The following is a 140,429-nucleotide window of genomic DNA, read 5'->3' as shown; positions in this document are numbered from 1 at the left end:
TTCACAATATTGCATAAATCGTCACTGAGATCGTTAAATACCGCTGGGACATAATAGTTCTTGTTTTTTTCCCATAGTTTGTGAAAACGCTTGCCTTAACGTATCTGTCTGTTTTCCTTAGTGTCACTTCTTTGTGGACAGCTACCCTGAAATCTCTTGAAAAATAGTGTCGCAGAACCACTGAAAACCGAAACATTTCGCTTACCTTGGGTATGCCTAGTTTAGAGTATTTTTCTTTTGCAGAAGCCGTGTGTAAGACTGTTCCATAAGATATACTATTTACTATTCGTTTGATAAGCTTACTAATCATTTGCCTTTTGTATTCTGAGCATGTACCATATAAAGTTATTCCATAGCACAAAACAGACTCCACTAATGCTTTGTATATTGTAATTCTTAAATTGAGAGGACATTTCCCACGCAAATTATAAATTAAAGCTGCAATAGTTCGTAACCTTTTGGGCAAGTGTTCCACATGATTATTCCAAGTTAGGTGTTCGTCCACAAAAAGGCCTAAGTATTTTACCACTGAACCAGTCTACAGAGGCACACATTCACATGTGCCGCAGGTAGATTTGTGCAAGTATAAGGGTCGGTCGAGGCTTACATGTTTATGTGGATTTCTGAAACATAAAAATTTGGTTTTAGGAGGATTGACGAAAATGCAATTTTCCCCAAACCACTCCATGATATTATGTACATCTTCTTGGAGGCGCGTGCATCCTCTCTCGTATTCGGCGGTACCTAGTATAAGCGCGGTGTCATCTGCATATTGGAATATTTTGGAGTTCAGTTGTAAATTGCCCAAGTCAGTGACATAAATATTAAAAAGTATTGGTCCCAAAGTGCTACCTTGTGGTACACCATATTTTATTTCTTTATAGCTGCTGTATTCATTCTCAATGCTAACGCACTGTAATCGATTGGAAAAGTAGTTAGCAAAGAACCTGTTCAATGGACCTCTAAAGCCTAAACTATTAAGCTTGCTTATCATTAGAGCGTGGTCTACTGTATCGAATGCCTTGGTCAGGTCCATGAAAATTGCTAAAGCGACACGGTTTTTTTCAATAGGATTATGAACGTCATCAGAAAATTCTTCCAGGAGTGCGATTGTTTCTATTTCTTGTGAAACCAAATTGAGCTGGATTATGCGGAGAAAATTTATCACAAAACAACTGCATCACATACGCAATATGTTTTTCCATTATTTGCGCTATAGCGCACAATATTACTGTAGTTGGTATAGTCGTCTTTTTTACCGCTCTTTAGACTGGTCTTATGATCGATATTTTTTTAGCTCTTGCGGTATAATGCCAGTTTCAAGTATGTCGTTTAGTATCTTAAGCATTACATCTTTCAGCTCATCGAAATGGATGTATAGATCTCGAAAACGTACTTTATCTATTCCCTGTGGTTTAATCAGTTTCATCTGTCGCATGATGCGCCAAAGATCCATTTCACTTATAGATGGCAGAAAGGCCGTGTGTGCGCATGTGCGAACTGGTTTGTACACGTCAGAGTTACTGTCATTACTTTCTCTCAGTATTTCCGCAGCTGTTATAAATGTATTGTTGAACTTATCGCATATTGTCTGCACGCTTTGGTTGGGAAAGTTCTTTTTAACCGTATCCTCGATACTGACGTGTTTTGATCTGCCCATTAATTCATTTTGATATTTATGCCTTTTCAAATGTTAGAACTCTAGAAAAATAAAACGTGAAGTTCCCATGTACTGTGGGAATCGAAGTTAGGCAAAGCACTTTGCAGTTAGCTGTCGATGGCATCGACTCTGCGGCGGTGCGCGTCAACCGGCTCTTTGGCACTCTCAATGACTTTGAGCAGGTACTTGTTGTGGAGCTCAGACATGCTGAGAATCAGAAATAATTTGGGCTTGCCTAGCTGCTCGATCACTGCATACATGTTCCCCTTCCTCTGCACTCAGTAGCACCCCAGTTGTACACCATCCTTGAGCTGCTCATGGAAAGCAATGTGGAAAGCAATGTTCAAGTTGATGCATTTCTCGACGAAGCTGCCGTCTTCCAAGAGCTTTCTTGTGAACTTCAGAAGCCGATTGGCATGCAGGGGGTGGGAAACTTGCCTTTGTATCACTCTTCGTACAGAGGCAGCCGCCACCCAGTGTTCCGCAGTCGACATGCCCAGATCTTTTTACGCCCACCACCTGGCTCGGTGCAGGTAGTCTGTGAGAATCAGAGGTGCACCCCAGTAGTACGGCATCCTCGAGCTGCTCAAATAAACCCTTGAGGAACGCAGTGTTCGAGTATGCAATAATCAGAGGCGAGAGTCCGATAAGTTCATTACACTGAGCTCGAATGATGACGATGCGCCAACCACGCTGGCAGCTTGGACATGAGTGGCTCAAGTTGGTAGGCACCAACAGCCCCGCAGGATAGGAGGCTAGATAGGCAGGTGCACTCAAAGTGCCTGAAGTTGGCAAAGAGTGCTTCGCATTGAAAGCTTCAGGAACCATTAAGCTGTTCACATACATAGAGTTTTTTGGTTATTGTGTGTTTAGTGACTGCTCATGCCAAGTTATCACATTGCATTTTGAAATAATTCTGCATTACAGAGGACATGCTTTGTCTTCAACCTTTTGCATTTCATTAGTGGCATGTCTAACTGCTTTCAATTATTTCCCAGACTTGTGGATGCTAAACATGCGAAGAGCGCTGCTTTTATTCACATGCTTTGTTGGGTTTATTTGTTCATGTGAGATGTGGATGCTATATGCTGTGGTGAAGTTTACAACCTGCCCATGATGGCGTTTCTAATATTAAAGCTACCAAATAATTCAGACCTTGAAACAGAGCAGTAGCCTTGCTACATAATCACCTTGAAATTGAAACATTTTCTTGATACCTTTTCATTTGTTTTCTGAACGTTGATTTAGTCACTTTTGCTCAGATTTACAGCTGCTTCACTAATGTGCGTGCTTGTGTTTTTGTGAGAGAGAGAGAATACATCTCAGAAGTATTCAACCACCTTCTGAATCATATTTATGTTGAGGCATGCGCCTGAAATGAACACTTGCGTACTTAATGGCTAAAGTAAGGACATTGCCAGAAAGGCTGGCATCACTTTATTGTATTTCCTCACATCAAAGTGAACTTTGTGCTCATCAGAAATGGACACTTAAGAAGAAAATAAGCTAGGCTGTATAAATAAATTACCGTTTACAATATAAAAAAAAGCCACTTTTATGGTCTCATGGATTTTGGCGGGGTCTGCTTAGCCCTAGTTTGTTTTTATTGACAAGAATAGATGACATTGCATTCTAGGAGGGACAGAAACTGAACTTAGCAAATTTACATAACCTTTGCTGCAATACAGTCGCCCAAAGTGGAGAAAAACATGCTAAAATCCTTAACATCACGCTGGTGAAACAGTGCTGTGGTTTCGGCACCAAACTTTTAAAAATTTAACTTTGACCTTCATTCTCTGTTCTAGTAATCAACTTCTTAATGCAAAATTTACAGAAATAAGGTTTTAAAGGAATACTTGAGCAGTCTACACAAATTTAATCTGTTCTGTGTCCTTATTACGTCATGTGCTATTATGACTCCTCAGTCAAAGCTTAAGTACACATTTTGTGAGCTTAAGTTTGCTTGGGGCATCTTTTTGTAGCACTTAGTAGAAATATATGTTTTGTCTTTTCTGCTCCTTACACATGCTCACATGCCTGCTGAAAAGATTGCTACCCTCGAAAACTAAATCTTTGTGATTACTTATGTACGACTTTCCACAGCTGTTCAAGAGTTGCAGTATGATAGTTGCAAAGGAAAGTGGGACAGATTAAACAAACAGTGGTTAACACTTATTTTACTTACCTAAATTATAAAACATCAATGCTAAGAAATGTCCTCCTTGAGCCTACCATGTTCAGAGACATGCAGAAGAATCTATAGACTGAATTGGTGTATCGGGATGTGGTCATGTGTTCTCATTCAACATGTATCGAATGTTAATGAGTTGCTAGTGCATATCTCTGTTAGCATGTCTCTGTGAGCTACTAGCAGGCCTCTCTCTACATGATTTGAGAATCCTGAAATACGAAAACTGAGTAAACATGCAGTGACCAACTTTTATCAGTATTCCAATAAGCATTGCCTAAGCATGTTTTTGTATGCGAATAAACAATTGTTGACTTTGTTCATTGTGCTCAATTTACCATTAATTGAACATCTCCATGGGCCAAAGCAGACTACATGGAGCAAACCCGTCCAACGTCTTGAGCCATCATGAAATGGGCAAGTTGGCATCCTGCAGTAGAGCTATTATTTTGCGAAAAAGAGGACACTGCGGTGTTACTAGCCTCTCTGCATTTGCCGTGACAATCAAGCACGCTACTGCAAGTTTGCCTTCTGTGCCGCCAGATTAAACCTCTCAATTTTATCTGATGTGCAACTTTCTTCATGTTGTTTGTATGACTGAACTCTTTCAATCGAACTAATAACTATGCAGGGTTTCTCTGTAATGTTTCTTTTTATTTTTCATTGCTACTTGTTAAGTGAAGCGGGATAACTGATATCTTGGGTTACAAAATGCCTCGTGCTTCACAGGTATCAAGGCAATGCTTCCAGATTCTAGCAGCATTGAGTCCCGAATGAGTCCTTGAATTGGCCAAGAAGGAAACTCTGACCAAGAAAACAGTAAATGGTGTTTAATGGTGAACGTTAAACTACGTCTGCATGCTCATCACCCAAACTAACACTACAACCTTCTTACGTTTTGTGGTGACAGTGCAAAAAGTGCCACAAGCTCTTGCTTTCTGCTCGGCTCCAAGCAGCTTCCACTGAGTGTAGGCCTTGATGGCATGCACCACTGCAACAGGGAGAGAGAAGTTCGTGAACTACGCATTCTCCACATGAGTGCGTTGGCCTGAGAAAAGCAAAGTAGTATATGGTCTGCTTTGAGCACTGTGCCTATGTGACTCTAGGTGACAGCAGGAGTTGTCTCCTCTTTTGATCCTTTCTGCATGTTTTTCTATATTCTTGGACAGTGTTGAGTAGAGCTTTCTGTTGCAAACCGCTTGACGTGTTTGTTCACAGGTTACTGAAACTGACTCATGTATGCACTGTCTTCTGTCCACACATCTGCCAGCGCCATAGCATGTCGTGGAGATTTTCAATGCGTGCTTCCTATGCAGCACATGTGCCGAGTTTAGGCACTGCAAGTGCAACGCATCCTCGCTGCACTGGCACCATTGATACATTGCTAGCTGTGCTGAAAAAAAAACAACTTATTTTGCGTTCAGCAGCAAGCAAATATTATATACTTCCACGTAGTGACTGCTACCACATGTAGTGTAGACGTCAGTGCTGTTAAATCAAGTGCTGTAAAAAAACACCATATCCCAATAAGTTAGAACCATGGAAACAAGGAATAGCTTGTTTAAGGTTTTCCTTGCTGACACTACATTACTGTAAAATCATCGGTTCTTATTATTTTTCTTGGTGGCCCAGGTTTCAGGCATTAGTGCTTAAAGGATTTTTGACCAATAACTTGACCGTTGATTTTGTTCAAAAGAAACAGTTAAGTGACAATTTCGTAGTATTTGCTGCAGGTATTTCATAATAGCAATAGGTAAACAACCTGAAATAATTCAAAGTTCCAGGAACACAGATTTTATTACGGTTAAACGTTCCAATGCAGTATGGGATCTATGATAGATGCCATAGCAGATGGTTCTGCTGGATTAATTTTGACGAGCTGGATTTATTTAATGCACACCCACTACTCGCTAAATTCTTGCATTTGACTTCCATTGGAGTGCAGCTGCTGTAATGGAGAATTAAGGTATAACCCTTGCGTGGAGAGCAATGGACAAAAAGTTGCTTTCCTGCTGATGAGGAACGTGGCACAAAGTGCTTTTTAAAACAATGCAAACCAAAAAATGTGCCATTGCTATAAAATTTTTATGAAAAGAAGCAGCAAGCGAAAAATTTTCTTTTGAATTTGCTAGGAAAAGAGCAGAGGTCACTGTGCACAATATATTGAGTAGGTACTTGGTAGTATCAGATATCAATTGCTCTTCAGTTGAAGAACTGCTGGCTTGTTCTCAAATTTGTTGCGTGAAAGTAGCTTAGCACCATGCATTTTACAGCCAAGCCTTGTTCCGGCTGCAATGAAAACCAAAATACTGGAAGTGTAGCATATTTGAGACTTTTTGTATACCTACGGGAAAAAGTATTTTCAAGGTTCTTGGAATTTGGAAGAGGTGCTGAGGGTGATGTTTGGACAAAGTTATTTTTGGGGCTACTTTGGTTCAGTGTGGAAAGTTATTATAGCTTTATAGATATATTATGATTTGCTTGCCAAAGCTATTTCAAGATTTTAAAGAAGCACCACAAAAGAAAAGCATGGTGTGTCAGGTTTAGGCATTTGTGCTAGAGTATGTACCTTGATGAGTTAACATATGTCAATGAGATTGAATTAATTGTACAGTTATAAACTACACACAGAGCTTTCCTAGAGAAATACTTGCTGCCAAGAGAAGTATACTGTGTTCTTCCTAATGAAATGCTGAAAAATTACAGTGGAACAACACATGAGTAAGTTTTCAGTCTTTTGCAGCAGAGCGTGGAGACAAATTAACAAAGTAGTGAAGGAGTCGTGAATTGCATTTTCAACTAGTGGAAACAGGCAAGTGCACCCACGCATGATAATTGAAAAAGAAGGGGGGAAAAAGTATCAATTTCTCCAGAAAGCTGAAGCATCGACTGCAATAGCAAATTAGTGGGCAGCTATATGAAGTAAGGATATTAGTTTGATCAGCCGTATAAACTTGTAAACATAGGCATGCTAAAAAAATTAATGAGCATGGTGTCATAAGTACACAAGTATGAACACATCTCACTCGATGACCGCGGAAACTCGCTGTCGAGACAGTGGAGCGAGGAAGTGCAGCAGCAGCACCAAAGGAATTGACCTTCATGTTGTGTCACACATCAATGCGAGCTAAGCCGTGAAAATGCAGCGCATGGGCAACTCGGAGATCATGAGAGGCAGGGCATGGGTGCTGCATGGGTGTGATTCACAGCAGCCGCCGCAGACAGACCTCCGCTCATGCAGCGCTTTGTTTCTATATCGACGGCGTCATCGGTGAACCATGGAAGAAAGAAAGTGTAGGATAGGCCTCGGCTAGCCCGGATCAGTTGAGAGTGTGGCGGAAGTCACACTCTCTTTGCAAAGCAGCACTGGGACTGGTGTGCCAAACATCAATGTTGCCTTAGCAACAAAAAAATAAGATTTTTTGCAAAAGAGAGGGGAGGCATGCAGACAGGACACAAGAGTAGAGAAGCGGACAACAGGAACGCCAGTGTTCGTGTTGTCCACTTCTCTACTCTCGTGTCCTGTCTGCATGCCTCCCCTCTATTTTGCATAATGAATCCTTACCAACTAGCTCAGCTTTTTGTTGTTCTAAGATTTTTTGGCTTGTGTCTTTCTCACAACACATTCTGCTTGCGAGACTAGTTGGCTTTGGAGTGTAGTGTGTAATCTTGAAAGTTGTATTTTGGTTCTGCTAGTGTGAGTGTCAGCCAGCAACAGACACACTCAAGTAATCACATTGCTAGTCTCCGCTGCCTTCTTCAACGTGCCACGGAAAAACACTGGAGTGCGTCAGCTTCACTACAACTATTACAGAAGTTTCGTAGGCTTTGTCCTGACGGGCATCAGCAGCACACACACTTCCCGAAGGTCGTAGCAATAAAAGTTCAAAGCTGGCGCTTATCTGCTCTGGTGAGCTGATTGCAGGTGCACAGGGAGATGGCACACCAACATGGCTGCACTTAATTCCAGCTTCAAAAATGTGATGGCAAGGCCTGTCCTATTTCTTTCCTCCACGTCGATGAACAGACGTTGTGCACTACTCTGGCACCATCGTCGCCGCAAAGCTCGTCTTGCGCGGCACTACGCTATTTTCTTCTCCCGCTTCCTCAGCTTCCTTCCTCGCGCTCTCTTCGCTATCGCCGTCTTTCATCTGCACACTGCGTTTGCTCGGTTACGAGGACGCCAAGGGATAACGCCGATGTTCTCCGCAGGAACGGGCGCCTGAGCTACGCTCTAAAACTACACAAAGTGTTGTACAAACACTGTGCAAACCATATCTATTTAAGTATTTTAAGTGTGATGGCAGCTCCCGCTCAACATAAAGGCTCGCCCGGTCACAAGATAATTCCTCGCAAGTCACGATAGACGTAAGCTGGGCTCGTGTTGAATTCGCCATTTTCACAAGACGAGCAGACGACAGAGAGCGAGCGCAATTTCGCCGCAGCATAGCTGCGCCGCTTGTCTTCCACCTCTCTCTCCTTCCACTCGCCGAAACTTTCGGCATGTTTTGGTTTAGCTCAAGTGGCAGTGTTCATTATAAAGCAATTCTTTAATAATTAGTGGACGTCCCAGATCACGCTAGGAACACCACACCGCTTCGCGAACAACTGCGGAACGAAACAGCCTATTCTTTCATGCTTTCGCAGGCGTTTATATGACGTTGCTTTTCTTTCCGCCGGGAAGAAACGCGACCCCCGCCAAGTTCCCCCTTGCCATCGCCTTCCTTCTCGCCAGCTCTCGGAGAATGCTTGGAGAGAGGGGAGGGCTATAGTATCTCCCGGCCAACGCAGATTGAATAGCGGCGAATGGGCAGGATACGGATGGATTAGTGGCGGACAATAGGCACGCTCTCCTCCTTTTTCAGAGCATTGTTCGGAGACGCGCGGCCGATTCTCGTTCCTCATTGGCTGACGCGATCCGTAGCTTTCGATGCACTCGTGACGGCACGACGGCAACTGCACACTGGTTTTTTATTTGTGACTGCACGGCTTCCGGCTCAAGGTAGCATACAGTCGGTTAGCTCGGTTTTCTGCGCTTCATTCGCAAGTTTACGTGCTTACAACTGAGCGACATGTTACCCCGTGCAGCACGTTTCCCTGGATGTCAAGTGTTCCGCTTCACAGCGTACGTGCCGCTGCACTCAGCCCCTCATCGAGACGGCCTGGATTTCTCGCTGCTACTTGGTCGCCGTACTCGTCGTAAACCTTCGTGCGAGTCACAGTGGTTCGAATCGTGAGGTGGCAGCAAGTAGTTCACTACGGCGGATGTCGTGTTAACTGCGAGTTTAAAACGTTGCTAAGTTCAGCGCACCACGTAACGTGAGAAAAACAAAAGTACGGCGCGCTGCGTGAGGCGCTGCCATCTCCGTTACTTCGATCACGCCTCTGCGGCTGCAGTTGGTTCATGTGCCGCTCCACCATTTCTCACGGAATGGTGGAGCGGCACTTGAGCACGAGCAAGACGGCACGAGCAAGAGCGCTTGCTCTTGCTCGTCAAGGTAGTCTGCGCCGCTGGTGAGGAGCAGCGGTGTATCAAAATAACCTCGTTTTATTGGAATCTAGTCAAACGAATACGACGGTGACGGGAACACAGACAGAACTGTTCGTGGTCTCGGTCTACTATATCGCTCGTTTTCTATAGCTTCGACGTAAACGATCAACCAGCTCAAACCAAGATCGCTTAACCGTGCTATGGTGCCCATTTACACGCTGCCGCGCTCCCTCCTTCCCTGAGAGTGAGAGAGAAAAGTTCATCACGCGCATATGCAAGCTTGAGACACTTAAATTTGCAAAGTTTACACAAAGTGGCTGTGATTTCGTGGAGTGCTTTATTTGGCACATCCTTATGCTGTAAGTGTTCCATAAATGTCTGTCCTAAGTATCGTGCTGTGTCGGGGCCTTTATTTCTCCACCTTATGTGAATTTTCCAAACTCACACTTGGTACTCCCACGGTTTTACCATTTTTCTCCACTAAGGGATGTGACTAGCTTTCCTACATCTCTTCTTTTTTTTTTTAACATTGTCATTTGCAAGAGCCCCTTGACTGAGCTTGCATATGCTTGGAACAAGTTCTTATTTACAGATGATTTTAGTAAGTTGCTACCATTCCTAATATAGTTCGTTTGTAACTGTAGTGTGTACCATCTGTAAAGCAGGAGTGCCTTCAGCTATGGTGCTGTGGTGCTTCAGCTGAGCCTATTACTCAAACTGACATTTTTGTATACTGCTATATATGTTAGATGATAGATGCAGCACTATACACACCACCTAGGTACAAAACACAGACAGCCTTTTACTGAGACAATTATATTAACAGTAATATGTGATACTATATTCACTAAATAAAATGCTAGGTCCTGTGAGTCAATCAGTACCCCTATATTTTTCGCAACACTCAACCATAACTTCTGACGACACTGGTGCTCGTGTGCCTCTCATCCATTGGGGAATGGAAAAAAAGAACTAGCAGAGGACATGATATCGGGCCATTAGCTTCAAAATGCCAACCTCCTCTAACACTGCCCCTGCTTTCCTTTGAGGCTCATCTGCGCATTGACTCTTTGGAAATAGGCCCTCCATGGTGGCAGGACCTATATAGAGAACTAGATTCCTTACCTTTCAAGGCAGTGTTTGGTTTGAAGTAGTTTTTGGTGATGCCTTCATCACTAGCGGTTGTCGCCACCCGATCTGCACCCTTTTCTTCGCCCTACTCTCCACTCGCTCGACTGCTAGAAATTACGGCCAACCTTTCACGTGGTAAGACCATTTTTCTCATGAGCCTTTCCTTTATATTCTGTATGACTGACTTTCAACATTGTCACTTGTTGCTCCTTTGGTCTTTTTCCTTCTTTCATGCCCCGATCTTTGCTGACCACTGCACTAGATGAAGTCATTACCACAAGCAGGGACCCATAAGAATACAGTTAATGACGCTGACACAGTTGACGGCAGTTGTTACAATCTGATCGTAGCATTGCTGCCAGTGCTTTAAATTTATGCTGTTTTCTTGCTTGCTGTACCTCAAGTTCCTCTAGGGAGATGTATTTGTTGTTTCACTAGAGTAACATAGCAACTTCACCTGACAGGTTTTATGGTTTAGTGCATCTCTAACTTTGCAGTGACCTTCTCTCTACCTTATTTTATTAATTGTGCGGTGTAAGCTGAAGGTTACGTCAGCCAAGCACAGGAAGAGCTTCTTTGCATCTCTGATGGCCTCCACACATTGCTGTAATGGACAAAAGCTTTGTGAAAGAATTAGTAGTGCAAGATGGGCGAGCTCGTCACCTTTCTCTGGAATACAGTCGGCACTCGTTACTGATTGGATGACACAAGCCATAGCCTTCGCTTCACTGTGTAGGTTATCTGTTAGCTTAATACATTGTCATTTCTCTTTCTGCTTCTTTGACTACATCAATTTTTTTTGCTCTACACTGTACAGACTGCTTTGACAAAATAAAGTCATACCAGCCGGTCTCTCTTTGCTGCAGCCAGTGACAAGTCAAGAATGCAAGAGATGATCCTCCCTAAAGATGGTGATATGTGCCTACCATTTATCTGCTTCCGTATTTTAAAGAAATAGTGCCCTTACATATGCCATTGGCACGAAGGCATTCTAGCTGTTTAGCAACTTTGAGCAAGTCCACGAATAGCCAAAATCTCCAAGTGATGGGAATGAAGACCTGAACAAACAAGTCGTTTGTAAGAGGAATTAAGATTTCATTGACCTTGTGTGCACAATTTACCTCCTTGCCATTCCCCCACTTATGATGTATGAATGCGTGCCACTGTTCAGATGTACCAGGAATGGCTGAATAGGCCAAATGACCCCTTCACAGACCTATGACTCACACTTGACATGCAAAAAGATCTCCCAGCAGGGCGCATGGTTTCTTGGCAATGAGGCATCCACTGAAAGCGAAGGCAGGGACATGAATACAAATAAAGCAGATATCCACCGAAGACAAGGTGATTTGCTGGTGCATATATGTATACATGTTTCCTTCGAGTAACACTCACCACAGCATTCTTGACCTGTCAATGGCTTTAGTCCTTATGGTTTATGCACCGTATTTCTCATCTTGTGTCTCAGTGTGCAGATCTGATGCAGTTGCAGCATTTTGGACACATAGGAAATCATGACAGGAAAGTCCTTTGCACACAGGAAAAGGGGCAGCCTTTGTCAGCATGCAGTCACTGGTGACCCTGCAGCAGGGCACTGTAAAACACATCAGTGCCCAAATGCCTTCTTTTGGTGAGACCAATGCCTCCTTTATTAGATGCCTGCCGCGTCGCTAGTCTTCCCATTGGAGCGGAGGTTCCCGTAGTTCAGGGTAGCCTCAAAGAGACGGCGCTCGCAGCCGACCCACTTCCTGTTGCAAAGGAAGTGACGATTGCTGGGCTGGCGCGCGCTCGACCAATGGCTTGACGAGAGACCGTGGGTCCTGCCTCCGGGATCGCAACAGACGCCGCTTAACTCTCGCAGGCAGGGCTACGTGATTTAGGTTTGCAGCGGCCACCGCAGCTAGCGCTTGCAGCCGATCTGAGTTAACCCAGGTCAGGAAGAGTAAAGAGAGTGGCAGGAACCAGCTTCTCGGCTCACACGGCAGGCATCTAGTAAAGGGGGCATTGGTGAGACCTTCTGGTGGGGTATTGAAAGGTTCTGAAAGAGAACAGTAATTCAGTCGCAACATCTGTAAGAAGCTTGTGCAGCAATCCTGCTCAGATTTAACGACCTTATCGATAGCTCATAGCGTGCAAGTGAACTTGTGCCCATGCTGCATGTTGTCTCAACTTTGACGCTTTATCTCAAGTAGCATGCGAGACCTTTGGCCTAGTGGACATCTCCAGTTTTGATTCGTTATAGCACCTAACTTCTTCGCTCTAGAGTAGTTTTATAATGGTTGTATAGTTAATCTGTGCAATAAGCACATGGAAGATGGTGATGTGGTGATGTGCAAATGGAAAGTCGCAGTTGGGGGTAAATGGTTTCCTTGCCAATCTTCGTCCTCTTGAACCCTTGACACATTGGCTTGCAGAAAATCATGACTGCTCCAATTATAAACTGTTCAAGGCATGTTTTGCAGAGGTCAGCATCTATACATCATGTAAGCACGAACGGACAACTTGCATGTGTGACCCAGCTTACCTTTGCAGTTTTTAGTCTCTTGCTGGTGGTGTACTAAAGTCCTGTAATTGTGACATCATGTCACTAATTTTTTGTGGCACTTCGAGTGTTAATTTACGCTTGGCAATAATGTCATTATACCTGAATATCTCGTACTCAATTATTGTCATATACTATCGGCACTAACTGAAATGCGAACTATAAACAACTGATCAGAATGCTTATTGCACATAATTACATGTAAGTGTGACATGTAATCACCCTGTAGCTGTTTTATAAATGTGGCGTAGTACCAACTGTGTGCTTAAAGTGTGGATTAAGCCACTGTATCAAATGCAGGTGAACCTGGAAGCTAACCAATTCGTTTGAGTAGTTTTGGAATTGTTTCTGTTATATATATGAACGAGAAGAAAGGGGCTTAACCGAGGGGCCCGATATTTATTAATCATATCATAAGAAGCCAACAGACACCAAGGACAACAGAGAGGAAATTGTACTTCCTAATTGAAATAAAGAAATGATAAATTAATAGAAATGAAAGTGTATGAAAAACCAACTTGCCACAGGTGGCGAATGATCCCCCATCTTCGCATTAGGCGTGCGATGCTCTACCAATTGAGCTACCGCGGCGCGTTTTCCCATCGTTTTTCCATATAGTAGTTATTTGCTTCTATACTAAAACTATATATATATATATATATATATATATATATATCTTGATAGTACCTAATATAATCAATAGCTGGCCGAACAAAGAAGCCTTAGCTTAGAGTCAGTGTTCCAACACGGGGCTTGTCTTCAGAGCAATAAAGACAAATTCTTTTGACGAAATGTTGGCTCTAAGCTAAGACTTCCCTTGTTTGGCCACAATTTGTCACTTCAGCTCCTCATCTGCCTGTGAAGCTTTTGCCTTGTTTAGCTTTCATAAGATATCTAGCATGACTTGCATTTGTACACCTTGAAAAGACTTCCACTCACGGGAGTTGTTTGCTTCATTTACAGAGGCATACCGAAATTTGTGGAATCTAGCAGCTGCAGACTTGCAAGTGGCAACCTACTTGCGGCCCCTCTCATATTTCTCCAGTGCCGAGGAACCTGGGCAGGACATCACTTGTGCAAGAAGGCTGCATGAGCTACAGGATGATCAGTTACATAGATATGCTTGCAAAACAAAAGGGCTTGAGAAACCTCATTGCTTATGCATTGGTTATTGCAGAACACAAGAGGCAGAGTCTCCCTGCAGCTTTGCACTGCACTTCGGAATCTGTGTTTTGCAATATTCTGTAAACAATTTTTCCCTACAAAGCTTTGTTCCAACCAAAAACTGCCATCCTCAAACCATATTTTTGCCTCAAGGGAAAGCACGAGTTGAAAGCCATAGATCAGTAAAGCATAGTTGGAAGCATGCTACCTCAAACATCTTTCTTTTTCAGAGTTGTAATCTGAAATTTGATTCCTGCTTATGACATAATTCTGTCACTCCTGTCCTTTAAAACATCGTCATCTCTGTTTTTTTAGTAAAGACCCATCTCCAACCTCTTGCAAAGAAGGCAGCAATCGTCAGGGCTCAGACCATTGAGAAGTATAATCCATTTATTGAGACCAAATGGCTTTCCCCTTTTGTTTTTGTAAAATAATGCAGAATTGGATCTCTAGACAATAGTTCTTGGTTGGAAGGAAGCTTTCTGCTGGGATGCCAACTTTAAGATTTCAGCAAGTCGCCTATTGACAGATGTACTCTCTAGGTCACAAGTACATAGTGCACTGCTCAATTCATGTCTGCAAGGTTTGGACCTCTTTCATGGTGTTTATGTTCCAAAGCCATCTGTAGGTGCCAGTTGTCTTTGTTGTTCATGCAACATAAAACCATATTGGGGTTTCTCTTTCTAGCTCTCCTTCATAGTTGATTGCCTGGTCATGTGATTTCTCTTTCTGTCATATTTGTTTTTCTCACTGCTACATGAGGCAGAGCAGACGCCGCAATCTTACAGTAACTAAATTTTCGTCCTTTCACTGACGCTTGAACAAGAAAAGAAAGAAGTGTCATTCAGAACCTTAACTGATTATTTCCTCACATGCCCTTTTTCTTAGTTGTGTGTATGTTATACTGTACTTTTGGTAGCTCTCAAGAACAATCGATAGCTAGCAGCACAATGTTTTCCTAAGGTCATCATGTAGCATCAGCAAGCATGCCTCTTTGTATGAAAGATAGTGAAAGGCTCATCTGACATATCAGTAGCATTGTTTATTTGTGCTCTAGGCTGCACAGTTTCATTTGAAGAAAGTACGTCTAACTATCATATAGCAAACTTATATGTATCGGATTCACAAGGCATGGCGCATTATTTGTATCGAGCCTTTGTGCCAGACGATTGCTAACAACACATTTGATTGGTAATTTGAGGTTGCTGTAACAGTGCTCTGATGATTGTGTAATACGACAATGATGCTGTATTAAAAAGACAAAATGTCTTAGCTTTAATTATTCCATCTTTTTTAATGCTATATGAGTGTGATTATTGTCACGGTGAAGCTTAAGCACTTCACTCTTTGAAGTTTTCCAGGAGTGCTCAGAAATGGCCAATCGAATATGCCATGAAGTTCTCCAGCTTCTTTATTATTGTAATCAAGTTCTATCTGCTTAATTAAAGAGTTGCACAAGAACTGTCTTTTGTTGGAAAAAAAAGCAAACGGTTATTCATATATTAGTTGTCTAAATTTTGCATTAGGCTTTGAAACAAGCTTTGGAGCTTCTCTTGGTGTTGGAATAAGAAACAAATTATCTTTGCAGGCCTCTATAGCCCTATAGAACCAGAAATTGTATTATTGCCAATGATCATATATGATGCTGTCATATGGCTTCATGACCACTTCCTGGAGTTTCTTTTTTTTTGACAGTCAATACATGTGTTTAGAGTAAGTCACAAATTGGTGCATGTTCATGGATTATTTTGGCATGTAGGTTTATTGTTTATTGCCTAGAATATGTACGTGGCTTTTGTTTTGTGGCTTTTGCTATGTTGGCTTTGTTTTTTTACCTGTATGAGAGTTATATTAGCTGCTTGGTGGGACATGTAGAATGTAGCGAAGATGCTGCGATAAAGGTGTTGCAAGTGCTTGCAACTAATGTCGAGCTCAAGATGACACTGTAGATTGTGTACCATCGAATCATCTGGTTTGTGCACTTTCTTTTTTTCGTTTTAGTTGTCTTTTAATCTTATGTAAGTGTTGGCTGAGATTGGTCTCTTTTTCTCATTGTGGTAAACAATTCAGGTAATTAGACAATTATTGTTTAATTAAATATGCATGCCATATTGTATGTTCTACCTGACGGCTAAACTTGGAGAATTTTGAAAAGGGTTGCTTTTTTTCTTTATATTTAATAATTACTGCTCCTACCTTACAAGAGCTAATTGCTTTAGGTGGCAAGTTCTTTTTTTCCTTTTTTTTTTCTGATTTTACTTTTACACAAGAAGGCTCAAGGCTAGCTGTCCCTGGAAAGTGAATCTGCATCATGTGGACATGTATACTCCCGAACAACTTTCTGTGGCTATGAAAGGAAAGCTGCGGAGCCAAAGCGCACAAAAGTGAAGGCGCTTCTGAAAAGAGTCCAACGTTTTACTCCACGTTTGTGTAAGCTGGGTATGAGAAAACAAACACTTTATTAGCAACAGTTAAATAAGTCAGAACACACCATTGAATGTACAAGTTTACTTATTTTGCGGCTTTTCCCTTCTGCACCTGGACAAATGCTAGACCGTCGCACGGGAAAGCTGCGTAAATTCAGCGTCTGTTCTGAGCAACCTAAAGTACTGTCAAATGCTGGCGGACTACTTGGTGCCGTAACACATGTGCAGAAGCTCCGCCCCCACAGCTATCGCTTATTAGCAACAGAAAGTTGTCTGCGAGTGTAATGCAATGAGGTTAACAACAATAACAATAATAAGAATAATGATAATGACAACCGATATTTACCACACAAAAAGAAGATACAAAATAAGTTCAATAACTTGAGTAGGGAAATTGTGAAGGAGAATTAAAGAGGCAAGATCAAAATGAAATTGTACGTTTTCTCACTCGCACTTCCATATTTAATATCGGAAGATGCTCCCACTAAACCTCTATGTCAGCTTCTGAAGCTTGCATAATAATGTACACAGCTGTCCCAATATTGCAGGCTGCAGTTAATTGGCATATGTTTGCTGAACAGCATACCTATGCACACAGTTTCACTCTCCTGGAATTCTGTAGTCTATGAAAGTACAGCAGCCTACGGTTGTCAAAATCACGGGTGTTATCGAAACATGATCTTGTCCCTGAGCACATCAATTTTTTTTGTCTTAGGTTCGGTGTACATATGTGGCACGGTTTGCACGCTTCCTTGGGACCTAATGTGGCTGCACCACACAACAAGTTTCACATTGAGCGTTCAGGTTGAAGTGCTTGCCATGTGTACACATGGCTGTGGTTCATTGTTTTCTCGAGATTGAACTGGCCTGTGGTTGTTAAGCAGGCTGGCAGCAACCGTGATGTGCGGAGTGCCGAAGTCTAATACTATTATTCCCAACCCCCATGCACTACAGGGTGGAAGCCTTTTGTAGCACCACGGATATTATACCTGCCCAAGCCATGGTTGTTAGTGCTGAAAAAAAAGAAAGATCTTATTACACATATGTGTCTTTAAAGGGCAGTATAGCAAAAATTGATTCATACCACTGCTATTTTAAGCTCCACTAATGGGCAGCCTAAGACATTCATACATCTTTACCATGGAGCGAAACTACAAGAAGTATGCTGTTTGTTGTTTTCAGAGACCATCAAAAACAATTCGTGGTATGAAAAGGCAGCTGTACAGAACACTGGCATAAGTGGAACGAAAATGACGCCAAAAACATGCTATTTGTTCCTCATGTGTGTATGTTTTGCATGCCTGCCTTTGTATACCACAAATCTGAGTTTCTCAGGCTTTCGTCGGTCCAACAAAGGCTAAACATTTCGGACCTCTTCAAACGCTGGCATTATCCAGCTGCTTAAGAAAAAAAAAGAATGATGCTGCTGCTAAGTTTTCTGTTGTTAAATTACCATGACAACTAAGCAACTTTCATTCAATGCTACCAAAGTTAATCTTTGCAACCTTTCCCCTATTTTTTATACTTCACGTGTTGTTTCATCATACACACACTATAATTGCCAGCAGTGCAAAGTATCATTGAAATGTTTCTTGCTCCATGCTGATTCCTAAGAAGAAACTGATGTAGCATTAAATGATAAGGTAACATGTGTGATTAAACTTTCTACAATCCACCATTCACTGTTACATGTCTTTTTTTTTTTTTCTTCCAGTTTTTCATGTCTAGAGCGCAGTTCCCTGTGCGTGGCTGTTTTCGTGCATGCATCTGCTTCCCGTGTTCTTTATGAAATAAACCAGTTGTTAGAAATGCTTTTTTGGTTCATGTCCCTGTTGTGGGTCTCATAAACCTTTGCAGCGTGTTATCAAATTAATGACTTTCTAACTACCACCAACACAAGCCTTATTCAAGAACATCAGGATCTGTTTTTCAAACTTGCAGAGTATTTAGGCCCAGGGTTCATACAAATCGTTAAGGAGGAGCCGCCAGCTGTTCAAACTGCTCCAGCTGCTGTTGAAGATGAATTTGAAGCGGCTACCGGGAGCGACAGTTCGCAAACGGCAAGCAGCCGCCGAGACCTTGAATGTGTTGGGGAAAGTGCCCGTCGTTACGAATGCGAGATGTGCCACGAGGTCTTCAACACCGATCAACGCCTGCTCCAACACTCCGTAGCGCATGGACGCGAGTGGAAGTTCTGGTGCAGTCACTGTGGGGCCAGCTTTCCACGAAGCGAAGATCTGTTGGAGCACGGGAGCACCCACGTCGACAAACAGCAGCACCGCTGCTTGATCTGCTACAAGTCCTTCAACCATGCGGCCCTGCTTCGAAAGCACGTCTGGTTTCACACTGAGCAGCCGACATTCTACTGCCACCTGTGTCCCATGGTGTATGTTGTTCAAGTGATCTCTTTCTTTGCTTGTTTTAATCAAATGCCTTTGACCTTGCACATTGCACCTGCCCTAAGCAATTATAGTCAGACTTTGGTTTAATGAACCTTGATTTTATAGAATGTTTTCTTTAAGAAAGTGCTTTTGATTCCAGGACCCATGTTCATTAAGCCTAATATGCTGCCATGATCATCATGCCTATCCTTATTACTATGCGGCATCTCCTAATTTGGCAGCATGTCATGACTTCATGGTAATGTTGATGATACGACATGTCAGACGTACTTTAGTATCAAATTAATGTCTTTGAAGTGTTTTCCGACCTCCACACTTGCTACCTGCCAAGTGCAAGAAGCGTGTGGCACTGTTTTTACGCCTTTAAAAATATGTGCTGGTACATTTTTCAAATGTTTGCCTCTCCCATGAAGGAACACCAAATGCACACAGCAGATTATAACAGCATATGCAGAGATAATTAGATCCCTTTTGTTTATGAGCAAATGTAATGTATTGTGTAAGCATTTCGAGTGTTTCCAGCTTAACAATGTTCTCGGATTATCAGAAATAATGGTCATGTCCCACCAACTTTGTCAAGTTGGGGCTAAACTTTGTGGTAGGAAGGTTCTAATCATGAACAGTAGACAGGCAACCTCATCAACATATCTAAGCAGCCACCCTGTCTTCCATCAATTGCCCAAACATTTTAGCTATAAAACAATAGTTATACCCGTTAAACAACAGCCAACTGCACATGCACATATTTACATGTACATAGATTACATGTATGCACCGGTGTCAAATAATGTCGATGATACCAGATCCGCACTACCAAACCTACTTTAGCATCAAATTAAAGCATCTTAAAGGTGTGCCTTTGAATAGATAATGTCTAACCAACTAGCCAACTAATGCCTCCTGATCTTAAATATGTTTCCCAAATCTTGCCTGCTAAGTGTTATTCTTTTATGTGCGAGAAGCAGGTTGTAGAGTTTCAACAACTTGAATGTATGTGCCAGCACTCCTTCATGACGGTTTGCCACCCCAACAGAGGAACACAAGATGCACTCAACAGACAATGTCTACGATATTTTCATACACAGGGATGAATACTTCATTGTTTTGCTCTTGAATAAATACAATATAATTCACATTAGTGTTTTTGGTTTAACAAAGTGCTTTTTGGAATTAAGGGAAATAATTCTCAGGTCCTACCGGCTTCTTTAAAAGAGAGCTTAGCTAAGTTCGTGCGAAGGCGTTAATCATTAGCGGTAGCCGCGTTACTGCAAGACAAACAACCTTGACATATCTCATTAGCTGCCCTGTCTTGCCCAGATTGCTCGGACATATTACACCAATGAGCACAGAAATATTCATCACTTTACCCAATTCTCTGCCTCTTCTGGCTACTTTATCATTTTACGTATGGACTTTGGCTCCACATGATGATGAGATAAAAAAAAACGGCTGAAACTGTTCAGAAAAATTTTGTAGATGCGTAGGATACAGCTAAAGTTAATCATTCGCACCACAATTTGTGTGAAGCATCTCACATTAAGAGAGTTACGAATGATTACAAGTTACCCTCCTCTATAGCCATGCATTTTCTCCTCAACTCATTCACCGAGTGATTAGGGCTAAGCTCCGCCTTCACTGGCTCTGCATCATGATGGCATGTCATGTCGTCTACTTCCGGTTCTCTAGGAACGAGTGCGCGAAGTTTCCAACCTCTCCACCAGCTGCTTGGCAGTCGACGCCAAGCAAGAGCTATCGAAGCAGCGTGCGTTGCGAGCATTCTGTCGCTGCGCCGAACGTGTCTGGTATTGCGGTAATCACAGGCAAGCTGGGTGTTTCGACAGATGGTTGGAGGCATAAATTCAAGCTGATGAAGGAACTTTAGTGTAGATGTACATGAGTGGCCTGATCGTTCTGCACAGTCCAGCCACCCGCTGGCGCAGAGCTTAACCAGCCAAACAGAGAGCTAATATTGCTCTAACCAAATGTAAAACATTTTAAACATTTACAAAAACGAAGTGCCAACGATTATGGTCCTGCGAAAAATTTACACCAGCAGCAAAGAATAATACATTTTGTTACTGCTACTGTGTCTGGTTAAGCTCTGTGCCACCAGGTGGCTGCACCATGCAGACCATTCACGTTTGCACTTCTGCTCATCCTGTGAAACAGCACTGTCAGTTAAACTGCCAGGCCCTCCCCTTGCGCTTTCGTTTAACCGACTACCGAACTCGCGAAATGCTATTGTGGTAGTAATCCTCCGGTGCAACGTGATGGCCGCAAACACTCAAATCCTGGCGCCGAACGGGTAGTAACAGTCTGATGCGCTGCAGCCACTTCGCTCGTCTGCTGCCTTGCACAGGGACACACTGTTGCAGCTTGACATATTGCCAGTCACTACGTTTGCAGCCCACAACGCAACAAAGTCAAATCATGGTGCCCGCGAAAATACTGAGACCGACTCTGACTGCGGAACTCTTGTCACAATGGAACACGTTGTAACACAAGTAGACGACGCTTGCTGTGTGCCGGAAATGCTTAAGAGGAAGCTTTAGCTCCAGCCCAACTCCAACTCGGCCTATTCAAATACATGTAAAGGGCAAACACATTTTTCTAAGATAACCGCTGACCTATATTAGTGAAATTTGTTGCATTTGAGAGAGAAAGTTAAATTCTAGTGACAGTTGGTAGCAGAATTTCGATTTAGGGCTTTAATTTTGTTACAAGAATTTTAAAAAATCTGAAAGTTTGAAAAACATAGAAGCATGAAGTTCACAAATTAATAGCTCTGCATCAAGCACTGATATCACAGTTCTGTATATGGCATCCATTAGATCATTGAAAGCGGACAAATTCAATATGTCAATTTATATCTTACGTGAGTTCATTACGTTGTGTACAAGGGTTCTGCAAAAGCTGTATTCCCATGTTACTAAATTTTTTTAGATTCACGTGTAAAATATAAATTTTGCCCGCTTCAGATGTACTATTAGATGCAATTCACAGAATTGTGGTATAATTTTTCATTGCTGAGTTACAGAGTTGTAAACATGATATTTTCGTTCTCAGGAAATTTTCGATTTTTGTCAATTTCTAATAAAAGATTGACGACGTATATAAAGAATTCGAGACCAACAGTCACAAGATATTATGTTTTTCTTTTAAATGTAACAAGCCTTGCTAAATTTGGTGCAGTGGTTGCCGAGAAAAACAAATTCTCCTTTTGCATGTATTTAGACAGGAGCACCCAAGATATAGCGTCTTCTTAAGTGTAGTGAGAAATTGATCTTGTGCATTCTCTTTCTGTTACTTTTTTTTATAGAGACAAATTAACTAGCATTTCAACTATTACGAACAACATTTGTTCACCATAAAGTTGGACTAATTATTGATAATGTGCGCTGGGCAGCCAATCAGATGGCTCGCCCTGCTAGTGTCATTAGGGCAATTTATGTCAAATTGTTAGGGGCAGCTTAAAATTCAGCCAGGTGGTGTGCTGCGATTGGCGGCAATGTGCATGTTTAAAACCTTATAATAAATTACACACTTTATGCAGAGCACTTAGTTGTGTCAATTAATGATCAGAAGGACCTACTCTAATAATGACTCAGTGCGTTTGTACAAAATCGTCAAAATCGTTTCAGGGTATCTTTAACTATTGTGCACATCATGTGCGCTTGGCCCGCTCCTTGCTTCTAAGTTTACATGAAACATCATTTTACGCTTGTGTTCCAAATCCCCTTACCCTGTTTCTTATGTTAAGCGTCTAATGTTGCCTACCATTGCTCACTGCATTGTAGTGACTTCTTTTGATTTGCCAAGCTTGAAGGGAAAATGCCTCTTTTTGGCTGCATAGAAAGTTCTTTTTTTTTTTCGATATTGCCTGAAGGATTCATGCTTTCCTACAGGTGGTTGATTGGTGACATATATTTAGAATCTTAGTCTACATTTCACACAAGAGGCAACAGCTGCGACATACTTGTGGTCTCACTTTAACCCAATCTTGACTCAACAAGGCTTGGCCTCATTGGTCATACCATTTATGCCCAAGATAGCTGATGGCTCACATTTTGTTTAGAATAGTGCATTGTCATTAAATATAAAAACTGCAGTGTTAGATTCCTCTTACTCTATAATGTCTTTCATACGCTAGTATTACAGCAGTGTTGATAACATATCTTTTAATGCGAGATGTTCTTGGCGTGTTTGACCCAGTTTTCTGTAAAAACTCTCTGATGACAGATCTGACCGTCTTCGTCTGCCAATCCCGAAGATAGTGCAGTTTAAGAATGTGGGCCTACACTCTAAACACAGTTGCACCCTTTGGGGTGTATATTTGCCACACAACAATCGTCATCTGTCTTGTTCGCATTTCCTTTCTTTGATGCGGTGAGCCCGGTACTTTCCAGTAACGAACGGACATGCGTGTTATCAGCATGAAATAGCATTCCCGACAGGAAAGTAACGAGTGCAGCGTTTTCAAGAAAGGAAATGCGGGTAAGGCAGATGACGATTATTGTTGTGTGGCAACACTCCAAAGGGTGTAAACTTTTCTTGTGTATCCCAGCGGCCACTGAGTATGTATGTACCACTCTTCAATAAACCTCTGTGGCCAACTTGGGTCATTGCTGCCATGCACTTATCTGTCAATCCAGTAAACAGCAAAGAGAGAAGTTTTCAGACAAGCTCTACTAATTAATGGAGGCGCATAAACCCCTTTTGGTACAAAAGAGGGTGAGATATTGAACATGGCCAAAGTTCCTTGAGTAATTTTATTTATATTTTATATTTTACCCCTTGTCTTTTTGCTATCTCTGCATATGGACATGCACCACTTCACCCAACAGCTCACTTTTGCATTGAATACACAGCGCCCACCAAACTTTTGATATTTGTTTGACTTGAGTGGCATTTCGAATTATCACAAGTCTTACATGTTGTGTCTACTTAGCTCCAAATTTACACTCTCATCTTCATCTCAGGTTTCCCACGCGGCAGCAGCTGTCAAGGCACCTGCGCAACCACGATCGGCGTGCCCCCTTTGCATGCGACCAGTGCGATGCCGCTTTCGTCTTCGAGGTGGAGCTGACGAGGCACAAGAAAGGGCACGAGGAAGTTCGGCGTCACAAGTGCCCTGAGTGCAACAAGGCCTTCCTCCAGAAGTGCCACCTGGCTCAGCACCGAAAGATACATACAGGGGAACGGCCGTTCAGCTGTAACATCTGCACGAAGAAGTTTGTGCGCCGGACCCACTTGGCTGTACACATGCGGAAGCACGGTGATAAAACTTAACTTCCAGCCATCAGACTCCTAGGCTTCTGCAGCACACATCTTTGGTCAAGATTTAAATGTCCACTTCAGCAGTTAGTGCCTACCGGATGTGGTCTGTGTAAACATCTCACGGAAGTAAAGGCATTGGTTACATATTTTTCTTTCTCTTTGCAGAATTTGCACGGACTGCGTGCGAGCTAATGACGTCCAAGTTGTAATATGTCATCCGCACACCTGAAGCACAGCAAATGCTACCTCTTTTGAAGGCTTGTTCATGCATAAACAAGCGTTGGGGGGCTGGCTTGTTGTTATTCCAAAATGAGGAGTATTGAAGCACGATAGGCTGATTGGTTTCACCGGGAAAGTCATCCCCATCTTTATTTCTTGCAGAGTTCGTATGTACAGTTCTTGTGCAGCGATAGCTGAGCCAACAACAGAAGCCAGTGGAGGTTTGCGAATCATACATACGATTAGTATATTGGCATCAGCATTGCAACAGAATGTATATATAAACTGTAAGAATATTTAACTACCACATTTGCAGAGAAGGATAAAAGTATGCAGAAGCCATGTTAGAGTGCCATAAAAAGTTGTCAAAAATTTCTCATGCATCAACGTTGCTTTCTTTGGGCTTGTTTGTTTCGTTTGTTTACAATTTTCTTCAAATCCTCACCGTTCCTCATCACTTTTCACACTGAACTTTGGGAATGAGTAGTTCCTACAGATAAGCTGACTTTTCTGCAAAGCCTTACCTTGACATATTTTTCAATGTCTATGCACTGTTGTGTATACCCTTATTAAGCTGAATGATAAAGCAAGCACAGAGATCACTCAGTTGCCAATCTGAAGCTAACAAATAGAAAAAAGGCAGGAGCTCCAACGCAGCGACAAGCAACCGAGTAGAGCCTTGTGAGCGTACTGCTCTGGCAATACCCTTGAAGGTGATTCTGGGTAACTTCGGATTATTTATAATGCTGCATATAACAAAATACAAATAAACCTCGATATAACAGAGTCTGTAAAATCTGTAATTAGCTTCGTTATATCGAAATTAAGTTGTATTGAAAGTCGACCTTTTATGCAAATAAGTACAGTCGCCAATCCATTTGTCTTGCACTGGAAGGGGTTGCAGAAATTTCTGAATTATCGGGCAAGAGAAAAAGCAAATCTGAAGGAGAAAACCATCTTGATAAATTTGGAAGTCGGTGACGAATGATGCTGTTTCATGTCACATAACTCGACAATATTCACAACGGCAGTACAAATTAAGCGAAGCCAGCCACGCTTTCGCGTGTGCTCCGCCCCGCAGCTGAGCGTCGCCCGCACTGGGACGACTCTACATACGGAAAAGCGCCGGCAACGTGGAGTGAACGCTTCCTCTGCCTCTTGCTCTAACAGGTCACCGAAACTCGAGGTTACGCAACCTGCAATACTAAATGCGTGGGAAGACAGCGTACATGGTGCCACGCCCACTCTGCGCACACGTACACGGCAGAATTACCTCTAAAGCAGGGTACGCGGCTGCGTATACACTCAACCGCGCTTACACTGTGCGCAGCCACGGCCGAGACACCCGACAGAAATTGAGCAACGGGCGAACTTAACCCCCACTCCGCCGCCCCCTTCCCCGTATCCCCCCCTCGCGCGCGCTTGATCGCAAGCTTGCTCCCTTCCCAGTATTTCGCTTTGCTTCCGTGTGAAGGTTGCACTCATGAAGCCACCATCTTGTCTCATCCTCACGCACTTTCTCTCTCAAGCAAACAGTGCGCAGTGCACGATAGGATCTTATCGCAGTTGGATTTTATACGGAACGTGATGCAAATCCACTTTGACAGTCGCTCTTGTCGCGCAACACACTATTTGAGAGGTGCGTTTACAAGCAGCCACTTTAATTCAATCATTTGACCATCTGCATCCACGGAAGTTTCCATTTATTATCTCGACATTCCTTTGCAGTGGCAGTGAAATTTCGTTATACTGAAATTGCATAGAAACACACTTCATTATATTGAAGTTCTAAATACATGGTGTTTTATGGCCAAGAGGCTATGAAAAGGTAAATACTTCATTATATCGAGAATTTTCTTATATTGAAGTTCGTCATATCGCGGTTTAACTGTATATAAGCCTTGAAGGACACTGAAACACATTTAGAACTTGATAAAACATTGCTGATCTGTAGATAAGGCTCTTGTGAGCATGCGAGTCAAATGTATTGCAGTGCGTGCAGCAGGGAATTTACAATCAGGTTTCACAAACAATAATGTAAAACAGCTTGCTCTCTCCTTTGCCATGTCCTCATGTGCCTACATCACAAGCAGCCAAGTGTGCCAACAATTATTGGCCAATTTAATTATCATGAGGACATTCTCTGTAATATAATTGCTCATATAAAGTTGAATGAATAATACTCGTCGGCATTCTCAAAAAGACTAAAAAAAGAATTTGATCTTTGCACTCCCGGTCTACACACACTATTTGTGCATAGCTGCATCTGCTGATCATGACGTCTAAGATCGCATCGCCATGGGGTGCCGTGAATCAAAGCAGTTAGACACGCCACTAATAAAACACGCCACAAGGAAGCTCTTGGAAGCATCATAGCATTAGCTGCAGGCGTTTCATAAAAGTGATAGGAAAACAACATGCAATGATTCAAAGTTCCAGGAACACAGATTTTATTATGTTTAAACATGTCAATGCAGGATGGGATCTATGAGAGATGCCATAGCAGATGCTTTCAAGTTTCAATAACAGCGCAAGGACAGCAGAGGGGACAGAAGAGATAGCACTCTGTCCTCCCTGCTGTCCTTGCGCTGTTATTCAAACTTTAAAGCATGGTTTACCAACAAGCCCCATCCTACACCCTTCTTCATAGCAAATGGCTCTGCTGGATTAGTTCTGACGAGCTGCGTTTCTTTAATGCGCACCCACTACTAGGTAAGTGAGCATTCTTGCGTTCGACTTCCATAGGAGAGCAGCTGTTGTAATAGAGAATTAAGCTATAACCCTTGCGTAGAGAGCAATGGACAATAAGTTGCTTTCCTACTGATGAGGCACATGGCACAGTGTTTATGAAACAATGCAAACCAAAATAATGTGGCATTGCTACAATATTTTTGTGAAGAGAAGTAACAAGTGCAAAATTTTCTTTTGAAGTTACTAGAACAAAAGCAGAGGTTACTGTGTACAATATATTGCGTAGGTAATTGGTAGTATCACATGTCAATTGCTCTTTTGTTAAAGAACTGCGGGCTTGTTCTCAAATTTGTTGCATGAAGGTAGCTTAGCACCATGCATTTTACAGCCAAGCATTGTTCCGGCTGCAATGAAAACCAAAATACTGGAACTGCAGCATATTTGTGACTTTTTATATACCTGCATGAGAAAGCATTTTCAAGGTTCTTCGAATTTGGAAGAGGTGTTGAGAAAATTTATTTTTGGGGTTACATTGGTTCAATGTGGAAAAGGATTACAGCTTTATAGATATTTTATTAATTGCTTGCCAAAGCCATTTCAAGGTTTCAAAGAAGCACCAAAAGGAAATGCCCGGTGTGTCGGGTTTAGACTTTTGTGCTAGAGTGTGTACCTTGGTGAGTTAACATATGCCAATGAGATAGAATTAACTGTACAATAATGAACTAGTGGGCTGCAAGGAATTATCAGTTTTTAAAAAGTACGCACTGAGCTTTCCTAGAGAAATACTTGCTGCCAAAATAAGTGTACTGTGTTCTTCATAATGAAATGCTCAAAAATTACGGTGGAACACCTGAGTAAGTTTTCAGTCTTTTGCAGTAGAGTGCGATTACAAATGAACAAAATATCACGGGAGTCAGGAATTGCATTTTCAAGGGGAAACGGGCAAGTGCACTCGAGCATAACCGAAAAAGAGTAAGGGAATAAAGTTGTCCAGAAAGCCAAAGCATCAATTGCGATAGCAAATTAGTGGACAGCTATACGAAGTAAGCATAGCAGTTTTATCAGCCATATGAACTTGTAAACATAAGCAGCATAAACTTGTAAACATAGGCATGCTAACCAAATTAACAAGCATGGTGTCATGAGTGCCCAAGCAAACATGAACACATCTCACTGGTGACTGGGGAAACTCGCTGTCGAGATGCTGGAGTGAAGCACGGCAGCAGCAGCTAGCGAATTGACCTTCAAGCTTGATCAGCGTGACGTAAGCCACAAAAACACAGCGCACGGGCGACTCTGTGATCGCAAGAGGCAGGGCATGGGCGCTGCATGGGCGTGATTCACAGCAGCCGCCGCAGACAGACCTCCACTCATGCAGCGCTTGGTTTCCACATCGGTGGAATCATCGGTGAACCATGGAGGAAAGAAAGCATAGGAGAAGACTTGGCTAGCCCGGATCAGTTGAACAGAGTGTGGCGGAGGTCACGTGGTGTTATTCACAAAGCAGCACTCTGACTGGTGCGCCAAACATCAATGTTTCCATAGCAACCGCACTCCTGAAGCTCTCACTGCTGCTCTTGGCCTCTGAAACGTGAAGTAAGATTTTTCAGCCTGTGTCTTTATATATATCACAGCACATTCTGTTCGTGAGACTAGTTGACTTTGGAGTGTAGTGTGTAATCTTGAAAGTTGTGTTTTGGCTCTGCAACTGTGAGTGTCAGCCAGCAAAAGATATGTTCAAGTAGTCGCAGTGCTGGTCTTCGTCGTCTTTTTCAACATGCCATGGAAAAACACAGGAGCGTGTCAACTTCACTAAAGCTGTTACAGAAGTTTCGTAGGCTTTGTTCTGACGTGCATCAGCAGCACACACTTCCGGCAGCTCCTAGCAATGCAAGTTCGAACCTTGCGCCTCTCTGTTCTGCCGAGCTGATTGCAGGTACACAGGGAGATGGCACACCAACATGGCCACACTTCCAGCTTCAAAAATGTGATGTCAGGGCATAGTAGAGTTTCTAAATAAATACTCTATCTGTCAGGGCCTCTTTTATTTCCTCCACGTCGGTGAACAGACGCGCGCTACTCTGGCGCCATCTCGCAGCCATCGTCGCCGCAAAGCTCGGCTTGTGCGGCACTACGCTTCTGCCACTTTCACTATACCCTCCTCCTCCGCTTCCTTCCTCGCGCTATTTGCCATCGCCGTCTTTCATCCGCACTCTGCGTTCGCTCGCAGGAACGGGCGCCTGCTACGCTCTAAAGCAACACGAAATGGTGTACGAACGCTGTGCGAACCATATCCATTTGCAGTTGAAGTATTTTAAGTATGGTGGCAGCTCCCGCTCGGCATAAAGGAGCGCCCGGTGACGAGATAGTTCCTTGCAAGTCAGATAGACGTAAGCTGGACTCTGCATGTTGAATTCACCGTTTTCACAAGACGAGGAGACGACAGAGAGCGAGTGCAAGTTCGGCGCAGCACAGCTGTGCCGCTTGTCTTTCACCTGTCACTCCTTCCACTCGCTGAAACTTTCGGCATGTTTTTGGTTTAACTCTAGTGCCAGTGTTCATTATAAAGCAATTATTTAATAATTAGTGGACATTCAGGTCACTCTAGGAACACCACACGACTTCACGAAGAACTGTGGAACGGAACAGCCTATTCTTTTGTGCTTTTGCAGGCGTGGCGCGTTGCTTTTCTTTCCGTCGGGAAGAAACGTGACCCTCGCCAACTTAAATTGCTGTCGCCTCCCTTCCTTCTCACCAGCTCCGTGCCGTGCGCCGGAATAGCTAGCGCTTGCCAACAGGAGTGAGAATCAGCTGCACGTCTCGGAGAATGCTCGGAGAAATGGGGAGGCCTAATATCTCTGGCCCAGCGCCGATTGAATAGCAGTAGAGTGTACTAGAATTGAGGAGTGGGCATGCAGTGGGTCCAGCCATGGTCCAGCCATAGAGTTTCATATACTATATGAAACCATGGAGAAAGGAATGAAGAAACTCTATGGGTCCGACGGAAGCCACCGCAAGCGGCGAGAGCGAAGCAAATATCGGTGAAATTTGCGGCGGCGCTGCCGTCACCTTCTGAACTTCCGGTCAATCCGGTGTCTCATAGCGTCCTCGATCACCCGCACCGGTGCGCACCGGGGCGCCTTGGTGCGCACTTTTATCCTCGATCAACCGCACCAGTGCGCACCGACCATCCTCGATCACCGGAAGCGCACCGTGCTGGAGCGGTTTTCTGTTGCCCCGTCTCGCACCGAGAAAATCGGCGGTGCGCCGGGGTGCAATCCCAGCAAGCAATGCGGGACGCGCGCGCGCACTGCCGACTGCAGAGCGCGGACGCTCTGGCCCGATAGCTGCGGTTGCAACGGAGTTCACGGAGCTAGCTAATGGAGATGTCGGCAATGAGAAAGGAAGCGCTGCTAGTTGCCGCAATCGATGAGCTTTTTGCAAGTTCGTTTGACAGCGAAGACGACATGCTGATCGACCTCGTCCAAAAACAATGTGGTGAACAGCGGCCGAAAGTGGACAGGTTCGTTGAACGGGTCGTCAGGAACGGGTCGTCAGGATTAATGATAAAATGTATTGGTGTTTGCTTGCAACCAGGTATGTCGGAGCACGCAGTTTGTCGAGGTTCGAGCGCTTGCCGCAGATGCTCAGCACCTGCAAACAACAAAATGTGCGCGCGCGCGTTTTCGCGCACGTCTTGCGCGCCAGGGGCAAAGTAGCGCTGCATGCAAGCACCTTGCAATGGGTGCAGTTTTGTCCTCGATGTTGACCCTCCGCAGTGCGCCACCACGGCGGTGCAAGGCGCACCATTCTGGTTTCGGGGCAACCCCGGGGCAAGGTGATCGAGGACGCTATCAGCGGACTGGCGGCTCCGAGCAATCGTCTGCTCGACACACCGTCTTGCTTGCGTTTTAAAGCGAAAGCTTTACTACGCCAGCCAGCGAGCCATTTCGGCCCGTCGCGCCGTATGCCATATGCCGTGGCCGACGAATTAACGACCTTGAGCCGCCGTCCCCTAGCAACGCCGCAGCCGCGCTCCAACAGATGGCGCCGCCGTCGACGCCGCTGCCGTCACCGCTCGCTCCACTGCTCCGCTGGGGTAGAGGGAGAGGAGGTGTCACCTCGCAAGGGGGTTATATATATATATATATGCTCTTCGCCTCAGTGAATTTAGTCGTTATGGAGAGCGCGAAAGAGACGCAACAACGAAGGATTTTCGAAGGATGAGAGGTCGAGCGCACCTCGGTGAAAGAACTATTGTTGTGTAGTGGGTTGCAAAACCGTATACGGTAGATTGAAAGGTCAGGCCAAGCTCTCGCTCATCGGCGTCCCTAAAGATGAAGGAAGGCGCGCCGGGTGCGGGAGCGCAATCTTCACCGCACCGATTGGCCCTTCGGAAGCCACCGACTCCATTTGTGAGCTTTGATGCAAAGTACATACTGAGGAATCACGTGCATACCACTGAAGGCCACGAAGTATCTACAGAGTGTGGAAAGCCTGCGCTTCGGTCTGATGGGGAACTCACAATCTTCCGGAGTATCTCTACGAGCAGCCCACAGGCGATCAGTCCACGCGAGAGAGGACGGCCTCACATGCAACAGATGAAGGCCGGCCATCAAAGAGAACGAACGCGCTATCAGTTGAACCGTCACTGACATTGGAAGCATGTGACAATGGAAACCTGCGCGAGCTCGAAGACATAACCTATGACATGCTTAATTTCTAATTCAAGCAAATGTAAACAATGTGTTTTGCTTTATTCACCCAGGGCACCTGGAGGATCAACTATATGACACATAAAAATAGGGAAAAAAACTGCTATTCCGTAAATATATTCAAAGTGCACAATTAAAAACTTGTAGGACGCTTAAGATTCGCCTTCAAGAGTGGACCGCATTAGCGTTATCGCACCCCGTCAGCACCGCCCACTCATTCGCTCAGCATGCTCTTGAGTCACACAAAGACGAAACGTGCGCCTGAGCAAGAGGAACGAACCAAAGAACTCGGTGTCTCGGAGGGAGAGACGATCTACGCGAGCCAAACGTCGTGATCGGCACGGACAGCAGGGCCGCGGCGCGCCATGAAGGCAGACGCGCTCATGGGGCTGACGCCTCGATGGGATTGTCCTCTATCTCGCTTGGGAGCACCACGCAGATGCATGACTCCTCGCCAGCAGCACTGCACACATCGCAGCGGTCGCTTTCCCACCAGATGCGTTACGGTGCAGCGATCACGCAGAGGCGTCCTGCATTGGAAGCTGCACCTAGGAATCGCGCTGTGAGCGGAAAGAGGAGCCGCGTCGCCTAAACACGAGGGTTCGAGTGGCACACGCTGGAAGTTGGAAGGGGAGATATCAAGAAAACCTATTGAACGCAAGGGTATTTGGGCATCCTCGCACCGGTCCCCGCACGGCCCCAATGCGCTCAAACGAGAGGAAGTTGAGAAGCGGGCGAGTGGCACACCACCTGTCGGGGCAGCGCCGTACATTGCGAGGAGGGGTTCTTCTGTGTTTGCCGCAAGATGGCTCTGCGTGTGTGCCAAGCGCAGAAGAAATGTAGCAGAAACGCACTTCACTACTCGTTTAACTGCGACTTCTGTAATTTACATGCTCATAATTAACTATATACTCCGCAGTATAACTTTCTACGGCACGTTTCTAAGGCAACACCGCATTCACTAGAGGCGCTTTTGTCGCACTTTGAACCATTGAACTCATGGCCACGTTTGCGATGAGTTCCGCTAGAAACAGCTCATCGGCCCTCAGCCGAGGATCACACCCACTGTCAACTACTGATTCTGGTAATTATAAAGTCGTTCTCCCTCGTCTACCGACTGGCAACACCATTCTCAATTCAGTTTTCCTGCATGCTGACCTAGCAGGGTGGCCGTGTCGGGCTTCGGACTTTCGCGATGCTCTCCTCTCAGCGCTAAATGCAACTGATATCCTCGATGCGGGACAATAGCAGATGAGCCATTTGTGGTTAGTGACATGTGTTGACAGCATCGCGAAACAGAAACTAGTCGACAAAGGCGAGTTGTATGGCACAGTGCAGTCCATCACAAGAGAAATGTGGCGGTGTGACGGCATGGAGGGCTGGCAAATGACTAATCGAGACGTAGCGTTCACATTGAAAGATGGAGTTCCTGCCAGTAATCTGCCACATCTATTGAGCATATACGGCCACCAGTGCCTTATTTTGGTTCCTGACCGACCACCACTTTGCCTCCGGTGCAACGGAGTTGGACATATCCGGCGACAATGTAGAACACCACGCTGCAGTAACTGTCACCGCTACAGTCACCCTGCAGATGCATGCGTCGGAACCTACGCTGACAACCTTCATGGAAATAGACCAGCTAAGGATGATACCATCACCGATCATCTAATGGACGGGAGCGAAGTTGTGGTGTACGAAGTTGTGGATGCAACTGGTGAAACACTCCCTGAGACTCATCGACAAGAACAGATTAAGCCGTCATCGGCTGACATTAGCCTCAGCCAGAAGCCTGCGAGCAAGGATGAGACTAAGGCGCCTGACGACTAACCAACTGTGTCATGGGCAGAATCGCCACCAGTTCAAGATCGCCCACCGTCAGTGGAATCTGGATCGATGTGCGAGGCCGCTAAGAAGCGTCCAGTGCCATTTGACAATCCATCGCCCCCGGGAAGGGAGGCTCGCGTTCCCAAAGTGTCAAAGTTGACAAAACCGCTCCGGGGAACACCTATTTCTGCAAATGTCCCTTGTGTTAACGTGCACCAAAAGGTCCATAGTGCATCACCTCATCAAGAAGGGAGTGGTGCACCTCTGGAGCAGCGTTTAGACGCTGCACTACATAGGTAATCATGGCTGGCGCTCTTCCCTTCCATTTTGGTACTTTAAATGTCCATGGCTTACGAAGTAAGCGACGGCAAGTACAGCTTCTTCATTTGTTACGCAATAGAAAATTAGATATTGCTGCTATCCAAGAAACAAAGATTGAATCCGACGAAAACACAGAAGTAGCTCTATCTCCATTCCTATCTGACTATAATGTTTGTGTCAGCCATGCAGTAGGCGTTTCCGCAAGTTGTATGTTATTTGTTAGAAAACATTTACCATGTGATTTGCTACATTTGTTTACAGGTAGGGAAGGGCGCCTAATCTGTTGCGATATTGATATCAGTGATATGAGCTTTACATTTGTGTGCGTTTATGCTCTGAATAAGTTACGTGAACGCGAGGGTTTCTTCTTATCTTTAGAACATCATTTCTGTACTGATCGTGCAGTGGTCCTCTTTGGAGACTTTAATTGTGTATGTAACACGCAAGATCGTACGTCACTGAAGCTGAGACATGATCCAAGTAGTGATGCGTTGCTACGCCTGATATGTGATTATCAGCTTGTGGACATTGGGAAAAATGAAAAGGCGGGATGTCGATACACGCACTTCTGGGGTACCTCGCATGTAAGGCTTGATCGAATTTACGTTTCACTTAGCACGCTACCTCTTATTTATGGTTACACTGTGCACCCTATATTTTTTAGTGACCATTGCCTAGTCTCAGCATCGTTTTTGGCAGCTGTCGGTATCAAAGTCGACGTATGTGCAAGGAGCTGTGGAAGTTTAATAACCAATTACTTTCGCGTGAGTGTTTCTTAAATCGTGTTACTGAGTTTATAGCTCATGTGTCATGCCGCAAGGACTTGCCACTCTTTGCTGTGTGGGAATTATTCAAACAGGAAGCTATGATAGCTATAGGAGAATCATCAATATTGGCCTTTGAAAAAAAGAATAATTACAAAGCATTTCTAGACTTCTGAGTGCACTGCATGAGCTTGAATGCCTACATCCGGGTCAATATATTGACGATATTCATAAGGTCAAGGCGCAGTTACAAACTTTGAACTCAGAAAAATACAGAGGTGCACTAGTGCGTGCGCGAGAGCAGCGTTTCCTGGAAGAACAGCCTTGCAGTAGGGCCCTTGGTGATGAGCGCCGACACGTGCTGTCTAAACAAATACTAGATATAGAGTATGGTGGAATCATTGTTAATGAGCCTACTCTAATAACTAGAGCGTTTTTCGAACATTATCAAAAACTGTTTCGAAACCATAAGCCATTGGATACAGATGCTGCCAAAAAAATTGTATCACTGCTGCCCCAGTTAAATCGGGATGATTACAATTATACAAATGAAAACATTGATATTAATGAGGTAACTGCATGCATCGATTCGTTAGCGAAGGGCAAGACGCCCGGCCCGGATGGCCTTACTGTCGAATTTTATCAGTGTTTTCGTTCCCTCTTATCGCCATTATTACTTCAGGTGTACCGTGAGGCCTTGGAAGTAGGGTACCTAACTACCACAATGTACGAAGGACACACCGTCCTTATAGCCAAAAGCGATGATGAGACTAAACTGCAAAAAGTTGACGGATATCGGCCTACCTCCTTATGCAATGTGGATTATAAAATTTTTGCTAAGGTATGAGCTAACCGTTTGCAAGTTGTAATAAGATCTGTGGTCGGTGATCATCAAACATGTGGCATCAGGGGCCGGTCCATTCAGGCGAACATTCATGTTGTGAGATCGGTGCTAGAGTGTGTAGCTGAGGGGATTGGACAGGTGGCAATGGTACAGCTAGATCTGGCGAAGGCGTTCGACGGGGAATCATTCGTTCCTGTTTACTGTACTAGAGCAAATAAATATTGGATCCCTGCTCCTTAGAGGTGTCAGGATATGTTATGCTAATAGCTCAACGAGGCTAATAGTGAATGGCTCTCTCTCTGATCCGATTAGGCTTGTATCATCAGTACGACAAGGATGCCCTTTGTCACCGCTTCTGTTCTGCTTGTATTTAGAGCCACTTTGTAGGAGCATTCTTAAAGAACAAAATTTCCAAGGGTTTAAATTACTGACTAATGAGGTTTGGGTTCTAGCGTATGCAGACGAGGTGGCCTTTTTTTTTTGTACCGATAAAAAGAGTGTAAAGACTGCTCTTGCAATTACAGAAGAATTTTGTGCGGCTTCTGGTGCAAGCGTTAACTTTGAAAAAAGTTCAGGGTTTTGGTTTGGATTATGGGCCACAATGCCATCACATTACGCAGGCATTCAATGGAAAGAAGATCTGCATTATTTAGGTGTGCCTCTCTCGTAGTATAGAAATAGCAACACTCATTGGCCGGGAGAAGTTGGCAAAATTCAACGTAAAGTGAATTCATGGCGAGGGCGGAATTTGTCAATGTTCATTCGTGCGGAAGTGTGCAACGTGTTCTTAGCTTCCCATTTTATGTATGTAGTGCAAGTAGTGCACTGCTCATGACTTCACCTTCAGGCACTGCATCGCATATTTGCAACATTTATTTGGAGTTCGAGTTGTGAATCGATGCGGCGCGACAATCTGTTCCTCCCCCTTGAACGTGGTGGTCTAGGATTAGTCCACCTCTTCGTCAGGCAAATTGTTTCAAGTCTGTTTTTCTTTCGAGACAGTGACCATCCATTTTTGCGTTTAATGTTGCAACTCCATTTTGTTCATTATGTTCCTAATGTAGTAGTGTCATCAAATGCCAAAGATGTCCCACAGGCTCCTCGGGGCTTTCTCAAGGAGGTTGTTGACACATTTCTTTTCTTGAAAGATAGATTCAGCCTGGAGTGTGTGTTCACTGCGAGTCGAAAAGCAATTTCTGCAGCACTGGTGGACTCTATTTTCCCAGATCCTTCGTATCATGCACCTTATTTAAGCCGACCTTATCAGGATGTACTTAAGCGCGTCCGAAAAATGTGTGTACCTCCTGGAGTAAAAACATTTTTCTTTAAATTACATTCAGAAACACTCCCTGTTAAAACTTGGTTGAATTCGAGGGGTTGCTTTGTGCCGTGGTCAACAAACTGTCGACTCTGTCCACGCGCTGAAACCATAGATCACTGTTTCACAGACCGTAGGGACGCTGTATATTTTTGGGACATTCTCCAATGGATGCTTAAAAAGGACATTGATATGACTCCATGTTCAATTAGGCTTCTACCGTTTAAGGTCACGGGTGGTCCTCCCTATGACATGTTCATAGTACTTGGTTTATATAGCCTATGGAGAGTAGACTGTGTCATCGCCATGCCGAAAGCTCGAGATCTACAATATCCTTCTTTCGCGAAAGTGCTGCTTATATAAGAAGTGTGTATGCTGCACAGGAACCTCTGCCAGACTGGATGCACTTGTTGGATGCATGTTTGTGTTTGCCTGAGTTTTAAGTGTGTAGTTGTGTCCACTTTGTAATACACCTTCAGTTTTCTTTCCATGTAATAAAGAAAAAAAACGAACTCATGGCTGAGTGGTAGCGTCTCTGTCTCACACTCCGGAGACCCTGGTTCGATTCCCACCCAGCCCATCTTGCAAGTGGTTTTTATTTATGAATTGCCTTCCGCCATTTTTCGCTCACGGCCAACGCCGCCGACACCGAACGACACCGGCTTTTCTGCGGCACGAGCTCCTTAACGCTGTCGTGTTAAAATGTGCTGCAGGTAAAGAATAATGTGGCCTACATTCTCCCTAAATGTCACATTGCTGCCGTTATTTTAGGGCACCGGGGAAATTTTGTTAGAATTCAATATATAGCCTTCAGAAAGGCAGAAAACGACGGTTTACAAATTTTTATTTAACACCTAATTAAGCCCAGAAGTTACCTCGTCCCATTCCTGTGCATGAGCCCCATTTCTTCGCAATATGAGCTCTGAATTTCATACCCTCATGAGACAGTGAAAACACGCACATAAGGTTTAAAAAGGAAAGGAAAAAACAAACGCGATCCATCCTGCAACGCTGCACTCGAGCGCGGCCGTGCTTCTGTTCAGCATTCTCTGACGCTGCCGGCCGGCGCCTCCGGCGCGCGCGGCCGTGGCGTTGAGAAAGCGACGTTGGCGCCATCTTGACCTTGAATTAAAAAAAGAAAGATGCCTCGTCGCGGAGCCCTCGTTGGACCCACTGTCCCAGTACTATATAGTACACTGTACTGACTGTACTCTAAGTAGCGCGGCCAGGCTCAAAGGGAAGCTCATTACTTTTCGAAGCGGGATCAGGATGCCTTAGAACACGCACCTATAAAGCGAGATATAAGAAGGAAGAAGAAGCATGGGCTTGTTGCCATAGAAGTTAATTCTTGTTGTAGTAAAACTAGGGAAACGATGGAGCACGTTTTGTTAGTGTGAAGACATCTGCCCAGCGGTCGATTTAGCACACCACTGGCCTCCTTGAAGCCCTTGGGTTTAGCGAGAGCAGGGGAAAAGTAAACATGTCCTCATTAGAGATTAGTAAGATGTGATTGGAAGATTGGTGGAAGAAAAGTAGGGAAACGACAAAAAACGGAGACGTACAAAAGCAAAGTTCGCAATAGGGGGTCAGAAAATTTGGTTGTGGGAGTTCATATTGTTTTTTTTTTTTAACCTAGGTAGGACATTAAAGGGACGCTTAAGCGAAACAATAAATCAGTTTAGACTAATGAAGCATTGTTTGAGAACCCTGCAGGCAGTCATTTAAAAAAAATAGTTTGATTATTAGGTGAGAAAATGAAGGTCCAAGTATCAGTATTTGAATTTCGCGCCGAAACCCAAGCGCTGGGACGTCAGCGTGACGTCAGGGATTCCAAAGTATGTTTTCGCATTTGGGCCGCGTTAACTGAATAAAGGTTCCCGAAACTTGCCATGTTTAATATTTGGTTCCTTTAGAACACAATGTAATCAATCTGTATCGCTATATATACTTAGTAGGCCCTAGAAGATGCCATCAAAATATATGAGGTCACAGCCCCCAGGTGCGGGAACTTAAGTAGGCATTAAGTAGACCATATAATATGGGAGTGTGCTGGCTCCCCAGGGGCCAAGGAAAACATTGACAGTAGAGAAGCCTAGGAGGCCTTGCTCCAGAACGAGGCTGAAGACGACCAGCGTCGAGCAATCCGCCTGGCCGTTGAGGCCGTGAAGACTCGCCGTCCTCAACGCGCGGGGACTGCTTCGTCCTCCCCCCATACCTACGTGTACGTTAAGAGGCGGGCGCCCCAGCTCGGTGGAACAATAAAGTTTTCAATCAATCAATCAATTAAGTAGGCGTTGCAACCCGTATTTCGTTATTGCGCTTTTTCTGGCTTACCAAACGTCTTAACGTTGCAAGAGTGGTGTTTTTGGTGTTGTAGAACGGTAATTTACTGATGCAGAAGAAATCATTTTTCACTTTAGTGTCCCTTTAAGCAGTATAATAGCAAGGGCTTGGTGGCGCAACCCACCGCCCCGTCCCAAAGGGGACGCTCATAACATCCATCCGCCCATCCATCCATTTTATCTCACAAGCTTTATTCTACGAGCTTTGTTTTACAATTACCGAACAACTTTTATTACATATGAAAGAATACAACATTATCATTCCTAATTAGATGTTGTACTCTTTATTAGTAACTTTATCGTTTTCTTGTCGTTATAAACGCAAATAGCGTTCAGCGTCATCGATCTTCCACGTGTTCTCTGGCTTGGATTTAAAATTTTTACCGGTATTTTCGAGTGCACGGCGGCACGGATTCATTCGTTGTTCTTTGTTGCTAAAACTAGTTTATTGCGCTTCGATGTCTCGTGTTATTTAACTTGTGGTGAAGTCATAGGTGTTCTGTGGTGTAGTGACGTGTTTGCCCGAACATGTCAAGCCCGAAAGCTAGGTTTCGGTCGTGAGCCATACGCCTGCATCGAAACGTGAACGGTATTCTGCGACTGAGTACAGCAGTACCGGTGAGTCGTTTAATATCGCTGCCTGAATCCTTATGTAATATTGCTCTCGTTAACTTACAGGCGGAGACAAGTCAACGAACTAGATGCTGCATTAAATACGGGCAGTCAGGATCCTCCGTATAGCTGTTACCTTTTAGTTGCGAGGCCATCATTATACACACATTCACGAAAGAGAAAGCGATATCGGAACGCGCGTCACATTTTTTATCTCGTTGTAGCCGTAGCCATGGGTGATTGAGTAGCCTTATCAATATATATATTTTTTTCTAGCCCGCCGGCAACTCCTTTCGTCCACCGAACCGAATAACCCTTTGATAACTGAACCTAAAGGACTGAATTTAATGTATTAAGCAGTTGCACGCATGATAATTCACCCATATTTCGTACCTGTTGGTTCCAAATGTTCTTTCTGTTCAATTTGGTTTACCTGAGGACATTTGCTTTTGCAGTAGTGAAGCGGTGCATCACGTTCATGCAGAAAAAGAATGCATCATTTCTAATAGCTTCATGTCTTTCATGCATTTGCTTGTGAAACCAGCAGTATGATCTATTCTAGTGTATAAAATGTGCACAAATGTTCTCATTTGTGATCTTAATACTTAAGCTGTTGACATGCGTTGTAGTTAGGCAGACATCAATTTTATGAAGAGTAGCAATACTTATTTACCATGCCGCTTAAGCACCCTAGAACAAGCAGTGTACATTTGCGTGTGTTCTGTAGTCACAAACAATTACAATCCACATGTCACACGTTTTCACATTTCATATTTCAATATTGTGCTTATTCAATTTCTGATGCAGTCAAAATTTCTGTTGCAGACATGCAATAATGAGGATGGCACCAGGATAAAGAAACACACTCCATGCACTAAACAGAAGCTGCTGCCCGCTACAAGGCCATTGTGTGGACTTTGGCTGCTACTACAAGGTAAACAACACCTGGTTCAGAAATAAATATGCTTGATATATACTGTATTGACTTGCTAGTCTTGAGGTACATGTCATTTGTTTGTAGCAGATGACATGAAAATTTTTCATATTTACAGTTCAGTATAATTGGTTCGAACATAAAAGAATACACTACATGAGTTTGGTTAATCTCTGCTGTATCTCATGTGTCACTGTTCTGCCCCAAGAGTCTGTGCCAAGCACATCTTGGTCATCATGGGAGCCCCCATCTACACCAACAGGAAGGGGCTGGAGCCGAATTCGCGAGGCTTTACGCCACGAACAAAGAAGCGCATGCAGAGGAATTTGGATGAGATATAACGTCTGCGGACGACTGTGTCAAGAGTGAAAAGAGCCTCCGCCATCATTCCACCAACACGGATATTGGCCAAGTCATCCAGGTACCTCAACAACAAAAATTCTGTGTTTTCATATGTACCTGCAACCTCTGAACAAGCACAGATGACACTGGCCAAAAGAGTTCCATCACTTTGCGCTTTCTTAATGAGCTTCCTGGCCTTGTCAAATACCATTTGTGCCAAGTATAATTTTTTTTTTCAATGAATGCAAGCTTTTTCATTCTACATTCTTGTTAGAGATCATTCCTCTTCCTCATCCAAACATTAAAGGTTGACCGATTCTTTGCTCATACTTAATACCAGTCATGAGACTGAAATAATCAGAAGAATAAGAATGGGCTGGGGTGCGTTTGGCAGGCTTTCTCAGATCATGAACAGCAGGTTGCCATTATCCCTCAAGAGAAAAGTGTATAACAGCTATGTCTTACCAGTACTCACGTAGGGGGCAGAAACCTGAAGGCTTACGAAAAGGGTTCTACTTAAATTGAGGACGACGCAACGAGCTATGGAAAGAAGAATGATGAATGTAACGTTAAGGGATAAGAAAAGAGCAGATTGGGTGAGGGAACAATGCGAGTTAATGACATCTTAGTTGAAATTAAGAAAAAGAAATGGGCATGGGCAGGACATGTAATGAGGAGGGAAGATAACCAATGGTCATTAAGGGTTATGCACTGGATTCCAAGGGAAGGGAAACGTAGCAGGGGGCGGCAGAAAGTTAGGTGGGCGAATGAGATTAAGAAGTTTGCAGGGACAACATGGACACAATTAGTACATGACCGGGGTAGTTGGAGAAGAATGGGAGAGGCCTTTGCCCTGCAGTGGGCATAACCAGGCTGATGATGATGATGATGATGATGATGATGAATACCAGTCACTGTATAGTAGCATAGCATATCTGTAGCAGTATTTTCTAGTGTACTTGCCATGTGCGATTCCTCTCCTGAAATAGCTGATGTGGCATTGGCGTGTGTTTTGCATTAACCTTTGCACCGTGTGCTATGTAGCATTTAACTTTTATTAATGTTTTCGGCTTTCAGTGCTTGCAAGGTAGAGTGGCTTCTTTTTTGAATGCAAGCTTTCTCATTCCCATATTTAATTCCTAGTCTCGTTCAGGATTGCTATTCTTGCTCGACAGCCTGTGTTTTTGCGCAAGCTACATTGAAGGGATTGCAGAATCTGGTTTCGCTGATGTCCAACTTGGTTCTCGTCACCGTCACAGTTCTCACATGTGAGAGCCTGGTCAGTTGCATTGGGAAACAGTCTCTCGAGGCAAGCTCCTGCTCCTGCAGTCCGCACAGTGACATCGACTCCGAATTTACACACACACTGTAATTGGTGCTCCCCGTTCCGTCCTTTCCTGCCGCAGCCATGTGCAAATGTTGCTTGTGGCCTTCCTCAGCCATGATTTGGCATCAACAGAGACTATCCTGTAGTCTGAAGCATATGAAGTTGATATCCACATGGGTAGAAAGGCCTGAAAAAGTGGCTGCAAAATGGTGATTCCCACAAAACAGACCATGTCCATACTGAGAGCAGGTGGGGCACCAAGTGTGAGCGACACGTTAGTGGTCACCGAAAGAACAAAAAGAAATGTGCAGGTTGGAAAGGAGGTAAGGCTAACATGCTGGGTAGGTCATGTGGCTGTGTTGGCTATGGCAGCAGATGCCTGTGTCACCCAATTGATTCGCAATGCAAGTTATGGCGACTGTCGATACAAACAGGTAGGACACTGTCCAATCTGCTTGCAGTGCGTGTTGTCGCTTCTTACCAGACCACCATGTGCGACGAAGGCAAGCGCTGTGCTTGCAGTCAGACGGTTGAACGTGCCGTAAGCGACCCCTGTGCGTGTATGCTCACTGTTGTCATGTGGATCTTGGCCAATGTACAGTGTATTGTCTGAACCTTATGTGGTGATTGAATGCCAAGTCCCATTTGATCATGGTCGCCGTGTCATGTTTCTTGGATGTGGCAACCTCGTCAGCTGCATTGGGCAACAGTCTATCGAGGTAACCATCTGCTCCTGCAGTCCACACAGCGACAAAGATTCCCAATTTACACACACCTGTAATAGGTGCTCCCCGTTCGACTTCTCCTGCTGCAGCCGTGGGCAAATTACGCTTCTGGGCCTTCATCGGTCGTGATGTGGCGTGAATGGAGACCAGCATATGTGATTACATGGTCCGAAGTGTATGAAGTTGATAGCCACATGGGTGGAAAGGCCTCTGCAAAAGTGGCTGCAAAAGGGTGATGCCCACAAAACCGATCATGCCCATATTGAGAATGTTGGGCACCAAGTGTGAGTTACACATTAGTGGCACGCGAAAGAACAAAAAGAAATGTGCAGGTTGGAAAGGAGGTTACGCTAAAATGCCGGTAGTCCATGTCACTGTGTTGGCTGCGGCAGCAGATGCCTGTGTCACTCGATAAATGCAAGTTACGGCGACTGTTGATGCAAACCGGTGGGGCACTGTGCAGTTTGCTTGCGCTGCTGATTGTTGCTCGCTACCAGACCGCCATGTGCGACGACAAAAGTTACCTTTGGTAGGATATACAGTAACTCTACGCTCTCTGGTTGAGCTGCGCCATCTGGCGTCCGCCCCGGTAAATTCCATGCGCTGCCGGTGCTTATTTTCGTACCACTGCGGAAGGTACAGTTTCCCTGCTCTAAAGTTTGTTCTTCATTCTATGGCAGGCACCTTGCCTCCAGCCGGCGAAAATGGACAGACAAGGTTCAACGCACATGCTTTGGAGTTACTGCAAACATTCACCGGACATCAATGCACACATTCGCTGCTACCACGTTCTACCTAGTAAGTATAGTGGTTTTAGGACTTAATTTGTGTAGTTTGTTCAATCGATTGCTGATTGTGTTGTTAAAATTTTTCAGGGTGGTTTGTGTGAAAATTGGTGCACGAGGACTGATCGGCATCCGAATGGTGTACTGCTGCATGCCCTTTTGCTGCTTCCGCTCTGGGAAATGCCCAGGCGTGTCATTTCATCAGTTTCCAAGTGACGGAGACTTTATTTATTTTCATACTCTCAGGACCAGAGGCCATTACAGAGAGGAGTGTTCTAACAATAAATTCTTAATCTCAACTTTAAAGGCGGCAGGGTCTTCGATTCCAGCGATGGAAGCGGGAAGGTGGTCCCAGTCACTGCTTGTTTGTTATAAAAAAAGACGCATGGCAAGTGTTAGTGCGACATAAAGGAATCTTAACCTTGAGTTCATGATCGATCTGTGAGGACACGTAATCTGTAGGGAGGAAAAGCTCGTTTTTAAGTGTTGGTTTAGCGTAAAAAATTTTGTGTAAAAAATAAAGGTTTAAGCGGAAGCACTTGCGGTGTGACCGAAGTGACAGTAGACCTAAATTAGATTTCATTGAAGAGAGGCTGGCGTAGCAAACATAATTACAGATATCCCATATCGGGCAGCACGGTTCTGAATTAACAGATTCAAGGGCGGTGATTAATGCGGAGCTAGATGGGTCGCAGATAGAGCAAGTATATTCTAATTTCCATCTAAGCAGGGTTGTGTATAATTTAATCTTTATATTGGAGGGAACGGAAGAAAAATTACGCCATAGAAATCCTAGCATGCGATTAGTGTTGTTAATTACATGTTCAACGTGTATATTCCAAGAGAGGTTGTGAGTTATATGCACTCCAAGATAGCGGTAACTAGTAACGCAAGTTAAAGAAGAGTTATTAAGGGTATGAGCAAAGTTATAATTAACTTTATTGGGATGCATTACTGTCATGGCCTTACATTTTGAAGTATTTAGTTTCATAAGCCACTTGTTGCACCAGTTAGAAGTAGCGTCAATGTCGGATTGCAAAATAGAAATGTCCTGTTGGTTATTACTTACACAATAAAGCTCACAGTCATCAGCAAAGAGTTTAATTTTAGAGTTAATCCCGACAGGTAAGTCGCTAATATTAATAAGAAATAGTAATGGGCCCAAAACCACTCCTTGTGGTCCGCCTGAAGTAACAAGAACGGTAGGAGATTCATAATCATTAGCGTGAATGTACTGTAAGCACTTAGTCGGAAAGCATTGAATCTAGCAGTCTAGATATTAGGGTCTATAATAAGCTTGCTGTTGAGCTTGCTCAGTTGTGCGCCAAATGGAAAAAAAAAAAACATATTGCAAGGAAGGATTGAACTATCAACGATAAGTCGCTGTCTACAGTCGTGTGTATGCTACACTTTCTTTCGACCGACTACGCTCCAGAGTGCCGCATTAAGAAACTTGCCTGGCGCTGTCCCCACGGTTTTCGAAGGCTGTCCGATCTACCTGACGCCTCCCACAAAAAAAAAAAAAAGAAGATACCTTGCAACGACCTTGCTGCTCGGGCTGTCCCTGTTCCAAAACAAACCAAGCGAAAAGCTGAGCCGCTTGAATCGCTGCCTGTGGAATGCAACCTGTCAGACTGCCTCTATGAACGCACTAAAAGCATCAGTACGCAAACTACAAACGATGGCCAGAGAGCAAGCCAATACCCCTCTGTGATCTCAAAGTTTCACTCAAGTTTCATATCACCGTTCCAAAAGCCAGAAGCTACTAAAAAAGCTCGCAATGGAAGAACAACACACCGTATTCTATCGCAAAAGCAAACATCATGCTTCGGTCGGGAGAATCATGGCAGACTCGCAGACCTTGGCGGCAGACGTGGAGTGTCCTTTTTGCCACAGGCGTCACGAGAACGTGATCTTTTTGGGTGATCACGTGATCAAAAAGGTCACGTTCTCGTGACACCTGCAGCAAGAAGGACATTCCACGTCCACCACCAAGGTCTGTTAGTGGTGGCGCTGGCTAACACTCCCAGGGTACTACTAGGACACATAAATGCCCCAAGAAAGTGGATGGGAAAACGGCGCCGTGGTAGCTGAATTGATAGAGCATCGCAAGCGAAATGTGAAGGTTGTGGGTTCGGTTCCCACCTGTGGCAAATTGTTTTTTCATCCACTTTAATTTCCATTTATTTATCGTTCCTTTGTTCCATTTATTAAGCGCAAGTAATGTCCCCTATGTTGTCCTTGGTGTCAGTGTTTGTTGGCTTCTTATGATATGACAGCAAAGTCAGTGACTTACTCGGGCTTGTCATATGTTGGTGGCTACATTGCTAAGTTAATAACAGATTTTGGTTGAGAGTCCTGCGAAAGGCTTGTAACAACATCGTGCAACAAAGATGATCTCCTGTACACACTGTTGCAAGGCCAAGACAGGAGCAGATTATGGTACCCAAGACCAAAGTTTCTTGCTCTTTTAAGCAATGGAGGGAATTTTTTTGAGCACATGGCAAAGGACTTGCCAAGAATGAATACGCTTGGAATTCTCCAATTACTCACCGAGCGTTAGCTCGAATGCGCGCCATTACTAAGCTGCCCAGGGTGTAGAGTACCCAGGGAGAGGCCCGACAGGCCCCCCCCCCCCTTTCCCCACCTACACCACCACTCCTCACACACATTCCTAAAGTGCTAACAAATCAATCTATTTGGCAGTCAATATTTTGCTGCCTTTTACAGCGAAAGCTGTATATGGCTAACCTTACATAGTTTTTTCGTCATCCGTCAACAGAAAAAATCATCATGTGGGCCGATCGTGGTGATAGTGCAGAAAGAGTCGAAGCTCAATGGCACATACCCCTATGGGCTCAGAAACCTGTAACACACCCTTTGAAATCTTCGGGAGAGGCCCACATATGTGTGTTAACGCCTGCTTCACCTCTGCTGTGGGTCAGCCTGGCATTGCACTACCGTCCGGCCGACCCGTACTAGTAACCCGTACTGTACTAGTAAAGCTACCTAACACCCCCCCCCCGCATTTGCCCCTCTAGCGGATGGATTAGTGGCGGACAATAGGCGTGCTCTCCTCCTTTTTCAGAGCATTGTTTGGAGATGTGTGGCCGATTCTCGTTCCTCATTGGCTGACGCAATCCATAGCTTTCGGCGCACCCATGACCAGCGTTATTTAGATTCCTTTCAGTTTGAAAGCTGCAGTGCACAGAGTATCGCTCTTCTGGTTCCTGCCACGCAGTGGCGCTTGTCACGCTCTTAGAACAAATAGGGGTGTATGCGGTTACAGAAACGCACCATAGGCTCGGAAGAGCCGCCAGTTATTGAGAATTATGTATGGGAAGGGTGCAACAGAACTAAGTCGGAAAGAAAGGGAGGGGGAGTCGGAATGCTCATGCATCAGAGAGCCAAATGGAAAAGAGTAAATTCAAAATGTCAAGACCATCTTTGGTTATCAGGCACACTGAGCGGGAAAAAAACTTGGCTGGGCATTACGTATTTGTGGACTGGAAAAATTGCACAGAGAAGAATAAAGAGTTAATGGAATGTATAAGCGCTGATATAAAGGGTTTCGGGAATGGTGCTGAGATTGTCCTATTAGGTGACATGAATGCCCACATACAGGATTTAGATGGCTATACCGACAATAACGGGAAGTCAGTGCTAGACCTTTGCGAGCAACATAACCTCATGATCGTGAATACAGGGCCTAAGTGTGAAGGGCAGATTACGTGTGAAGTGGGAAACTGGCAATCAACCATTGATTACTGTCTGATGACAGAAGGAATTCATGATAAGTTGAGAGAAATGGTCATTCATGAGGAAGGGTTTAGCAGCATAGGGACTGACCATAAACGTATAATTTTCAAAATGTGATATGTAGTTGACCCGCCGTGGTTGCTCAGTGGCTATGGTGTTAGGCTGCTGAGCACGAGGTCGCGGGATCGAATCCCGGCCACGGCGGCCGCATTTCGATGGGGGCGAAATGTGAAAACACCCGTGTACTTAGATTTAGGTGCACGTTATAGAACCCCAGGTGGTCGAAATTTCCGGAGTCCTCCACTACGGCGTGCCTCATAATCAGAAAGTGGTTTTGGCACGTAAAACCCCATAACTTAATTTTTTTTTTTGATATGTAGTTGGGAAAGAGAGCAAGGAGTGCAAAATGGCCAGTCCAAATTCGAACGCTGAACAAATAACAAATATAGTCACTAGAGTCGAGGAATAAATTGGTAAATGGCCAAGTAAAGAGTAGGAATATAGAGAGCTTCTAAGTGTAGTAACGACAGAAAGAGAAACAAAATGTTCGTTTAAAAGGAAAAAAGAAACAGAAAAGCTGGTGGAACAGGGAGATACGAGAAGCGATCGCCGAACGACAGAAAGCATCCTGAGAGCACGGGCAGGCAAAGGATGCGCAATTGCCGCAGGATGAAGTAGCCAGTAAATGGGAAATATACCGGGAGAAAAAGTCTATAGTTCAAATACTGATGCAAGCAAAAATAAAAAGTGAAAGTGAATGTTGGTTGTCAGAAGTACGTGAGAGAAAAAAGGCCGCACCTAGAATATTTTGGAACCACAATATTATTAGGCAGGAAGTCAACAACAATACAACAACATATCCTAGACAAAGATGGAAACAAATTAGAAGGTGAAGCGGCATTAAATGACATCCAAAAAATAACAGCCGAATCTTTCCAAGGCAACGACGAGGTTGTATTTGAATAAAAAAGCATGAAAGAGAACCAGATGGAAAAGGAGCTGGTGCTGACAAATTTCAACTGGAAGAAAGCCGAAGAGAAAATTCCTAAGCGCACAGCCACAGGCCTAGACGAAATTCCTGTTAGGCTGATTAATGAACTAGGATCAAAAAGCAAGGAAGCTCTGGTGAAAACAGTGGAAAAAAACTTTCAAAGATGGACGAATACCAGACAGCTGGCGACAAAGTAGAATGAATTTAATTTATCAAGGTAAGGGGGAGAAAGATAGAATTCACTCGTGTCGACTGCTGACCATTACATTGGTAGTATACAGGCTAGCAATGCGGGCAATCAAATTAAAGCTGCAAATGTGGGCAGAGATTAATGGAATTTTGGGAGTACTTCAGAATGGCTTCACAATAGGTAGGCGTTTGGATGGTAACTTATTTGTTCTCACTCAGTGTATTAAAATATCGAGAGAAGAAAGCAGGCTGTTATATGTGGTCTTTTTAGACATTACAGGAGCGTAAGACAACGTAGATTGCAACATTTTGTGGGGTATTCTGAAAGGGGAAGGCTTAGGTGACGATTGTCTACAGCTTTTGAGAGAGGTTTAGCTAGAAAATACCATTTGCGTTGAATGGGAAGGGATGAGGAGCGAGGAGAAAGTTGATATCAACAAGGGACTGAGACAGGACTGAGACAGGGCTGCCCTTTATCCCCACTGCTGTTTATGACGTACATGGTGAGCATGGAGAGGGCGCTAGAAGGAAGTAATTTTGGGTTTAATCTCTCATACAAACAGGCGGGTACAGTAGTAGTGTAGCAGCTTCCAGGTTTATTTTATGCGGATGACATTGTGTTGCTAGCTAACAAGCAAAGTGATTTGCAACGTCTGGCTAATATCTGTGAACAGGAAGGTGAGAATTTAGGTTTGAAATTTAGTGTTAGAAAATCTGCTGTTATGGTATTCACTGAAAACAGTGAACAGACAGTGGCAATACAGGGCCAAGAAATACCTCGGGTAAGAGAATACCTTGGTATATGGATAAACAAAGGTAATAGATATATAAAAACACAGGAAAAAACAGCAAAGGGAAAGAGAAATGCAGCCATAATAAAGTACAGAGCGCTATTGGGTTACAATAGGTACGAGGTGCTCCAAGGTATGTGGAGAGGTGTAATGGTTCCAGGACTTACTTTTGGAAATGCAGTTGTTTGCTTTAAATCAGGGGTACAATCAGGACTTGACGGGAACCAAAGGTCAGTGGGTCGCCTCGCATTGGGCGCTCACGGGAAGACTACAAATGAAGCTGTGCAGGGGGATATGGGCTGGACTAGTTTTGAAGTGAGGGAAGCTCGCAGTAAAATTGAGTATGAAGAACGGCTGAGGAATGCGGAAGAAAGTAAATGGGCTGGGAGAGTGTACAGGCAAAACATTGATTCACAGTGGAGGAAAAGAACTAGGAAGCTTACCAGCAAGTATGCGGCCTGTGGTGTGGGCAACACAGCAACAAAGCTAGAAGGTCAAGCGGAAAGTCAGAGAGGCTGAATTAATCTCATGGGTGGCGGCAATGGAAAAGAAACCTGCCATGAGTAACTACTTAAGAGGAAAAAACGAAATCAGGAAAGAAAACATTTATGATAACTCAAAGGGAAGCTCATTACTTTTCGAAGCGAGATCAGGATGCCATAGAACACACACCTATAAAGCGAGATATAAGAAAGAAGAAGCATGTGCTTGCTGCGGTAAAGCTAGGGAAATGATGGAGCATGCTTTATTAGAATGTGAAGACATCGATTTAGGCACCACTGGCCTCCTTGAAGCCCTTGGGTTTCAAGAGCAGGGGAAAAGTAAACGTGTCCTCAATAGAGATTAGTAAGAGGCGATCGGAAGATTGGTGGAAGAAAAGTAGGGAAACGACGAAAAACGGAGACGTACAAAAGCAAAGTTCACAATAGGAGGTCAGAAAATTTGGTTGTGGGAGTTCATAGTGTTTTTTTTTATTTAACCTATGTAGGACATTAAGCAGTATAATAGCAAGAGCTTGGGGGCGCAACCCACCGCCCTGTTTCAAAGGGGATGCTCGTAACATCCATCCAGCCTGACCGGCGCGGTCCCTTCCCATTGTCGCCGCCACCTGATCGAAGTAGCGAGCTGTACTTTTTCAAGTATGAACTTTACTCAAATACTCCGACTGCTTAGTCTCTACACACCTCTAAAGAGAGGTCTGTCTGGAAGGTGCACCGAGCGCTGTGCTTGTGGGTGTTCAAGACGCACTGAAGAACGAGAGAAACACACCATTGGAAGCAAGCTCGCCTGCATGAATTGATCGAGTCCAGAAAGCTCAAGTCAAGCCTGAAAAGTAATATGAGATGCTATCATACACTTCTCCCTTGGAGTAAATGTGGTCTCTGTCACTGACTTCTGGCGAGTCAGGTTCAGAAGTTAATTCGAGCATTTTGGACTTGACCATTTCATGCAGGTGAGCTTGCTTCCAACGGTGTGCTTCCAAATTTATTCATTATATCCCCAGTACATCCACGCATATACAGACGGTTCGTGCCATAAGAATTCCTTCCAGATTTACTCATTATATCCCCAGTGCATCCACGCATATACAGACGGTCCGTGTCATAAAAATTCCTCGACTTCAGCATTCGCCATTCCACACGTGGCGCTAGAGCAGACATTTAAATTATCCCGAGAGACATCTGCCACCGTGGCAGAACTGTTCGCAATCCTGTGTGCCTTGCGCTTCATAACATCAGAAAACAATTTGCAAAAATGGGTTATTTTTAGCGATTCGCAAGCCGCTCTCACATTACTACAAAGCAATAAGAAAAATTCTTTGAACACTTTGCTATTGTATGAGACACTTAAAGAACATACAAAAGCAAGCGCAGTGAATCGCGTAATTGCATTTGAGTGGATACCTGGGCACTGCAATATTCCTGGTAGTACTGCAGCAGACGCAGCTGCAAATCGGGCGCACAATAACGCAGAAACAATCAATCTTTGCCTTTTGCATAGTGAAGTCTGTCTGCTCCTGAGACAGATTTCCTATCGTTTCAGCAAACCTACCTGGTTTGAGCAGGAATGTAAGAACTCGGAGTTGTACTTTATAGACCCATGTATAAGCCTATCAATCCCAGAAAAATCTAAGAGAAAACAGGAAATTGAAAACATTGGTGCACTGCCTGCGGCTTGGAACTGCATTTACGAGACGCTTCTTATACAGGATAAAACGTGCCTCTAGTCCGCAGTATTCTTGTGGCCATCCAGACGAAGATGCGTCTCTTCTCTTCTCTTCTCTTCCTTCCTTCTCTTCTTCTCTTCTCTTCTCTTCCTCGAGTGCACTAAGTACGATCCACAACGAAGGGTATTGCAAGCAAATTTGTTGCTTTTGATATTTGGTCCGTGGCCAACTGCAGTCTCAGAAAAGAGCACTTCTTGCTTTAAAGAAGTTTTTCGAGGACACGAACATTTTGGGGAAATGTTAAGCTTCAGTTCATCCTAATAAGCTAAATGAGCGATATGGGTGTTGTTCTGGGTTAAAGATTTATTTATGTGGTGATCGTGATTTTTATGCTGTGTGTGATTGTGTTCTGTGCTTGCAGTGTAATTACATGTGTGGTGTGTTTGGCTATTCAAAATATCTATCTTTAGATATACAAATGTGTACTGAACTCATGCACAATACTTTGCGATTAATGTACTGTTAGACTGTATAGTTTTTATTCATCTGGTGTTCTACTGAGTGCCATAATTTGTGTCATTATGCTCCCTTTTTGCGCATATTTGCTTTTTTTTTTTTAGTTACGAGGAGTAACTAGTGCCGCCATTAAGGCACCAAAATCTCCTAATATCCATTTCAATTAAAAAAAGATATGTCGTGTGAAAATTCTCCAAGTGCACAACTTGTCCTTCCTGTATGAAAAATATCAGCTCTCCAGTGCCAGTTTCTGGCAGTGACTCGTACCTTACGGTGTACAAGAGCTTCAAGCAAAGGTACCTAAAGCATCCCACCAAAAACATGCTAAACATTTTACAAATACTGCAAACAAAGCAGTTTCTATTTCCTTAAGAGAAGGTTCCTTTTGGGGGGACATCTTTTGGGACGTGCTAGACGAGCTGGAATTGCTAAACCTTGCTCGACTTTGATGTGCAGAGCACATGGCCACTTTTACATGTCAGGTCCGGCATTTCGTCATTGAGAGTCGCATGCATTTTTATGCAAGAGACGTGAATCACAGGCTGGAAAACAGAGAAAGGGCCGCCATTGCAAAAAAAAAGCTCTTCTTCTGTAGATATTCCCACCATGCTTTCTAATAAGTTTGTCTTCATTTAATGCTTGTTTGTCTTGACTGGAATTACCGTTCTAATAATTAACATGCAAAACCCTGCTCTAGTCTGTGCGGTGCTCCATGCGACGGCAACAGAGCGCAGAATTTCGCGGCTCTGGTCTAGAAACGGAACAGAACATAGCTAATTATAGCTTTTCCTTATTGTTTTGTGCATTCTTCCAAATAAGGGTTACGCTAACAAATACTAAGATGTTCGGGGTAACCGTCGGAAGTGCGTGCGGTAAACAAAGCGCAAAGAAATTAAACGATCGGCTCTTCATGATTTTGCATTAGGCTGCTCTTTAACTTACCCTTACCTCTCAGGCCAAACAGTTCTTTAACCATGAAACTGAAGTTTCAACATCACAGCTCAGAAAAGGCCGGCGGAGAAGGCTCTGCAACCGCTGCCGAGTGCGAGTGCTTCAGGCCAACGGCGACAGCAGCGCCGCGTCGTGAGTAGAAACGGAACGGGGTCACCTTCTCGCGCACGGCTAGGGCGAGCTTGGAAACTGAAAGGATGCTGTTGGTCTTCCATAAATGTCTGTGCTATGTATCATGTGCTGTGTCGAGGCTTTTATTTCCGCACGTTATGTGAATTTTCCAAACTCGCATTTGGTAACCCCACAATTTTACCATTTTGGTCCACTTAGGGATGTGACTAGCTTTCCTATATATTTTTTCATGTTAATTATCATTTGCAAAAGCTCCTTGACTGTGGTTGCACATGCTTGCAATGAGTTCTTATTTACAGATGATTTTAGTAAGTTGCTACCATTTCTAATAGTTTGGTTGTCACTGTAGTGTCTGCTGTCTGTAAAGCAGGAGCGCCTTCAGCATGAGCCTATTACTCAAACTGACATTTTTATATACTGTTAAATAATAGATGCGGCACTATACACATCACCTAGGTACAACATGCGGACTGGCTTTTAATTAGACAATTATTAACAGTAACTTGTGATACCATATTCACTAAATAAAATTCTACGTCCTGTGAGTCAATCAGTACCCCTATATTTTTCGCAACTCTCAACTGTAACTTCTCCTAATCTGACGACACTGGTGCTCATGTGCCTTTCATCCATTGGGAAATGGAAAAAAGAAACTAGCAGAGAACAACACATCGGGCCGTTAGCCTCAAAATGCCCACCTCCTCTAATACTGCCCCTGCTTTCCTTTGGGGCTCATGGGCTCATGCTTTTTCTCGTGAGCCTTTCCTTTATGTTCTTTATGACTGACTTTCAAAATTCTCACTTGTTGCTCCTTCCTGGTCTTTTTCCTTCTTTCATGCCCCTATCTATGCTGACTACTGCACTAGACAAAGTCATTAACACCACAAGCAGGGACCCATGTGAAAGTAGTTACTGTATGATGCTGACACAGTTGGGGACTCTTGTTCCAATCTGATCGTAGCGTTGCAGCCAGTGCTTTAAATTTATGCTGTTTTCTTGCTCGCTGTACCTGAAGTTTTTCTAGGGAGCAGCATTTGTTGTTTCACTAGAGTAACGTAGCAACTTCACCTGACAGGTTTAATGGCTTAGTGTATCTCTAACTTTGCGGTGCGCTTCTCTCTACCTTATTTTACTAATTATGCAGTGAAAGGCATAGGTCACGTCAGCCAACCACAGGAAGAGCTCCTTCTTTGCACCCCTGATGGCCCCCACACAACACTGTGACAGACAAAAGCTTCATGAAAGAATTAGTGCAAGATGGACGAGCTCGTCCCCTTTCTCTGGAATTCGCAGTCGGCACTCGTTACTGATTGGCTGACACAAACCATAGCCTTCACTGCACTATATAGGTTATCTGTTAGGTTAATACATTTGTCATTTCTCTTTCTGCTCCTGTGACTACATTAACTTTTTTTCTCTATACTGTACAGACTGCTTTGACAAAATCAAGTTGTACCTGCCGGTCTCTCTTTGCTGCAGCCAGTGGTGAGTCAAGAATGGAGGAGATCCTCCTGCAGGTCCATGGGAGGTTTACGAAGATCCATGCAGGTCCACCCTAAAAATTGTGATATATGCCTGCCATTTATCTGCTTCCGTGCTTTCAAGAAATATTGCCCGTACATGTGCCACCGGCACGGGGGCATTTCAGCTGTTAGGAACATTGAGCAAGTCCACAAGTAAAGAAAATCTTCAAGTGATGGGAATGAAGAATACCTGCATAAAGAGCTTGTTTGTTGAGGGGATTAATATTTCGCTAACCTTGTGTGTGCAGTTTACATCCTCCCCTCTCCCCCCACTTATGATGTATGAATGCATGTCACTGTCTAGATGAACCAGGAAATCTGAATGGACCAATCGACTCCTTCACAGACATGTGATTTGCACTTGACATGCAAGATCTCCCAGCAGAGCGCACGGTTTCCTGGCAATGAAGCGTCCAAGGAAAGCGAAGGCAGGGCTACGGATACAAATAAAGCAGAGGCCTACCGTAGACGAGGTTATGTGCTGGTGCATGCATGTATACACGTTCCCTTTGAGGAACACTCGCCGCTGCGTTTTTGACCTGTCCACTCCTTATGCTTTTTGTACTACATTTCTCAACTTGCTGTGTCTCAGTGTGCAGGGCTGATGCAGTTGCAGCTTTTTGGACACATCAGTGCCTAAATGCCTTCGTATGGCAAGACCTTCCGATGGGGTATCAAAAGGCTGTGAATGCGAGAACAGTAATTCAGTTGCGACATCTGTAAGAAGCTTGTGCAGAAATTCTGCTCAGATTTCACAACCTTATCAATAGGCAAGTGTGTATAAGTGAGCGTGTGCTCATGCTGCATGTTTCGTTTTTCACCCTTTATCTCAAGTAGCTTGCGAGACCTTTGGCCTAGCAAGCAACTCTAGTTTTCATTCATGATAGCACCTCTCTTTTTCGCCCTAGAGTAGTTTTGTGGTGGTTGTATGGGTAATCTGTGCAAGAAGCTCATGGAAGTGTTTCATGTGGTGCTGTGCAAATGGAAAGTCGCAGTTGGGGGTAAATGGTTTCCTTGCCAATCTTCCTCTTGAACCCTTGACACATTGGCTTGCAGAAAATCATGATTGCTGCACTTATAAACTGTTCATGGTATGTTTTGCAGATGTCAGCACCTGGACATCTTGTAAGCACGAGCCGACAACATGCGTGTTTGACCTGGCATACCTGTGCAGTTCTTTAGTCTCTTGCTCGTGGTATACTAATGTCCTGTGGTTGTGACATCGTGTCACAAATTTCTTGTGGCACTTTGAATGTTAATTAGCACTTGGCAGTAATGCCATTATACCTGAATATCTCGTACTCAATTATTGTCATGTACTACCCACACTAATTGAAAGTTGAACTGCAAGTAACTGATCGGAATGCCTATTATGCATAATTATGGAAGTGTGACGTGTATTCGCTTTGTAGCTGATTTCTAAGTGTGGAGTGCTCCCAAATGCATGTTATCGAGTCTGTATTAAGGCACTGTATCAAATGCAGGTGAACCTGGAAGTTGAACAATACATTGGATTAGTTTCGGAATTTATACTGATAGTACTTTCATAATATATGATAAATAGCTGGCCAAGAAATGTTCCTGCTTAGAATCAATGTTCCGAAACAGGAACTTGTCTTCTTCAGAGCCAGGAAGACAAGTTCTCTTGTCGAAACATTGGCTGTAAGCTGGGACTTTCCATGTTTTCCACAGTTTATCACTTCAACTCATTTTCGTGCGAACCTTTTGACTTCATTGAATTTCATGGTACATTGCATGTCTTGCGTTTACACACCTTGAAAAAAACTTCTGCTCACGAGGGTTGTTGGTTCAATTACAGAGGCATACCAAAATTTACGGAATGTTACAGTTGCAGACTTGCAAGTGGCAACCGACTTCCTGTCCCCCTCATGTTTCTCCAGTACTGACAAACCTGGGCCGGACATCACTTGTGCAAGATGGCTGCATCTACTAAATATTGGGCTGCATGATGATCAGTTCTATAGACATTCTCACAAAACAAAAGGGCTTGAGATACGTTCTTGCTTATGCATTGATGGTTGCAAAATTCTTGGAACATAAAAGCCAAGAGGCACAGTCTCCCTGCAGCTTTGAACTTCACTTTGGAATCAGTGTTTTGCAATATTCTGTAAATAAGTTGTCTCTGCAAAGCTTTGTTCCAACCAAGAACTGTCGTCCTCAAACCATATTTTTGCCTCAAGGCAAAGCACGAGTTGAAAGCCATAGATCAGTATTGCATACTTGGAAGCATGCTTCCTCAAACATATTGGTTTTTCGTTTTCTGAGTTGTAATCTGAAAATTGAGTCCTGCTGATGACATTACTCCTGTCCTTTAAAACATTGTCATCTCTCTGTTTTTTTTAGTAAGTGCCCTCTCTTGTCTCTTTGTGCAGGCAGCAAGCGTCAGAGCTCAGACCACTGAGAAGTAGAATTTGCTTGTTGAGACTTTGTTGAGCTAAATGGCTTTCACCTTTTGTTCTTGTTAAAGAATGCAGTATTGGATTTGGAGACAAGGGTTTTTGATTGGAAGAAAGCTTTCTCTCAACTTTTAAGATTTCTGTAAGTTGCGTATTGACAAGTGTACTTCGTAGGTCACAATCACAAATACATAGTGCACTGCTCAATTCACGTCAGCAAGGTTTGGACCTCTTTCATGGTGTTTATGTTCCAGAACCATATGTACCGATTGTCTTTGTTGTTCATGCAACATAAAACCATATTGGGATTTCTCTTTCTAGCTCTCCTTCATAGTTGATTGCCTGGTCATGTGATGTCTCTCTCTCGGTCATACTTGTTTTTCTGACTGCTACATCAGGCAGAGTATGCGCTGCAAATTTTCAGTGACTAAATTATTTTCCTTTCACTGACACTTGAACAAGAAAAGAAACAACTGTCGTTCAGAACCTGAACTGATTGTTTCCTCAATGCCTTCTTTCTTAGTATGTGTATGTTGTACTGTACTTTTGGTAGCACTCAAAAACAGTCGACAGCTAACATAGCACGATGGTTTCCTAAGGTCATCATGTAGCATTAGCAAGCATGCCTCTTTGTATGAAAAATTGTGAAAGGCTCATCTGACATCAGTAGCTTTGTTTATTTGTGCTCTAGGCTGCACAGTTTCACTTGAAGCAAGCACGTCTAACTACCATATAGCATACTTATTTGTATCGAGCCTCTGTGCTAGATAATTGCTAACAGCGCATTTGGCTGGTCATTTGAGGTTGCTGTAACAGTGCTCTGATGATTGTGTAATACGACAATGATGCTGTATTAAAAAGACAAAATGTCTTAGCTTTAATTATTCCATCTTTTTTAATGCTATATGAGTGTGATTATTGTCACGATGAAGCTTAGGCACTTCACCCTTTGAAGTTTTGCAGAAGTGGTCAGAAATGGCCAATCGAATATGCCATGAAGTTCTCCAGCTTCATTATTTTTGTATTCAAGTTCTATCTACTTAATTAAAGAGTTGGAGAGGAACAGTCTTCGTTAAAAAAAAAAAGCAAGCGGTTATTCATATATTAGTTGTCTAAATTCTGCATTAGGCTTTGAAACCAGCTTTGGAGCTTTTGTTGGTGTTGGAATAAGAAACATATTGTTGTCTTTGCCGGCCTCTATAGCCCTATACAACCAGAAATTGTATTAGCAACAATGAGAATAGTGCTGTTAGATGACTTCACGTGCCCACTTCCTGGAGTTCTTTTTGAGAGGCAATGTATGTGTTTAGAATTCGTCACAAATTGGTGCATGTTCATATATTGGTTTGCCACGTAGGTTTATTGTTCATTGCCTTGCGAGATATCCGTGGCTTTTGTGGTGCTCTGTTGGCTGTTTACCTGCATGAGAGTTATAGTAGCTTCACGAGCCTTGGTGGGACATACAGAATGTGGTCAAGATGCTGTGATAAAAGTGTTACAAGTGCTTACAACTATTGTTAAGCTCAGAATGATGCTGTAAATTGTCTACCATTTAATGATCTGGTTTGTAGAACATTCTTTCTCCCTTGTAGTCGTGTTTTAATCCTGTGTAAGTGTCGGTCGTCATCAGTCCCTTTTTCTCATTGTGGTCATAAATTCAGGTATCTCGACACTTAATTTTTAATTAAATATGTATGCTATATTGTATGTTCCACCTGTGGCTAAACTTACAACATTTTGAGAAGTGTTCCCTTTTTCTTTATTTTTATTCATTACTGCTCCTACCTTAAAAGAGCTTCACTTCAGGCAACGAGCATTTTTCTTTTTTTCTTCTTCTGATTTTGCTTTATACACAAAAGCACAAGGCCATGATAAGTGAATCTGCACTGTGCGGACATATAGTGCTCTGAAGTTAATAATAATAACAATTAAAAGACTAATAATGATGGCAACAAATATTTACTGCACAAAAGGAAGCTACAAAATCAGTTTGAGAACTTGAGCAGGGAAATTGTCAAGCAGAATTCAAGAGGCAAGATGAAAATGAAATTGTACGCTTTCTCACTCAGACTTCCATTTTTGGCGCTGGAAGATGCTCCCACTAGGCCTCTATGTCAACTTCTGAAGCTTGCATAATAATGTGCACAGCTGTCCCAATATTGCAAGCTGCAGTCATGCTTTCTAGATTAATATTAATTGGCATTTGTTTGCTGAACAGCATACCCATGCACACACTTTCGCTCTCCTGGAATTCTGTAGTCTATGAAAGTACAGCAGCCTACGGTTGTCAAAATTGCCAGTGTTGTCGAAACATGATCTTGTTCCTGAGCACATCATTTTTTGTGTCTTAGGTTCGGTGTACACCTGTGGCACGGTTTACACTCTTCCTTGGAACTTAAGGTGGCTGCACCACTCGAGAAGTTTTACGTCGAGCGTGCAGGTTGAAGTGCTTGCCGTGTGTACACATGGCTGTCGTTCATTGTTTCCTCGAGATTGAACTGGCCTGTGATTTTTAAGAAGGCTGGCAGCAACCGTGATGTGCGGAGTGCCAAAGCCTAATACCATTATTCCCAACCCCCATGCACTACAGGGTGCAAGCGTTTTGTAGCACCACAGGTATTATACCTGCCCGAGCCTTGGTTATAAGTGCTGAAGAAAAACGTTCTTTTTACACATTGTCTTCACTGGGTAGTATAACAAAAATTTATTTATACTCTGCTCTTTCAAGCTCCTTTAATGGACAGCCTAGGACATTCATACATCTTTACCATGAGGCAATATTACAAGAAATCTGCTGTTTGGTGTTTCCAGACACCAGCAGAAACGATTTATTGTATGATTTATTGTATGTATTTGTTGTATGAATTGTGTGAAAAGCTGTACAGAGCACTGGCAAAAGAGGAACAATAATGACAGCACAAAACAAGCTATTTGTTCCTCATGTGTGCATATATTGTATACCTGCCTTTGTATGCCATGAATCCTTACGAGATGCTCAGGCTTTTGTCGGTCAAACAAAGATTAAACATTTCAGAGCTAATCAAATGCTGGCATCATACAGCAGCTTATAAAAAAGGAACACTGCTGTTGCTAAGTTTCCTGTTGCTAAGTTGCCATGACAAGTAATCAACTTACAATCAATGATACCAAAGTGAACCTTTGCGACTTTTCCAATATTTTTTATACTTTTCTTTAATGTTTAATCACACTGACATTCTAATTGCCACCATCTTTAAAATGTGTCTTGCTCCATGCTGCTTGCTAAGAAGAAGCTGATGTAATGTTAAACAATAAGGTCACATGGGGGATCAAACTTTCTACAATCTGTCATTTGTTGCATGGCTTTTTTTGTTCTTCCAGTTTTTCATATTCTGCAGAAAGTTCTTTGTGCCTGGTTGGTTTTATGCATGCATCAACTTCCTGTGTTCTTCTTTAAAAAAACCAGTTGTTAGAAATGTTTTTTCGGTTTATGTCCCCGTTGTGCTTCTCATAAATCTTTGCAGCGTGTTATCAAATTAACGACATTCAAACTACCACCAACACAAGCATTATTTAATAACAGCAGGATTCATTTTTCAAACTTGCAGAGTACTTAGGCCCACGGTTCATGCACATCGTTAAGGAGGAGCCGCCAGCTGTTCCAGCTACTGTTGAAGAAGAGTTTGAAGCAGCTACCGGGAGCGACAGTTCGCAGACGGCAAGCAGTCGCCGAGACCTTGAATGCATCGGGGAAAGTGCCCCTAGCTATGAATGCGAGATGTGCCACAAGGTCTTCAACACTGATCAACGCCTGCTCCAGCACTCCGTAGCGCATGGGCGCGAGTGGAAGTTCTGGTGCAGTATCTGCGGGGCCAGCTTTGCACGAAGCGAAGATCTGTTGGAGCATGGGAGTACGCACGTCGACAAGCAGCAGCATTGCTGTTTGATCTGCCACAGGTCCTTCTATCATGCGGGCCTCCTTCGAAAACATGTCTGGTGTCACACTGCTGTTCATGATGAGTTTGAAGCGCCTACCGGGAGCGACAGTTCGCAGATAGCAAGCAGCCGTCGAGACCTTGAATGTGTTGGGGAAAGTGACCATCGCTATGAATGCGAGATGTGCCACAAGGTCTTCAACACTGATCAACGCTTGCTCCAGCACTCCGTAGCGCATGGGCGGGAGTGGAAGTTCTGGTGCAGTATCTGCGGGGCCAGCTTTGCACGAAGCGAAGATCTGTTGGGGCACGGGAGCACGCACGTCGACAAGCAGCAGCACCGCTGTTTGATCTGCCACAGGTCCTTCTACCATGCAGGCCTGCTTCGAGAGCATGTCTGGTGTCACACTAAGCAGCTGACATTCTACTGCCACCTGTGCCCCATGGTGTATGTTGTTCGAGTGATGTCTTTCTTTGCTTGTTTTAAACGCCTTGACCATAGGACCTTGCACATTGCAGTTGCACTAAGCAATTATAATCAAAGTTTGGTTTAATGAGCCTTGATTTTATTGAATATTCTATTTAAGGATGTGCTTTTAGTTCCCTGACTCACGTTCATAGAGCCTAATGTGCCCAAAACCTCAAAGCAATGAAGTAAACTTGACATCTTGCTTGATTTAGCAATGCAGGTTTATCGATAAAATAAGTGCATACCATGTTTCAGTTCATGTGGTGGACAACATTGGCCTTTTAAATGAGTACTGACAAAAGATTTTCTGCTTACTTAAAAGAAAATATTGGCTAAGCATCAGAGTCCCGTAATTAATTTACTATAATACTTGTTAATGCGAATAACCTGTAACAGTTTCAGTACCCACGAGATGGGTGTGTCATGGTGTCATGATATGTTCGCTCGCACCACCCCTGCTGTTGTCATACACAACTTTACCCTGTTGAAATGCCTGCAGCACTCCTGGTTATATATTTATGAGCAACATCATCATACCTGTCCTCATTGCTAGGCAGCATCTCCTAATCTTGCAGTGTGTCATGATGTCATGGTAATGTAAATGATACGGCACTTCCAGACCTACCTTAGTATCAAATTCAGTGTAATAATAATAATAATAACTTCTTACACTGATATAAATATCAATGTAAGAAGTGTGTGGCACTGTGTTGACACCCTTGAAAATATGTGCCGGTACTTTTTTCATATATTTGCCTCTCTCATGAAGGAACACCAAATGCACACAGCAGATGATAACTACATATGCAGAGATAATTACATGCCTTTTGTGTATGAGCAAATATAATGTATTGTGTAAGTGTTTCGAGTGTTTCCAGTTTAACAAAGTTGTGTGATTATCAGAAATAATTGTCAGTCCTCATCAACTTTGTCAAGTTGAGAATAAACGTTGGTGTAGGAAGGTTCTGATCATGAAGTGCAGTAGACATGCAAGCTCATCAACATATCTAAGCAGCCACCCTGTCTTGTACCAGTTGCACAAACATTTTAGCTTTGAAACAACAGTTATACCTGTCAAACAACAGGCAACTGCACTTTACCACGGTTGTGCTGCTAAGCCCAAGACCACAGGATCAAATCCCAGCCATGGTGGCCGCATCTCGATTGTGGCGAAATGCAAAAGTGCCCATGTGCTTTACATTGAATGCACCTCAAAGAACCCCAGGTGCTCAAAATTAATCTGTGGTCTTCCACTACGGTGGGCCTCATGATGATACCATGGTCTTGGCATATAAAACCTCAGAATCTATATTTTTAAAATTTTACCAGGATAGGTTACTGGCTAAATTTGTAATAAAAAGGTCACCGATTTGCTAAGGTTCCAAAAAGGCAGAGTGGTCCTTAAAATGACTACAATGTAGCTAAATTTAATCACTTTTTTCCTAAAATATCTACGCTGGATTAAAAAGGGATGCCACAGGCAAATGTAGTTTCAAGCTTAGGTGATATGTTACTGCTGCAATATGTTGAAACATCTAAGCAAGAAAAGTATGCAAATTTACAAAAGTGTAATGTCTCCACTTCGAAAATACACTTCCAAATGCGGTCACAATGATGCCCCATTTATAATTGGTTAACTGTAGCAAACCATGGATAATAAAGAAATTTGATAATTTCATGTTTCAATTAGCATAGTGTAATGATTCGGTATTGGAAATCTTATTTTATTGTCTTGCAGAAGGAACCTATTTGGATGATAGCTTGTCAAAAGAGTCATGTGCATATTCATTATATAGAGGTGTAGGTATTCAATTCCAAACACGTAAATTAATAAATTAACGGTGGATGAACAGGATGACCAAGTATGTTAGCAATACAAGAGATCACAAGAATAATAGCAGGAATATTTTACCCGGCGTCTTTTTGCTGTCTTTGCATATAAACATGAACCACTTCGCCCAACAGCTCACTTTTGCATTGAATACACAACGTCCACCAAACTTTTGATATTTGACTTGAGTGGCAATTGAGTGGCTGCAAGCTTACACTCTCATCTTCATTTCAGGTTTCCCGTGCGGCAGCAGCTGTTAGATCACCTGCGCAACCACGATCGGCGTGCCCCCTTTGCGTGCGACCAGTGCGATGCCACTTTCATCTTCGAAGTGGAGCTGATGAAGCATAAGAAGAGGCACAAGGAAGTTCGGCGTCAGAAGTGCCCAGAGTGCAACAAGGCCTTCCTTCGAAAGTGCCACCTGGCTAAGCACAGAAAGATACACACAGAGGAATGGCCGTTCAGGTGCAACATCTGCACGAGGAAGTTTACGCGCCAGACCCACTTGGCTGCACACATGCGAAAGCACGGAGATAAAACTGATGTGCAGCCATCAAACTCGTAGGCTTCTCCTGCGCATATCTTCGGTCAAGATTTAAATCTCCACTGGAGCAGTTAGTGTCTACCGGATGTGGTCTGTGTAAGCATCTCACGGAAATAAAAACATTGGTTACACGTGTTTCTGTCTCCTTGCAGCATTAGCGCAGCCTGCATGCAAGCTAATGATGTACAAGTTGTAATATGTCATCCCTACACTAGAAGCACAGCAAATGCTACCTCTTTTGAAGGCTTGTTCATGCATAAGCAAGGCTTGGGGGGCTGGCTTGTTGTTATTCCAAAATGAGCAGTATTGAAGCACGATAGGCTGATTGGTTTGATCGGGAAACTCTTCCCCGTCTTTATTTCTTGCAGAGTTCGAATATGCAGTTCTTGTCAGCAATAGCTGGGCCAACAACAGAAGCTAGTGGAGGTTTGTGGATGACACACACAATTATATTGGCATCGGCATTGCAACAGAATATATGTACAAACTAAGATTATTTAACTACCACATTTGCACAGAAGGATAAATGTATGCAGAAGCCGTGTTGGTAGAGTGCAATAAAAAATTGTCAAACATTTTTCATGCATGAACGCTGCTTTGTTTGGGCTTGTTTGTTCCGTTTGTTTACAGTCTTCTTCAAATCCTCACCGTTCCTCATCACTTTTCACACTGAACTTTGGGAATGAGTAATTCCTACGGATAAGCTGACTTTTCTGCAAGGCTTTACCTTGACATATTTTTCAGTGTCTATGCACTGTAGTGTACCCTTATTAAGCTGAATGATAAAGCAAACAAAGAGATCACTGAACTGCACATCTGAAACTAACAAATAGAAAAAAGGCAGGAGCTCCAACGCAGCGACATGCAACCAAGTAGAGCCTTGTGGGCATCACTGCTATGGCAAGATACATAGTACCCCTCATATCATTATAGAGAACAACAAGAAATAGAAACCTTGAAGATGATTCTGGGTAACTTCCGATTGTTTATAATACTGCATGTAACAAAATACACATAAGCCTCGATAGAACAGAGTATGTAAAATAGGTAATTAGCTTCGTTATATTGAAATTAAGTTGTATTGAAATTCGACTTTTTACACAAACAAGTACAGTCGGCAATCTATTTTTCTTGCACGGAAAGGGGCCGGAGAATTTTCAGAATTATCGGGCAATGCAAAAAGTAAATCTGAAGAAGAAAACCACTTCGATAAATTTGGGAGTCGGTGACGAATGATGCGGTTTCATGCCACGTAACATGACGATATTCACAATGGCAGTACGAACTAAGTGAAGCGAGTCACGCTTTCACATGTGCTCCGCCCCGTGGCTGAGCATTGCCCGCACTGGGACGACTCTATTAGGAAAAGCGCCGGCAACGCGGAGTGAACGCTTCCTCTGCCTCTTGCTCTAACAGGTCACCGAAACTCGAGTTTACGCAACCTGCAATACTAAACGCGCGGGAAGACAGCTTACATGGTGCCACGTCCACCATGTGCACACGTGGCAGATTACCTCTAAAGCAGGGTACGCGGCTGCGTATGCGCTCCGCCACGCTTACAGCCAATTGTTACAGCTATGCGCAGCCATGGCCAAAACGCACGCCAGAAATCGAGCCACGCGCGAACTTAACCCCCACTCCGCCTCCCTCTTCCCTGCCTCGCCCCCTCGCGCGCACTTGATCGCCAAGCTCACTTCCCTCCCTCTCGTTTGCTTTGCTTGTGTGTGAAGGCTGCACTCGTGAAGCCACCATCTTGTCTCACCCTCACGTACTTTATCTCTCAAGCAAACACTGCGCGGGGCATGATAGGATCTTATCGCACTTGGATTTTATATGGAACGTGATGAAAATCCTCTTCGACAGTCGCTCTTATCGCGCGGCGTGCGATTTTAGAGGTGCATTTGCAAAGAGCCGCTTTAGTTCAATCATTTGACCGTCTGCGTCCGCGGGAGTTTCTATTTATTATCTCTGCATTCCTTTGTGGTGGCAGTCAAATTTCGATATACTGAAATTGCATAGAAATACATTTCGTTATATTGAACTTCTACATACATAGTGTTCTATGGACAAGCGGTTATGAAGAGGTAAATACTTCGTTATATTGAGAATTTTTCTTATATTGAAGTTCGTGATATCGTGGTTTTACTGCAGTATAGGCTTCAAACGGCGCTGAAACACTTTTTGAACTTGATAAAACATTGCCCATCTGTAGAAGAGGCTCCTGTGAACATGCGAGCCAAATATTATTGCAGTGCGTGCAGCGGGGAAATTATAATCACGTTTCACAAACAAGAACGCAAAACTGCTTGCTGTCTCCTTTGCAGTGTCATCACGCGGCCGCATCACAAGCAGCCAAGCGTGCCAACAATGATTGGCCGATTTAATTATCATGAGAACATTCTGAGTAATATAATTGCTCCTTTTGTGTTGAATAAATGAAAAATGCACATGTCTGCGTTCTCAAAAAGACTAAAAAAAGAATTTGATCTTTGCACTCCGTCTACACACACTATTTGTGCATATCTGCATCTGCTGAGCGTGATCTCCAAGATCGCATTGCCATGGGATGCCATGATTCAAAGCAGTTAGACACGCCACTAACGCGGATTAGCACGGTCGGGCGCGCACCTACGGCCTGCACGCCCGACGAGGGAACAATGGGGTGGATTTTTGACGCCTGTTTGCCGCGCTCGCCGAGTGGGTCGAGTGGGGGCGCGTCGACTCAACCCTACCTAACCCCGCCTGCCTACCTCTTCTCAGTAGGCGCCTCGCCAATTGCCTCCCCTCCAGCCGGTAAGAACGGACATACAAGGTTCACCGCACGTCTTTTGGAGGCGCCGCGAACATTCACCGGACATCAGTGCACACATTCGCTGCTGCCACGTTCAACCAAGTAAGTAAAGTGGTTTTGGGACTTCATCCGTATGGTTTCCCCAATCGATTGCTGATTGCGTTGTGTTGGATATGCACCCTTTTCCTGGCATCCTTCGAGTTCACCAGACCATATCGAATCGCCATTGCACCCAATTAAGGTGTACAGAAGCGCGTCTAACACGTACCCAGACCTGCCAGACAAGTTGGCGAACCCCAGCCCGAGGCGTCGCATGTCCAGACAAGTTGGCGACCCCTACCTTGTGCGCCGCACATGGAGCTATTGTCCCACTGATTGACTCTTCTCGAAAGTGCAACGGGAGTCTGGCACCGTTCCAGGTAGTTGATCCTGGTCCCGAGCAAAGCTGCTTTGTAGCTCTGAAAGCTTGTTCGAATACAACCCGTCTAGTCCAGCTGAGCGCTTTCAGACGGGGATGCAACACCAAGGCAACGCCGGCTGTAAGTCACCGTATATATGCTATCGCAGGTATGGTAGCATTTACAGTAACTAGTGAAGCCCTCGGAGCCATGCCATCTGCCGATTGCGACGGCAGTTGCAGACCTGGAGGCAATACCGGTGGCAAGTCATCCCTCGAACAGTGGAGCACTTGGAGCGACCTCCTGAGCCGAATGTGACTGCAATTGCACGGGCGCCTACATTGAAATGAAAAGTGGAGGTTTATTTACAGTAAAAACATGAAGTAATTAACAGTCAAAAATTCATTGATGGCCGGCAGCAAATCGGACGCTGCGGCCTGTAGCAAGAAGCTCGAAAGAGATGAATGAATGAAGGAACGCTTCTCTCTGCTCCCTGTCTCTGGCTTTTAACCCCTTCGGTGTCTCGGGGTCACGTCATTTCTGGCCAATCGTCGAGCCCGCTCAGGTGTATAACCAGAGTTGTGTATGATTTAATCTTTATATTGGAGGGAACGGAGGGAAAATTACTCCGTAGAAATCCTAGCATGCGATTAGCGTTGTTAATTACATGTTCAACTAAGGCCGAAAATGACACACTTTAGTGGGCTCGCCAATTGGATAAGTCGCCATCTACGGTCGTGTGTATGCTGCACTTTCTTTCGACCGACTACGCTCCAGAGTGCCGCATCAAGAAACTTTTGCCTTGCGCTGTCCCCACGATTTTCGAAGGCTATTTGATCTACCTGGCGCCTCCCACAAAAAAAACCTTGCAAAGACTCTGCCGCTCGGGCTGTTCTTGCTCCAAAACAAACCAAGCGGAAAGCTTAGCCGCTTGGATCACTGCCTGTGGAATGCAACCTGTTGGACTGCCTCTGTGAACACACTAAAAGCATCAGTACACAAACTGCAAACAATGATGGCCAGAGAGCAAGCCGATACCTCTCTGTGTTCTCAAAGCTTACTCTTAAGAGGAAGCTTTAGCTCGGGCCCAACTCCGACGCGGCCTATTCAAATACATTTAAAACGCAAAAACGTTTTTCTGAAATAACCCAGAAACCGATTTTAATGAAATTTGTTGCATTTGAGAGAGGAAGGTAAATTCTAGTGACTGTTGGAAGCGAAATTTCGATTTAGGGCCTGAGTATTTTTCAAAGACTTTTAAAAATTCTAAAGAGAAAAAAATAGAAGCACGAAGTTTACAAATTCATAGCTCTGCATCAAGAAAAGATATCGCGGTTCTGTGAACGGCATCCATTAGATAATTGAAAGCGGACGAATTCGATATGTCATAATTTACATCTTACGTGAATTTGTTGCGTTATTTACAAGGGTTCTGCAAAAGCTGTATTTCCATGTTACTAAACTTTTTGAGATTCATGTGTAATATATCAATTTTGTCCGCTTTAGATGTACTATTAAATACAATTAGCAGGATTGTATAATCATGTTCCGTTACTTAGTAATGGTGTTGTAAACTTGATAGTCTCGTTCCTTGAAAATTTTCGATTTTTGGCAACCTTTAATAAAAATTGACGGCCTAAATAAAAAATTCGAAACTTAGAAGTCTCTAGATTTTAAGTTTTTCTTTTAAATGCAACAAATCTCGTCAAATTTGGTGAAGTGGTTGTCGAGAAAAACGAATTCTCCTTTTACATGTATTTAGATACGAGCACCGGAGCTAAAGCTTCCTCATAATATTCCTGTTCCACCAAATAGAGCGATGCCTAAAGCAACGTCTGACGTATTCTGAAGAGGTTATTCGAGAATGCATCACATGGCGATTTCTCTCACCGAAGAGTTATGATCACGCTCGAACGTCAAGGCTCCTGAATTTGCCAGCAAAATGCACCCTCCAGAAATGCGTGGGCCCAAGTCCGACCACGTCCGGAATGAGTGTTGCGATGCGAGCAAGACTGGTTCACGAGGCTTCACTCCTGAGCATCAGGCAGCATTTGTCATCGTTAATTATTGATGAAGCCAGCACAAAGCCGAAATGCATCTATGACCGGAAAGGAGATGCCATGTTCGGTCTTAAGGACAGACCCGACAGCAGCACGTCAAACAGGGTTTTGTGCTTCGTTCTGTGCAGCACTAAGATCCAATATAAAATACCCTGCTCTTATTATTTCCCTAAGCAGCTAAGTGGAAAAGACTTTTTACGATGGACCAAGGAAGTGATTGCAGCAATCGAGTCGTGTGGATACGTCATCGTTCGAATTATGACCGACAACTACTCGGCGAACACGACGATGTTCAAGCACATGGGCAATGGCTCCTTGCATACGGTGGTGATGCATCCGCGTGACCCCGAGCAGGTCATCTTATGCGTGCATTCACTCTGCGAAAGGTCGTCTGCTATGCTCGAGCGGTCTAGGCGGCGCCACGGTAGGGGAGGGAGCGTGAAAAAGTGGAGTGATGAGGAGGAGTGAAGACGGAGGAGGAGAGCGTTGCTACTTTACGAAGTTTTAGCCAGGGTTAAAATCCCTCTATAATTTTCAAGGTAGCGACATCTGCCGCGCGCCACCTAGGTAGTTCCCGTAGCAGACGGCGCCCGCGCTAAGCCGCGGCATTCGTGAGGTGAGAAAATATCTGCACACGCGCGGAAATAAAACCTACTGGTGCCTGACTGTGGTGAAAAACAAAAGAAGGGCCCGAACTGCTAAATGTAGTCCTTTAATTTCAAGTGAGCGCTGAAAGAAAAACGCTCAAGAGAGCGGAATGAGGGCTTGATCGCCTTGATTCCGCATGTTCACATTTCGTTGATATGCGCTCAATCACCGCGCGCGCCTTGGTGATTGCTTGCGCTTAATCCCGTTTGCTCTGTGGATTATTTTGCTTGTAAGTGTGCTGTGCACACATAGCGGTTACTTTGAACGAAGAATTCGTGTAAAAAATAATGCTGACAGTCGCTTGGACCGAAAAACTTTGGACATAACGTCGCTGAAACGTGCGACCCTCACGGTAATTAAACAATATCCTGTGTGCGCGTGGAAACGAGTACGCCAACACGTACCCTTCTTGCCGCTGAGTGTGTCTGTCGTGTAGCGATTACACGACGACTGTTGTGTTTTGTGGTTCAGTGCTACGAGCCATTGCAACTGTCGTGACGTTCTGAAGCGGCGGTATGGATCGTGTCAACCAGTCTCCTCGATCGCGTTCGGGCTGCCAGCGCGATCTAATCTCTCGACACACCAACATCGAGCGTAGTGCGTGCGCGTGTGTGATTACGGTTGACTGTTCTCGTGAACCGTGCGACGTGGCCACGTAAAATTGAATCATGACGTGCATTGTTGTGTTTATGCCTTTTCGCCCCCGTGCACCGCTAAAGCCCCGTAAGAATTAGAGGGCCCTTATAAGAAATGCACGCGATTGGCCTATATCTATAACTATATATTACTGCACTGTGTTTTGCTGGCAATCCGTGTATTGCTTCTGGCGCTTTTCTTATGTAATTTGCAGTTGTGTATTTTTCATCAGTAAAATGGCATCGCCGCGATTACTGAAACATCACGAGTGTAAGGGAAACTTGGAAGGAATGAGCTCGCAGCTGTATGTAATGTACTTTGATATATTGTATTATACTTTATTATTTGATGGCCAGTGGCAGTGGCTATGCAGTATCTGTTTTTAACAGCAGAGTAATGCAGATACTTAGGGATATATTTATTCACATATGCAATGCACAAAATACGATTAGGATTTGCAGAGTTGGAAATGACTCTTTGGAGATATTGTAAAGCGCAGTTAACAACGCGCGCACAAACACAGGAAAGTGTAAAAGTAGAGTTCGCTGCTGAAATTTGTTATTTTTTATCGCACGTAACGCAATGCGGATATTTGTCAGCGAGTTAATGCGCTTCTGCCCTGGCCACTATTTACTTGCATGCTAGGTCATACTGCACTTAATGCAGTATGACCTAGCATGGGCTCATAATGCACTGAAATCAATAATATCCACAAACTCCGGCCGTCAACATTGATGCGCGCGAATGAAATACTATCGCAGCCGCAGCTCTGCACACACACATGTATACTTTCTCTCGCACCTTCGTATCGCTCTACGTTACTTTCCTCGTATAGTCGTGCAGTTACCGACGTTTTGTTGGCCGCGCGGGATGCAAAATAACTTCTTGCCGCCCTCCGTCTGATGTCGGCACCCACCCGCACAGCAACAAGGCATTTCGGTCCTTCGCATCCTATGTCATACTGAGCAATTCAGCGGGCTCATAACGAACTAAAATAAATAATATCTACAAACTTCGGCCATCAACATCTATGCGCGCGAGTGAAATACTATCACAGCTAGACACACGCACGTGTGTACTTTATCGCACCTTTGTATCGTTGTATGTGACTTGCAAGCCTCGTATAGTCGCGCAGCTACAGACGGTTCAAAGTCCTTCCGTCCAATTCTGTGCAATCATATTTTTTCTTCTGGTTAGGTTCTGCTTGCCGCGCGGGATGCAAAATAACTTCTTGCCATCCTTCGTCCGGTTTTGGCACCCAATAGCACAGCAACAAGGCATTTCGGCCCTCCCGGAACGAAATTATCGCAGCAATGTGCATAGCACAACAGGCGAAACGCGCGCACTTCGCCCGGCGCGCAGGAGAGAGAGAGAGAGAGAGACAACTTTATTTATCCCATCTTAAAGGGAAAGGGGCTGCGGGAAGAAGACGAGGGAGGTTATCCTACTCGCGGTAGGCCTCCTATACCACCTCAGCCCACCCCAGGATAGCTTCCTGAAGTTCGGGGTTGTAGCTGCGCATGCCAGCCTCCCACAGCTCCCTACTACTTAAAACTCTACAAAGGTTAGGGGGAGGGGAGTGGTTCTTGCATTGCCACATAATATGGTTAAGGTCCGCCCTGCTAGCAGGACAAAACTTGCAGGCTGAAGTAGGGTATATTCCTGGGTGAATTTTGTGACGTAAGGCAGGAGATAGAAAAGTTCGAGTCTAGTTTACGCCATATAGTACCTCGTGTATGCGTGACGACCAATCATTAAAGGATGGAGGGCGTTAGGCGACCTAGCACAGGAACTTTCATGGCGGCAAAGGGGCGGAGCAAGGTCACATGTCACCGATCAGCCTATTGCTGGCGTCGTCGGCTGGATCAAAGCCTTTCGGTACTTTGAAATTATTGGTTGGGTGACAGCGCCATGATCTAGCGGCGGTCGTGGAATTAGCGGCGGAGGGCTTTAGAAGGAAAGGAGAGCAGAACTGCATAGGCGGCTCGATGCGCTTGAGACGCGCGCAGCGGAGAATGATGGGTCGGGACACCAAGCCAGGGACAAAAACACAGAAAGTAGGGTAGACCCTGCATGCGAAGTCGGGGACAGGGTGGCAGAGCAAGCGGTAGTCAGCTCGCCGCCGGTGAGTCGGCGTAGTTATAGCGAAGCAGCGCAACACACCCCGCGGGAGGCGACGCTGCAGCCACAGGGGCGCCAGCGAGCGCGAGGAGAGGAGGGGAACAAGCTAACCCCAAGGAATGAGCTCATAGCCAATGATAAGCACAACCTGGAAGTTAGGAGGGAAGGAAAGAATGCCCTAGTACTTATCGGTGGTGATTCAAACATGAGGAGGTGCAAAAGAGCTATAATGGAGCGTGCAAAGGGCGATAGGCGGGTAGCAGTCGGGACGTTCCCAGGCAGGACAATGGACGCAGTACTGAAAGAAACAAAAAGCGAGCTTTCTGAGAATTTTGCAGAGCGCAATTTGGTAGTGGTAGCGGCGGGGCTAAATGATGTGTTAAATGGTGAAGCTGCAAAAGTAGTGGAAAGATTAGCGGAGGGAGTGGACGATTTAAGGGCGATAGCACAGCAAGTCCAGATCGTGGTATGCACAGTGCCGGAGGTGCAAGGAAGGAACGGAGCAATTGCCAAGGACGTTGTGGCTGTAAATTGTGAAATAAGAAAGCTAAGCCAGGAGAAAGGATTTGAAGTGGCAGACATAAACAGAGAAGTGCATAGAGCAGGCTTTGGCGGAGGCTTTACACGAGATGGCATCCACTTTAATGGAAGGCTAGGAGCCGAGATCGGCTGGCGCCTGGCAGGTCGGGCAGTAGCTTTTTTAGGGGGTCCGCTGCGCCTCAGGGCGTAGGGGTAGGTAGAAATAGTGTAGAAAGTGCAATAGAGGCTGACGCCAATAAAATGGCCACTAGGAGGTCCAGGAAGAAAACTACAAATAAATTTATCACCAGGATCAGGTACATAAACATGCAAGGCGGTAGAAAGAGAGCGAGGTGGTTAGAAATAGAACAGCAGTTAAAGGACGAAGAAGTAGGTGTATACGCGCTATGCGAAACACACCTCAGGGATCTAGAAGACCCACCGCTTATTGAAGGCTACGTCTGGGAAGGGAGCAATAGGACAACAACGGAGAGGAAGGGAGGAGGAGTAGGTATGCTCATACACCAAGGAACAAATTGACAAAGAATAAAGTTAACTTGCAAAGAACATGTCTGGGTATCAGGTACAATTGCCGGTAAAAAGGCATGGCTAGGAGTAGTTTATTTAGGGACAGAGGACAAATACAGGCAAGAGAACAAAGATCTAGTGAAGTGTCTCGATGACGATATAAAGCAGTTTGGAGAAGGTGCCGATATTTGTCTGCTGGGTGACATGAATGGCCACATCGAGGATCTGGATGGATACACAGATTGTAATGGGAAGTTGATGCTAGACTTCTGTGAACGACACAACCTAGTTATAGTAAATAGAGAAACTAAGTGTGAGGGACAAATCACGTGGGAGTCCCGTAACAGACAAACGACCATTGACTACTGCTTAATGTCACAGGGATTGTATAGCAAGCTAGCAATAATGGAAATAGACGAAGAGGGGAAGTACAGCCTCGGAAGTGATCATAAGCGTATTAGTCTACAGTTGGGAGCCCTACTCAAAAGAGAAATACAGGGAAGCCAAAAAGAGTACGCAAAATTAAATGACACGCAAATAGCGAAAATAGCGGCGGGCATAGAGGAAGCAATAATGAAACATCCCATGGAAAGGTGGGATTATAATCAGTTAGAACTACTCATTAGTACAAAAATAAAAGAGGCAAAAGGAGTAAACCGCTGGAGAGGAAAGGGGAAGCCACGAAGTTGGTGGAATAAGGAAATTAGAGAGGCCATCGAACAACGACGGTGGGCATCTCGGGAACACAGAGAAGCAAAGAGGGCGCAGTTATCTGAAGAGGAAATAGGCCAAAAATGGGAATATTATCGACAAAAGAAACAACAAGTGCAGGTCCTCGTCCAGGCTAAAATAAAGCAGTCCTCTGATCGCTGGCTGGCTGACGCTCGCGATGCAACTAAAGGGGGGTCAAGAAAATTCTGGAACCATATAAGCTGGCTGGGTAAAGCTAATCACAGAAAAGAGGAACAGATTCACGATGCCGAAGGAAATTGTTTAGAGGGAGATGACGCTGTGAACTACATTGGTTCAGTTATAGCAGAGTCATTTAGGAAAGACGATAGGGTAATCGCCCCAAGTGAGGGAGCAACACAGAATAGCATAATAGAAAACAGCTTAGAATTGACCAATCTTAACTGGAAAAAGGCGGAGGCAAATGTTCCAAAATGCACGTCCGCGGGGATAGACGAAATTCCAATCAAGTTAATTAATGAACTTGGCCCAAGAAGCAAGGAAACGCTGATAAAAGCATTGGAGGCAGTCATAACAAATAAGCAAATTCCGCACAGCTGGAAACAGAGTAAAATGAATTTGATTTATAAAGGAAAAGGTGATAAGAAGAACATAAAATATTTCCGACCAATTACGATAACATCAGTTATATATAGGCTGGCGATGCAGGCGGTGAAATTAAAAATGCAGTCATGGGTAGAAAGTAATAGAATACTTGGAGAACTTCAGAACGGGTTCAGAAGTGGTAGGCGCTTATATGATAGCCTGTTCGTGCTTACCCAGTGCATAGAAATAGCTAAGGCGGAAAATAGACCTCTGTATTTAGCCTTCCTGGACATAAGTGGTGCATACGACAATGTGAACAGGGAACTCCTGTGGAACATATTAAAAGCTGAAGGTATCGGTAATGAGGTAATTGATTTTCTACAGGAACTATATCGAGAAAATAATGTTGAAATAACATGGGAAGGAATCAAGAGTACGACAACTGTCGAGGTTCACAAAGGATTAAGGCAAGGTTGTCCTCTATCACCGCTGCTGTTCATGCTTTATATGATAAGCATGGAAAGAAGGTTACAACGAAGCAATCTAGGGTATAATCTGTCGTACAGATTAGGCGAAAAGGTTGTTGAGCAACGACTACCGGGTTTAATGTATGCGGACGATATTTTACTGTTCGCAGATAGCCAGGAAGATTTGCAAACTCTGGTTAATTACTGTGGGGACGAAGGAGACAGTTTAGGTTTCAGTTTTAGTGCAGCTAAGTCCGGTGGGATGTTTTTCAACGATACAACTGATCAGGAGCTTACAATACAAGGCCACGAAATACCCCGAGTGGCCGTATACAAGTATCTCGGGGTATGGATCAACAAAGGGCAGATGTACACGGAAAAGCACGAACAGTCTCTAATAGCAAAAGGGCGAAGAGATGCCGGGATAATGAAACATAAGGCATTGTGGGGTTACAACAGGTATGAGGTACTGAGAGGCATTTGGAAGGGAGTAATGATGCCGGGGCTTACTTTCGGGAATGCGGTCCTGTGTTTAAGGGCAGAGGTTCAGTCGAGACTAGAGGTAAATCAGAGAGCTGTGGGAAGGTTAGCACTAGGTGCCCACGGGAAAACCACAAACGAAGCAGTACAGGGAGATATGGGCTGGGCGTCATTCGAAGCACGGGAAGCTCAGAGTAAAATCCTATACGAAAAACGTCTGAGGAAATTGGATGATAACACGTGGGCAGCTAAGGTGTTTAAATACCTATACAGAAAGAGCGTTGACTCACAATGGCGGAAAAGAACTAGAAAGCTAACCAGTAAGTATGCCAGACACGAGGACGAAAAAGGACAGAGCATTAAACGACAGGTTAAAAATGCGGAAGGTAAAAATTGGATAAATTCAATGGGAAAGAAGCATAGTGTAGAACTATATCGATACTGGAAACAGCAGATCAGGAAGGAAGCGTTTTATGATAACTCAAGAGGCAGTGCCCTACTCTTTGAAGCTAGATCAGGATGTCTTAGAACGCGGAGCTATAAAAAGAAATTTAACGAAGAAGACACATGTACTGTGTGTGGTAAATATGTAGAAACAATGGAACACCTCATACTAAAATGTGATGGTATCACGGAGGAAGGAAACTAAGGAGAGGCCCTAACGTCACTCTTTGTGAAGCAAAAGTGAAGCCGGAATTTGGCGTTGCTCATGGCGATGCTCCGCCTTTTGGGCCACCCTCCTCTCTTGTTTACATTTTTCGCGAAACCACGCCGCGCTGCGCGTGGTGTCGCGCGCTCGCGCAACATCTGGCAGAGCAGGGTGCAGGTAACACAGCGCAACAAGACACGCTGACTAACGCAAACCCGCCCACTCAGCGCCTTTGCTACGGCCCGAAACCTACCAGAGCAACACGTGTGAGCGCTCAAAACCATAACAACGCCGCCATTGTGGCCCAAAAGGCGTGGCCATACAACAAAAAAAATAAAAAAAGCAGCAAAAAAATGAGAACCTACTACGTCATTTCCGCCACACTTTTCTCCTAGCGCGCGGAGGGGGTAGGGCCTCTCCTTAGTTTCCTTCCTCCGTGGATGGTATCAACCCCGATGTCGATGCGGCCACAGTCACCCTTCCTGAGGCCCTAGGGTTCAGAGATAATGATAGTCATGTAAATAAAGGTGCGGTGGAAATTAGCAAAAGGCGATTGGAGGATTGGTGGCTCAAAAGCAGAGAGGTGACATAAGGTTAAAAGGGTAGGAAGACGTATTTAAAGAAAATCGAGAAATTCAATAACACACAACACAGATAAAAATAAAAATTAAAGGCAAAATAAAAATCTGAGCATGGTGGCAACTGCCATCGCCCCGTTTCAAAGGGGACGCTCCTACCTTCCATCCATCCATCCATCGGTAGGAGCGCTCTCCTCCTTTTTCAGAGCACTAAAACGCGCGTCCGATTCTCGTTCCTTATTGGCTGACGCGATCCGTAGCTTAGCTGTACTCGTGACGGCAGGACGGCAATTGCACGGCCATGGCACGGCTTCAGGCGCAGGGTGGCGTATTTCAGTCGGTTGTCAGCTATCTGATTGGTGGATAATATCAACTAAAAGTAAAGGAGTAAATACATAGGTATTCATGCATATAGTACCACTCAAGGCTAGGTGGCGCGCGCCGCCCGATTGTCGTTGAGAGCAAGCGGCAAGGACGGAGAGAGGCGGCTCACGGATGCTCCTGTGGTCGAGACTTCAGCGACTTCGTTCGTAGCTAAGTGCCCTTTTATCTTTATTAGCTACTGTTTTGAAGTGTTTTCTTTTGCATGGAGTAGGGGCGCAAATTTTGAATTTGAGTAAGAGTAGTAAACGCACCGGCTTTGTCTACACTCTAAGAACAGTTTACACCCTTTGGCGTGCCCCTTCTGCCACACAACGATAATCGTCATCTGCCTTGATGCGTTTCCTTTCTTTATCGCTGCGAGCCCGGAACTTTCCAGTAAAGAACGGCACGCGCGTTATCAGCATAGAACAGTTTACACCCTTTGGAGTGCCCCTTCTGATAACGCGCGTGCCGTTCGTTACCGGAACGTTCTGGGCTCGCAGCGATAAAGAAAGGAAACGAATCAAGGCAGATGGCGATTATCGTTGTGTGGCAGAAGGGGCACGCCAAAGGGTGTAATCTGTTCTTAGAGTGTAGGTCTGGCGGCTCCGCCGTTAGGCCTAGGTCTTAGGAGGGACCTAGTTGATAGGCTTATTTAATCCTTTCAGCTAGTTCTTCGGATTCTTACATGGGGTAGGGAGTGATAATTCTTTATTTTTGTTTGGGATAGCTGTCGAGGTCGGCTTTACTTGACTGATTTGGCGAACTTGCTCGTGGCCTTGGGACGTAGGCCTAGCGATGAAATCGAAGAACGTGAAGGCCGTGCGGGACGGGGAGCAATTGCAGTGCGACGAGTGCCTGCGATGGTGCTTCCTCGACGAGACTAAATTCCAGAATTTAGCAGACGCGGTGGGGTCTAGCTTCACGTGCAGGTCGTGCGAGGGCGTCAGGGAAGCCGTCCAAAACTGGAAGGGAATTGGCCTGCTAAGTTTGAAGAGCTTAAGGTAGACCTGAGGGAGGAGCAGAAGTGGGTAGCACTGCAGGCGAAAGTTGACAATTTCGTCAAGGTGGAGGCGGCCCAGGCCGCGCAGATAGTAAGGACCGTGGCCAAGCTTGAGGAAGAAAAAGAAAGGAGCGCCGAACTGGAAAGACGGCTCGACGCGCTTGAGACGTGGGCAGCGGAGAATGTCGGGTCAGGACATGAAAGCGGTGGCAAAAACTCAGAAAGGGTAGACCCTACAGGCGAAGTGAGAGGCAGGGAGCCAGAGCAAGCGGTCGTCAGCTCGCCGCCGGTGAATCGGCCTAGTTATAGTGAAGCAGCGCAACACGCCCCGAGTAAGGCGACGCTGCAGCCACAGGGGCGCCAGCGGGCGCGAAGGGAGGGGCAGCGGACACAGGCTGGAGGCGAACGGTTCGCACGCAGAAGGGTCCTGGTGATAGGGGACTCCAACGTGGGGAGGGTGTGAACAAGGCGTGATGGCAAGAGTGATAGCGAACAAGGCGTGATGGCAAGAGTGATAGCGAACAAAGCGTGATGGCGAGAGTGAAGGCAGACGGGCGAATGCAGGTAGAGCCGCAAGCGGGCAAGGGCATGGCGGAAGCAATGACCAAGGCGCGGGAAGTGGTAGGGGACAGCACGGAGAGCGACAGCTTGGTCATTATGCATGCTGGGCTCAATGACGTGCTTAAGGGGAGAATCCAGGACCTTGAGAGGCACATTGAGACTGGGCTGAGTAAGCTTAGAGAGGCCTCCTGGGGGGGGGGGGGGGTTGCATGTGACCATATGCACTATCCCAGAGGTCCAGGGCCATACTTACCAGGTAGAAAGGAGAGTGGTTGAGGCCAATCGGGTCATTAGGAGTCTGAGCGGACGACTCGGGTACAGCGTGATGGAGGTCAACAGGGACGTGTACGGAACCGGCTTCCGGCCTTTTGTGCAGGATGGCATTCACTACAGTCGTGCCACTGGAAAAAGGATAGGGGGCAGGATGGGTCGCCAGGCAACAGCTTTTTTAGGGCGACCCAGAGCCCTGAAAGAAGCAGTGTAGGCGTGGACGATTCGAGGCAGGAGCCACAAACAAGCAAACATCGGTACTGTAGGCGAGGCGACAGGAATAAGCACCAGAGCCAAATTAAGTCAGACATAGGGTTCATTAACATGCAAGGTGGCAGAAATAGGCTAAAATGGGAGGAAATCGAAGAACAAGTAAGGCAGGAGAACTTAATGGTTTATGGGTTTGTAGAGACACATCTTAGAGACATGGAACAACCACCCTGTAACCCTGATTACGGATGGGGTTACTGCAATAGAGTGCAGGGTAGCAGAAAGGGCGGGGGAATTGGAGCACTCATTCATAAAAATACAAATTGGCAAAGGGTCAAACAGGAATTGCAAGGAGCATTTATGGCTAAAAGGAAAAGTAGCAGGGGCGAAAACACTTCTAGGCTTTGTATACCTTTGGACAGGATCAAATGCTAAAGAGGAAAACAAAAGAATGTTGGACTGTATAGCAGCAATGAGCTAGGAAATGGATGTGAGATAATTGTATTAGGAGACATCAATGCGCATGTGGAAGATATGGATGGGTACACAGACTCCACAGGTAATATGCTGCTGGATATGTGTGAGAGGCTTAACTTAATTGTCTGTAACTCTACTGAAAAGTGTGACAGGATCATAACATGGGAGGTAGGGGATCGACACTCGACAATAGATTATGCATTAATGTCACATAGGATGTACGATAGATTAGGAGCCATGATTATAGATGAACAGGGCTCCAGAAGTATAGGTAGCGAGTACAAACGTATCAAGTTGAGTTTTAAGAGGGAAACTAAAGCATGAACGACGCGTGAGGAAATGCCAGATGCGATTTTTTACTCGGAAGACCAAGTGGAAATAGCGGCCAAACAAATTGAAGAGGAAATATCAGAGGGTACGGAAACTGATTGGAATTGCCCAAGGTTAATGAGACTATTTGAGCGTGAGCTAAGTAAGGCGCAAGTAAGGCAAGGGATACGAAAACTCAAGAGCTGGTGGCATGAAGAGGTTAAGAAGGCCATAAAGAAACGTCAGGAAGCCTCCAGGGAACACAGGTATTCCAAAGGTAAGGGAGAACCTGAAGCAGAAGTAGAGAGGAAGTGGGTAAATTACATAAAATGCGGAAGGGAAGCATCCTATTCGATCAACGACAAAATCAAGACAAAAGGGTCCCAGTGGCTGTCAGAAATAAGCAATAAAAAAGGTAAACAGGCAGCTAGGAAATTCTGGCAACAGCTGAACTCCTTGGGTATTAGGACAAGCCTAGAGCAGAGGTATATAGTAACAGCTCAAGGTACTCGGTTAGAAGGAGAGGAGGCAATGGAGCATATAGGAACCATGATGAGGGAAAAATTTACAGAACAGAGAAATGGTACATGCAGTATGTCGGAGAGGGATAGCCCAGTCAATCCACTGCTTTCGCTTGGACAAAGAGAGTGGGAAAGGGCCAAGATGAGGGTACCAAGTAGCACATCGGCAGTTATGTTATGTCCAATTATGTTAATAAAGAAATTGGGCCCGAAATCTAAGAAAGCATTAAGGGAGGTGGTGGGCAAAATGCTAATGGATGGTAATGTACCTGACGAATGGAGGCTAAGTAGGATGAGAATGATGTATAAGGGAAAGGGGGACAAAGCTGACATAAATAATTACCGGCCTATAACAGTGACGTCAGTGGTTTACAGGGTGGTTATGCAGATTATAAAGGACAGACTGCAGTCATGGGTAGAGAACTAGGGGGTACTTGGAGAGCTACAGAATGGGTTCCGGAAGCATAGGAAGCTAGAAGACAATCTGTTCTCACTAACACAATGCATTGAAATAGCTGAAAAGGAACACAGACCCCTATGGCTGGCTTTTATGGATATCAAGGGAGCCTATGACAGTGTACTTCAAGAGGGCTTGTGGGGCATTCTGGAAACTTTAGGAGTGAAAGATGGAGTAACCAATTTCTTAAAATATATCTATAAATGTAACCGGGTGATTATACAATGGGAAAAGCAGGTTTCGGAGCCTGTAATGATTTGGCGGGGGCTTAGGCAGGGGTGCCCATTGTCACCTCTGATGTTTATGCTGTACCTACAAGGTTTAGAAGCCAAAATACAGCAAAGCGGACCTACCATTTTTCAAACAAGGAAAATTGATTGAACAGTCATTGCCAGGACTGATGTATGCGGATGATATTGTATTAATGGCTGACAATGCAGAAGATCTGCAGGGATTGATGGACATATGTGGTACAGAAGGAGACAGATTAGGTTTGAAGTTTAGCAAAGAAAAATCAGCAGTCATGATTTTTAATGATAACATTTGCGGCGAGCATAAGATACAGGAGGCCACGCTGGAGATAGTCGATAACTACAAGTACCTTGGGGTGTGGATAAATAATGGCATTGAGTATCTGACAGAGTACAAAAAATATCTAACGACCAAAGGCGACAGAAGTGCAGCGATTATGAAGACTAGGGCACTGTGGAATTACAATAGGTACGAGGTAGTACGAGGGATATGGAAGGGGGTAATGGTTCCAGGCCTGACTTTTGCCAATGCAGTTCTATGTATGGGAGCATAGACCCGGCAACAGTTGGAAACTAGGCAGCGTGGTGTGGGTAGGCTCGCTCTGGGAGCACATGGCAAGACACCAAATCTAGGGGTGCAGGGGGATCTGGGAAGGTCTTCTTTCGAGGGCAGAGAGGCTAGTAGCAAGGCAGCATGTGAGGAGCGATTGAGAAAAATGGGGGAAATGCGGTGGGCTATAGGAATGTTTTCAGTTACTTATACACGAGGAATGTCGACACAAGGTGGAGGAAGCGAACTAGAAAATTGACAAGCAAATACTTGGGCAGCCGTTGGGGCACAGGTAAGGAATCATCCGCCAAGAAAAAGGTTAAGGAGACAGAGAGGGGTATGTGGTAAACAGAGATGCAAACCAAATCAGCATTAGAGACATACAGGACGTTTAAGCAAGAAATAGCCAAAGAAAATATTTACGATAACTCTAAGGGAAGCTCATTGTTGTTTGATGTCAGGACAGGTGTACTGCAGACTAAAACGTACCGAGCCAGATACCAAAAGATAGATTTGTTGTGCGGGGCGTGTGGAGATCTCGGGAGGAAATGGCTGAACACCTGATACTGGCTTGTAAACAACTTCACCCTGCAGTTGAATGTAACTGGGAACTATTCAAAGCTTCGGGTTTTAAAGACAGTGAAAGTAAAATAGACTTTGAACAAGTAGAAATAACTAAACATAGGCCATCTGATTGGTGGATAATGTCAACGCAAAAGTAAAGGAGTAAATACATAGGTATGCATGCATATGGGGAACCAGCGCTGGGGTTTTCACGACACCTACAGCGCCGCCTTGGCGGTCCGAACGTTCACAACTCAGCCGCTCCCGCGGACGAAAATTGCTACTGGTAGTGGCGTTGCGTGCGCTGAAAGTCGAAGGAAAACAAAAGGACGCCGACGGTACTGTTGCGTATACAAGTGCCGCAACTACGTCGGGATGAGGGAGGATGTAGCCATCTGCGTCTTTCCATCTAAACCCTACGAACAAGAACGGAGGCGGCGTTGGATCCAAGCAGTCAGGCGAGCGGAGTAGGTTCCTGTCTTGTCGCCCTGTCAAGCGGTGTCGGGCTGGTTTCTAAATCGAATTTCGCGTGTGCGCTTGGTTTATTCGATAGCGAAGACGGTCAGCCGTGGCAGCCAGTACCAACAGCAGAATGTGGAGTCGGCATTTCATCGGAAACAAAATTAGCAATAGCATGCACCATCCGGCATATGTACCAACCATTTTTCCTTCGCAATACAACCGCCAAGCCCCTTCCAATGCCTCCGCACGAAGCGAACGATACGAAAAGTAAATATTATCCATTCATTGCCAAGAATTATGTGGGAGGGAAGCTGCCTTGTAATACGAGTTGTGTGCGCATACTGCCGGCGCACGCGCGACTAAGCCGCCTATGTGTTTTTTTTTTAACATGCGCATGCGGATGAGGACTCGGCGCTGAGATGCATCCGGTAAATTTATGTAATTAGTGCTAAATGTAGCCAGCGTTGTTACGGATCCAGCAGCGGAGCACTCAAACCCTTGCTTGCGCGAGCCAGCCGATGCGATAAAGCTTTCTTCTCCATTGACTGCTGTGGCTAAATAACATCAGAATTTTTAATGTCTAGCCAGAGAAATATGGAAAGTCTTCAGGATCAACTAATACTTCCGAAACCATAGCGCAGCACGACCGGAGCCATAGCTGCTAGATTTGCGAGGCAGGCTGCCACACAAGCATGGAAACGGCACACGGCACAACCGTTAAAGAACACACGTGCTCGCCGCGACACACTGTGAAAAATTTATAAAGCATAAAAAGCTTCTTTCGTCATTTCTTCACTTGACGGCGCAAGCTTGTTTACGAAAACTGTCCACTTGAAGCGGCGCGAAAACGGAAACATACGAACTATAATACGGTCGCGCACGTGTGTCGTCTTGGCGAGCGGCTGGGATATGCCGCGTTTCGTCGCCAGGGCGGCGTGCAACGCACTCTTTTCGACGCGCCGCCTATCCAGCGCTGGTTCCCCATAGTACCATTCAAGGCTAGGTGGCGCGCGCCGCCGCCGCCCGATTCGTCGCCGCCCGGGTCGTTGGTCGCCGTGGTGGTTGGTCGTGGCTCACGGACGCTCCTGTGGACGAGGCTTCAGCGACTTCGTTCGTAGCTAAGTACTCTTTTATCTTTATTAGCTAGTGTTTTGAAGTGTTTTCTTTTGCATGGAGTAGGGGCGCAAATTTTGAATTTTTGGTAGGAGTAGGAAACGTACCGGCTTTGTCTAGGTCTGGCGGCTCCCCCGTTAGGCCTAGGGGGTATTTCTTTCAGCTAGCTCTTCGGATTCTTACATGGAGTAGGGAGTGATAATTCTTTGTTTTTGTTTAGGATAGCGGTCGAGGTCGGGTTTGCGTGAGTGATTTGGCGAACTTGCTGGTTGGGCCTAGGGACGTAGGCCTAGCGATGAAATCGAAAAACGTGAAGGCCGCGGGGGACGGGGAGCAAGTGCAGTGCGACGAGTGCCTGCGCTGGTGCTTCCTCGACGAGACTAAATTCCAGAATTTAGCAGACGCGGTGGGGTCTAGCTTCACGTGCAGGTCGTGCGAGGGCGTCAGGGAAGCCGTCCAAAAACTGGAAGGGAATTGGGCGGCTAAGTTTGAAGAGCTTAAGGCAAACCTAAGGGAGGAGCAGGAGAAGCGGGTAGCACTGCAGGCGAAGGTTGAAAATTTCGTCAAGGTGGAGGCGGCCCAGGCCGCGCAGTTGGTGAGGACTGTGGCCGAGCTTGGGGAGGCGAAAGAAAGGAGCGCCGAACTGCAAAGGCGGCTCGACGCTCTTGAGACTCGGGCAGCGGATAATGTCGGGTCAGGACACCAAAGCGAGGGCGAAGTGGGAGGCAGGGAGCCAAAGCAAGCGGTCGCCAGCTCGCCGCCGGTGAATCGGCGTAGCTATAGCGAAGCAGCGCAACGCCCCGAGTGAGGCGACGCTGCAGCCACAGGAAGCCGGGAAGCAGGGAGAGGTAGGAGAGAGTGAAAGGGTGATTATCGCTGGCGACTCAAACATGGCTGGGTGCTCAAAAGCAATTGTGGAGAGGGTGAAAGGCGACAAAAGAGTGGCGGTAGGGACATTTCCAGGGCAGACACTGGGTTCTGTCATGGAGCGAGCAAAAGAAAAGCTCACGGAAAATGCCCACGTGCGCAGCCTTGTCGTAGTAGCAGGTGGGCTAAATGACGTCCTGAACAGGAAAGGGCCAGGACTAGCCCAGCGCTTGGCAAAGGGGGTGGACGACTTGCGCGAGCTATCCCCTCAGGTGCAGATCGTGGTTTGCACGGTGCTGGAGGTGCCTGTGCGTGACAGTCACGTACAAAGAGCCGTAATGGCTGCCAATGAGGCAATATGGAAAATGAGCCGAGAGAAAGGCTTCGAGGTTGTCGAAGTAAACAGGGAAGTGAGAAGTTGTGGTGGTTTTAAACGAGATCGGATCCACTTCAATTACAGGCTAGCACGAGAAGTGGGCTGGCGACTTGGGGGTCGCGCTGTTGCTTTTTTAGGGGGCCCACGGGCGCTCAGGAGGTCAGAGTAGGTACTAATAAAGAAGGTCCCCTAGGGGAACATCAGAAGAGCATCGCTGTCGATAACAGAAAAAGGAGGAAAGCAAGAACAAGAGCTCGCCATGCAATAGGCTACATAAACATGCAGGGCGGCAGAAGAAAGGAAAAGTGGGCAGAGATTGAGGAGCAGTTACATAGAGAACAAATAGGGGTGTATGCGGTTACAGAAACGCACCTTCGAGACTCAGAAGAGCCGCCAGTTATTGAGAATTATGTATGGGAAGGGTGCAACAGAACTAAGTCGGAAAGAAAGGGAGGGGGAGTCTGAATGCTCATCCATCAGGGAGCCAAATGGAAAAGAGTAAATTCACAATGTCAAGAGCATCTTTGGTTATCAGGTACAATGAGTGGGAAAGAAACTTGGCTTTGAGTTACGTATTTGTGGATCGGAATAAATTGCACAGAGAAGAATAAAGAGTTAGTGGAATGCGTAAGCGCTGATATTAGGGGTTTCGGGAATGGTGCTGAGATAGTCCTATTAGGTGACATGAATGCCCACATACAAGATTTAGATGGCTATACCGACAATAACGGGAAGTCAATGCTAGACCTTTGCGAGCAACATAACCTCGTGATCGTGAATACAGGGCCTAAGTGTGAAGGACAGATCACGTGGGAAGTGGGAAACCGGCAATCGACCATTGATTACTGTCTGATGACAGAAGGAATTCATGATAAGTTGAGAGAAATGGTCATCGATGAGGAAGGGTTTAGCAGCATAGGGAGTGACCATAAACGCATCATTTTGAAAATGGGATATGTAGTTGGGAAAGAGAGCAACGAAAGCAAAATGGCCAGTCCAAATTTGAACTCTGAACAAATAGCAAATATAGTCACTAGAGTGGAGGAAGAAATTGGCAAGTCGCCAAGTAAGGGGTGGGAATATGGTGAGCTTCTAAGTGTAGTAACGACAGAAATACGGAAAGAGAAACATGTTCATTGGAAAGGAAAAAAGAAACCGAAAAGCTGGTGGAACAAGGAGATACGAGAAGCCATCGCCGAACGACAGAAAGCATCTCGAGAGCACAGGCAGGCAAAGAAGGCGCAGTTGCCACAGGATGAAGTAACCAGTAAATGGGAAATATACCGGGAGAAAAAGTCTATGGTGCAAATACTGGTGCAAGCAAAATTAAAAGGTGAAAGTGAACGTTGGTTGTCAGAAATACGTGAGAAAAAGAAGGCCGCACCTAGAATATTTTGGAATCACATAAAATTATTAGACAGGAAGGCAACACCAATACAACAACATATCCTAGACGAAGATGAAAATGGACTGGAAGGAGAAGCAGCAATAAATTACATCCAAAAAGTAACAGCCGAATCTTTCCAAGGCAATGACGAGGTTGTATTTGAAGAAAAAAAGAGCATGAAAGAGACCCAAGGGGGAAAGGAGCTAGTGCTTACAAATTTAAACTGGAAGAAAGCGGAAGAGAAAATTCCTAAGCGCACAGCCACAGGGCTAGACGAGGTTCCCGTTAGGCTGATAAATGAACTGGGACCAAAAAGTAAGGAAGCTCTCGTGAAAGCAGTTGAAAAAACTTTAAAAGATGGACGAATATCAGACAGTTGGCGACAAAGTATAATGAATTTAATTTATAAAGGTAAGGGGGAGAAAGACAGAATTCACTCGTATAGACCTTTGACCATTACATCGGTAATATACAGGCTAGCAATGCAGGCAATCAAATTAAAGCTTCAAGCATGGGCAGAAAATAATGGCATTTTGGGAGAGCTTCAGAATGGCTTTAGAATAGGTAGGCGTTTGGATGATAACTTGTTTGTTCTTACTCAGTGTATTGAAATATCAAAAGCAGAAAGCAGACCGTTGTATGTGGCCTTTTCGGACATTACAGGAGCATACGACAACGTAGACCGCAGCATTTTGTGGGATATTCTGGAAGGGGAAGGCTTAGGTAACGATTGTATACAGCTTTTGAGAGAGATTTACCTAGAAAATACTGTTTGCGTTGAATGGGAAGGGATGAGGAGCACGGAGAAAGTTCATATCAACAAGGGACTGAGGCAGGGGTGCCCTTTATCCCCGCTGCTGTTTATGATGTACATGGTGAGGATGGAGAGGGCGCTAGAAGGAAGTAATATCAGGTTTAATCTCTCATACAAACAGGCAGGTACAGTAATAGAGCAGCAACTCCCAGGTTTATTTTATGCGGACGACATTGTGTTGCTCGCAAACAAGCAAAGTGATTTGCAACGTCTGGCTAATATCTGTGGACAGGAAGGCAACAATTTAGGTTTGAAATTTAGTGTTAGAAAATCAGGTGTTATTGTATTCAATGAAAACAATGAACAGACAGTGGATATACAGGGCCAAGAAATACCTCGGGTAACAGAATATAAATACCTTGGTATATGGATAAACGAAGGCAACGGATATATGGAAACACAGGAAAAAACCATAACAGTCAAGGGGAAGAGAAATGCAGCCATAATGAAGCACAGAGCGCTATGGGGATACAATAGGTACGAGGTCCTCCGAGGTATGTGGAAAGGGGTAATGGTTCCAGGACTTACTTTTGGAAATGCGGTTGTTTGCTTTAAATCAGGGGTACAATCAGGACTCGACGGGAACCAAAGGTCAGTGGGTCGCCTCGCATTGGGCGCTCACGGGAAGACTACAAATGAAGCTGTGCAGGGGGATATGGGCTGGACTAGTTTTGAAGTGAGGGAAGCTCACAGTAAAATTGAGTATGAAGAACGGCTGAGGAATGCGGAAGAAAATAAATGGGCTGGGAGAGTGTACAAGCAAAACATTGATTCACAGTGGAGGAAAAGAACTAGGAAGCTTACCAGCAAGTATGCGGCCTGTGGGGTGGGCAACAAAGCTAGAAGATCAAGCGGAAAGTCAGAGAGGCTGAATTAATCTCATGGGTGGCGACAATGGAAAAGAAACCTGCCATGAGTAACTACTTAAGAGGAAAAAACGAAATCAGGAAAGAAATCATTTATGATAACTCAAAGGGAAACTCATTACTTTTCGAAGCGAGATCGGGATGCCTTAGAACACGCACCTATAAAGCGAGATATAAGAAGGAAGAAGCAGCATGTGCTTGCTGCGGTAAAGCTAGGGAAACGACGGAGCATATTTTATTAGAATGTGAACACGTCTACCCAGCGGTCGATTTAGGCACCACTGGCCTCCTTGAAGCCCTTGGGTTCAGCGGGAGCAGTGGTAAAGCAAACAGGTCCACAATAGTCATTAGTAAGAGGCGATTGGAGGATTGGTGGAAGAAAAGTAGGGAAACGACAAAAGACGGAGACGTACAAAAGCACAATTCGCAATAGGGGATCAGAAAGTTTGGACGTGGTAGTTCATAGTGTCTTTTTTTTTTCATTGGTTAACCTAGGTAGGATATTAGGCAGCATAGTAGCAAGAGCTTGGTGGCGCAACCCACCGCCCCGTTCCAAAGGGGACGCTCATAACATCCATCCATCCATCCACCGTATGCAAGGAACGATTACCCATGTGCTTGAACATCGCCATGTTCTTCGAGTAGTTGTCGGTCATAATTCGAACGATGACGTATCCACACGACTCGATTGCGGCAATCACTTTCTTCATCTATCGGAAAAAATCTTTTCCATTTAGCTGCTTAGTGAAATTATAAGAGCAGGGTACTTTATATTGTTTCTTAGTGCCGCACAGAACGAAGGACAAAACCCTGTTCGCGAAAATTCCCTGCGTGTTCGACGTGCTTCTGTCCGGTCTGTCCTTAAGACCCAACACGGCATCTTTCTGGTCATAGATGTATTTCGGCTTTATGCTGGCTTCATCGATAATTAACGATGACATATGCTGCCTGCTGCTCAGGAGTGAAGCCTCGTGAACCAGTCTTGCTCGCATCGCAGCACTCATTCCTGACGTGGTCGGACTTGGGCCCATGTATTCTGGAGGGTGCATTTTGCTGGCAAATTCAGGAGCGTTGACGTTCGAGCGTGATCATAACTCTTCGGTGAGAAAAATTGGCATATGATACATTCTCGAATTAACCTCTTCAGGTTACGTCAGATGTTGCTTTCCGTATCGCTCTATTTGGTGGAACAGGAATACGACCTTCTTGTCTCCATTCTGTGAGTCCGCCACGATTCTCCCGACCGAACCATTATGTTTGCTTTTGCGGTAGAATACGGTGCATTGATCTTCCGTTGCGAGCTTTTCCAGTAGCTTCGGGCTCTTGGAACCGCGATATGAAACTTAAGGGTGAAGCTTGGAGATCAGAGACGTATCGGCTTGCTCTCTGGCCATCATTGTTTGTAGTTTGTGCACTGATGCTTTTAGTGTTCACAGAGGCAGTCCAACAGGTTGCATTCCACAGGCAGCGACTCAAGCGGCTCAGCTTTCCGCTTGGTTTGTTTTGGAGCAGGGACAGCCCGAGCAGCAAGTAATTTGCAAGGTTTTTTTTTTTTTTCCGCGGGAGGCGCCAGGTGGATCGGATAGCCTTCAAAAACCATGGGGACAGCGCAAGGCAAAAGTTTCTTGACGTGGCACTCTGGAGCGTAGTCGACCGAAAGAAAGTGCAGCATACACACGACCGCGGATAGCCTTCCTTGCAATGTCTTCGTTCCTTCTTTATTATTTTTTTTTTTGCCATTTGGCACACAACTGAGCAAGCTCAATAGCAAGCTTATTATAGATCCTAACATCCTAGACTGCTGGATTCAATGCTTTACGACTAAGCGCTTGCAGTACATTCACGCTAATGATTATGACTCTCCTCGTTACTTCAGGCGGACCACAAGGATCGGTTTTGGGCCCATTACTATTTCTTATTTATATTAGCGACCTACCTGTCAGTATTAACTCTAACATTAAACTCTTTGCTGATGACTGTGCGCTTTATCGTGTAATTATTAACCAACAGGACATTTCTATTTTGCAATACGACATTGACGCTATATCTAACTGATGTGACATGTGGCTTATGAAGCTAAATACTTCAAAATGTAAGGCCATGGGAGTAATGCATCCCAGTAACGTTAATTATCACTTTGCTTATACCCTTAATAACTCCACTTTCCCCCCGCGTTACTAGTTACCGCTATTTGGCGTGCATATAACTCACAACCTCTCTTGGAATACAAGCGTTGAACATGTAATTAACAACGCTTAGTATATACCTTGGTATATGGATAAACGAAGGCAATGGATATATGGAAACACAGGAAAAAACCATAACAGTCAAGGGGAAGAGAAATGCAGCCATAATGAAGCACAGAGCGCTATGGGGATACAATAGGTACGATGTCCTCTGAGGTATGTGGAAAGGGGTAATGGTTCCAGGACTTACTTTTGGAAATGCGGTTGTTTGCTTTAAATCAGGGGTACAATCAGGACTCGACGGGAACCAAAGGTCAGTGGGTCGCCTCGCATTGGGCGCTCACGGGAAGACTACAAATGAAGCTGTGCAAGGGGGATATGGGCTGGACTAGTTTTGAAGTGAGGGAAGCTCGCAGTAAAATTGAGTATGAAGAACGGCTGAGGAATATGGAGGAAAGTAAATGGGCTGGGAGAGTGTTCAGGTATCTGTACAGGCAAAACATTGATTCACAGTGGAGGAAAAGAACTAGGAAGCTTACCAGCAAGTATGCGGCCTGTGGGGTGGGCAACACAGCAACAAAGAAGGTCAAGCGGAAAGTCAGAGAGGCTGAATTAATCTCATGGGTGGCGGCAATGGAAAAGAAACCTGCCATGAGTAACTACTTAAGGGCAAAAAACGAAATTAGGAAAGAAACCATTTATGATAACTCAAAGGGAAGCTCATTACTTTTCGAAGCGAGATCGGGATGCCTTAGAACACGCACCTATAAAGCGAGATATAAGAAGGAAGAAGCAGCATGTGCTTGCTGCGGTAAAGCTAGGGAAACGACGGAGCATATTTTATTAGAATGTGAACACGTCTACCCAGCGGTCGATTTAGGCACCACTGGCCTCCTTGAAGCCCTTGGGTTCAGCGGGAGCAGTGGTAAAGCAAACAGGTCCGCAATAGACATCAGTAAGAGGCGATTGGAGGATTGGTGGAAGAAAAGTAGGGAAACGACAAAAGACGGAGACGTACAAAAGCACAGTTCGCAATAGGGTATCAGAAAATTTGGACGTGGTAGTTCATAGTGGGTTTTTTTTTTTTTTTTCATTGGTTAACCTAGGTAGGATATTAGGCAGCATAGTAGCAAGAGCTTGGTGGCGCAAGCCACCGCCCCGTTCCAAAGGGGACGCTCATAACATCCATCCATCCATCCGATTCAAAGAATTGAGCCTCAATCATCCATCCATCGAGCCTAAAGTTGGCGGAACTTGGCGCGGTCATTGCTCGGTTTTCTCTGCTTCATTTGCAAATTTACATGCTTAGAACCATAGAGAAAGAAATTCTTAGAACTGAGCGACATGTTACCGGGTGCAGCACGTTTCTCTAGATGTCAAGTGTTCCGCTTCACAGCGTATGTGCCGCTGCACTCAGCCCCTCACCGAGACGTCGTGGATTTCTCGCTGCTCCTTGGTCGCCGTACTCGTCGTAAACCTTCGTGCGAGTCACAGTGGTTCAAATCGTGAGGTGGCAGCAAGTAATTCACTACGGCGGATGTCGTGTTAACTGCGTGTTTTAAACGTTACGAAGTTCAGCGCACCACGTACGAAAGAATGACGCGCTGCGTTAGCGCTCCGCTTCGATCACGCGTCTGGGTCTGCGGTTTTCTCTTGTGCCGCTCCACCACTACCTCACGAATGTGCGCGTTTTGTGCGCTTGCTCGCTTGCTCATGCTCGTCAAGGTAGTGCGCGGCGCTGGTGAGGAGCAGCGGTGCGAGCATAGTACTAAAAAGAACCTTGTTTTATTGGAATCTAGTCAAACGAATACGACGGTGACGAGAACACAAACTGACTGTTCTTGGTTTCCGTCTGCTATATCGCTCGTTTTCTATAGCTTCGACGGAAACGATCAACCAGCTCAAACCAAGATCGCTTCCTCCTCACCAGGGAGTTAGAGAGAGAAAAAAGCGTATCGCGCATGCAAGCTTGAGACAAACTTTGCAAAGTATAGACAGAGTGGCTGTGCTTTTGTGGAGTGCTTTATTTGACACCACCTTATGCTTTTGGTTTTCCATACATGTATGTGCTGTGTCGAGGCTTTTATTTCTGCACCGTATGTAAATTTTCCAAACTCGCATTTGGTAACCTCACGGTTTTACCATTTTTGTCCACTAAGGGGTGTGACTACCTTTCCTATACATGTGTTTCACGTTAATTATCATTTGCAAGAGCTCCTTGACTGTGGTTGCATATACTTGGAACGAATTCTTATCTACAGATCATTTCAGTAAGTTGCTACCATTTCTCATTGTTTGGTTGTCAATGTAGTGCGTACCCTCTGCAGAGCAGGAGTGTCTTCAACATAAGCCTATTACTCAAACTGACATTTTTGTATACTACATGTTAAATAATAGATGCTGCACTATGCACCTCACCTAGGTACAAAATGTAGACTCACTTTTACTGAGACAATTATTAACAGTAATCTGTGATACTGTATTCACTAAATAAAATGCTAGGTCCCATGAGCCGTGTTACCACACATGCTGTGGGAATGCCAGGGACTAATACACGATAATGAGAGGGAGACCTCCACCAACAGCCTCCGTGCACGATGGCAGGCTGTGCTGCTCAGCTCGAATCTGGAAGACCAACTCTGTGCAGTCCAGTGGGCCAAAGAAGCCGCCAGGAGACGAGAACTCGTGGCCGTAACCTCGGCAGGTGCCCCAGCCCACTCATTCGCCGGACGCGAAACATTCTAATTAGAAATAGTTTTCTCACTCACTCCTCAGAGTCAATCAGTACCGCTATAATTCTTGCACAAACTCTCAATCATAACTTCTCCTAATCTGACGACACTGGTGCTTGGTGCTTATGTGCCTCTCATCTATGGGGGAATCGAAAAAAAAGCTAGCAGAGAACATGACATCAGGCAGTTAGCCTCAAAAGGTCAACTTCCTCTAATACTGCCCCTGCTTTCCTTTGGGGCTCATCTGCGCATTGACTCTTTAGAAATAGGCCTTCTATGGTGGCAGAAGCTATATAGTAAACTAGATTTTGTACTTTTCAAGCCAATGTTTGGTTTGAGGTTGTTTTTGGTGATGCCCTCATTAATATTGGTTGTCACCACCCGATCTGCGCACTATTCTCCATACTCTCCACTCGCTCGACTGCTAGAAATTACCACCAACCTTTCGCGTAGTAAGAGCATTTTTCTCATGAGCCTTCCCTTTATATTCTTCATGACTGACTTTCAAAACTGTCACTTGATGCACCTTCTGGTCTTTTTCCTTATTTGATGCCCCGATCTATGCTGACCAATGCACTAGATGAAGTCATTAACACCACAAGCAGGGACCTATCGGTAAATAGTTACTGAATGACACTGACGCAGTTGGGGGCTGTTGTTTCAATCTGATCAAAGCATTGCTGCCAGTGCTTTAAATTTATGCTGTTTTCTTGCTTGCTGTACCTCAAGTTCCTCTAGGGAGATGTATTTGTTGTTTCACCAGAGTAACATAGCAACTTTACCTGACAGGTTTACTGATGTAGTGTATCTCTAACTTTGCAGTGACCGTCTCTCTACCTTATTTTACTAATTATGCCGTGAAAGCCATAGGTCAAGGCAGCCAACCACAGGAAGAGCTCCTTCTTTGCACCTCTTATGGCCCCCACACAACGGTGTGACAGACAAAAACTTCATGAAAGAATTAGTAGTGCAAGATGGGCAAGCTCGTCACCTTTCTCTAGAATATGCAGTCGGCACTTGTTACTGATTGGCTTACACAAGCCATAGCCTTCGCTGCACTGTGTAGGTTATCTGGTAGTTTAATACATTTGTCATTTCTCTTTCTGCTTCTGTGACTACATTAATTTTTTTTCCCTACACTGTACAGACTGCTTTGACAAAATAAAGTTGTACCCGCCGGTCTCTCTTTGCTGCAGCCAGTGACAAGTCAAGAATGCAGGAGATCCTCCTGCAGGTCCACCCTAAAAATCGGGAGATATGCCTGCCATTTATCTGCTTCCGTGCTTTCAAGGAATGGTGCCCTTACCTATGCCACCGGCACGAAGGCAATTCAGCTGTTTAGCAAATTTGAGCAAATCCAAGAATAAACAAAATCTTCACCTGACGGGAATGAAGGAGGAAAAGCAGAGGCCTACCGTAGACAAGGTGATCTGCTGGTGCATGTATGTATGCATGTTCCCTTCAAGGAACACTCGCCGCTGCATTTTGCACCTGCCCACTCCTTATGCTTTTTGTACTACATTTCTCAACTTGCTGTGTGTCAGTGCGCAGGGCTGATGCAGTTGCAGCTTTTTGGACACATCAGTGCCTAAATGTCTTCGTATGGTGAGACTTTCTGATAGGGTATTGAAAGGCTTTTAATGAGAGAACAGTAATTCAATTGCAACATCTCTAAGAAGCTTGTGCAGAAATCCTGCTCAGATTTAACAACCTTATCAATAGGTCAGTGTGTATAAGTGAACTTGTGCCCATGCTGCATGTTTCATCTTTCACCCTTTATCTCGAGTAGCTTGTGAGACCTTTGACCTTGCAGGCAACTCCAGTTTTCGTTCATGATAGCACCTCTCTTCTACCTAGAGTAGTCTTGTGGTGGTTGTATGGGTAATCTGTGCAAGAAGCACATGAAAGAGTTTCATGTGGTGCTGTGCAAACGGAAAGTCACAGTTGGGGGTAAATGGTTTCCTTGCCAATCTTGGTCCTCTTCAACTCTTGACAAATTGGCTTGCAGAAAATCATGATTGCTGCACTTATAAACTGTTCATGGTATGTTTTGCAGATGTCAGCACCTGGACATCTTGTAAGCACGAGCCGACAACATGCGTGTTTGACCTGGCATACCTGTGCAGTTCTTTAGTCTCTTGCTCGTGGTATACTAATGTCCTGTGGTTGTGACATCGTGTCACAAATTTCTTGTGGCACTTTGAATGTTAATTAGCACTTGGCAGTAATGCCATTATACCTGAATATCTCGTACTCAATTATTGTCATGTACTACCCACACTAATTGAAAGTTGAACTGCAAATAACTGATCGGAATGCCTATTATGCATAATTGTGGAAGTGGTACGTGTATTCGCTTTGTAGCTGATTTCCAAGTGTGGAGTGGTCCCAAATGTGTGTTATCGAGTCTGTATTAAGGCACTATGTCAAATGCAGGTGACCTGGAGGTTGAACACTGCATTCGTGTATTCTCGGAATTTTTTGTGTTTGAATTTATACTGATAGTACCCTCATAAGATATGATAAATAGCTGGCCAACAAAAGTTCCAGCTTAGACTCAACGTTCTGACAAAGGAACTTGTATTTTTCAGAGCCACGAAGACCAGTTGTTTTGTCGAAACATTGGCTGTAAGCTGGGACTTTCCATGTTTTCCACAGTTTATCACTTCAACTCATTTTCGTGCGAACCTTTTGACTTCATTGAATTTCATGGTACATTGCATGTCTCGCGTTTACACACCTTGAAAAAAACTTCTGCTCACGAGGGTTGTTGGTTCATTTACAGAGGCATACCAAAATTTACGGAATGTTACAGTTGCAGACTTGCAAGTGGCAACCGACTTCCTGTCCCCCTCATGTTTCTCCAGTACTGACAAACCTGGGCCGGACATCACTTGTGCAAGATGGCTGCATCTACTAAATATTGGGCTACATGATGATCAGTTCTATAGACATTCTCACAAAACAAAAGGGCTTGAGATACGTTCTTGCTTATGCATTGATGGTTGCAAAATTCTTGGAACATAAAAGCCAAGAGGCACAGTCTCCCTGCAGCTTTGAACTTCACTTTGGAATCAGTGTTTTGCAATATTCTGTAAATAAGTTGTCTCTGCAAAGCTTTGTTCCAACCAAGAACTGTCGTCCTCAAACCATATTTTTGCCTCAAGGCAAAGCACGAGTTGAAAGCCATGGATCAGTATTGCATACTTGGAAGCATGCTTCCTCAAACATATTGGTTTTTCTTTTTCTGAATTGTAATCTGAAAATTGAGTCCTGCTGATGACATTACTCCTGTCCTTTAAAACATTGTCATCTCTCTGTTTTCTTTAGTAAAGTGCCCTCTCTTGTCTCTTTGATCAGGCAGCAAGCGTCAGAGCTCAGACCACTGAGAAGTAGAATTCGCTTGTTGAGACTTTGTTGAGCTAAATGGCTTTCACCTTTTGTTCTTGTTAAAGAATGCAATATTGGATTTGGAGACAAGGGTTTTTGATTGGAAGAAAGCTTTCTCTCAACTTTTAAGATTTCTGTAAGTTGCGTATTGACAAGTGTACTCCGCAGGTCACGATCACAAATACATAGTGCACTGCTCAATTCACGTACGTCAGCAAGGTTTGGACCTCTTTCATGGTGTTTATGTTCCATAACCATATGTGCCGATTGTCTTTGTTGTTCGTCCAACATAAAACCATATTGGTATTTCTCCTTCTAGCTCTCCTTCATAGTTTATTGCCTAGTCATGTGATGTCTCTCTCTCTGTCATATTTGTTTTTCTGACTGCTACATCAGGTAGAGTATGCGGTGCAAACTTTCAGTGACTAAATTATTTTCCTTTCACTGACATTTGAACAAGAAAAGAAACAAGTGTCGTTCAGAACCTGAACTGATTGTTTCCTTAATGCCTTCTTTCTTAGTATGTGTATGTTGTACTGTACTTTTGGTAGCACTCAAAAACAGTCGACAGCTAACATAGCATGATGGTTTCCTAAGGTCATCATGTAGCATTAGCAAGCATGCCTCTTTGTATGAAAGATTGTGAAAGGCTCATCTGACATCAGTAGCTTTGTTTATTTGTGCTCTAGGTTGCACAGTTTCATTTAAAAGAAGCACGTCTAACTACCAAAGAGCATACTTATGTGTATCGGATTCACAAGGCATGGTGCATCATTTGTATCCAGCCTCTGTGCTAGATAATTGCTAACAGCACATTTGGCTGGTCATTTGAGGTTGCTGTAACAGTGCTCTGATGATTGTGTAATACGACAATGATGCTGTATTAAAAAGACAAAATGTCTTAGCTTTAATTATGCCATCTTTTTTAATGCTATATAAGTGTGATTATTGTCATCATGAAGCTTAGGCACTTCACCCTTTGAAGTTTTGCAGGAGTGGTCAGAAATGGCCAATCGAATATGCCATGAAGTTCAGCTTCATTATTCTTGTATTGAAGTTCTATCTACTTAATTAAAGAGTTGGAGAGGAATAGTCTTTTGTTGAAAAAAGGAAAGCAAACGGTTATTCATATATTAGTTGTATAAATTTTGCATTAGGCTTTGAAACCAGCTTTGGAGCTTTTCTTGGTGTTGGAATAAGAAACAAATTGTCTTTGCAGGCCTCTATAGCTCTATACAACCAGAAATTGTATTAGCAACAATGAGAATTGTGCCCACTTCCTTCCTTCATGTGCCCACTTCCTGGAGTTCTTTTTGAAAGGCAATGTATGTGTTTAGAATTCGTCACAAATTGGTGCATGTTCATAGATTGGTTTGCCACGTAGGTTTATTGTTCATTGCCTTGCGAGATATCCGTGGCTTTTGCGGAGCTCCGTTGGCTGTTTCTTTACCTCCATGAGAGTTATAGCAGCTGCACATACCTTGGTGGGACGTACAGAATGCGGTGAAGACGCTGTGATAAAAGTGTTACAAGTGCTTACTACTATTGTTAAGCTCGGCATGATGCTGTAGATTGTCTACCATTGAATGATCTGGTTTGTTGAAATTCTTTTTCCCCTGTAGTCGTCTTTTAATGATGTGCAAGTGTTGGTTGCAATCAGTATTTTTCTCATTGTGGTAATAAATTCAGGTATCTCGACACTTACCTTTTAATTAAATATGTATGCCGTATTGTATGTTCTAGCTGTGGCTAAACTTACAGCATTTTGAGAAGTGTTCCTTTTTTCTTTTATTTATTACTGCTAATACCTTACAAGAGCTTCACTTCAGGCAACAAAGATTTTTTTTTCTTCTGATTTTGCTTTATACACAACAAAGCACAAGGCCATGATAAGTGAATCTGCATTGTACGGACAAATAGTGCTACGAAGTTAATAATAATAACAATTGGAAGAATAATGATGATGACAACAAATTTTTACTGCACAAAAGGAAGCTACAAGATCAGTTTGAGAACTTGAGCAGGAAAATTGTCAAGCAGAATTCAAGAGGCAAGATGAAAATGAAATTGTACGCCTTCTCACTCGGACTTCCATTTTTGGCATTGGAAGATGCTCCCACTAGGCCTCTGTGCCAACTTCTGAAGCTTGCATAATAATGTACACAGCTGTCCCAATATTGCAAGCTGCAGTCATGCTTTCTAGATTAATATTAATTGGCATATGTTTGCTGAACAGCATACCCATGCACAGAGTTTCACTCTCCTGGAATTCTGTAGTCTATAAAACTACAGCAGCCTACAGTTGTCAAAATTACGGGTGTTATCTAAACATGATCTTATCCCTAAGCACACCATTTTTTTCGTCTTAGGTTCAGTGTACACATGTGGCATGGTTTGCACTCTTCCTTGGGATCTAAGGTGGTTTGGGACCTAAGGTGTTTCCCCGGGATTGAACTAGCCCGTGGTTGTTAAGCAGGCGAGCAACAACCGTGATGTGCGGAGTGCCAAAGCCTAATACCATTACTTGCAACCCCATACACTACAGGGTACAAGCCTTTTGTTGCACCACAGGTATTATACCTGCCCAAGGCTTGGTTGCAAGTGCTGAAAAAAACATTCTGTTCACACATTGTCTTTACTAGGCAGTATAACACAAATTTATTTATAGTGCCGCTCTTTCAAGCTCCTTTAATGGACAGCCTAGGACATTCATGCATCTTTACCATGAGGCAGTGTTACAAGAAATCTGCTGTTTTTTGTTTCCAGACACCAGCAGAAACGATTTATTGTATGAAACGATTTGTTGTATTATTTTTGTATGTATTTGTTGTATGGATTGTGTGAACAGCTGTACAGAGCACTGGCATAACAGGAACAAAAATGGCAGCACAAAACATGCTATTTGTTCCTCGTGTGCATATATTGCATATATTGTCGCCTTTGTATGCCATGAATCTTTACGAGATGCTCAGGCTTTTGTCGGTCAGACAAAAACATTTCAGAGCTAAGCGAACGCTGGCATCATACAGCAGCTTAAAAAAAAAAGGAACACTGCTGTTGATAAGTTTCCTGTTGCTAATTTGCCATGGCAACTAAGCACCTTCCAATCAATGATACCAAAGGGAAGCTTTGCAACTTTTCCAATATTTTTTATATTTTTCTGTAATATTTAATCACACTGACATTCTAATTGCCACTGGTGCAAAGTATCGTTGAAATGTCTTGCTCTGTGCTGCTTGCTAAGAAGTAGCTGATGTAATGTTAAACAATAAGGTCTCGTGGGGGATCAAACTTTCTACAATCTGTCATTTGTTGCATGGCTTTTTTTTGTTCTTCCAGTTTTTCATGTTCTGCACATAGTTCTTTGTGCCTGGTTGTTTTTGTACATGCACCCGCTTCCTGTGTTGTTCCTAAAAAAAAAAGTAGTTAGAAATGCTTTTTTGGTTCATGTCCCTGTTGTGCTTCTCCTAAACTTTTGCAGCGTGCTAATAAATTAACGACATTCGAACTAACACTAACACAAGGCATATTCAAGAACAGCACGATCCACTTTTCAAACTTGCAGAGAATTTAGGCCCAGGGTTCATACACATCGTTAAGGAAGAGCCGCCTACTGTTCCAGCTGCTCCAGCTGCTGTTGAAGATGAATTTGAAGCGGCTACCGGGAGCGACAGTTCGCAGATGGCAAGCAGTCGCCGAGACCTTGAATGCGTCGGGGAAAGTACCCCTAGCTATGAATGCGAGATGTGCCACAAGGTCTTCAACACCGATCAACGCCTGCTCCAGCATTCCGTAGCGCATGGGCGCGAGTGGAATTTCTGGTGCAGTATCTGCGGAGCCAGCTTTCCACGAAGCGAAGATCTGTTGGAACACGGGATCAGCCACGTCGACAAGCAGCAGCACCGCTGCTTGATCTGCTACAAGTCATTCTGTCATGCGGGCATCCTTCGAAAGCATGTCTGGCGTCACACTGCTGTTCATGATAAGCTTGAAGCGGCTACCGGGGGCAACAGTTCGCACAGGGCAAGCAGCCGCCGAGACCTTGAATGCGTCGGGGAAAGTGCCCCTCGCTATGAATGCGAGATGTGCCACGAGGTTTTCAACACCAATCAACGCCTGCTCCAGCACTCCCTAGCACATATACGCGAGTGGAAGTTCTGGTGCAGTCACTGTGGGGCCAGCTTTCCACGAAGCGAAGATCTGTTAGAGCATGGGAGCACCCACATCGACAAGCAGCAGCACCGCTGCTTGATCTGCCACAGCTCCTTCAACCATGCAGCCCTGCTTCGAAAGCATGTCTGGTTTCACATCGAGCCTCCGACATTCTACTGCCACCTGTGTCCCATGGTGTATGTTGTTCGAGTGATCTCTTTCTTTGCTTGTTTTAATCAAATGCCTTGACCATGGGACCTTGCACATTGCAACTGCGCTAAGCAATTATAATCAAACTTTGGTTTAATGAACCTTGATTTTATTGAATATTCTATTTAAGGATGTGCGTTTAATTCCCTTACTCACGTTCGTAGAGCCTAACGTGCTGAAGACCTCAAAGCAATGAAGTAAACTTGACATCTTGCATCATTTAGCGATGCAGGAATATAGATAAATTAAGTGTATGCCATGTTTCAGTTTATGTGGTGGACAACATTGGCCTGTTAAAGGAGTCCTTACGTAAGATTTTCTTCTTACTTAAAAGAAAATATTGCCTAAGCATCAGAGTCCCGTATATAATTTACTATAGTTAATACGAATAACCTGTATCAGTTTCAGTACCCACAAGAAGGGTGTGTCATGGCATCATGATATGTTCGCTCGCTCCTCCACTGTGATTGCTGCTGGAGCACTCCTGGCTATATTTATGAGCATCATCATGCATATTCTCATTGCTATGCGGCATCTCCTCATTTTGCAGTGTGTCATGACGTAAATGATACGGCACTTCCAGACCTAATTTAGTATCAAATTAAAATGTCTTTGAAGTGTTTTATGACCTCTATGCTTGCTTGCTGCTAAGTGCAAGAAGTGTGTGCGGCACTGTTTTGACACCCTTGAAAATATGTGCTGGTACATTTTTAATATATTTGCCTCTCTCATGAAGGAACACCAAATGCTCACAACAGTTGACTACATATGCAGAGATAATTACATCCCTTTTGTTTATGAGCAAATGTAATGTATCGTGTAAGCGTTTCGAGTGTTTCCAATTGAACAAAGTTCTCAGATTATCAGAAATCATTGTCAGGTCCCATCAACTTTGTCCAGTTGAGGATAAACGTTGTAGAAAGGTTCTGATTATGAAGTGCGGTAGACAGGCAACCTCTTCAACATATCTAAGCATCCACCCTGTCTTGCGCCAATTGCACAAACATTTTAGCTATGAAACAACAGTTATACCCGTCAAACAACAGCCAACTGCACATGTAGATATGTATATGTATGCGTCGGTGTGAAATAATGCCAATGACTCCAGATCCAGCACTACCAGACCTACTTTAGCATCAAATTAAAGCATCTTAAAGGTGTGCCTTTGAATAGATAATGTCCAACCAACTAGCCGACCAATGCCTCCTGATCCTAAATACGGTTCCCAAATCTTGCCTGCTAAGTGTTATTCTTTTATGTGCGAGAAGCAGGTTGTAGAGTTTCAACCGCTTTGAATGTATGTGCCAGCAGTCCTTCATGAAGGTTTGCCACCCTTATGGAGGAACACAAGATGCACACAACAGACTTGATGTCTACGATAACTGCGTACGCAGGGATAAATACATCATTTTTTTTTGTGCTTTGGTATATACGATCCAATTCTCATGAGTGTTTTCGACATAACAAAGTGCTTGAATGAAGGGAAATAATTCTCAGGTCCCGCCGGCTTCATAAAAAGAAAGTTTAACTAAGTTTCTGTGAAGGTTTTAATCATTAGCAGTAGTCTTGTTACTGCAAGACAACCAACCTTGTGAACATATCTTATTAGATCTTGCACTAATTGCCCAAACATACCAATGAGCACAGAAATATTCATCATTTTACCCAGTTCTCTGCGTTTTCTGGATACTTTTCTTTACATGCACACTTTTGCTCCACTAGATGAAGTGTTAACTGGTGTGCACATCATGTGCAGTTGACTCGCTCCTTGCTTCTAAGTTCACTTGAAAATCATCGCTTTACGCTTGGGTTTTTCAAATCATCTTAGCCTGCACCTTATGTTAAGCATCTAATGTTGCCTACCATTGCTCACTGCATTGTAGTGACTTCTTTTGATTCTCCAAGCTTGAAAGGAAAATGCCTGTTCTTGGTTGCACAGAAATATATATATATATATATATATATACTTTTGATATTGCCTGAAAGATTCATGCTTTCCTACAGGTTGTTGATTGGCGACATATGTTTAGAATCTTTGACTACATTTCACACAAGAGGCAGCAGCTGCCACATATTTGTGGTCTCACTTTAACCCAATCTTGACTCAAGAAGGCTTAGCTTCATTGGTCATCCCATTTATGCCTAAGATAGCTGATGGCTCACATTTTGTTTAAAATAGTGTGTTGTCATTAAATATAAAAACTTCAGTGTTATATTCCTCTCACTCTATAATGTCTTTTATACGCTAGCATTACAGCGGTGTTGATAACATATCTTTTAATGCGAGATGTTCTTGGCATGCTTACCAGTTTTCTGTAACAACTTTCTGAGGACAGATCTGACCGTCTTCGTCTGCCAATCCCGAAGAAGAGCGCAGTTTAAGAATGTGGGCCTATCCCAGGGGCCACTGAGTATGTGGCAGTATGTATGTACCGCTCTTTAATGAACCTCTGTGATGCCAAGTTGGGATTGCTGCCATACACCTCTCTGGCAACCTAATAAACAGCAAACACTGAGAAGTTGGCTGACAAGCTCTGCTAATGGTGGCACATAAGTCCCTTTTGGAACAAAAGAGGGTGAGACACTGAACATGGCCAAAGTTTCTTGAGCAATTTTACCACGGTTGTGCTGCTAAGCCCAGGGGCGCAGGATCAAATCCCAGACGTGGTGGGAGCATTTCGATGGGGATGAAATGCAATAGTGGCCATGTGCTTTGCATTGAGTGCACCCCAAAGAACCTTGGGTACTCAAAATTAATCCGTGGTCTTCCACTAAATTCGGCCTCATAATCATACCATGGTCTTGACATATAAAAACTCAGAATCTATATTTTTTTAATTTTACCAGGATTGGTTACTGGCTAAATTTGTAATAAAAAAGGTCACCGATTCGCTAAGGTTCCAAAAAGGCAATGTTGTCCTTAAAATGACTACAATGCAACTAAATTTAATCACTTTTTTCCTAAAATATATGCGCTGGTTGAAGAAAGGATGCCATAGGCAAATGTAGTATCAGGCTTAATTGATACGTTACTGGCGCAATATGTTCAAACATCTAAGCAAGAAAAGTATGCAAACTTAGAAAGGTGTGAAGTCTCCACTTTGAAAATACACTTCCAACTGCTGCCACATTGATGCCCCATTTATAATTGGTTAATTGTAGCAAACCTTGGATAATAAAGAAATTTGATAATTTTTAGTTTCAATTAGCATAGTGTGATAGTTCGGTATTTGCCAATCTTATTTTATTGTCTTGCAGAAGGAACCTATTTGGATGATAGCTTGTCAAAAGAGCCATGTGCATATTCAATATATAGAGGTGTAGCTATTCAATTCCAAACAACACATAAATGAATAAATTAACGGTGGATGAACAGGATGACCAAGTGTGTTAGCAATACGAGAGATGACAAGAATAATAGCAAGAACATTTTACCCGGCGTCTTTTTGCTGTCTCTGCATATAAACATCAACCACTTCGCCAAACAGCTCACTTTTGCATTGAATACACAACGTCCACCAAGCTTCTTATATTTGACTTAAGTGGCATTTTGAACTATCATAAGCCTTGCATGTTGTGTCTACATAGCTGCAAGTTTACACTCTCATCTTCATTTCAGGTTTCCCGATCGGCAGCAGCTGTCAAGGCACCTGCGCAACCACGATTGGCGTGCCCCCTTTGCGTGCGACCAGTGCGATGCCACTTTCGTCTTTGAAGGGGATCTGACGAAGCATAAGAAGAGGCACAAGGAAGTTCGGTGTCACAAGTGCCCTGAGTGCAACAAGGCCTTCCTCCAGAAGTCCCACCTGGCTAAGCACCGAACGATACATACGGGAGAACGGCCGTTCAGTTGCAACATCTGCACGAAAAAGTTTGTGTGCCAGACCCGCTTGGCTGTACACATGCGGAAGCATGGAGATCAAACTAATGTCCAGCCATCAGACTCCTAGGCTTCTGCTGTGCCTATCTTTGGTCAAGATGTAAATGTCCACTGGAGAGGTTAGTGCCTACCAGATGTGGTCTGTGTAAACATCTCGCGGAAGTAAAGGCATTGGTTACACGTTTTTCTGTCTTTTTGCAGCATTAGCACAGTCTGCAAGCGAGCTAATGATGTGCAAGTTGTAATATGTCGCCCCTCTACCTGAAGCAAAGCAAATGCTCCCTCTTTTGAAGGCTTGTTCATGCATAAACAAGCCTTGGGGGCTGGCTTGTGAGTATTCCAAAATGAGGAGTATACAAGCACGATAGGACCCGCAGTGGTTGCTCAGTGACTATGGTGTTGGGCTGCTGAGCACGAGGTCACGTGATCGAATCCCGGCCACGGTGGCCGCATTTCGATGGGGGCGAAATGCAAAAACACCCGTGTACTTAGATTCAGGTGCACATTAAAGAACCCCAGGTGGTCGAAATTTCCGGAGTCCTCCACTACGGCGCGCCTCACAATCAGAAAGTGGTTTTGGCATGTACAACCCCATAATAATTTTTTAAGCACAATAGGCTGATTGGTTTGACCGGGAAGGTCGTCGCCATCTTTATTTCTTGCACAATTCAAATATACAGTTCTTGTGCAGCAATAGCTGAGCCAACAGAAGCTAGTGGAGGTTTGCGGATGATAGATACAATTATATTAGCATCAGCATTGCAACGGAATATATGTACACACTGTAAGATTATTTAACTACCACATTTGCACAGAAGGATGAAAGTATGCAGAAGCCATGTTGGTAGAGTGCAATAAAAGATTGTCAGACATTCTTTATGCATCAATGCTGTTTTGTTAGGGCTTGTTTGTTTACAATTTTGTTGAAATCCTCACCTTCCCTTATGACTTTTGGAATGAGTAGTTGCTACCGAATAAAGTGACTTTTCTGCAAATCCTTTAACATCTTTTTTTGATGTCCATGCGCTTTAGTGTGCCCTTATGAATCTGAATGATAACGCAAGCAAAGAGATCACTCAGCTGCACATCTGCAAAAATAGAAAATGGGCAGGAGCTCCAACGCAGCGACATGCAACCGAGTAGTGCCTTGTGAGCACCACTCTGCTCTGGCAAAACACATAGTACCCCCATATCATTATCGAGAATAATAAGAAAGAGAAAGCTTGAAGGTGATTCTGGGTAACTTCCGATTGTTTATAATGCTGCATGTAACAAAATACACAAACTTTGATATAACAGAGTCCGTGAAATCGGTGATTAGCTTCGTTATATCGAAATTAAGTGTTATTGAAATTCTACCTTTTATGCAAACAAGTACAGTCACCGATCGATGTTTCTTGCACGGAAAGGGGCTGAAGAATTTTCAGAATTGTCGGGCAATGGAAAAAGTAAATCTGAAGGAGAAAACCATTTCGATAAATTTGGCAGTCGGTGACGAATGATGCGGTTTCATGCCACGTAACATGACGATATTCACAATGACAGTACGAACTAAGTGAAGCGAGTCACGCTTTCACGTGTGCTCTGCCCTGCGGCTGAGCATCGCCCGCACTGGGACAACTGTATTCGGAAAAGCGCCGGCAACGGGGAGTGAACGCTTCCTCTGCCTCTTACTCTAACAGGTCACCGAAACTCAAGGTTACGGAACCTCCAATACTAAACATGTGGGAACCCGCCGTGGTTGCTCAGTGGCTATGGTGTTGGGCTGCTGAGCACGAGGTCGCGGGATCGAATCCCGGCCACGGCGGCCGCATTTCGATGGGGGCGAAATGCGAAAACACCCGTGTGCTTAGATTTAGGTGCACGTTAAAGAACCCCAGGTGGTCGAAATTTCCGGAGTCCTCCACTACGGCGTGCCTCATAATCGGAAAGTGGTTTTGGCACGTAAAACCCCACAATTTAATTTTTTTTTTAAACATGTGGGAAGACAGCTTACATTGTGCCAAGCCCACTCTGTGCACATGCGGCAGATTAGCTCTAAAGTAGGGTATGCAGCTGCGTATGTGCTCCGCCACGCTTACAGCTATGCACAGTTCTCATTGCTGTGCCACAATTCTGGTGTGAAACATATGCCATTGCACATTTCCTGCACTACGCATATATTCATATCCACTTAACCCCATTTGTTTTATAATGGCATGGAGTTGTTTACGCATACAGAGTTTTTTTGGTTATTGTATGTTTAGTGACTGCTTATGCCAAGTTGTCACATTGCATTTTGAAATAATTCTGTGTTACAGAGGACATGCTGTTTTCAACCTTTTGTGTTTTATTAGTGGCGTGTCTGGTTTTATTCACACACTTTGCTGGGTTTATTTGTTCATGTGAGGCATGGATGCTACATGCTGTGGTGAAGTCTACAACTTGCCCATGATGGCATTTCCAATATTAAAGCTTCCAAATAATTCGGACCTTGAAACAGAACAGTCGCCTTACTACATAATCACTTTGAAATTGAAACATTTTCTTGATACCTTTTTATTTGTTTCCCAAAAGTTGATTTAGTCACTTTGCTCAGATTTACAGCTGCTTCATTAATGTGTGCGCTTGTGTTTTCGTGAGAGAGAGAGAGAGAATACATCTCGGAAGTATTTAACTGCTTTCTGAATCGCATTTATGTTGAGGCATGCGAATGAAATTAACACTTACGTACTTAATGGCTAAAGTAAGGACATTCTCAGAAAGGCTGGCATCACTTTATTGAATTTTGTCACATCAAAGTGAACTTTGTGCCCATCAGAAATGGACACTTAGGAGGACAATAAGTTAGGCTGTATAAATAAATTACTGTTTACAATATCAAGAAAGCCACTCTTTCTTTGAAGAAATGCTTGTCACGGATTTTGTTGCGGTCTGCTGAGCCCTAGTTTTATCTTTATTGACAAGAATTGATGACATTGCATTCTAAAAGAGCCAGAAACTAAACTTAGCAAATTTGCAGAACCTTTACTGTACCAGAACGGCTTAAATTGGAGAAAAACACGGTGACATCCGTAACATCACACTGGTGTAACAGTGCAGTGGTCTCAACACAAACTTTAAAAAATTAAACTTTGACCTTCATTCTCTGTTCTAGTAATCAACTTCCTAATGCAAAATTTATGGAAATAAGGTTTTAAAGGGATACTTCAACAGCCTAAATGAATTTAATGTGTTTGTCTTGCGTCCTTATAACGTCGTGTGCAATTATGACTCCCCAGTGAAAGCTTAAGTACACATTTTGTGAGCTTAACTTTGCTTGAGGTATCTTTTCGTAGCACTTAGTAGAAATATGCGTTTTGTCTTTTCTGCTCCTTACACATGCTCACAGATGCCTGCTGAAAAGATTGCTGCCCTAGAAAAGTAAATCTTCACGATTTTCTTCCGTACGACTTTCCACAGCTTTTCAAGAGTTGCAGCGTGATGGTTGCAAGGGAAAGTGGGACAGATTAATCAAATAGTGGTTAACACTTATTTTACTTACCTCAATTGTGAAGCATCAATGCTAAGAAATGTCCTTCTTGATCCTTCCACGTTCACAGACATGCATAAAAATCTATAGGCTGAATTGGTGTACCAAGATGTGGTCATGTGTTCTCATTAAACATGGATGGAATGTTAGTGAGCTGCTAGTGCATATCTCTGTTAGCATGTCTCTGTGGGCTGCTAGCAAACCTCTCTCTACATGATTTGAGAATACTGAAATACGAAAACTGAGTAAACGTGCAGTGACCAACTGTTATCCGTATTCCAATCAGTATTGCCTAAGCACGTTCTTGTATGTGAATAAACAATTGTTGACTTTGTTGATTGTGCTCAATTTACCTTTAATTGAACATCTCCATGGACCAAAGCAGACTTCATGGATCAAACCCCTCCAACCTCTTGAGCCATCATGAAATGGGCAATTTGGCATCCTGCGGTGGAGTTATTTTCTTGCAAAAAAGGGGACACTGGGGTGTTACTAGCCTCTCTGCGTTTGCAGTGACAATCAAGCATGCTACTGGAAGTTTGCCTTCTGTGCCGCCACATTAAAGCTCTCAGTTTTATCTGATGTCCAACTTTCTTCATGTTGTTCATACGACTGAACTCTTTCAATCGAACTGATAACTATGCAGGGTTCCTCCGTAATAAGATTTTGTTTTTCCGTGGTGCTACTTGTAAGTAAAGCAGGATAAATGATATCTTTGTTTACCAAATTCGACTCGTGCTTCACAGGTATTAAGACAAAGCTTCCAGATTGTGGCAGCATTGAGTCCCGAATGAGTCTTTGAATTGGCCAAGAAGAAAACTCTGACCAAGAAAACAGTAAATGGTGTTTAATGGTGAACGTTAAACTACGGCTGCATGCTCATCATCCAAACTAACACTACAACCTTCGTACATTTTGTGGCGACAGTGCAAAAAGTGCCACAAGCTCTTGTTTTCTGCTCGGCTCCAGGCAGCTTCCACTGAGTGTAGGCCTTGATGGCAAGCACCACTGCAACAGGGAGAGAGAAGTTCGTGAACTACACATTCGCCACATGAGTGCGTTGGCCTGAGAAAAGCAAAGTAGTATATGGTCTGCTTTGAACACTGTGCCTATGTGACTCTAGGTTACACCAGCAGTTGTCTCCTCTTTTGATCCTTTCTGCATGTTTCTCTATATTCTTGGACAGTGTTGAGTAGAGCTTTCTGTTGCAAACCGCTTGACGTGTTTGTTCACAGGTTACTGAAACTGACTCGTGTATGCACTGTCTTCTGTCCACACATCTGCCAGCACCATAGCATGTCGTGGAGATTTTCAATGCGTGCTTCCTATGTAGCACATGTGCCAGACGAGTTTAAGCACTGCAAATGCAACACATCCTCACTGCACTGGCACCATTGGTACATTGCTAGCTGTGAAAAAAACAAACCTTTTCTTTGTGTTCAGCAGCAAGCAAATATTATATACTTTCACGTAGTGACTCCTACCGCATGTAGTGTAGACGTCGTTCCAGCTAAAATCAATTCAGGGAAAAAAACACCATATCCCTGTAAGCTGGAAACATGAGAACAAGGAATAGTTTGTTTAAGGTTTTCCTTACTGACAGTACATTACTGTAAAATCATCAGTTATTATTATTTTTATTGTCTTTATATTATATTACCATTCTCTTTTTAAAACAAACAGGTAAGTGGCAGTTTCATAGCATTTGCTGCAGATATTTCATACATGTGATAGGTAAACAACCTGCAATAATTCAAAGTTCCAGGACCACAGATTTTATTACATTTAAACATCCCAATGCAAGATGGTATCTATGAGAGATGCCATAGCAGATGCTTTCAAGTTTCAATAACAGCGCAAGGACAGCAGAGGGGACAGAAGAAATAGCACTCTGTCCTCTCTACTGTCCTTACGCTATTATTCAAACTTTAAATCATGTTTTACCAACAAGCCCCATCCTACACCCTTCTTCACAGTAGATGGCTCTGCTGGATTAGTTCTGATGAGCTACGTTTGTTTGACGTGCCCCATTACTTGGTAAGTGAGCATTATTTCGTTCGATTTCCACTGGAGTGCAGCTGCTGTAACCAGAATTAAGCTATAACCCTTGCATAGAGACCAATGGACAAAAAGTTGCTTTCCTGCTGATGAGGCACATGGCACAAAGTGCTTTATAGAACAATGCAAACCAAAAAAACGAGGCATTGCTATAAAATTTTTGTGAAAAGAAGTAACAAGTGCAAAATATTCTTTTGAATTTGCTAGAAAAAAAAGCAGAGGTCGCTGTGCACAATATATTGCATAGTTAATTGGTAGTATCAGATGTCAATTGCTCTTTAGTTAATGAACTGCTGGCTTGTTCTCAAATTTTTTAGTTGAGAGTAGCATAGCACCATGCATTTTACAGCCAAGCACTGTTCCGGCTGCAATGAAAACCAACATACTGAAAGTGCAGCATATTTGAGACTTTTCATATACCTACGTGAAAAAGCATTTTCAAGGTTCCTTGGAATTTGGAAGTGCTAAGGGTGATGTGTGGTCAAAGTTATTTTTTAGGTTACCTTGCTTCAGTGTGCAAAATGATTATAGCTTTATAAATATTTTATTAATTGCTTGCCAAAGCCATTTCAAGGTTTCAAAGAAACACCACAAAAGAAATGCATGGTGTGTTGTATTTAGACATTTGTGCTAGAGTATGTACCTTGGCAAGTTTTAACATGCCAATCAGATGGAATTGATTGTACAGTAATGAACTAGCGGGCTGCAAGGAATTATCCGTTTAAAAAATGTATGCACAGAGCTTTCCTAGAGAAATACTTGCTGCCAAGAGAAGTATACTGTGTTCTTCATAATGAAATGCTCAAAAATTACAGTGGAACAGCACATGAGTAAGTTTTCAAAGTCTTGCAGCAGAGTGCTGTGACAAATTAACAAAATAGCGCAGAAGTCATGAATTGCATTTTTAACAAGTGGAAACAGGCAAGTGCACCCAAGCATGATAATCAAAAAAGAAAAGGGGGAAGAAAGTGTCAATTTCTCCAGAAAGCAGAAGCATCGATTGCGATAGCAAATTAGTGGACAGCTATACGAAGTAAGGATAGTAGTTTTATTAGCCATATAAACTTGTAAACATAGGCATGCTAACTAAATTAACAAGCGTGGTGTCATGAGTGCACAAGCTAACATGAACACAGGCCACTCGATTACTGCGGAAAGTTGCAGTCGAGACGCTCAAGCGAGAAAGCATGGCAGCAGCAGCGAGCAAATTGTCCTTCAACTTGATCAGCGTGACATAAGCCACAAGAACACAGCGCACGGCGACTCTGAGATCGCAAGAGGCAGGGCATGGGTGCCGCATGGGCATGATTCACAGCAGCTGCCCCAGACAGACCTCCGCTCATGCAGCGCTTGGTTTCCACATCGGTGGAATCATCGGTGAACCATGGAGGAAAGAAAGCATAGGAGAGGTCTCGGCTAGCCCAGATCAGTTGAAGATAATGTGGCAGAGGTCATGTGGGGTTTTTCGCAAAGCAGCACTGCGACTGGGGTGCCAAACATAATTTTGCCATAGCAACCCGCACTCCTGAAGCTCTCGCTGCTGCTCTTGGCCTCTGAAAAGTGAGAGAAGATTTTTTGGCCTGTGTCTTTCTCACAGCGCATTTTGTGCGCGAGATTAGTTGACTTTGGAGTGTAGTGTGTAATCTTGAAAGTTGTGATTTGGCTCGCTATTGAGATTGACAGCTAGCAACATACACACTCAAGTAATCACAGTGCTGGTCTTCATCGTCTTCTTCAACGTGCCATAGAAAAACACAGCAGCACATCAGCTTCACTAAAACTGTTGCAGAAGTTTCGTAGGCTTTGTTCTGAGGTGCGTGAGCAGCACACACTTCCAGCGGCTCCTAGCAATGCAAGTTCAAAGCTGGCGCCTATCTGCTCCGGCGAGCTGATTGCAGGTGCACAGGGAGGTGGCACACCTAAGGCCCCTTAAACTTCGTAAAGTAGCGACACTCTCCTCCTCCGCCTTCACTCCTCCTCGTTTCTCCTTCACGCTCCCTCCTCGACCGTGACGCCGCGTACACTGCTCGAACGTAGCAACGGCGCGAACATGCGCTTCTCGGCACTCCGTAGATGTTTCTCGAGCAAGAATGGCGCTGACGCACGCGCGAGGGCCCACGTGATGCTATCAGGCCAATAGCGACGCGGCGTCGGCCTCGGCCAGAGCGCGCGAGGAGGAGGCGGCATTTTTCAAAGCGTGCATGCCGCTACTTTACGAAGTTTAAGGCGTTTTAGGCACACCAACATGGCCGTACTGCCAGCTTCAAAAATGTTATGTCAGGTCCTCTCCGATTTCTTTCCTCCATGTCGGTGAACAGTTGATGCGCGCTACTCTGGCACCATCTCGTAGCCATCGTCGCTGCAAGGCCCCTTTTGTGCGGCACTACGGTTTTCTTTTCCCGCTTTCACTATACCCTCCTCCTCGCGCTCTCTCCGCTATCGCCGTCTTTCATCCCCGCTCTGCGTTCGTTCGGTTGCGAGGACGGCGATGGATGACGCCGACGCTCACCGCAGGAACTGGCGCCTGAGCTACGCTCTAAAACGACACGAAACGTTGTACGAACGCTGTGCGAACCACATATCCATTTGCAGTTGAAGTATTTTAATTATGATGGCAGCTTCCGCTTGACATGAAGGGGCGCGCGGTGACGAGATAATTCCTCGCGAGTCAGATAGACGTAACCTCGACTCTGCATGTCGAATTCACCGTTTTCACAAGAGCACACGGCAGAGAGTGAGCGCAACTTGGCTTCTTGTATACTACCTCCCTCTCCTTCCACTCTCCGAAACTTTCGGCATTCTTTCAGTGTAAATCTAGTCCCAATGTTCATTATAAAGCATGCATATACAGGCAATTCTCAGGTCACGCTAGGAACACCACACCGCTTCGCGAACAACTGCGAAACGAAACAGCGTATTCTTTTGTGCCTTTACATGCATGTATACGACGTTGCTTTTCTTTCCGGGAACAAACGCGACCCTCGCCAGCTTCTCTTGCTATCACCTTCCTTCCTTCTCACGAGCTCCGTGCAGTGCGCCGGGATAGCGCTCTCCAACAGGAGCGAGAATCGGCTGCATGTCTCGGAGAAAGGTGGAGGCCGGCCCAGCGCCGATGGAATAGCAGTAGGGTGTACTAGAATGGGGAAGTGGGTACAATGGAGGCCGCCGCAAGCGGCGAGAGCAAAACAAAAAACGCTGAAATTTGCGGCGGCGCTGCCATCGCCTTCTTCTGAACTTCCAGCCAATCCGGTGTCTCGGCGGAACCGCGCGCACCGGTGGCGCCGAGCAGTCGTGTGCTCGACACACCGTCGTGCTTGCGTTTTTTACGCGATAGCGTTAAGGAGCTCGTGTCGCAGAAAAGCCGGTGTCGTCGGCGTTGACCGTGAGCGAAAGATGGCGGAAGGCACTTCATAAATAAAAACAAGTTGCAAGATGGGCTGGGTGAGAATCAAACCAGGGTCTCCGGAGTGTGAGACGAAGACGCTACCACTCAGCCATGAGTTTTTTTTTTTTGTTATTACCGGCTTGGCAAAAGAAAGTACAATGTGAATATTACATGGCCTTAAAAAACAACTAGTCAATGCCGGACCAGTGTGTGTTGGTAAGAACGATGTAGGCTTGTCACTTTGTCCAAAGCACTTACCAATCAGGAGGATCACTCTATGCACAGAAAAATTCGCATATATATGGCACACTTTCAAAGAATTATTCATGTGCTGGGGCCTGAACAATGCGCTTATGTCTAATATCCGTACGCGTTCGCCACACGCTATGCATGCACAGAAGCATTAACAGATCGACGGGCACTCCCTCTGGTTCCGTGCATGGCAGGAAGCGTATCCCGAAAGCACTTAACAGCAATTCCTTTTGAAAGCTGCGTTTTAGAATATCCCACAAAAACACTGCGTCATGGCAGACCAGAAAGATATGCTTGGTCGTCTCCGGTTTTTTGCATATAAAGCAATTCACAGACCAAGGTACAAAAATGCCTTTGCTTTGTAACCACGGTTTCACTGGGAGAGTGCCTGTATGTAGTTGAAAAAAGAAAGATTTAACAGAAGCTCTTACTGGCATTCGTTTAACTCTCTTAAGAACATCTCGTTCTGAACCTAAAACAAATACTGTACGATACAATGGTACAGACAAGAATACATCAACAAGATCTTTATACAACTTCTTACTAGTAACAGCGGCCATATATTCACTAGAAAATCTTGCTTTTATAAAAGTATTTGGAAAGATGCCACCACTTCACGCAAAAAAGCACTTAAAGGCATTGGCCCTCATACATGGATGACACTACATAATCAGGCAATGAATCGCGCAGTAGAGCTGGAATCATTGTTCTCAGAAAAGCATCCTTTTGATCATGCAAAAAAAGAAACCTGCTTACAATCTCTTTGAGGAATAAATCTGACAACCCCAGTCCACCATTCAACAGTCTATGGAACAGATTACTACGACTTGTACATTCCCATGTTGAAGCCCAAATAAACGTCGCAAATACTCTATGCGACTTTTGCACAGACATCCTCATCAGACATAACGCCTGCATCACGTAAAATATTTTAGCGACTAAAAACAAATTACACATGGTTGCTCTTGCAAACATTGAAAATTTATGCCCTCCTCATTTTGTTCTCGATCCTAGACCATATCAATGTTGGAACCGTTATTACAGAAGGTGTTAAAATGATGTACAATGGTTGTATAGCGAAGCTGATAATTAATAGGTGTAGTATAGTGTCGCCCCCTGTCAGATCTGTGTCATCGTACATGTATGTTTTGTAGTTTAGCTAGATGGCGCACCCCCCTTCTGTCGTGTGACGAGCTTGGACCAATAGGGAGGTGTCATCTGGCGTGCGAGTCCTTTTTAATAATAATAAACGGCCGCGGGTCGGCTGAGTCTTCGTTCCAGTTTTCATCGGGAGCAGTTAGCTCCGTGTCTCCCTCTCTGCGTCGGCGGTCGCCGCGCGTTCGCTGGCCGGGGGCCCCCCACTTGCCTGCCGCTGCCGACACAACAATACGCATTTAAGTGATGGTATTCCTGTGCAGTCATCTGTGAGACAAGGCTGCCCGTTATCTCCCCTGCTTTTTGGTCTATACCTCTAGCCCTTTTGTTTGCGGCTGCTGAAGAGCCCAAACATCCAGGGTTACACTTTTCATAAAACTGAAGTTCAAGTTTTAGCATATGCTGATGATGTAGCGGTGTTTTGAATGGACCATGACAGTGTTAAAGCAGTTGTACAAGAGGCTGTAGAATTTTGTACTGCAAGTGCTATTAACTGGAACAAGTGTCTTGGTTTTTGGCATGGGAATTGGCAATACAAGCCTGATACTTTTTGTAACATGCAATGGGCGGTAACACCAGGCACCTACCTAGGTGTGCCCCTTGAACATTATCGTGTTAGCAAAGAATATTGGGACAATGAAGTAGTGCGAGTGAAAACCCAGACTGGCACTCGGCCATGAGTTCGATGGTTCAAAGTGGGACAAAAGCGCCTCTAGTGAATGCGGTGTTGCCTTAGGAACGTGCCGTAGGCAGTTGTACTGCGGTGTATATCGGTAATTATGAGCACGTAAATTACAGAAGTCGCAGTTAAACGAGTAGCGAAGTACGTTTCCTCTACATTTCTTCGGCGCTTGGTGCACACGCAGAGCCATCTTGCGGCAAACACAGAACACTCCCTCCTCGCAATGTACGGCGCTACCCCGACAAGTGGCGCGCCACTCGCCCGCTTCTCCCCTTCGTCTCGTTTGAGCGCATTGGGGCCGTGCGGGGACCGGTGCGAGAATGCCCCAATACCCTTGCGTTTAATAAGTTTTCTCGCTCTCTCCCCTTCCAACTTCCAGCGTGCGTCACTTTTTCCGCTCACAGCGCGATTCCTAGGTGCAGCGTCCGATGCGGGACGCCTCTGACGTGATCGCTGCGCCGTAGCGCGTCTGGTGGGAAAGCGTCCACTGCGATGTGTGCCATGCTGCTGGCGAGGAGTCATGCGTCTGCGTGGTGCTCCCAAGCGAGATAGTGGACGATCCCATCGAGGCGTCAGCCCCATGATCGCGTTCGCCTTCATGGCGCGTGACGGCCCGCCTGTCCGTGCCGATCACGACGTTTGGCTCGCGTAGATCGTTTCTCCCTCCGCAACAGCGAGTTCTTTGGCTCGTTCCGCTTGCTCAGGCGCACGTTTCGTCTTTGTGTGACTCAAGAGCATGCCGAGCGAATGAGTGGGCGGTGCGAACGGGGTGCGATAACGCTATCGCGTTCCACTCTTGAAGGCGAAACTTAAGCGTCCTCCGAGTATTTTTGTGAGTTTTTGTAAATATGTGCAAAAAAAGAATACAATAAAATTACTGCTACGTCACGATTTGAGGTTCTTCGCTTCCGTCAAACAATGGCGTCTGCACGATGTGTACGCGCGCAGACCAACTGCGCATATGTCGACACAGGCAGCGCATGTGTCGTGTGCCTCTTTTCTGTGTCCTGTTATTCGCGCTGTTTGCTAAATAATGTGTTCGTACCAGCAAGCCCGGCTAGCCACTATTCTGCATGAAGCCTATAGAAGTGTCTGGTACCTCGGCAACTCGGCAGAGTGTTCGATCGAAGGATGAGAGGTCGCGCGCCCCTCGATCGGTGAAATAACTATTGTTGTGTAGTGGAGTCGTGCCTACCTTGTAAATAACATCACAGATGTTTCTGTGGGAGCAGTAGCGACCGTAGTAGAGCCCGGGCCGCATTTATTGAAAAAAGTCGCGGGGCGCGGTAGTGCTGAACTTATCGTCACAAGTTGGCGGCTGGAGTTAATTATATGTATTCAATCGTGTTTTTTACTAATTGTAACAACGTGTCGATCATTATTTCGCATTATTGGCGGAGCCTCCAGGACACCAAAGCGGCAACGGGGACACCAAAGCTAGAACCCGGACTGGCCCGTGGGTTGGGGCTCGCCGAGGCCTGCGCGTCTGTCCGACTGTCAGTCGGACAGACGCGCAGACGTGTCAGTCGGACCACGGGCCGCAACCCACGGGCCGCCCTGCTTCCAGCTTTGATCCCCCCGCTACCCCTTGGGAGGCATCCGTTTGCCGGTTACATGTGAACTGGTGACCTCCTGGAGCAGTGCTTGTGAAAAATCCAATCTATCGTCGCGACGAAAAAAAGCGACCCGCAACTTATACAAAACCTACCAGTCAGAACCTTGCCTCTTCAGACACAGTGATCACCAAATGGGGCGTCCGTACCCACAGCCTCACCGCGCGGGCAGCCAAAGGCCAACCGCAATCATCAATGCATAGGTGTTCTGTGGCCGGCATGTCTGGGGAGAAACGAATACAACGTGCGCTAACCTCCTCTGTAGTGCCTAGGCAGAGTCATATTCAAGCATCAAAAGCCCCCAGATTTTCTTTCTCGCGGCCGCTCTCACTCGCGCCTGCGCACAAACGGCTGGCGCTCGTACGGCAGGACGGCAACTGCACGGCTTCCGACGCAGGGTGCCGTATTTCAGTCGGTTGGCCTAAGGTTGGCCCGGTCATTGCCCCGTTTTCTGCGTTAATTCGCACATTTACGTGATTAGAACCATAGAGAAAGAAATTCTTAGAACTGGGCGACATGTTACCGGGTGCAGCACGTTCCTCTGGATGTCAAGTGTCGCTTCACTGCGTACGTTCCGCTGCACTCAGCCCTTCACCGAGACAGCATGGATTTCTCGCTGCTCCTTGTCAACTCGTCGTCAACCTTCGTGCGAGTGACAGTGATTCGAATCGTGAGGTAGCAGTAAGTACTTCACTACGGCGGATGTCGTGTTAACTGCGTGTTTTAAACGGTACGAAGTTCAGCGCACCACGTACGTTAGTGCTGTCATCTCCGTTGGCGCTTTCGCGCACTTCGATCACGCCTCTGGGGTTGCGGTTTGCTCATGTGCCGCTCCACCACTCCTCACGAGTGTGCGCGCTTTGTGCGCTTGCTCGCTTGCTCATGCTCATCAAGGTAGTCTGCGCCGCTGGTGAGGAGCAGCGGTGCGAGCATAGTACTAAAGAAACCTCGTTTTATTGGAATCTAGTCAAACAAATATGACGGTGACGAGAACACAAACTGACTGTTCTTGGTTTCCGTCTGCTATATCGCTCGTTTTCTATAGCTTCGACGGAAACGATCAACCAGCTGAAACTAAGATCGCTTAACCGTTCTTAGTGTACGCTGCCGCGCGCCCTCCTCACCAGAGAGTGAGAGAGAGAAAAGCGTATCACGCGCATGCAAGCTTGAGACAAACTTTGCAAAGTATAGACATGTAGAGTGGCTGTTCCTTTGTGGAGTGCTTTATTTGGCACAACCTTATGCTGTTGGTCTTTCATACATGTATGTGCTGTGTCGAGGCTTTTATTTCCGCACCTTATGTAAATTTTCCAAACTCGCATTTTTTACCCTCACGGTTTTACCATTTTTGCCCACTAAGGGGTGTGACTACCTTTCCTATATATATTTTTTCACGTTAATTATCATTTGCGAGAGCTCCTTGACTGTGGTCGCATATGCTTGGAACGAGTTCTTATTTACGGATGATTTCAGCAAGTTGCTACCATTTCTAATAGTTTGGTTGTCAATTTAGTGTATACCATCTGCAGAGCAGGAGAGTCTTCAGCATGAGCCTATTACTCAAACTGACATTTCTGTATACTACTACATGTTAAATAATAGTTACAGCACTATGCACATCACCTAGGTACAAAATGCAGACTCACTTTTACTGAGACAATTATTATTAACAGTAATCTGTGATACTATATTCACTAAATAAAATGGTAAGTCCCATGAGCCGTGCTGGAACACATGCTGTGGGAATGCCAGGGATTAATACACGATAATGAGAGGGAGACCTCCACCGACAGCCTCTGCGCGCAATGGCAAGCTGCTCTGCTCAACTCGAATCTGGAAGCCCAACTCTGTGCAGTCAGGGGGGTCGAGGAAGCCGCCAGGAGACGAGAACTCTTGGCTGTAACCTCGGCAGGTGCCCCAGCCCACTAACTCGCCGGACATGAATCGTTCTGATTGGAAATAAAGTTTTCTCCCTCACTCCTATGATTCAATCAGTACCGCTGTAGTTCTTGCAAACTCTCAATCATAACTTCTCCTAATCTGATGACATTGGTGCTTATGTGCCTCTCATCTATGGGGGAACCGAAAAAAAAAAAAAAAAAAACTAGCAAACATGACATCAGGCAGTTAGCCTCAAAAGGTCAACTTCCTCTAATACTGCCCCTGCTTTCCTTTGGGGCTCATCTGCGCATTGACTATTTGGAAATGGGCCCTTCGTATTGGCAGGACCTATATAGTAAACTAGATTCTGTACTTTGTCAAGCCAATGTTTGGTTTGAGGTTGTTTTTGGTAATGCCCTCATCACTATTGGTTGTCACCACCCGATCTGTGCACTACTCTTTGCCATACTCTCCACTCGCTCGACTGCTAGAAATTGCCACCAACCTTTCGCGTGGTAAGAGCATTTTTCTCATGAGCCTTTATATTCTTTATGACTGACTTTCAATATTGTCACTCGATGCACCGTCTGGTCTTTTTCCATCTTTGATGCCCCGATCTATGCTGACCACTGCACTAGATGAAGTCATTAACACCACAAGCAGGGACCCATCGGTAAAAAGTTACTGAATGACACTGACACAATTGGGGCTGTTATTCCAGTCTGATCATAGCATTGCTGCTAGTGCTTTAAATTTATGCTGTTTTCTTGCTTGCTGTACCTCAAGTTCCTCTAGGGAGATGTATTTGTTGTTTCACCAGAGTAACATAGCAACTTCACTTGACAGGTTTGCTGACTTAGTGTATCTCTAACTTTGCAGTGACCTTCCCTCTACCTTATTTTACTAATTGTGCAGTGAAAGCCATAGGTCAAGGCAGCCAACCACAGGAAGAGCTCCTTCTTTGCACCTCTGATGGCCCCCACACAATGGTGTGACAGACAAAAGCTTCATGAAAGAATTAGTTGTGCAAGATGGGCGAGCTCGTCACCTTTCTCTGGGATACGCAGTCGGCACTTGTTACTGATTGGCTTACACAAGCCATAGCCTTCGCTGCACTGTATAGCTTATCTATTAGTTTAATACATTTGTCATTTCTCTTTCTGCTTCTGTGACTACATTAACGTTTTTTCTCTATACTGTACAGACTGCTTTGACAAAATAAAGTCATACCCGCCGGTCTCTCTTTGCTGCAGCCAGTGACAAGTCAAGAATGCAGGAGATCCTCCTGCAGGTCCACCCTAAAAATCGTGAGATTTGCCTGCCATTTATCTGCTTCCGTGCTTTCAAGAAATAATGCCCTTACATATGCCACCGGCACGAAGGCATTTCAGCTGTTTAGCAACTTTGAGCAAGTCCGAGAATAAAGAAAATATCCAAGTGCTGGGAATGAAGAAGACCTGCATGAACAGGTTGTTTGTAGAGGGGGTTAAGATTTCGCTGACCTTGTGTGCAGAATTTTCCTCCTCTCCTATCCCCCACTTATGATGTATGAATGCGCGCCACTGTCGAGATGTACCAAAAGATCTGAATGGACCAATTGACTCCTTCACAGACTTATGATTTGCACATGGCATGCAAGAAGATCTCCCTGCAGGGCACACGGTTTCTTGGCAGTGAAGCGTCCAAGGAAAGCGAAGGCAGGGATATGGATACAAATAAAGCAGAGGCCTACCGTAGACTGGTGCTTGATCTGCTGGTGCTTGTATATATACGTGTTCCCTTCGAGGAACACTCGCCGCTGCATTTTTGACCTGTCCACTCTTTATGCTTTTTGTACTACATTTCTCAACTTGCTGTATCTCAATGTGCAGGGCTGATGCAGTTGTAGCTTTTTGGACACATCAGTGCCTAAATGTCTTCGTATGGTGAGACCTTCTGATGGGGTATTGAGAGGCTTTGAATGAGAGAACAGTAATTCAATTGCAACGTTTCTAAGAAGTTTGTGCAGAAATTCTGCTCAGATTTAACAACCTTATCAATAGCTCAGTGTGTATAAGTGAGCTTGTGCCCATGCTGCATGTTTCATTTTTCACTTTTTATCTCAAGTAGCTTGCGAGACCTTTGGCCTAGCAAGCAACTCTAGTTTTCATTCATAATAGCACCTCTCTTCTTCACCCTAGAGTAGTTTTGTGGTGGTTGTATGGGTAATCTTTGCAAGAAGCACATGGAAGAGTTTCATGTGGTGCTGTGCAAATGGAAAGTCGCAGTTGGGGGTAAATGGTTTCCTTGCCAACCTTGGTCCTCTTGAACCCTTGACACATTGGCTTGCAGAAAATCATGATTGCTGCACTTATAAACTGTTCATGGTATGTTTTGCAGATGTCGGCACCTGGACATCTTGTAAGCACGAGCGGACAACATGCGTGTTTGACCTGGCATACCTGTGCAGTTTTTTAGCCTCTTGCTGGTGGTTTACTCATATCCTGTGGTTGTGACATCGTGTCACAAATTTCTTGTGGCACTTTGAATGTTAATTAGCACTTGGCAGTAATGCCATTATACCTGAATATCTCGTACTCAATTATTGTCATGTACTACCCACACTAATTGAAAGTTGAACTGCAATTAACTGACCAGAATGCCTATTATGCATAATTGTGGAAGTGGTACGTGTATTCGCTTTGTAGCTGATTTCTAAGTGTGGAGTGGTCCCAAATGTGTGTTATCGAGTCTGTATTAAGGCACTGTATTAAATACAGGTGAACCTGGAAGTTGAACAATACATTAGAGTAGTTTCAGAAATTATACTGATAGTACCTTCATAAGATATGATAAATAGCTGGCGAAACAAAAGTTCCTGCTTAGAATCAATGTTCCAACACAGGAACTTGTCTTCTTCAGAGCCACGAAGACAAGTTCTATTGTCGAAACATTGGCTGCAAGTAGGAACTTTCCTTGTTTGGCCACAATTTATCACTTAAACTCTTCATCTTCGTGTGAACCTTTTGACTTCTTTGAATTTCATGGTACATTGCATGTCTTGCATTTACACCCCTTGAAAAAAACTTCTGCTCATGAGGGTTGTTGGTTCATTTACAGAGGCATACCGAAATTTGCAGAATGTGACAGTTCAGACTTGCAAGTGGCAACCTACTTCCTACCCCCCTCATGTTTCTCCAGTACTGATGAACCTGGGCCGGACATCACTTGTGCAAGAAGGCTGCATCTACTAAATATTGGGCTACAGGATGATCAGTTCTATAGACATGCTCACAAAACAAAAGGGCTTGAGATACCGTGTTGCTTATGCGTTGGTGGTTGCAAAATTCTTGGAACATAAAAGCCAAGAGGCAGTCTCCCTGCAGCTTTGAACTTCAATTTGGAATCGGCGTTTCGCAATATTCTGTAAATAAGTTGTCCCTGCAAAACTTTGTTCCAGCCAAGAACTGTCGTCCTCAAACCACATACTATTTGCCTCAGGGGAAAGCAAGAGTTGAAAGCCACAGATCAGTATTGCATAGTTGAAAGCATGCTGCCTCAAACATATTGGTTTTTTTCTTAATTGTAATCTGAAAATTGAGTCCTACTGATGAAATTTTCTGCCACTCCTGTCCTTTAAAACATTGTCATCTCTCTGTTTTCTTTAGTAAAGACCCCTTTCTTGTCTCTTTGTGCAGGCAGCAATCGTCAGAGCTCAGACCACTTAGAAGTAGAATTTGCTTGTTAAGATTTTGTTGTACTAAATGGCTTTCACCTTTTGTCCTTGTTAAAGAATGCAGTATTGGATCTCGAGACAAGAGTTCTCCCGCTTCTTTGTGTTTGTATTCAAGTTTTATCTGCTTAATTAAAGAGTTGCACAGGAACAGTTTATTTTTCTTGGAAAGAAAATAATAAGAAAAGCAAACATTTATTCGTATATTCGTTGTCTAAATTTTGCATTAGGCTATGAAATAAGCTATGGTGCCTGTCTTGGTGTTGGAATAAGAAACAAATTGTTATCTTTGCAGGCCTCTGTAGCCCTATACAACCAGAAATTGTATTAGCACCAAAGAGAATAGTGGTGTTAGATGACTTCACGTGCCCACTTCCTGGTGTTCTTTTTGAGAGGCAATGTATGTGTTTAGCATTCGTCACAAATTGGTGCATGTTTATAGATTGGTTTGCCACGTAGGTTTATTGTTCATTGCCTTGCGAGATATTCGTGGCTTTTGCGGTGCTCTGTTGGCTGTTTCTTTACCTGCGTGAGAGTTATAGTAGCTGCACGTACCTTGGTGGGACGTACAGAATGTGGTCAAGATGCTGTGATGAAAGTGTTACAAGTGCTTACTACTATTGTTAAGCTCAGAATGATGCTGTAGATTGTCCACCATTGATTGATCTGGTTTGTTGAATATTCTTTTTTTCTTGTAGTCGTCTTTTAATGCTGATCGCAACCAACACTTGTTGATTGCGATCAGTCTCTCTTTCTCATTTTGGTAATTAAATTCAGGTATCTCAACACTTAATTTTTAATTAAACATGTATGCCGTATTGTATGTTCTAGCTGTGGCTAAACTTACAGCATTTTGAGAAGTGCTGCCTTTTTCTTTATTTTCACTCATTACTGCTCCTAGCTTACAAGTGCTTCACTGCAGGCGACAAGGATCTTTCTTTCTTTCTTTCTTTCTTTCTTTCTTTCTTTCTTTCTTTCTTTCTTTCTTCTGATTTTGCTTTATACACAAAAAGGCACAAGGCTATGAAAAGTGAAACTGCATTTTGCTGACATCTAGTGCTCTGAACTTAATAATACTAACAATTAGAAGAATAATGATGGTAAGAACAAATATTTATTGCACAGAAGGAGGATAGTTTGAAAACTTGAGCAGGGAAATTGTCAAGGAGAATTCAAGAGGCAAGACGAATATGAAATTGTACGCTTTCTCACTCAGACTTCCATTTCTGGTGCCGGAAGGTGCTTGCATAGTAATGTACACAGCTGTCCCAATATTGCAGGCTGCAGTCATGCTTTCTAGATTAATATTAATCGGCATATGTTTGCCGAACCGCATACCCATGCACACAGTTTCACTCTCCTGGAATTCCGTAGTCTGAAAGTACAGCAGCCTACGGTTGTCAAAATCATGGGTGTTATTGAAACATGATCTTGTCTCTGAGCACATCATTTTTTGCGTCTAAGGTTTGCTGTACACATGTGGCACGGTTTGCACGCTTCCTTGGGACCTAAGGTGGCTGCACCACTCAAGAAGTTTCACGTTGAGCGTGCAGGTTGAAGTGCTTGCCATGTGTGCACGTGGCTGTCCATTTTTTCCTAAAGATTGAACTGGCCTGTGGTTGTTAAGCAGGCTAGCAGCAACCGTGATGTGCAGAGTGTCGAGGGCTAACACCATTATTCCTAATCCCGTGCACTACAGGGTGCAAGCCTTTTGTAGCACCACAGGTATTATACCTGCCGAAGCCTTGGTTGTAAGTGCTGAAAAAAACATTTCTTTTGCACATTGTCTTTACTGGGCAGTATAACAGAAATTTATTTATAGTGCCTTTCAAGCTTCTTTAATGGACAGCCTAGGACATTCATACATCTTTACCATGAGGTAATATTACAAGAAATCTGCTGTTTGGTTTTTGCAGACACCAGCAGAAACGATTTATTGTATGATTTATTGTATGTATGAATTGTATGAAAAGCTGTACAGAACACTGGCATAAGAGGAACTAAAATGACAGCGCAAAACATGGTATTTGTTCCTCATGTGTGTATGTATTGTATGCCTGCCTTTGTATGCCATGAATCTTTACGAGATGCTCAAGCTTTTGTTGGTCAAACAAAGACATTTCAGAACTAATCAAACGCTGGCACGATACAGTAGCTTATAGAAAAAGGAACACTGCTGTTGGTAAGTTTCCTGTTGCTAAGTTGTCATGACAACTAAGCAACTTCCAATAAATGATACCAAAGTGAACCTTTGCAACATTTCCAATATTTTTTATACTTTTCTTTAATGTTTAATCACACTGACATTCTAATTGCCACTGGTGCAAAGTATCGTTGAAATGTGTCTTGCTCCATGCTGCTTGCTAAGAAGAAGCTGATGTAATGTTGAACAATAAGGTCGCATGGGGGACCAAACTTTCTACAATCTGTCATGTGTTGCGTGGCTTTTTTGTTCTTCCAGTCTTTCATGTTCTGCACATAGTTCTTTGTGCCTGGTTCTTTTGTGCATGCACCCGCTTCCGGTGTTGTTCCTAAAAAAAAAAACAGTAGTTAGAAATGCTTTTTTGGTTCATGTCCCTGTTGTGCTTCTCCGAAACTTTTGCAGCGTGCTAACAAATTAACCACATTCGAACTAACACTAACACAAGGCATATTCAAGAACAGCAAGATCCATTTTTCAAACTTGCAGAGTCATTAGGCCCAGGGTTCATACACATCGTTGAGGAAGAGCTGCCAGCTGCTCCAGCTGCTGTTGAAGATGAGTTTGAAGCAGCTAACCGGAGCGACAGTTCGCAGACGGCAAGCAGTCGCGGAGACCTTGAATGCGTCGGGGAAAGTGCCCGTCGCTATGAATGCGAAATGTGCCACAAGGTCTTCAACACCGATCAACGCCTGCTTCAGCACTCCGTAATGCATGGGCGCGAGTGGAAGTTCTGGTGCAATCACTGTGGAGCCAGCTTTCCACGTAGCGAAGATCTGCTGGTGCACGGGCACACCCACGTCGACAAGCAGCTGCACCGCTGCTTGATCTGCCACAAGTCCTTCAACCATGCGGTCCTGCTTCGAGAGCATGTCTGGTGTCACACTGAGAAGCCAACATTCTACTGCCACCTGTGTCCCATGGTGTACGTTGTTTGAATGATCTCTTTCTTTGCTTGTTTTAATCAAATGCCTTGACCATGAGACCTTGCACATTGCAGCTGCGCTAACAATTATAATCGAAGTTAGGTTTAATGAACCTTGATTTTATTGAATATTCTATTTAAAGATGTGCTTTTAATTTCTTTACTCACGTTCGTAGAGCCTAACGTGCTGAAAACTGGAAAGCAATGAAGTAAACTTTATATATTGCATGATTTAGCAATGCAGGAATATCGATAAAATAAGTGCATGCCATGTTTCAGTTCATGTGGTGGACAACATTGGCCTGTTAAAGGAGTTCTGACGTAAGATTTTCGGCTTACTTTAAAACAAATATTGGCTAAGCATCAGAGTCCCGTATATAATTTACTATATTTAATGCGAATAACCTGTATCAGTTTCAATACCCACAGGATGGGTGTCTCATGGCATCATTATATGTTCGCTCGCTCCACCGCTGCGATTGCTGCTGCTGTACAAAACTGTAACCTGTAGAAATGCCTGCAGCACTCCTGGTTATATATTTATGAGCAACATCATCACGCATATTCTGATAACAATGTGGCATGTCCTAATTTTCAGTGTGTTAAGACGTCATAAGCCGCATTTACATGAATGCAGCAGTGTCGCATCGCATTTCTAGTGCATTGCATTCATGTAAGCAGCGGTAATGCGGTAGGAAAGCGCATCGCATTAATGCACCAGACGAGGGTAGATTTACGGGCGCGAGTCGACTCTTGCGGAGCATGTAAACGCAGGATCTTCGCATTAGGAATTATGGGAAGGAATTAGTTGCGGGACTGCCGTGATGGTGAAGCTGCGAGATAGCAACGCCCGAAGCAGAAGCAAAATGGCGTCCCCCACGGCAACTTCGCTCGCCGCAGCGTGCTCTATGCGAAACTGTTTCTCGGCACTCAGCCACAGACGTGCACTCGGCCCACTAACGGAAACCACTTGCACCGGAAGTCGGCTGCACTTCCCTTATACGACACCATGTGGTGCTACGTTCTCAGGAGAGTAGCGACAGTTAATGCACTACATGTAAACACTGTCACATCGCCTTTCCCAAATGCTCTTGGAAATGCGATGCGCCACTGTCGCATTCATGTAAACGAGGCTATAGTAATGTAAATGATACGGCACTTCCAGACCTACTTTAGTATCAAATTAAAATGTCTTGCTGCTAAGTGCAAGAAGTGTGTTTGGCACTGGTTTGACACCCTTGAAAATACGTGCCGGTACTTTTTTCATATATTTGCCTCCCTCATGAAGGAACACCAAATGCACACAACAGATGACTACATATGCAGAGATAATTACATCTGTTTTGTTTATGAGCAAATATAATGTACCGTGTAAGCGTTTCAAGTGTTTCCAGTTTAACAAATGTTCTGAGATTATCAGAAATCATTGTCAGGTCCCATCAACTTCGTCAAGTTGAGGAGAATCTTTGTTGTAGGAAGGTTCTGATTATGAAGAGCAGTAGACAGGCAACCTCATCAACATATCTAAGCAGCCACCATGTCTTGCAGCAATTGCACAAACATTTTAGCTATGAAACAATAGTAATACCCGTTACACAACAGCCAACTGCACATGCACATATATACAGGTACATAGATTACATGTATGCACCGGTGTCAAATAATGTCGATGATACCAAATCCAGCACTACCAGACCTACTTTAGCATCAAATTAAAGCATCTTAAAGGTGTGCGTTTGAATAGATAACGTCTAACCAACTAGCCGACCAATGCATCCTAATCTTAAACATGTTTCCCAAATCGTGCCTGCTAAGTGTTATTCTTTTATGTGCGAGAAGCAGGTTGGGGAGTTTCAACAACATTGAATGTATGTGCCAGCACTCCTTCATGAAGGTTTGCCACCCTTATGGAGGAACACAAGATGCACTCAACACACTTGATGTCTATGCGAACTGTGTACGCAGAGATAAATACATCATTTTTTTGCGCTTTGGTATATGCGATCCAATTCTCATGATCGTTTTCGACTTAACAAAGTGCTTGAATGAAAGGAAATAATTCTCAGGTCCCACCGGCTTCATTAAAAGAAAGTTTAACTAAGTTTCTGTGAAGGTTTTAATCATTAGCAGTAGTCTTGTTACTGCAAGACAAACAACCTTGTGAACATATCTTATTAGATCTTGCACTAATTGCCCCAACATACCAATGAGCACAGAAATATTCATCACTTAACCCAGTTCTCTGCATCTTCTGGATACTTTTTTTTACATGCACACTTTTGCTCCATTAGATGAAATGTTAACTGTTGTGCACATCATGTGCAGTTGACTCGCTCCTTGCTTCTATGTTCACTTGAAACATCATCACGTTACGCTTATGTTCCAAATCATCTTAGCCTGCACCTTATGTAAGGCGTCTAATGTTGCCTACCATTGCTCACTGCATTGTAGTGACTTCTTTTGTTTCTCCAAGCTTGAAAGGAAAATGCCTGTTTTTGGCTGCACAGAAATATATATTTTTTTATGTTGCCTGAAAGATTCATGTTTTCCTACAGGTGGCTGATTGGCAACATATATTTAGAATCTTTGACTACATTTCACACAAGAGGCAACAGCTGCGACATATTTGTGGTCTCACTTTAACCCAATCTTGACTCAACAAGGCAGACAAAATGGTCATCCTTGGTCATCTTATTTATGCCTAAGATGGCTGATGGCTCACATGTTGTTTAGAATAGTGTGTTGTCATTAAATATGAAAACTGCAGTGTTAGATTCCTCCTTCTTTATATGGTCTTTTTGTATTCTAGCATTAAAGCAGTGTTGATAACATATCTTTTAATGTGGGGCATTCTTGGTATGTTTAACCCAGTTTTCTGTAACAGCTCTCTGGTGACATACCTGGCCGTCTTCGTCTGCCGATCCTGAATATTGTGCAATATTAAAATGTAAGCCTATCCCAGGGGCCGCTGAGTATGTGGCAGTATGTATGTACCACTCTTTAATGAACCTCTGTGATGCCAACTTGGGCCATTGCTGCCACACACCTCTCTGGTAACCTAATAAACAGCAAACCGTGAGAAGTTTGCAGACAAGTTCTGCTAATTACTGGAGGCACATAAACCCGTTTTGGTGCAAAAGAGGGTGACATATTGAACATGGCCAAAGTTCCTTGAGTAATTTTACCACATTTTTCGAGATGCTTAGTCAAAGGGTGCAGGATCGAATCCCAGCCATAGTGGCCGCATCTCGATTGGGGCGAAATGCAAAAGTGGCCATGTGCTTTACATTGAGTGCACCTCAAAGAACCCCAGGTACTCAAAATTAAACCGTGGTCTCGCACTACGGTTGGCCTCATGATGATATCATGGTCTTGGTATATAAACCCCAGAATCTATATTTTTTTAATTTTACCAGGATAGGTTACTGGCTAAATTTGCAATAAAAAAGGTCACCGATTCGCTAAGGTTCCAAAAGGCAAAGTTATCCTTAACATGACTACAATGTAGCTAAATTTAATAACTTTTTTTCTAGAATATCTATGCTGGATGAGAAAGGGATGCCATAGGCAAATGTAGTATCAAGCTTAAGTGATACGTTACTGCTGCAATATGTTCAAACATCTAAACAAGAAAAGTATGCAAACTTAGAAAAGTGTAAGGTCTCCACTTTGAAAATACACTTCCAACTGCTGTCACATTGATGTCCCATTTATAAATGTATAATTGTGGCAAACCATGGATTGTAAAGAAATTTGATAATTTTGAGTTTAAGTTAGCATAATAGAGAGTTTTAGAATGGGGGCCCCAAACGTTTTGGGGCCCCAAAGAAATTGCGTCGAAGCCACTGCGCATGCGCAAGACGCAAAGTGCGTATGGGTTTTGCGTTGGGAACGCCATTTCACCTATTTAGCGGGAGCCGAAATAGCGTCCCCAAAAGCTTTCCGTCAACAAACATGGTGGCACCCATCGAAGCGACGGCTCTAACCTAGCAATAAACTGGGTTCGATTCGTGGTAACACGTGAAGTTCGCAAGCTTGGAGAAGTGACTGCGGTTACCGCTTTCACTCAACTAGCGTGTGTTATGAAGATTGATTCATTAGACGCCGCTGATTCCGAATTCAATTGTGGATTTTATGGCTCGTAGGCCTAACACGGCTAAGCTTGGCTGGGGAAGGCACGTAAAGATGGTTTGCTCAAAACTAAGCACAACTAATTTTTTGCTGCTTACAGAATAACCTCTAAATTGTAATTAAACGTGAATACACGCAATTCAAAATTACTATTCCTTTCATAAAATGGTATATTATTATTTCTAATAGCTTTTCTTTGACGCCGTAGTGGCGCTGTCAGTGCAAGACGCTATCCGCAAACGTGAAACCCTATTCTAAATCTCTTCACTCCTGCGTGCCCCAACGCTAACACCCGCAAAGCTCTTTGGGGCCCCAAACTATTGGGGCCCCTATTCTAAAACTCTCTAATGTAATAGTTCTGTATGCCCAAATTTATTTTATTTTCTTGCAGACAAAGCTTATTTGGATGATAGCTTGTCAAAAGAGCCATGTGCATAGAGTCATTATGCAGAGGTGTAGCTATTCAATTCCAAACAACATGTGAATGAATAAATTAACTGTGAGTGAATAGGATGACAGAGTATGTTAGCAATGCAAGAGATCGCAAGAATTATAGCAAGAATATCTTACCCTGTGTCTTTTTGCTATCTCTGCATATGGACATGCCCCACTTCGCCCAACAGCTTACTTTTGCATTGAAGACTCAGCACCCAACCAAACGTTTGATATTTGTTTGACTTGAGTGGCATTTCGAATTATCACAAGTTTTCAATGTTGTGCCTACTTAGCTGCAAGTTCTTACTCTCATCTTCGTCTCAGGTTTCCTGTGCGGCAGCAGCTGTCAAAGCACCTGCGCACCCATGATCGGAACGAGCCCTATGCATGTGACCAGTGCGATGCCACATTCGTCTTTGAGGCGGAGCTGATGAAGCATAAGAAGAGGCACAAGGAAGTTCGGCGTCACAAGTGCCCGGAGTGCAGCAAGGCCTTCCTCCGGAAGTGCCACCTGGCTGAGCACCAAAATATACACACGGGGGATCGTCCGTTCAGCTGCAAAATCTGCACAAAGAAGTTTGCGCGCCGGACCCACTTGGCTTTACACATGCGGAAGCATGGAGATAAAACTAACGTCCAGCCATCAGACTCCTAGGCTTCTCCTGCGCATATGTTCAGTCAAGATTTAAATCTCCACTGAAGCAGTTAGTGTCTACCAGATGTGGTCTGTGTAAACATCTCACCAAAGTAAAGGCATTGGTTACACTTTTTTCTGTCTTTTTGTAACATTAGCACAGTCTGCATGCGAGCTAATGATGTACATATTGTAATATGTCATCCCTCTACCTGAAGCACAGCAAACGCTACCTCTTTTGAAGGCTTGTTCATGCATAAGCAAGGCTTGGGGGGCTGGCTTGTTACTCCAAAATGGTGAGTATTGAAGCATGATAGGCTGATTGGTTCGAGCGGGAAGGTCGTCCCCATCTTTATTTCTTGCAGAGTTAGAATATACAGTTCTTGTCAGCAATAGCTGGGCCAACAATAGAAGCTAGTGGAGGTTTGTGGATGACACATACAATTATATTGGCATTAGCATTGCAACAGAATATATGTAGAAACTGTAAGGTTATATAACTGCCACATTTGCACAGAAGGATAAATGTATGCAGAAGCCGTGTTGGTAGAGTGCAATAAAAAATTGTCAAACATTTTTCATGCATCAACGCTGCTTTGTTTGGGCTTGTTTGTTCCGTTTGTTTACAGTCTTCTTCAAATCCTCACCGTTCCTCCTCACTTTTCACACTGAACTTTGGGAATGAGTAATTCCTACGGATAAGCTGACTTTTCTGCAAAGCCTTACCTTGACATATTTTTCAATGTCTATGCGCTGTAGTGTATACCCTTATTAAGCTGAATGATAAAGCAAACAAAGAGATCACTCAGTTGCACATCTGAAACTAACAAATAGAAAAAAGGCAGGAGCTCCAACTCAGTGACATGTAACTGAGTAGAGCATTGTGAGCATCACTCTGCTCTGGCAAGACGCGTCATACCCCTCGTATCATTACAGAGAACAACAGGAAATAGAAACCTTGAAGATAATTTTGGGTAACTTCGGATTGTTTATAATGCTGCATCTAAGAAGATGTAGTTAAACCTCGATATAGCAAAGTTGGTAAAATCGGCAATTTGCTTTGTTATATCGAAATTTGGTTGTATTGAAGTTAGACCTTTTATGCAAGTAAGGACAGTCGCCGATAGATTTTTCTTGCATGGAAAGGAGCCACAAGATTTTCCGAATTATCGGGTAATGGAGAAAGCAAATCTCAACGTAAGAACAATTCATTTTCGTAAATATGGGAGGCTGTGACGAATGATGCGGTTTTATGTCACATAACTCGACGATATCCTCACATCGGCGGTACGAATTAAGCGAAGCCAGCCACGCGTTTGTGTGCACTCCACCCCGTGCCTGATAGCGTCGCGCGCACTGGGACGATTCTATTAGTGAACGCTTCAGCTGCCTGTTGCTCGAACAGGTCACCGAAACTCGAGGTTACACAGGCTCCAGTACTATACACAGGCTCCAGTACTAAATGCGCGGGAAGAAAGCTTACCTGGTGCCACGCCCACTCTATTCACACGCGGCAGATTACCTCTAAAGCAGGGTACAAGGCTGCGTATGCACTCAGCCATGCTTACAGCTATGCGCAGCCACAGCCGAAATATGCACCAGAAATCGAGCCACGCGCAAGCATAACCTCCACTCCGCCACCCCTCTCCCTGCTTCGTGTGCGCTTGATCGCATTACTGCGAGCTCGCTTTCCTCCCCGTCTTTCCCTTTGCTTGTGCTTGAAGGCTGCACTCGTGAAGCCGCCATCTTTCTTGTCTCACTCTCACGCACTCTCACTCTCAAGCATACAGTGCGCAGGGAGCAATAGGATCTTATTGCACTTGGATTTTATACAGAACATGATGTGAATCCACTTCGACAGTCGCTCTCGTCGCGCGGCGTGTTATTTTAGAGGTGTATTTGCAAACAGCCGATTTAGTTAAATAATTTTACCGTCTCCGTCCGCGAAAGATTCAATTTATTATCTCTTTATTCCTTTCGGCGCAGTGAAATTTCGTTATATTGAAATATCGCATAGAAACATGCTTCATTATGTTAAGGTTCTAAATACGTGGTGTTCTATGGACAAGGAGTTATGAAAAGTTAAATACTTAGTTATATAGAGAATTTCATTACATTGGAGTATGTCATATCAAGGTTTAACTGCATATAGGCTTTGAAGGGCACTGAAAGACTTTCTGAACTGGATAAAAATTGCCGATCTGTAGATGAAGCTTCTGTGAGCAGGCGGGTCAAATGTTATTGCAGTGCGTGCGGCAAGGAATTTGCAATCACATTTCACAAACAATGTAAAACTGCTTGCTCTCTCCTTTGCAGTGTCGTCGTGCAACTACATCACAAGCAGCCGAGTTCGGCAAGAATTATTTGATCATTTCATTATCTCGAGAACTTTCTCAGTAATACTATAATTGTTAATTGTGGGTTGAATAAATGAAAAGATACACGTCTGCATTGTCAAAAAGACCAGAAAATGTATTTGGTCTTTGCACTCCTGGTCTACATACACTGTATGTGCATAGCTGCATCTGCTGAGCGCGAACCTCCGAGATCGCACTGCCATGAGGTGCCGCGATGAGCTTGCAAGACATTTCAACATCTGCATATGCTGATTGGTCTTTCTAACTGGTGCTCTGCCAGGCACCGTAGCGCTCACTCATCTTATGTCAGGCGAGCGCCGCACACACCTGAACTGAAAGTACGCTATAAACCACGAACATTGCCTGGAGGTACATTAGATGTATCAGTTGGAGATTCAAGAACTCCAATAGAGGTTGAGATTGCTCTAGTCTACATGAAAATAATGTTGATGGTACTGTCAAAAGTCCTCTTTTTTACATTGTAAGTATGTTATATAAACGTCTCTGCTGGATATTAGTTAGTTTTTGGATATTAATGAGGCTGAAATGCTCTTTGACTGAGTTACCAAGATTAAATTTTGTAGATTCACATTACTGTGTTGGAACAGTTTAGCATATTTTTCTTGACGGACCATAACTAGGGCATCTAATTTCAATAGCATTGCTGATAAACAACTCGCGAGACTGCCTGGCATATCAGAGCTTTTGCATATTGCTTGCTATGTTGAACATTATGTCCTCAGTAGGCACTATGTGGCAGGTGCAAGGGGGAGAACACCACACATCAAGATCAGATACTTAGCGTGAACGCATAAGTGTTCATGCATGCCTTCCATGTGGGCGTGCAGAGTCCCTGAACTGCAAGTACAGCTACGCCTGAACTGGAAGTACAGCATCGTAAAGGAAAACCAAAAAATTTTGGGTTGGGGCCTTGCTCCCTTGCCATCCCCATTGGGCAACTTCCAGCATAGTAATGGAGACAAAAGAGGAAACGAATCCACATATGAGTGTGATAAGTACCTCTAACTCCCCTCATACTTGAAGGATTCGAAAAATTTCTGTGGCAGGAGATTCATCAGGCGACGTCCTGTACCAGCGAGGCCATATTATGATTAGTTAGAAAAGTGTTTCAGGGCCCCTTTGCTTTTAGGAACGTTCACGTGATAGGAGACTTATGACATTGAGCCGTTTTTTTGCTAAGAAGATAGTCACTGTGCTGTTTTATAGACAACTGAAAGTCAAAGATGAAAACTAAAATGTGGACAACAAAAATGAACAAAAACTGAATTGCGCAAGGGGAGTTGGTAGGGAATATATCTGAGATGCTACTCGCCGTGGTTGCTCAGTGGCTATGGTGTTGGGCTGCTGAGCATGAGGTCGCGGGATTGAATTCAGGCCACGGCGGCCGCATTTCGATGGGGGCGAAATGCGACAACACCCGTGTACTTAGATTTAGGTGCACGTTAAAGAACCCCAGGCGGTCGAAATTTCCGGAGTCCTCCACTACGGCGTGCCTCATAATCAAAGTGGTTTTGGCACATAGAGCCCCATAATTTAATTTTTTTTTAATATGTGAGATGCTGTTTGTTAGAAATTCAATGTACCACACACCTTGTTTGCATTCACTTTTCTGCATTTAGTTTGTTTGCAGTGGCACAATCTATCTTGCACTGTTTACAGGGTTCCTTCATATGTGTTCTTAGCAGCTTAGGGACTAGTCGACCCTGGAGTACATCAGGAAGTGTTGGTATTCTAGCTGTCACAGTCAAAACAACTAAAAGCAGGCACTGAAATGAGAATTAAGCTGGACGCATGTTTTGGAAAGTTCAGTGAAACAGCAGCTGAGGTAGTGTGAGAAAGATTATGTGAGAGGGCAATTCTGTTAATGCGGTGTGCCGTAGCCATTTCACTTCAGATGTAGGGCATGCTGATTAATTATTCCAGTAAACATGTATGTACACAGCATGTTACATATGTGTGTATCTGGTGTGCTCTTACTCTAAAAATATCATACTAAACTTTTTGCATGTTGTACACTTCCTGTGGTATTTGTATGCTACGAATAGTTTGATCACTAACATTCTGATTTCGTTACTGTTTTTTTCCCCTGCATTTGTATGAGCATTTTGAGAATTCTGAATATGGCTGCGTGAAAACAATAGTTACAAGGTGCTTGTTTAAAAATATTTTTTTTGTCAGCCTAGTCGCTTAACTTTACCATTGGAGCTCTCTTTGAGTGATGTCTCTATATCAGACAACTGTGGCATTTGTTGCCGGGGCCATGACAGTTGTGTCACTTTTGAAATCGAAGCAGTAGTGATTATTACTGCTGGTCACTGCAGTTATCGTTGTCAACAGTTTATATTTAATCTCCAGGGCAGAACATACTCGAACTATCCCTGTCCTTAATGCATACGACGCCTCCATTGTTAGCCTGCAAATTTGTTATTGTCATCACACCACCAAGTTCTCTGTTGCCCTCGACTACATTTCCCTTCCCTTGGCACCCAGTCAATTCACTAGCTCTAATTCGCTCTCTTGATATCTAATACTGAAGCAGTTATTTATCCTACACCTTACAATTGAGGCATGCCGAAGTCCATGTCTTCCATTTAATCTCAACTAGAATGTCAGCTACACTCATTCCCTCTTTATTCTGTACTTCCATCTTAATCCTGTCTCTTAACTTTACACCTACTATTTTCCTTTCCACAGCTCATTGTGTGGTTCTCAGTTTTTTTCTCAAGCTTATTTGTTACTCTCCAATAGATTGGTACACAATCCATTTAGATTAGTATTGATAACATTGCTCTGAATATATACTTTTCAAGGATGACGGTAAGGCATTGTTTATGACTTGCAAATGCTTGTGTAGTTGGAACTCTAATCCATTTTTATTCATCTGGAAATATTTTTCTTTTAATTGGGGTTCCCTAGCTGTGACTAAATTTGTTCTAGATAAAGACACCTCTGCACAACTTCAAGTGGCTGACTACCAATCATAAAATCCTTTTTCCTTGCCAGGATATTAAACATTAATTTCGACCATTTTTGCAAGGTCATTCTTAAATTTACCTTCAGACCTTCATGGTTCAATTCCTTAATCATTCGTTGCAAGTTATTTACAACATTGCTTAAGAGGACGATATGTCATCTATGAACCACAGGTGCTGCAGCTAACTGCTGACTGATAGTGGTAGCTTACTGTAGGTAGTGCGATCGTTAATAAGGTCACACTCATGCGGCCTTGAGGTTACAAGAGTTCTGCAGCTGTGAAACGCCCACTGAGCATGCTGGTTTAGGCTCGATGGATAGATCACCCATGCGACAATACAATTGTGCGATAAAATCTTAATAGCTGTCGCCATATGAGAATGGCTTTCCTACACGTACAGAACACAGCAAGGATTTGTTGCAGTGCTCGTACTGCATGCTCATGTGATATGGGTCATATATTGACAAAAACGTATCTCTGACACATACAATAAAGTTATGCTTGACAGTGGTCTATGTGGCTGGTAAGACATTGGCAAATATATACATTTTTTTTAAAGCGATGTAGCTTTCTTTGGCTCTTTCCCCCCCCCACTTTGCGGCCTGTATTTCTTGCTGCTTATGGGAGGAGAGTCTACTTGGGCCACTATAGGTACGTGCTGGCTGCCTTGCCAATAAGACGACATGTGCGCAAAAAGACAATTCATTTGCCACTGGCTGCTCCCTGGCCTTAAGTCGCTGGGTGTGCGCTACTGGGCATATGCCTGAACAAAGAATTTTGGCATTGCATATGTGATATTAGTACATGCGCCCATTAATTTCGCGGCCTATCCCGTGTTCACAATTACTACAGTGCAAACAACTAACGAAGACGAAGGGAAGGCTCAAGACAACCGGACCGTGCTCTGGTCTGGTCATTTTGTGTCTCATCTTCGTCGTTTGCGCTGTAGTCATTATGACTCAGAACCAACTAGCCCATTTCACCGTTCGCCTATCCACTGTAATGGATGTGCCAAGGTGGCACAAGGGGTGTGCAGCCTTAAAAATATTGAATAAATGGTGCCTCATCTGCAAGAGATACTTCTGCGACGTGCACAGCTGCCATCGGTCAATACTACACCATTGCAATGAAGTAACAGCCAGGATACTAGCTAGAGGGATAGTGGGGGTTGCTACAGAGTTTCAACTGGGAAGGTACTCCGATTACAACAAAATATACTATGTCGTGGTCTCATTTTTCATTGTGCTTGGCAGTGATATTGCCACTTTGTGTGTCTGTTCATCTACCCGTAAGGTTTCGTGATTCACGGATGGAATAGAGGTGTGCAGGTCATACAAGAAAGCTATCGCTGACCTTGACAATCACCTTCAATGGTTTCTGCCACAATTTTTTTTAGCGATCTTGTGCAAGTAATGCAAAAAGACTAGCATATAATGCAAACAGAGCTAGGTGATAAAAAGCACAACTGTATTATTTTAGACAAAATTTTTTCATCGTTTAGGATTTCAAAAAATAAATAATGTGCTCTTTATCGATAAATTTCTTCTTTCGTTCGCAAAAGTAAGACTACTGGTAGCTGTGGTTCACATGTATATATTGCATTATCTGTGTTTGCACTGACCTCTTATTGACTTGATTGATTGACTGTTTGATTGAGTGATTCGGTCTAACGTTCCAAAGCTGCATATACGCATAGGCAGGTGCTGTAGTAATGGGCTCCAGAACATGCACCCAGTGCTCTGTATATATATTGATTTTTTACTTCCAGAGGAATCTAGCACAGGCAAATTGTTTTCTCCTGCCCTAGAGCAGCATGCAGGTCTAATGGAGTGGTGATAATGGGACATACTGTTTACGTTCACAATGACACCTGAATGCTACATGAAACACTGCACAGTCGGCAGTGATAGAATTTATATCTTATTTGCAGTGAAGGTGCTGCTGCTCTGCCTCATAAAATGATGGACAATCTAGTGCATTGCTGCAAAAAATTTGTGCCCAACATACATACATATATATATGCAGGAAAGAGACGGCGGACCTTTTGGAAGACGTATTTACTTAACGTTTTCGGCTGCTGGACCAGCCTTCGTCAGAGTACAGTGTACTGACAGTGTACAGTGTACGTCAGAGTACTGTACTCTAACAAAGGCTGGTCCACCAGCCGAAAACGTTAACTAAATACGGCTTCCAAAAGGTTCGTCGTCTCTTTCCTGCATATGTTACGTCCGGTCCTGCGTGCTGAACCCCCCCCTATATATATATATATATATATATATATATATATATATATATATATATATATATAAACGAGAAGAAGGGGGTTAACCGAGGGGCCCGATTTATTAATCATATCATGAGTGTCAGTGTTTGTTGGCTTCTCATGATATATATATATATATATATATATATATATATATATATATACAACAATAAAAACAACTTGCCGCAGGTGGGAACCGAACCCACAACCTTATATATATATATATATAAATATATATATATATATATATATATATATATATATATATATATATATATATATATTTATATATATATATATATAAGGTTGTGGGTTCGGTTCCCACCTGCGGCAAGTTGTTTTTCATCCACTTTAATTTCCACTAATTTATCGTTTCTTCATTCCATTTATTAAGCAAAAGTAATTTCCCCTATGTTGTCCTTGGTAATGTTTGTTGGCTTTTCATGATATGACTAATAAAAATCGGGCCCCTCGGTTAACCCCCTTTGTTCTAGTTTATATATATATATATATATATATATATATATATATATATATATATATATATATATATATATATATATATATATATACGGGAAACTGTTAAGATCAAACTCAAAACATATCACAGAGAATATAGTTAAGTCATGTTCACTGTGACTTTCTGGGATCATGGGTAAAATAGTATCCATATCAAATGCAGTACTGATCACATATATATTTATAGGTTATGTTATCACCACTGCGGCACGCTGTCACTCAGAATATGTATCCATAATTGAAGCTAGGCCAGATGCAATCTTACATTAACCATGATATGTGCGTCAAGCTCACTATGAGAATACCATATTGTTGCATAAGTTACTGTACGTATAAAGTACAGTCCAGATAACAAAATG

At 44.1% G+C, this 140,429-nt stretch overlaps 3 protein-coding genes and 2 long non-coding RNA genes across 8 annotated transcripts; 4 read left to right on the top strand and 1 right to left on the bottom strand.

The window, feature by feature from the left end:
- The first annotated feature begins 8,833 nt into the window (after positions 1-8,833).
- On the top strand, positions 8,834-24,427 carry LOC129384063 (uncharacterized). Its single transcript, XM_055069175.2, has 3 exons — positions 8,834-8,850; positions 18,544-18,988; positions 23,984-24,427. Exons 2-3 carry the CDS (start codon positions 18,723-18,725, stop codon positions 24,291-24,293), a joined length of 576 nt encoding a protein of 191 aa, XP_054925150.1. The 5' UTR covers positions 8,834-8,850; positions 18,544-18,722; the 3' UTR covers positions 24,294-24,427.
- A 16,306-nt stretch (positions 24,428-40,733) lies between these two features.
- On the top strand, positions 40,734-45,865 carry LOC126528190 (uncharacterized). Its single transcript, XR_007598901.3, has 4 exons — positions 40,734-40,868; positions 41,077-41,289; positions 43,943-44,060; positions 44,138-45,865. It is a non-coding gene; the product is annotated as an uncharacterized lncRNA (long non-coding RNA).
- Positions 45,866-58,583: 12,718 nt separating this feature from the next.
- On the top strand, positions 58,584-132,071 carry LOC126528586 (uncharacterized). Of its 3 annotated transcripts, XM_072284210.1 has the most exons (3): positions 119,467-121,206; positions 126,301-126,736; positions 131,627-132,071. In XM_072284210.1, the coding sequence occupies exons 1-3, from the start codon at positions 121,170-121,172 to the stop codon at positions 131,955-131,957; spliced, it is 804 nt and encodes a 267-aa protein (XP_072140311.1). In that variant the 5' UTR covers positions 119,467-121,169; the 3' UTR covers positions 131,958-132,071. The 3 variants fall into 3 exon arrangements, with proteins under 3 accessions (XP_050032015.1, XP_072140310.1, XP_072140311.1); XM_050176058.3 differs by lacking the exons at positions 119,467-121,206; positions 126,301-126,736; positions 131,627-132,071 and adding exons at positions 58,584-61,845; positions 63,932-64,387; XM_072284209.1 differs by lacking the exons at positions 119,467-121,206; positions 126,301-126,736 and adding an exon at positions 60,955-61,845.
- LOC140213095 (uncharacterized) lies at positions 93,699-109,211 on the top strand. Of its 2 annotated transcripts, XM_072284208.1 has the most exons (3): positions 93,699-95,155; positions 100,686-101,469; positions 105,102-109,211. In XM_072284208.1, exons 2-3 carry the CDS (start codon positions 100,802-100,804, stop codon positions 105,430-105,432), a joined length of 999 nt encoding a protein of 332 aa, XP_072140309.1. In that variant the 5' UTR covers positions 93,699-95,155; positions 100,686-100,801; the 3' UTR covers positions 105,433-109,211. The 2 variants fall into 2 exon arrangements, with proteins under 2 accessions (XP_072140309.1, XP_072140308.1); XM_072284207.1 differs by lacking the exon at positions 93,699-95,155 and having other exon boundaries at positions 96,449-101,469.
- On the bottom strand, positions 109,704-114,072 carry LOC129384062 (uncharacterized). Its single transcript, XR_008611824.2, has 2 exons — positions 113,866-114,072; positions 109,704-109,881 (listed from the first exon to the last, which is right to left on the bottom strand). It is a non-coding gene; the product is annotated as an uncharacterized lncRNA (long non-coding RNA).
- Positions 132,072-140,429: the final 8,358 nt, after the last annotated feature.

This window comes from Dermacentor andersoni, chromosome 9 (assembly GCF_023375885.2).
Source record: "Dermacentor andersoni chromosome 9, qqDerAnde1_hic_scaffold, whole genome shotgun sequence".
Lineage (NCBI taxonomy): Eukaryota > Metazoa > Arthropoda > Arachnida > Ixodida > Ixodidae > Dermacentor > Dermacentor andersoni.
The sequence above is the reverse complement of the archived record's forward strand: the minus strand, read 5'-3'. Positions and strand labels throughout refer to the sequence as shown.

Excerpts from the sequence above, each read along its gene's own strand:
- LOC129384063 (XM_055069175.2), top strand. The coding sequence starts at position 18,723 with ATGTGCCACGAGGTCTTCAACACCGATCAACGCCTGCTCCAACACTCC. Across the intron at positions 18,989-23,983 it reads TGCCACCTGTGTCCCATGGT|GTTTCCCACGCGGCAGCAGC; the intron begins GTATGTTGTTCA and ends TCTTCATCTCAG.
- LOC126528586 (XM_072284209.1), top strand. The coding sequence starts at position 61,091 with ATGCACATCGTTAAGGAGGAGCCGCCAGCTGTTCCAGCTACTGTTGAA. Across the intron at positions 61,846-131,626 it reads TGCCACCTGTGCCCCATGGT|GTTTCCTGTGCGGCAGCAGC; the intron begins GTATGTTGTTCG and ends TCTTCGTCTCAG.
- LOC140213095 (XM_072284208.1), top strand. The coding sequence starts at position 100,802 with ATGGCAAGCAGTCGCCGAGACCTTGAATGCGTCGGGGAAAGTACCCCT. Across the intron at positions 101,470-105,101 it reads TGCCACCTGTGTCCCATGGT|GTTTCCCGATCGGCAGCAGC; the intron begins GTATGTTGTTCG and ends TCTTCATTTCAG.